Consider the following 144,179-nt stretch of genomic DNA (forward strand, 5'->3'; position numbering starts at 1 on the left):
TCTGAGAATACAACGTTCTGTGAATTAACATTTCACAGAAGCTGCAATTATGTGTTTTGGAGGAGGAAAAGGTGGGAGGGAAAAAAAGAAGTGAAGAAGATACTCAAAGAAATCTTGGACTTGTCTGTAGTCCTCACCAGATGCATGAGAATGAAGACTGTACACAATTCTAATAATGGAGCTGTGACAGTTGATTTATCCACACAGAAAAATAAAGCTATACTATGCCACAAGGTAAACTGAACAGCAGCCCAGTTTATAGTTTAAATGGCTTGGGAGCTTCCAGAAAAATCTTTTGCATCAAACCTTTACTACTATTGCCACCATGTGGTGAAATCCGACAAAAGATTCCTTTAGCTGCCACAAAATGTATTTGTTTATTATGATTTGTCTCATGCCAACTGTATTCGGAGAGATTTAGAGACCACTATATTTTTAATAATGACAGGAATTACAATTTTTATTTTACCTTCTCAGAGAAAGCCTTCAATCGGATGCAGCAAGCTCATCCATGTTTTAAGTCACAGCATCTGTATTAAAGTTGCTCAAAAGCAGTTGGCATTTTCAGCTGGATCCGTGGGGCAGGGGACCATACAGCTTTCCTGTGACATTCGCAGCCTTAACCTAAGTGTCTCAGGCTGTTGGTAATCTCCCACTAATCAGCAATGTCATGGGTACTGCAAAAAAAAATGTGCTTCCATCCAGGACAACTCCCCTAACCTACTTTTCCCAAAGACACAGATGGACACAGCAAGCAGCCGTTCCTCTGCTCACCCCCTGGCACCCATTGTGGGGACTCGTAACCAGGCTGGAGAGTTTCAGCTGATGCAATAACCCTCATCACAAGTAACGCTGTGTTGTGCTGCTTGAATGAAAAGACATTGGATGAAAGGTAACCCGATGGGACCGAAACTGCAGGGCAATTCTGGTAGCTGTCTGCGGAACTCTACTTTGCTTCACCTTAAAGTATGTCTAATAGAGATTTTTCAGAGAGGAGAAGAGCAGCCAGATGCCTTACTACTAATGCAAGCCTACAGGACATTTTTTTTAAAGGTCTCAAAGCCTGTATTTTGGTTATTTCAGCAGTTTTCCTAGTATTTTAACCAGGGGGTTAGGGAATCCTCCTACAGTGTATGTCCCAGTTGGACTATCATGTCCATTTCCCCTCAGGTCTGGTTCCTCCACTGCTGTGAAGTGCATCTGAGGAGATAAACAGTTACCAAGCATTTGATCCATACCTATCCCCATGCCATTTTCCTTCCAGTTAATCCTGGCCTCTGTCTTGACTTTTTTTCCTTAATCATTTAAGGTTTCAAACATTTAAAATGGGGTACCAGTTTTGCCTTTATCTCTTTGTGTGGCCACGGGCCTGTTCTGAGAGCAAAGATAAGAACAGGGATTGTGGCTAGTGTCTGTATTTTCCTGTGCTATGTGTTAGGTCTGAGCATACATCTATCATCTAACACGTCTGACACCCCTATCCCTACAGGTGGTCCAATGCATCTACTGTTTGCCCCATTCATGAGGCAGATTTACTGAAGCCTGTTTCCAATACAGGCTCTGTTTAATGGTTCCTTATATTTTTTTTGGGTGGGAACTGAGTTCATCTCAGTTTAGTGTCTACAGTCAGTTACCCTACATCCCATGTCACAGTCCACTTATAGAAATGAGCACTTATAGCACCATTCAGCTGACCTGACTGAGAAAGCTGCATCAACAGATACAAGTCATGCTTTGACTGCAATATCTTGACTTCATCTTACTTGGTAGTACAGGAAAGCCAAAGGGCAATCTTGTATGTAGACACCATATATATACATATATACGCATGCAGTCCACTGCAATGAGTCCCATCTTCAGTCAGCCTTCTCCTCCCCTCTTGTGTGAGGGACATCACTGGAAATCTTGACTGCTTCAACTCTGGCTTAACTCAGACCAGACCATGCTGAAGCTGTCTGTTCCGCTCCTGAACAAAGAGCTCCTCCAGGCATCAGCCACGGATGTCTCCTGGGCTGCCATGTCCCTGCCTGCCGTGGGAACAGCCTGTCCCCCCCGCTGCCAGACAGCTCCAGTGACTACCCTCCTCCCTCTTCAAAAGTTCAACATGGGGAGAGGAGCCCCTGATTGATAGACATAGGGCATGAAGGACCTGTGGTGGTTCTGAGACCAAATTGGGAAAAAACAAGCAAAGCTGGGGGAGAAGCTGGTTGAAGTGAAAGAAGTTTGGGGAAATTTTTGAATGAAATGAAGTAAAATACCCCCTCCCCAACTTCTCAATTTGGTTAACCAGGCATGTTTTTGTTTGACTGAAAATGCATTATTGTCTTTAATTTTCAGGCTATTTATCCTTCTCAAGGCTTGTGAAGTGATTTTTATTAAAAGAAAAGCACTGTTTGCAAAGTAAGAAGTCAAAGAGTTTAACTCTGGGAAGCATCAAAATATGAACTGCAAAGGTTTTCAGAATAAAACATTTCATACAGGAAACATTGAAACAATCTAATTTGAAATTCATCAAAATTATTCCCTCACCTTTATTCCTTCTTTTTTTGACTGGAAAGATTTCAGAACAGTTTTTGTCCTTTATTTTACTTTTTACTCATTGAAAAATAAAGTTATGGACTTGCTTGAAAAATGACCAGATTGGGTTTGTCTCATCCATTAAACAGGCTGACATCTGCGTTCTAGCCTGTTAGAGGTGCAAAAGAGTAAAAGGATAGGCTAAGGGGAAAATAAAACCTCTCTACTATCCTGTATTTACCTGTTTATTGATGTGTGCTATCATCTATGTACCCCTGTTACTGTAACAACCTTTTTCTGTGCTGACTTATTCATCCATTTTAGTGTTACTGATCATTTCTCAGCCATAACAGGTGGCTCACCCACGTCCTAACGCACAGCCATTTGGCCAAAAAGTTGCTTTGCTGCCCTCACCTTCCCCTTGTCTGATGACTCCAGTGGTGCCTTTTTTTATGACTCATGTTATGTTACTGCTTCTGCCAACCAGCAGTTGTGCTTCGGCACAGATGAGCTCCCCACCCCCAAAGCTTGGGGTGGGGGTTGAATGTTTTTCCTTTTATTTTATCAAATGTATCCATGGAACCCTCTGAATACTTAGAACAACCACAAAACCCCATCAATTTACTGAGAAAGCCTGCCACAAGTCTCGTCAAAAGATAATAGGGCTTTAATCACAGCAAGACTCACCCTTTTGAACCGTGCTCTTGAGCAAAAAAGTACATGAGGCAAACACAGTCTTTGGCACATCTACATGGAAAAACTTCAGACTGCTTCACGGCTTGGCCTCCTGAGCGCGAGTCTGAGCTCTCGCTCTGTCAGTCTGATGGGATTTTTACTACAAGTTTTTTTTTGGTTGCTCTGTTGTTGGGAGAGAGGGAATCTCTAGTTGCCAAACTGTATGATCTTATTGAGCAGTCAATGAAAAAATGTATTTCCCTTTCTATACATGGTAATGAGAGAGCTGTTGCTTTCTCCAGGCTTTAGTCTTCTTCAGGCTGGATTTTAGGTAGGTTGTAATGACAGTCATTGAGGTTCATGATGGAAACTCAGATCCAGAATCTCAGTTAGAAAAAAGTTCCTTGCAATTAATGGCAATTTTATCCCAGGATCTCAGAAGCACTGACCAGGCTAAAGATACTGTTCTCAGCAAGGAAAGCTGCTAGTAGTGAATTTAGCAGCTATTCCAGCTGAAATAACATCGGGACTTTCTTTTTCCTCTTTACGAGCTGAATTTCAACAGTGTGACTCCAGCATCTTCCCTTCCAGTGTAACTCACTCTGTTTTTTCTGTAAATATCTGTACATATTAATATTAGAGACAAAAAGTATGTTAAACTAACATTAAGAGTTCAATGCCAGTAATAGAAAAAAAAAAATCAGCATTGAAATGATTACTTGACTTTAAACTCACTGTTTGTTTCTGGCAGGGTGCCAAAGCATATGATTACCAAGGTCACGCACTTTGATGAAGTTCCCTGGCACAGTGGGAGAGTTAAAATAATGTATCGTAGTTTCTTTTGCTGTGGGGTAATATTACAAACATTGTTTATGTGGTATCTCTCCTGCCTCCAGCAATCCCCACTTCAGACTAGGAAGGAATCAGCTCTCATGAGGTAAACAGGGTCAAAGCTGGTGAGGTGTTGGGATGTGAACTGCGTGAATGTTTGTGGCCAAATATTTTATTAGCAAAAAAGAAAAAAAATGTGGATGTGAATCCCTCTAACAGACTTGTAAATTAAATCAAATTTCTCAGGTGCTTCAGCCAAGAGAAGATGATAGCAAACAGTAAATCAAAATAATAATTCATAATGCTCTAATCTTTGCAACGTTCTCAAGATGGAGCTTTGCTTTGCTTTGATTCCAACATTTTTGTTGGAACTTTTGTTTAGAGATGGAGCTAAACATGCTTGTGCTTCAGGGAAAGAGGAATAACAGAAATTAAATATTTCATGGTTGATTTTTGCTTGGAATGTTTTGTTTGAGTGAAATTTAAGAATTTTTTTTTCAGTTCCAGACTGTGTATGTTAAAAAAATCAGGTGGAACATCATCTTGCAGGGCTGGTCAAAAACTGAAGTCCCTTCCTACAACTTTGTATGGCAGTCTTGCTGCCCAGTTGGAATAGTCCTGGAGGTCTGGTGGGTGGGCGCTTTCCTTTAGATAAAGTTGATTCACTGCTTTGGGAAGTCACTCCCTGATACCTGCTGTTCAAAGCTAAAAATGAAGTACTCTTTGCTGGTAGATATTCATCCCCTGGTACTTTTTGAGAAGGCACATTTGCTAACCAAGGACCAGTGCATAGGGGCTTCACAACATTTCTCCAGTATCCCGCTTGGCTGTGGCATCTTCGGATCTCAATGCCAATTTCATTGTATGTGATGTATAAAAATGCCCCAGCTCCTGGAGCTGAGGCATCATGTGACAACTTCAGCTTTTACTATGAGAACATCATGTTCAACCCTCTGGATTTATGAGGAACAAAACTTGCTCAGTATGTCCAAGTCACCCCTCATCCTCAAAAGCTGGATGGCAAATGGAGAAAACCCAAAACAGGAGGAGATGTTGACCTGGGGTGGGGGTGGGGGTGGTGTTTGAGCAAAATTACAGGTATTTTAACCACTTTTTGGTTTTGATTCTTGAAGTGTTGGATTCTGTAAGGCAGGCAATGCTCCATCCTTCCCCTGGCTATTCCCTGAATGTTGCCACTACATCTAATGAAATACTAGTTTCTTTCCCAGAAGCAACTGCCTTTGTTGAAAGGTGCTAGAGTGTACCTTAGCATGGTTAATTTATATTTGTTATTGTCTGTCATGGTAACTGTATGTATAGTTGATTAAAGCTCTTAGTTAGGAAGGCTGAATTCATACAAGCAGTTCTTGGCTGCTCTACATTAAAGTGAGGCCAATATTTATGGAAAACAGAATATGGCAGAAAGCTTGGAGTTTTGTGGTTACTACAGAATGTCCCCATTGTTTTCTTTTCTGTTGTGCTACCCTCACTGCTCGCCTTCAATGGCCAGGTTTACTTTTGTTTCTTGACAGAATGGCTTGCCAAAACCATTGTTTTCTGATTAATATCACAGTCTGACAGCACTTTGGATGGATAGATGGAGGCGATCTTCTCTCTGCTTCTTAAAAAGAAAATGGCCCTGAAATCCATGTGCTGTTCCCTTTTAGGTAAATGATGCTGCAAAACAGCCAGCTTTACAGTCAAAATGAAAACCAAGAACCTGGCAGGGGTAAGGAGCTTTCAGCCTCTCCAAGGGAAAAAGATGTCACCCTTAAACCTAGATTTTTCCTGTCTGGAGCATTGCTTTTCTTTGCATTTTGCCTTGCAGTGCTGTGGAGGAGCTGGAGATGGTGGTGTCACAGATCTGTGAGGATCATGGAGGAGATGCCTGTGAGGCATCCCTCGCTCTGTGGGGGCTTGAGGTAGGGGCTGTGGCTTCTGCTACATCTCCACGTGTGAGTAGAGCACATGGTGGATGTCCTAAGTGGCCTTCTCTGAAGATATTTTCCTTTGAGAACCATGGTGGGGTTTGCCCAGTTTCTGTTCATACATGGTTGGAATTTACTGCAGACTCATGAGAGCAGTTGGGTGTGTGCACATCCATCACACATAGCATGCCAACAGTGGTGTCCCCTTCCTCCAATCTGCTCCCACTGTTTGGCCCCTGCTCTGGCACCAAACCCAAATCCCCTCCTGCCCCACAGAACCCACCAGGCTGACTCAAATCAGCAAATGTAAACCAGCAACGCGGAGTGACCCTGAGAGCCCAAACTGGGGGCCCTGCTTTTAATCAGAGGATTAGTCTGAAGGAGGAGGAGAGATCCTTGCAGCTCTCCTAATTTTAACCATAGTTAGAGCCTAATTAATGAAACATTTAACTTGTCTGGGACATGGGCTTGGTGGGGGGAGAGATACCCCAGGCCAATCAGCACTGATATATTCTGTTTCTCCTGCGCTGAGGCAGAGCATTTCCAAGTGATGTGTGTGTGATTGCTTCCAGATTTACGATTACTTGCGTCCTTTTAATGCTGGATTAAAAAAAAAAATACTCCAAAGAAGTTGGTTTGGCATAATCTAATTTTCTCATGTGAAACAGTTTGTAGACCAGATGACCCCAAACAATGGGAGAGTTTGTCTCAGCCTGACTGTTCTTGCTGCAGGCAACCTTCCTCTCTGCTGCCCTCCTGTAACCAAATGTGACAACTGTCCCTTATTTATACTTGTCAGCTCTGCTTGGGAACTTCAGCACTGCCTTAACCAGGTTACAGTGCTGGCAAGTGATGAGCATATTACAGCAGATGAGACTGGATGTGTCTCCTGCCAAGGAAAGGACCAAAACCAGACTGAGTCAGAACTTTTTCCCCACTAAATAGCAGATTTTGGAAATTCTCTGTGAGGTGAGCCAGGGGTTAAGGAACATGACCTTGGACTGGTTAAGATACAGATGAACTCAAGAGCTTTTAAAACCCATCTGACTGAGTTGTATCTTAAATACCTCAGTTCAGATAGCTTCACTTAGCTGGAAGACAGTGCTTCACCCAAGGAGTTGCTGAAAGGCTTCTATGCGGACTTCTTGGCTGGTAAGGAAAGAAAGGTCTTCAGTGCTTTAGGCTTGCATGGGGGAAAAGAAAGAGCCTGAAGTGTGGAAAGGCTCCAGTGAGATCTGCTCACATCAAAGACAATGTCCTCTGCCAGGATGGGACCCTATTAGTATATGGTACTTAGTTTAAAATGGAAACTAAAACATTTATAAGGCTAAAGAACTGCATACCTGCCCTGCCCACGCCTTTTAATTTGTTCCACATATTTATTGTGTGTTCCTTGGTTGTCATGCAATAGTTCTGACATCTAAAACTGGGCAAGGGACCCTGCTCCCTTCACTAAGTTTGGACATGGAGAAAGGGACTGGACCTCAGTGTTGTGCCCTTTCATACCTGGTCTGGCTTTGGCCTTTGGTGTCATCAGCAGTGGAGGGGAAACAGTAGCTGAGAGAAAAGAATTAGCAAATAGAAAGAAAAAAAAAATCCAAGTGATTCTTAATTCCTAATGAATAATTTAGATTCAGTTCAACTCTTCTGTGATCAGGGTATAAAAAAGAAACAGGGAATTAGGGGTCCTCCCACTCCTAGCCTGTGTCTGTGTGTTCTGCTCTCTTTCCTTTGTGGGGTTTTGTGTTTTTTTGTTTTGTTTTTCTTTGCTCATTGATTTCTTTAATATAGAAAATTATTCAGATAGACAGAGGAATGCATGGTTTGTTCTAAAGGGAAAATATTTTGGATATTTGCATTCAGACATCCCAAGATGACAGCAGCAGGACAAAACCCAATGTTACTCTTATTTTCACACACCACTGATGCTGGTATTCCCACAGCATATAAAACTTTGGATGGGGAGTTCTGCACATAATTAAACAGGGTCAGACCAGAGCAGGTTCAGCAAAGTAGGTGATATCACTCCTGGTGTCTAGCATAAAATTGATAGGAGGACTAGTTCATGGATGACTATGTAGTTTGTTGTATACTTTTTTCTTTACAAGTGGCCAGATGTAAGCAATGTATAGAGTGCAGATCCTTACAGAAGGAATCTACGCTTTCTAGTTCTGAGCTGGCAAATCCAAGGGTTTGAATCAGAGCCAGAGAAATCAAGGGAACAATTTTCCAAAAATTTTTAAAAAATAAAAGCAAAGCAAAGAAAAACTCCAGTGACATTTAACTTGGGAAATCTCACCAAAGCATTGCAGTGATCAAAGTTTTCATCTGAGACGATCCATGGGTGAAGATGGAGCAGGAAGGAATTTTTCATCACCTTGAGCTGATTGCTATGAAAGTCTGATAACACCCACCTTCAGCTGATCAAACTCATCGCCATGGGGTAGAGATGCAGCTCAGTTTCCAGCAGGGCACTCCTCTCCCCACCTACAAGAGGACCTCAACCTCTGCAGACCTTCTTGCCCTGTTTGTGTTATCCTTGCCGTTTACACTGGCCCACGGGACAAGAACATGGACATGATAACTGGTAAGAGAGCTGTCCTCTGTATTTCATCTGTGTGACAGTTGGACTGTAGGAAGAATTCCCAAAAGTTAGTGGTTTCAGAGGTCCCTCTCCATTCAACACTATTATTCCTGTCCTTGAGATTTACCCTAGCCACACATCTTTTTGTGTTTGTCTTTGTAGTTTATTTTGCAATCCTTCCAATTAACATATGAGTGAATGACATTGTGAATATTAATATGATTTTCACTTATTTCCAGAGACAATAGCCATGTGAATCAGCAGGGCTCCATTAATCTACACTGAAGATTTCAGAGTTGTTGAAGCTAGTTTAAAAAACATGGGAACTAGTGGCTGTGGTGTAGCTCATTATACACTCATTACGATTCCATCCTTGAAGGTGAGAAGTATTGAACATTTGATTAGAGTGCTGTACATAAACAGGGCAAATGGAGATGAAAAATTCTGTGAATTGCAATCTTATATTAAGAGAAAAAGCCAATAGTAAAAGAAAGCCCCAGACAGAGAGATGGACTTATGTTAGCATAGAGATTTGCTCTTCCCATCAAAATACGTTATAATGTTCATCAGAATGCCTTTCCTGCGTGTGGATCTCTGGTTCATGTTTGACCGCATTGCTTCAGATTACAAAGACATTTTCCCGCTTCCTTCTGAGGACAAAATGCAGAGCCATGGGAGCTGGTTGGAGGTCAGGGTGATCTTAATCTCCTTCTGGATCTTTTTTTCTTTGCCCTCTTCTGAGGACCTAATTTAGATAGCCATGACAGACTGTCCCCAGGGCTTAGTGAATGACAGCACCACACAGATCTCCCACCCAGCTTGAAGAGCCACAGCACTATGGTAGAACATATCACCCATTGTCCCCATGCTCTCTGCCTTTTCCCCAGCCTTTGATCTGCCTGGGAGGGCAGAAGCAGAAGGTGTAGCCACCTGAGCTTGAGGATATTGCATTTATTTGCTGCCCTCTTATCTAGGTGTGTAACCTGTGCCCATCATGGCCTATGTACCAGACTGCAAAGAACAGCAGGAGTTGCAGAGAGGGATTCACATGTGTCCTGGAATTTCCCTCCTAAAATTTCATATATAGGCCAAGATCTGTTGGAGGTAAGTGAAACATTACTGAAATGTCTCATTACATTCACGAGGCATTTGCAAGAAAGTATGAAATGTAGGTAAGTAAAGAGTGTGTTTTCTCTAATTGTAATGTGCGTGCACAGACAATAAAATCTCCTTTTTAATGTTGATCAGGCGGTGGTTCAGAGCTTAAAGCTGTAAAGAGTTAACTGATATATCCACATGGAAAGGTGCTGCCCAGCTCATATCCATTGCTGAAATACTTGGCTGCCATTGCTGAGCTTCAAAGAGTCCTGTTACTGCAAAATTAAGAACTTTTGGGGAATTTTTAAATTGACCGAGTCTTCTGTCCTTACACATCTTAATCTTACTAGAAGCATTCTGGATACCTGTTTGGATCAATTGCCTTTGGGGGGGCTCTTGGCTCTGCTAAGTTAAGCAGAAGAAAATGATTGTGATCTACCTGACTGCCTTTAAAATACTACTCCCACAGACTTCTTGCAGTGATTACCCTGTTAAACCGTATCATTTGTGATTCTCTCTAAGAAAGAAATATGACGTAAAGATTGAGCCAGAGACTCTGCAGTGTTTGGAAGCACAGAGTACTCCCAGCTTTGGCAGCCTTCAGCACCCTGCCCACCCAAGTGACAGCTAGTGAAAAAGCTCTGTGGCTTCCATTTTTGGCTAATAGAGACCTGGGAGTGATGCTCCTGTTCTTGAGGACTTTCTTTTGCAATTTTCTTGGATAGATAAAGCTAGAAAGGTTGGTTTTATTTGTTTATATTCTGAGGTCTGGTGACCTGATTCTCATTTGCACCAAGTGAAGAATTCCTTGGCCTCAAATTTCTGTCATGAAGAGTAGTGGAAAGAAATGTTTCCATGAGTGACCATAATGATCTTTTCCTTGCTGTTTTGGCGTCAGTTACTGTATTCCATTCTGATCTAATTTGTGGCATTTCCTCATATTTGTTGTTTTACATTATATATTTAAATATGATGTATCCATAATATAGAAAATATGTTCCATACTTCTGAGCACATTTATACAAAGGCTAATTCTTATGCTGTAATTTGAAAAACATGAATCAAAGATAAAAATTAAAAGGAACAACTGCCTTAGACATATTTAAGGTAATGGCATACTTTCAGGAAAAACAACAGTGTATTCATTTTCATACCAAGTCAAATGTACCCTGGAAGAAGATCTGGATATTAATAGTCACTTATTTTTAAATTGGTAATATATCATACCTTAAACAGAATGAGGTAATCAATCTTCATATGGTTATATAAAAAAACCAAACTACTTAATTTGTTTTAAGTTACAAAGACCCGGATTCCTAACAGGAATTGAGTGCATTTGTGAATTTATGTAACAAACATATCACTACCAACACCAAATTACATCTCAATCAATGTTAAAAGGCATCTGACATTTCCCTTTGATTTATGGATTAACCTTTACAGTTAATACAGTCTAGCATTTATTGTTTTCATCAGTTCGTGGTTTGGTAGCAACCCCAGAGCTCATTGCAGGGAACTGACTAAATTAATAGCTTTTCCCACCATGATCAAGCAACTAATGAAAAAGGTCTATTTTGCACAGCTGGTGGATGCTAATATTTAAACAAAAAACCCAAACCTTTATGAAGGACAAATGAGTCTTGGGTCCTGATTCTGCTCAGTAAAGTTATTTATCTTGGGAAAACAAGGTGCACCTATTGACTGGGGTTAAACCTGGCTAAAATGTAATGTATTAAAACCAAAGTGACATGAAAGCAGTCCTGAAGCGGCAGCCAGAGGAATACATTTTATTTCAGGATCAATTTGCACGTGAAAAATAGAAAGTTTGCATACCTCATTGTCTGACACGTTCTCTATTTGGCATGGAAAAGAGTAAGAAAAAAAATTACAGGTAGTTTTGCCAAATTCTGCTCCCATTAATACTGTTCATATTCCTGCTGAGGGATTATGTATTAGAATGACAAAGCATTAAGTAATTATCTGCATCACTTTGTGGAAATAATTGAAATACAAAAGAGTTTTCTTGAATAAAGCATAACACTGCCTTAAAATGACGCAGCTAGTCCTCCAAATTGCCCTGGTTGGGTACTAATTATTTTAACAAGAAAAACAGTATGCAACTTAAACTGATTTTAGTGATGAAAAGTCAGTTAACTGGGGACTTTTCATTTCAAACATAATTTTACACATATTTAATCAACATGAAATTCCCATTAACTTTTGTATTGCAAGCAAAAGGGGATTAGCACCTGGCTGAGTATAACACAGTCTGGCTCCACATAAGCCATGGAGAAGATATGACAGACTTGCCCAATTGCCACATACACTCGTCTACCACTTTGTCATGATCAGAGATATACTCAGAGTAAGAGCTTTGAGAAAATTGACAGATTTGGTTACATTTGTACAACTCTTCTGAATTTATCTTATTTTTGTCTTAGACACCTCGTGGTAGCAATGAAATTTCCACTCTGTCCCCTTTGGAGAAAGGAAAAGTTCACTAAGAAAAGTCACTCTCATCGTATTTTGGCATGTCTGCGTCCTCACTCTCTTAAATATTCATTTTTCTTAAGGTTCACAGAAGGTTTCCAAGACTTAAAAGTCAGGGTTCATTATAGCTAAGCTTTTTTTTGAATTTCAAACATCTGGCATTGCAAAGAGACAGAAAGTCCTGCTGCATCCTTATAATGGCTTGTAGTGGCCCCAACAGATGCTACCTTACACCTTCAGCAGTGGTTGCAGGTGGAGGATGTCTAATTACAGTGCAGTTTTATCTGTTTTATTCACACTCACAGCTAGTTTTTGCTGTAGCTTAGTCTTACATGCAAAGCCCCAGGGACTTCTGAAGGACTGAGGAGGGCAGAGCTCATTAGTAAAAGCTCTTTTCTCACAAGTCACGCAGGCAAGTAAAAAAAAAAACCAAACACAAACAACTTTCCCACTTCTGCTGAACTTTTCTTCTGAAAAGGTTGGCCTGTCGAGAAGCCATGATCCATGACAATCCACTTTTTCTCAGCCTCTGCATAACAGATGGCCATGGATCATTACTTCAGGATGGCATCAAGACTAGGTTTGTAGCAAATGCTAAGTAATGAGCTTGTTTGGGCCTGGGAAATTTCTCTGAAGGCAAAATCAAAGCTCTCTTCTTGTCTAGCCTATAAAACTGGGATGTTGAATACTACTCCCGTCTGAATAGGGTTGGGAATATCACAAGAAGAGTCAAGTTGGATTCTACAGCAGATTTTGTATCCAGGGAACATCCACTATGGAAAAATTACTTTAAGATCCTGCATGGATTCCTTGGATTTGAACAAATATCCTGGCATTGTAGAGCTCCTTTGAAGAGAGTGGTTCAATAGCTCATTGCAATACCATTGTCACCAGCGCTAGAGACTCCTTTTGCTATTACAGGGGTTCTCTGCTTGTTTTTACTGCCAGTAGAAGGGCTATTTTGTGGACATTTTTGGCAAAAACTGGCTGCAAAAGGCTTATACTTGCTATAACGGTACAGTATTTGCTAATGCAGGTGGCAGTGTGAATTAATATGTGATGCAAATTGGAAAATTTCTTTCATTTAACTGGAGACATGGGTATGGTTTACCTCATCTTGAAAATGAGGAACACGAAGATTATTTTTAAGAAGTAACAACATTTCCAAGCCTTGTAACCCGATCCCAAGCCTTGTAACCCGATCCCAGTTCTCTTTGTATTTTTTTGTGTTTCTGAAAATTTCTGCTCCTGGAGTCACATGAAAGTGGGATAGCTGGTAGTTTTTACACATTTATGTATGACTCAGTCCTCTACAAAACTGGTCTGTGGCAACTAGTCAGTGGCAGGATGGATGAAATGTTCAAGCACTAGAGAAGATTAAAGCAGAGACAGGAAAGGTGACAGCAAATGAAGAGAATGCAGAAGGTCAATAACATAAGCTTGCTGATATAGCATGTTTCTAACAAAATGCTTTGCAAAGGTGAACTCTCTGTACTGCCTTGCAAATGGGGATGTGGAGAAGCAAAGACATAAAATGACTTGCCCCGACGCATTGCCCATGTTGGAGACAAAATAGACCTGAATCTCTGGAGCCAGAAGGTTTTCTTCTTAGGCTATTTCACAGAAAAGGCTGAAATACAGAAGCAAACAAAAATGTTTTCTTCACTGTAGTTTAAAAAAGAAATATAGAATTTCCTGTTATCTCAAATGAGTGGATTATAAACAGAGTATGGTTAAATCTAATAAAGGAGTCTATGTGCCACCACCAGCAATACTACTTTTGTAATTGCCTCCAGCTATTGCTACTAGTAGTTCAGATTGCAATTTTCTTGTACCATATGTCAATATTACTGGATCACAAGCAAGGAAACAGGAAGCCTGATAATCAATTTCAGTAGCTATACAGTCATTTAGCTTGTGAGTTCGGCAGTTGGAAAAATTTTAAACCTCATCTCCAGTAATTGCAACCCAGAATTAAGATAGCGATATCAATTTCATATGTGCTGTACACATGCCCACATGTCTGTAGAGCCCAGTACACAGAAAACTTACTTGCTAATAGGAATATTCCTTACAGGAATAAATTTCACTTGGGTTTGCAGCTCCAATATAGTCTTTACTTTCCAAATGCAGCTGATGTTGTTGTCATGGTATAAATGATTGAGATTCAGCCAGGCTTAGAAGTCAAGAAGTCAAGTTCCTATACATTAAGGTATATTAATTTCGTATCTCTGAAAGTTAAGTAGCAAGCTACGGCTTTATGATGCTGTAGCACAGCATCATGGTTATTAATTTTGTCTTACAAAACATCCACTAAAAGAAAACCTAAACCTCCTCTCGAATAAACATCTGTCAAACAAGGAGTGTTTCAGGGGAGAGTGCTTCATTGCAGAACCTTCTCTGCCAGTGAGTGCCGGTGGACAGCGACCCACACTGAGCTCTGCTGCCTGTCCCCATCATGGGCAGGGACAGTGTGTGGACTGAACAGCACGTGGGCAGAAAATGTCTCATGAGTAGAAGATCCTACACTGTTTTCAACCATGAAAAACGTACTACCATTTTTCCCTGAGGAGCTCAGACCCAGGCACAAATTATGCGGTGGTTTCCAGACATGAGGTCGTCTGCTCCTCGCGCATCTTCCCTAGCAACCCTGTGTCCCTTCTGCTGTCACCTGATGGGAAAGGATGTGGGAGAGAGCAGGCTGCTGGGATTGGGGATTGCCTAGGAGCAGTTCACATGGCTTTTCCCCTCCATCCTCCTGGGAGAGAAGTCAGGTGAGACCAGGCTAAGGGATGGTCTTTGAGGTATACATGTCCTGGGAGGCAAAGATTGTCCCAGGTGTCTTTATAAAACAACAGAGGAGACCATACCTGTGGAAAATATGTGTTTCCCATCCCAGATATAAGGTTTCCTTAAAGGCAAGGGGGATCTTTTCTAGAAAACAGCTCCACCTCTGCCATGTCAAGGTAAGTGTACATCCACAGAGGGTAGAGATACTCTGACATTGGTCCTTCCTTTGTGTAGCTGAGGTTGGAAATCAGACAGGTTCCCCAAGCAGTCTGCTGCCCTGGGGGGCTGCTTGCCTTTCTGCTGTGGCCACCCCTGATTTCAGCTCTTCCCCAGCTGTTCTCCCAAGCACAGGTGAGGGCCAGCAGTGAGGAAGCGCTGGAAGAAGGATGGAATCGGGCCCCCCTCCTCTCTTCACCTGACCCTCCCATCCTGGTCTGGCGTGGGAGCAGATTGCTACTGCCTTTGGATCATTTCTTCTCTGGTTGACAAGAAATCTGTCTTCTCTTCTACCTCAACAATCCTGTTTGGAAATGCATGTCTGGCTGTGTGCTTTCCACTGAGTCTAGGCTTGTCTTGGTTTCACGCACTGGGAAGCAGAAAGAGCCAAGCTTCCTCTTGACTTCAGGATCAGAACCTAAACTGGACTAAAATGTTGCTGCTTGAATTTTAAAAAGTTGTTTTCCATGACATGATTGTGTGACCTACCTTTGTTTATTATAAATCTAATACTGCAAGTTACAGTTCAATGAATTCACATTTTATTTGAATTTTTTGTCTGAAGTAGCCTAAAGCTCTTCAAGAAACAATTGCACAAAACCATATGAGAGCTGCTAATTTATAATCTGCAGCATCACAGCACAACTAGCTTTTCATTTGGTTAAAAGGAAATGGTTACTTAGAACAACAAAGCAAACCATGTGTCTATAGTTTATATTAAATGCCCTTGGTATTTATTAAGGATACACAATGTATCATCTTGAAAATATTTATTTTCCTGTAATTTCAACAACAGCAAAACAAAATAGAAAGTAATACGGTGTCATCCCTTTGCCAAACTGTAGAAGACCTTGGGACAGTTTCCTGTTGAAAGAAAATTTGAGATCCCAAGTCTGGGTATTAGCTTAGTATAACTTGTTTATTTGAGTGTGTACACCAGCCCCAGAACAGAGGTGCTCTCAAAGAACATACAAACATCTTTGCACCAGGAATCTCACCCCAGATGCCAACATCTGGTTCTGCTGTGTTCAGCCCTTAGGCTTTGGGGAACTTCTTCCCTATTTGGATATATTTCCCATTGAATTCAGGAAATATTTTGTCTGGCTGAAAGACAGAGCCAAAGAAACCTGTGGAAACAAGCTGCTATTTTGTCTTGAGAAGACACCAGGTAACTGCCAGAAGGTATTTAATTTTCTCTGCAGTCCACATGGCCTTTAGTCTGATTAATCTCTGGTCCTGGCAACAGAAGATGAAGTTTTGGTTCCTTGAACACAATCGCAAAACTCGCATTCATTTCATGAGAGTCAGGATTCAACCCATGGAGTCAGTCCCAGATGCTCCAATGCAGAACAATGTTATGGGCTGATTAGTACTGAAATGCCTCCCAGGGCTCAATAATTGGTCATATAGCCCTCAGCTTAGGAAAAGCTTGAGACAGATTAATCACAAAACACAGTTCATTGCACCTGTTATTTTCCACATTCACTTTTATGGAAAGTACTGCTTCTTTTTCCCAGTCTCAGAGAGGCCATGCTGGAAGGAGAAGATGGCAGCAGAGGATGCTGGTTGCAGTCAATACTAGCACAGCATAATGCCTCAAGGCAAAGAGGGGAAGATGGGGAGCAATTTTGCTGTAGGAACAAATATCTGTGGCATGAAATCTCAAAAAGGATTTTCAGCTAGAGCAGCTCTTGCTTGGGACAGATGGCTAATGGTCAGCAGAGCCTTTGGGCTCAAGAGAAAAGTTGATTCTATCCTAATTTTTTTCCCAGACAAAGGAAAACATGACAGTTTTTCACCATTAGCAGCTATGGAAACTGCAGCTTCAGAGGGACAGTTAGATCCGCATACATGGGGCTGTAAGGCCAAGTGCTAGTACTAACAAAAGGTTTTAATGACTGAGGGAAAGAGTAGCATTTTTGTAGCTGTGCAAATTTCAGGAAGCCTAGTTTTTTAAATTAGAACCACTGATATCACTATGAAAATTGAACAAACTTCCAAGACTATGAAGTCTTCATCACGTCTTCACCAAAGACCTAAGAGGGAGAGGCTTTTGCGCAGAACAGTTAGTTTGTGGAGCCATAGCAATGAGAAAGCTGCACTGAGCTACACATACAGGCTGGCAAGTCAAAGAGCATTTCAGTATCTTATTTCCATCCAGCTCAGAGCAAGACAAGATAGTACATGCCTAATGTAAATGCTGATGATGGAGACCAGCAGCTCAATTTTGAAGTGCAAAACTTTTTTTCTGAAATACTCCAGCAGAACAAAAACGCCCAAAAGATGAAAGGTTGTTCCTGTTGCTGCACACTGCCAACCCCTGCTATGAAGTGACAATGAACACACAGAGAAGCAGTCATGACAAAAAAAAATTTGGTTGGGCTTACTGCAACTTCTAGTTTTCTTCTCTGACAGTACTCTGCAAGTGCTATTTTCAGTTTCATAGTTATGGTGAGAAACATGGTGTGTTTTGATTCTTAATTTAGCCTGTTTATCCTGAGAGATTCCAGGATCTTAATTTGAAAGATAAATTCAAACCTTGTTTTTCCTTTGCAGCTCACATTCCATAACAAAAACATTGCATGTCATACTTTGTTACAGGGCTTGGAAGACCTTCACGACCATAAATTTAGGAACTTGTGGAACACAATGGACTTCAGGATGGAAACAAGCCAGTTGGCCTATCTGGTCAGGTCCATCCCTTCTGTTTGAATTAACAGCTGGATTTCACAGTGGGAGAAATCCGGCAGTTCTTTCTCAGGCAAAATTCTCACAGTTGGATTTGCCTCCAACTGTTGTAGCTAGGGTGGGAGGGAGCACAACTTACTTTGTAATTTTATGTTAGCTCTCTGGGTAAAAAAATTCCAGGGCAAGATCCATAGGACTTGGACCTACCCTGTTCTTTAATTTAATGACCCTAAGTGCAATAAGAAAGACATTCCCAGTAAAAGAGAGACAGAGGGTATGTACTAGGTTCTTTGTTCATTGCAGTGCATATGGTACCCATGTTTTGGAGAAAGCAATCAGAAGCTGAATGCCAAGGCAAAATAAAGAGGCAGGACCATTTGTTGCTCTGAGAATGCTATCTAGGAGATGAGTTGCTGGCACAGTTTGGCAGACTGTGTGAGTAGAGACATTGGTATAAGTTTCACATGTGCTATTTCAATTCCAAAAGTAATTGTACCAAACTTAATGGATTTGTAAGGATTTAAACCCACACAGCAGGGAGGAGAACATGCCCCAGAGGAGTCAGAGAGGGGAGAGGCCAGCTGGAATGAGCAGAGCAGGATTTTCATATCTTGGGTTCGGGATCTGAAGTGGTGATCATGGACAGGGATTCATGTTATGCTGCCAGAGGTGAAGATTAAAGCCCTGTTTGCTTGGGGGCATGTGGGCTAGGTTCCATCTTTTGCCTCAGCTTGAGTGTGGTGGGACTCTGGGGAGATGCTGCATTTGATTTACAGTACCGAGGCTTGATACACAATGCCATAGGCCTTTGCACTGTACAATTCGCAGAGTCCCAACCAGTTCTGTACTACTGGAAGATGTGTAGCAGAGTGGAAACAACATACAAGATTTGGACCTGAACAGGCAATCGCTACCCAAAAGGAAAACCCTCTGTGACCTGAAAATGGTGCTAAAATGTCAATTCAGCTTTGAGAGAGCATGCAGATTGCTCTGCAAGGTAGATGAGGACCAACCTGCTGCGTGGCTGAGGAAGGTTGTGGCAACCCAAGCAACAAGATGGAGCACAACAAAGCAAAGGCATGGGGAGAGCCAGCTTTCCAGCATAGTTTGACCTTCAAATGCTCCTTGAACACAGCTTCTGTTTATACGGGTCTCAACTAATAAGATCTATCTGATTGGCAGAAAAATAGGGGAACTTGGCTTTACTGACAAAGAAAAGGTTTGTTTTCAGCTATCATAATTTGCATTAACGTTCCCATAATGAGGAGGAGGTTCTGCTGAGGCAGAGGTTCCCGTAGGTGAGGTCAACCACTGGCCTGTACTGGGTGTTATCTGGCCTCTCTTCACTTGTGGTGGGATAAAAAAAAGTGCCTCATTCTTGCTCAAGTACTTTGAATTTCAATCTGAGGCAGAGCATCGTCCTGCTGTGCAAAAAACACTTCTGTGACACCAATGACAAAAGCCTAAGAAATTAAATCATTAGAAGACAAATAGCTGCAGAATAACCTGGCGTAGCTCCATCAAAATCTTTGTCTTATCATGGGAAGCCTTCCTTTAAAAGGATAAATAAACAAAACACACCAGGGTCCCTCAATGATGCTGAGCCTAGCTTCTCCCCAGAAAGAAACCTTTCATCTTTCCTTTGCAAAGGTATTTATGATCCTAAAATGAGAAGGCAAAAGTCTTGTTCTTCCCCTGCCTTGACCACCAACCTGGCAGGGAGGAGTTGCTCTCCCTCACCCACCTCCTGCCTCATCCCAAGCTTGGGACAGGCAGTGAGAGCCCCCAAAGGGAAACACCTCTTCTGGGGTTAGGAAGTCCATGTCTCATTCTGGGTGTCTCTTTGCAGTCAGGAAGACCCCTTGAGATGATGAGTTGAGCCAAACACCAATACCTTTTCTCACTTTGGCTGCTGTGCACAGCCTTACCATCCTGGTGATGGCCTTGGTGGGGTGCAGACCCCTGCCCTGCACTGCTGAGCCCTGGCTTCAGCTCAGCTTTTAACCCATGTACCAAACCAGCTATGTCTGGAGTATATTCACCTGCTTCAACACAGGGCAAAGAGGGATGTTCCTGTGAGATTTTCTTTTTTCTTTTGTTATGGCTTTATGCAAGTGGCTGGCAGGCTGTGATGGAGCTGAAGAAATATCTCTAGACTCAGAGTGCAGGGATAAAAAGAAAAAAACCTGGACTTTTTTCCCCCTTCCCTGAGAAAAGGTAATTTACGTAAATTTATCCACGACCAGCATATGGCAATAGCTCACAACTTTGTTAATGGAAACCTGGTGATCCATAACACTTGTGTGGGAGACATTTGCTCGGGGGTAATACAATATTAATGTTAATATCAATGATCGATCAGAGGATTTGCAAGAAAGGCATAAAGTATTTAATTATAATTACATTGGGAATGGCTTTGTAATGGCTACGACATTTGAATAAGGTCACGTCTAGCCCTCACCCCTGTTATGTTGTTCTATATTAAATGCCATTCACTTTAAGTGCTGGAAACCTTTCTGGAGTCGTCAGAATATAATATACTGGGTAAATTGAAATATGTCCCTTCATTTTTTGAAATATGATTGATATCCTTTGCAAAACAAATGTTAACACCTATTTGTACACAAATTTCTTTGATTATATGTTAGGGAAACTCAAGTATGACAGTCTCTCCTAGCAGGCACTTTACTGTGAGCAAATGACATGGCTATTTGTGAATATTAATTCATCTTACTGAAAATGGTTTTGGATCTCTGCTGTAACACTTGGGTGTATTTCTGCCTTTCCCATATGGCTTAGTAGCCATAACTGTATCTCGATTCGTCTCAGCAATCCACTGTGTTCACCTGGGTAAGGTGTATGCTTAGGAGGAACTTTTGCTGTCATTGAGTTACCTTTTGCTAACAGCATTAACAAAGAACACATAGTAAGAATCATATTTGCACATTTCAGAGCAAAAAATATATATTTCAAATATACTGCAGATGTGTACTATAACTATCAGCCTAACAGCAGCATTGCCATGTTTAAAACAATCAAGAAAAAATCTGCATATAACGCATCAATATATAAACGTAGGTAGGATCCTAGAGGTGCACACATACCAACCTACACGTGAGTGCATGCATACATTGAAGTACGAAATGAGGGCATGCTCTTCCCACATCTATTTACGACTGAACATAAATACTGAAGGAGCAAATTCTTGTCCCTCTTCAAATGAGAATCCATCTGCCCAGTGACCCTAGAGGTTTTCTTCTTCTAACATCAATGTAAACAGCAGATCAATCAGGTCTAGAGTCAAATTTTGCTTTCAGATAATCTCCCACAAAACCCATCGATTCACAGAGAATTGAAAGCTCCTATATGAAGGCAGAATTTGCGCACAAGAAATAATCCCTTCAAAGTTTTGAAGACACGCAGTGGTGTAACTGACATGATTTTCCATTTTGTCTTTTCTGGAGAAGAAGCAAAGACTTTTGCATGCTATGGAAATGCCTGAAGACAGCAAGTTTTATAGTTTTCCAAAAAATGAGCATTTATTACCAATCAGTGTGAAATACTACTGATGGTAAGTTTTAAGTATATGGCAGGAGTTTCAGCATCATGACAACGTACATCATGCATTTTTACAACATTTAAGTGCAGTGATATTGCTCCCTTTCTCAATAACAATATATAAGAATATATAGTATAAATGTACAGTATATATTAGACACAATGTAAAATAACTTAGTGAAATGTCAAAGCTTCTGCATAAAAATTCAAGTCATGCCTGAGCATACCTCTAGCACAATTTTGCTTAATCTTATCTCATATACCTTCATTTACCTTTAGTTCATGTTGCAAAGATAATTTTATATCTCTGTATATAATTGCTTAAAACCACCAGAAGAATCCTTGTCTTTTTTTCTATTATCTGCAGTAAGTGAAGATTGTAGTAGTCAAGCCAAACCCAAGATTTTGTGGAGTCTTTACTAATGCTGCTGTTAGGTACTGGGAAGCAATTCATCGTGAACAAGTTGTATAAAAGCAGGTTCTTAAATGCTTGTTACAGTTCAGCATTGTCCATCAGGTTCTGTCCTGAAATACCCCACTGTATGTAAATGGTAATGAAATGTATTTCTTCAGAAATGGAGCTCATGATCTAACACTGCTTTCTGTAAATTATAAATCTCACCAGCTTTGCTGAAATCATATCAAGTACCACTTTGGTAATTGCTTCCAAGAAGGATCAATAAAAATCTATTTAATAAGAATGTACAACTTGTCTCAAAGCAGGTAGGTGGAATTCTGGCTTTGGTCAACACTAGATACAGCTTCTTGCAAAGCCGGGTCTCCCTTCACACTTGCTAAATGAAATAAATTCAAGGACTTTACTGCAGCATGTCAGGAAGCTTTCTGATAGTACAAGTGGGAGAGGGTTATTTTTTTTTTAAACCAAGGCATTAAGAGGCCCTATGCCTCTTTCACATTACCCACCAAAGTCAACCAGGGTTCAACAGTCTTGCAATTAGCTTTCTTGGAATTATATTGAATAAAACTTCACTTCAACAGTTTAAACAACTCTGCCCTGAATATCAACAAAAATATACTTTAAACACTTATTAATAACTACATTTTCTAATTAAGGATGAATTAAAGCTGCACAACAGTTTGAAACATGATGTTAAAATAAAAACCAAGGGAAAACAGAGTGATTTTCTGTGATTCCTTTTAAGAAAACAAAGCCCCCACCCTTACATTCTCAGCCAGTGTAAGTCAACAGAGTTACACTGTTTTAGATCAGCTTAAATTCTGACCTATATACTTCAGTGGAATTAATCCTAATTTCCACCAGTGAAAGTGAAATCAAATTCACTTTGTCTTTAATAAAGCAATGGGTGATAAGCAAGTCTCTTTTCTGTTGGATTCTGCTTGAGAAAGGAAATTCTTTGTGGTGTTAAATGATGTCTGAGACAGTTTAGAAAACAGAGCTAGAATTTCATGAATATCAGCATAGTGAAAACTGATATTGGTAACTGTTATTTATGCTTTAATCTTAGTAAAGTTCTTTGGGTGCAGACAGAGTGTCAGCTGGTGAATCGGTAACCCTTTTGAGTACTGCTCAGGAAGAAAATGAGAGAGGAGGCTGATTTTCAGTGACATGAGGCTGCTGAATACACTGTAACTCAGACTTCATTACCATGAATAAATAACATCACATTGTCCAGAACTGGAGATTAATTTGCTGGGCCTCCAGTAGATGATATGTATTGTCTTGTATATTATATTGAGATCTCAGGACAGGCAAAGGGTCGGGGGCTGAAAGGATGTAATCGATGCTGAATTTAATTTCAGAATCCGATTTTGCTAAGGAGGAATTTGTTAGGCTCTGCCTGTTGGTCATGCTGTTTGGAACAAACCCACGAGGCTCCAGTAGTCTTGGGCCTGATTCAATTCTTTCGTGTTTACTTTCAGAAGAGGAAATGTTGTTTAATGCAGAGTCCATAGAAGACACATCAGGGGATGAAGGACTTTTCCCTCTGCTTGGTCTCTGCTCCTTATGTTCCCTTTTCACGTTCCTCCTCCTCCGTCTTCGCCTGTAATTCCCATTTTCAAAGAGATCCAGCATGGATTCGCAACCCGTCGCAAAGCTCCAATAGTTTCCTTTCCCCTTCTCATTCCCTTCTGTTCTGGGAACCTGTATTTATTTAAAGGCAGTTCAGTATTTGTATGTGTTACAGATGCTGCTGCGTAACATCTGCGTTCATTTACATTCAAGAATGGTGTAAACACACATGACAAGACTTTAAAGCCTATTCTCTTTCATTATATGAATAGGATGTAAACTTCATCCTCTTCAATTTGTTACCTATTAGCACGCATCAGACAAGGATATACTCTTTATAATTGTCAACTCAGAGAGATTTTAAGTGATCTGCAGCTCAGCTGTTTGCTTCCCTTCTTTCCTAGTGATGAGATTATTCCTGCATATATTTTTTTAAGCCATGCACAGTGTGAATGTAAATATATAGTTACTGATCTTACCTTTACAAAACAACTGTTAAGCGACAAGTTATGTCGGATGGAGTTCTGCCAGGCTCTTTGATTTGATCTGTAGTAAGGAAATTTCTTCATTATAAAGTCATAAATGCCAGAGAGGGTGACTTTATTTGAAGGACTTTGCTGGATGGCCATTGCAATTAAGGCAATGTAGCTGAAAAAAGGAAAACTTGCTGTTACACCGTTGCCTGACTCACATACTCAGTTTTTAGGACCACATGAGTACATGTGTACTTATATCCTGCTTCCAAAAGTTCTCCCCGTGGATCTGTGTCCTGACCCGAGACGTCCCAGGGATAAGCCCTGAGCGTGGTTGCTGCCTCTCCGCCCTGAGCCCCTGGGGTGATATGCAGGCGTTATTTCCAGGCAATTGAGTCCTGACCAGGCTGTTTGCCCTGGCACTCAGCGCAGAGTGCTTAGATACAGGAGGATTACGAAAGATCACCCACCTCTCAAACCCCATCAAAAAAGTTTCCCTGAGCTGGAAGGCTGCAGTGAGACAGACCAGGCTCAGAGACTCTGTCACTGGAGACCTTGCCTGCTCGTGGGAAGAACCTTAGGTACCCCTCTGAACTACACTGCGCATCTTCCCACTGCACCGGGGATTATCTGCATCCGATTCAGCTCCTGGAATGCTGCACATTTCATTCCCCTTCTCCCGGGGCTCCTGGAGGTCAGAGGAGACCATCTGAGATCTGGTGGCTCAACGGCATGCCAGAGTTGCTGTGACCCCACACGGTAGGAAACAAATTGTGAACACTTCAGACATGGAGGGGGGGGAAATCTGCCTGCTGTGGTGACTACACCAGGGCCAGACCCACTGTGCATACCTGGGGAGAGGTCCCACACTCCCCCAAGAGCTATGATCCCACCATCCCAGAGCTCAGAAACCTCCCCAGAGATGGAGGGACTTGACAAAACTTCATCTTACCTGTATGCCGGTCTGGTGAATTTTTTCTCTTCGTCAGAACTACAGGTAGGATAATCATCCCCATCATAATTAAAGCAGTTATAGGGGTACTGCGTGTTGTCAAACATCGTCCTGCTCCTTGCTCAGCTCCTGTGGAGTGAGAGAGATGGAGTGATGTTTCTCAGAGCTTGGACTCCCTCCTCCCTTCTTCCCTCCCCTCTGTCTGTCTCGTTCCCTCTCTCCCCCCTCCTCACGCTCCCTCTCCTCTGTGCACACATACTCTCCGTGATGGGGTGGGGATTGTTTTTGCAATTCTCGCGTCCCAGACAGCCCGTCTGTTAGGATATTATTTTTCGGGGGGGGGGTGGGGGGGTGGGGTGGGTGTTATTATTGTTATTGCTGTTGCCTCCAATGGGGTGGCAGAGCCAGGCGGCTGGTGACTGATGGAGCTGGTGAATTGGGGGTGAACCTTTGAACCGGGGTGTGCACCACCGGTAGCTCCGCTCAGCTCGCTGGGTGGTCTGGGCTGGAGAGGGGCCAGCGCTCCCCCCGCCACATCCACAACGTGACAAAAGCAAACAGCATGATGTTAATAAATCATGCTTCAAGGTCTCTACTTGGAAATTAAACTTTGAGAACAGAGTGCAGCTCCCCCCAGCCCCGGAGTCCTCCCCCTTTGTATTTTTCTCTCCCCAGCGAAGCAGGGTGGCTTTCTTATTTATTTATTTTTAGAAACCCGACGTACAGTAAACAGACGTTCCAGGCAGTAATGCACGCTTGTCCTGATCTGCAATCTATAATACAGTATAATAGACATAAATTATATTTCCATGACTAAAGGAAAATGTGTATGTTCAAAGAAAGTAGAACAGAGGGATATGAGGGACTACTGTCAAGCAGGAAAGTAAAAGGAAAATAGCTGTAGGCAGGAGAGCTGCCTGTGTGGGCTTTGATCTGAAGGATGAATTAGACTAATAGCCCTGTGTGTTGGCATCCAATACTGTAACAATTTAATAGTTTTTCAATGCTTTGGAGTGTTTTCCAACAAGTGATGTAAACCAAAGGCATCGTGCACCATTTCAGGGGGGGGACTAAAAAGGTGTATGCCACATGATAATTAAATTATTTGAAGACAGCTCTGTCCCAGGAACTAGCCCCAGGAGGAAATGGGATTGGAAAAGAAAAAGCAAATTGGTGTGCAGACAGTTACCTGGATGGAAATATAAAAGTAGAACCACTAGCAATGCAACTTTTGTTTTCTATAGTATCTTTCATACAAAGCATGTCCCCAAACCCCTTTTGGAATTAAAGGATACAATTAGGGGAAAATTCATCTGAATGATAAAGAGCCCTTTAAAATGATGCTTAAGTGGCTTCTAGAGTTTTGACAAAGATGGACATAAGAAAGATTTTTCTGTGGAATATAGCAATACATTATAGCAGGGAGTAGGGGGAAATACATGGCATGAAAAAATGTTTTCTTGGGAATATGAAGACAGAGCAGATGATATCCGAAATAAAAAATTATCTCCACTCTAAAATACATCAATAGGCATATGCATGAGGCACCCACTGCAGACGAGGTCTTAATACAAAGGGTCAGCTACTGCTGCCTAAGGCTTTTACAGGGCTTTAATATTGAGCAAGATAGAGCAGATTCAGTGGTGGGAAATGAAATATATAATGTCTGCTTTTCATTCATACTCTGTCCAGCTGGACTGAGAAGGTTTAAAGTAAAGAAGAAGCAAGGCCACAGACTTGGGGAGATTTTCCCTCACTAAAAACCATGATCCTTGAGACAAGTAAATGTCTACTTTGATTTTTAGCAGTGGTTCTTCTCTTTGGAGGTGTTTTACCTAACTGAAATGACAGTAATTCAGTCTTGCTTCTGATTTATAACAATTTTTAAAAAGCAGAACTGGGTTAGTTGACTCTGATTTTACACAACCCGTTAGTGCCCTCTTTTCAGTTCTTCATACTCTATTTATGAAAACTGCCTTGCTAAGAAAGTTAGGCAATACACTTGGACCAAAATCCTCACATGTTTACTGACAGTATATAATAGGTAAAGTTTTCTGTAATGGGAATTAGAGCAAATGATTGTAGTGTCATACATTTAGTAATGTTATTTACCTCAGTTCCTTTATTTTTTCCTGTGGTGAGAATAATCAGCTTGCCCATGTGTAGCACATATAACGTGCATTATGGCTGGTGGTCAGCTCTACTCTCTGTGCAAGAGCTCATGGCCACTGTATTCCTCACACATTTCAGTGGAAAATAACACTTAGATTACATTCCTGTCTCAGCGGCTGGTTTGTGAGACTAAATTCGCAAATGGAGGTGGGTCATAACAGCTAGTGCTGGTGTCCTTGAGCAGCATCTCAGGAGTGAGTGGAACCATGCGTGGGTGCAGGGGCAGCTTGGCAAGGTGCATAGGAAACTCCTGCCATTGCCATTAGTGTAACACATAATCTCTGGATAAATATTATTATTTCCTGATAGCCAGCAGTGGGCTGGAGGATTTAGTTTCTGGCTCTGTAAATATCACTAAATTCACCTGCTGCAAATTCATATGGACCATAAGAAGAATTCAGACCATTTTTTGAATTCTACAAGATCAGAAACAAATTATATATTATCTCTCATAAACTTGCTTTTGAAATCCAGATATGCAAAACTGGCTGAGTATTTCTTAAGGTATTTTTTAAAGCCTGCATACTGATATTTTATCCCCAAGTGAATGTTTATGGTCCAATTATAATCCTTGAAAATAATATTCATAAAGAAATGGTAACATGCTCTTATATGTACCATGGTGGAGCTAGCAGGTGCCATGCTTATGGGTGGCAAAACATGTTGTGCAATAGAATTTTCCTAGCATCTGTGAAGCAGTTATAGTTTAACTAGAGTAACTATAACTCATCCCTGTCATTATCATAAAAGCATAATTTTGCCAGGCTAGTGTTTTCTTATGTTGTATATTTTCAGAACACAAAGTTGTAAACCATTTGATTTGAGATTGTAAATAGGCAATAAAAATGCTGTGAAAGATTTGCTTATTTTTTTAAACATTGATATTAAAAAGTTATTTGCAATTTTTCTAATTATGACACAGATTATGAAAATTGTACATGAAATTCAGACCAGTCATAAATCTGAACAGGGCTCAATTACTAATCATTATAACTCCTCATGATAACAGTGTGTAGGACTGCACACTGACATCCCAGTCCTCTTACTGGTGTGGACTAGGGTTTCCCAGCAACACAGCTTCTCCTGCTCTCTCACGGACTTGGGAATCAGAGCTGGTTGTAGTTTAGGACTTTATCCCAAACCTTTTAAATTTATCACAGAATCACAGAATGGTTTGGGTTGGAGGGGACCTCTTAAAAATCATCTAGTCCAACCTATGCGCAGGGGCATCTTTCACTAGATCAAGCCCTGTCCAACCTGACCTTGAACACTTGGAGTGATGGGGCATCCACAACTTCTCTGGGCAACTTGTTCCAGTGTCTCACCACCCTCATCGTAAAGAATTTCTTCCTTATATTTAATCTAAATCTGCCCTCTTTCTGTTTAAATCAGTGGAGACAAATGGTGGCTTTCGTAGGCTTTGGATCACTCAGTGGTAGGCTATGCCACCAGTAGACTAATTTCATATCAGTGTGAGATCTGTAGCTCTGGCAAACAGAGAAGAAGGTGGAGAAAGGAAGGTGTTGGTAATTACTCTCCCAGTTACTGTGATATGAGATAAGGAGGAGGAAAGTTCCCCAGACTTGGCTGGGTACTTGGCTGTGAAGGCATCTGATACCCCACATAAGGGATCTTCTGACATTCAACTCAGTGACCCTCATTTCTAGGAAAGCAATGAGTCTTGCTACACTGTTCACCTGCATTTCATCCTAAATTGTTCTCTGCTTCACCCATGGCCATCAGTTTAATTGCTTTCCCTTCTGCTTTTCTTTTGTGTTCATATATGGAACTTCATGGGGATACAGTTTGCACCACAATTCGTGGTTTTTTGCTGGAGCTCAGCAAGAATCATTTATGTTTCCTAGCAAGGGGATTATTTGGAGAGGCATTCCTCATCTGCATGTCTTCTAGCTGCAGCGATGTAGAACTCATGTATAAAACACAGAATGGGTTTCTACCAAAACAGGAATATGGATAAGAAACCTTCAATAACAATTCATCATATTAAAGGTGGTAATAACAAAGCAATTATATAAACTAGCTCAGATATATTATCCCTGCCCTAGGTAGATATGGAGATTGGCAAGTTATATGTGAAAATCCATTTCTGGAGATGCTCAGTGTGTTTTGGTACCGAAAAACAAGAAAATAAGGGTTTTCAGGGTGAAAAGCCATTTTTCCTACCTACTCCTGGGTTGTGACAATTGGTCAAAAGAATGGTTTTTATCAGAAATTCCAGCTGGCCAGGTTGAGGGCTTTACACAGTCTTGTAAAGCCCTATGACCACATTGTCACCAAGATGGACTATATTTCCCTTTGGGCCAGGAAGGAGTTTAGATGGCACTTTCTTATCTTCTTGGTGTGCAGACTTGGTACTCCCCTCCATCACTCTTCAACACAGTGGACTGTTCTTTTTTCTAACATCATCTCCCTTTCCCAGAGCATAGCAAATTCTTTCCTAGTGAGAAGCTCTCAAACAAGTGAAGTGACAACTACTGAGTGGGTGAGAAGCCAGGAGCTGTGGAGAAAGTCTGCAGGTCTGTGAGAGTAGCTCCTGGGAGTGCTGGGTTTCCTGGTGGAGCTGTGTGAACTGATGTTTGAGGGTTGACTGTGAGTAATATCACACAAATTAGCACTATAATATATTATTTCTCCTTTGGTCCCATGGGGTCATGGCTTCAAAGACAATGGAGGGAGAACATGGGCAGATAGATACCTTTTAGATATTTATTAAGCAAAATTCTTGATTTTTTAAATCCTATTTTCTACTTAAAACCAAAAATGATGGAAAGAGAAGTAAAAAGCTTTAAAAAGAATTAAAAAAAAAATCAGTTTAGGGTGGACAAAATGGTTTTGGTTCACCTAAAAGGATTTTCAAAATTTTACATTCTGTCCTTGGTTTGCCCAGCACCTTTCTGCAAGAGGGATGCTGGCAGTTAAAAGGCCACATCCCAGTTTCTCTATTTGACACGGATACATGAGGCAGAGATTCAGAGTTTGCTTGCTTGTGATTTGGTATTCTTCTCCTTCCCAGTGGCACCAGATTAAATCCTCCTCTTTGACTTCACAGATAGATGGGATAAAACACAGTAGAGATGTGCAAGGTTGCACAGGAGATCTGGCCTTTATGTTGGTGGGATTGTTCCACCCCCAGCTATGAATGTCTCTGGAATCACTGATCCATGAGGCTTTTGGAGACAAATAGGAAGAGCTGGAGGGTTTGAAGAGGGGATAAATTGAGAGGTGATGCCTATTCTTTGCCACAGGGTGCACTTCTTGGACAGGCACAACAATCATGCCTTGACTGAGTCCACACTTGTTTACCAAAAACGGACATTATCTTGGCGCAGCTGACGTGCTTCATCCATCTTTGGTCATTTCTCATTTCAGCTATGTTCAAAATCATTTGGCTATAGGCCCCATTTTGTACATTGTTTGAATTCTGCACCAGACACAGCTAATAGCTTGGGCCAGGAAACTTGTTCCAGATGTTAATTAACTCCCTCTGCATTAACTGGAATCACACAATTAAGGCCTGATTATTTATAAAACCATTTTGTTGAGAGAATTAGGAGAATGAACACAAACATCCTGGCTCACACTTTCACACAAATGTCCATGTGCTGTTAAATTGTGGAAACTGGCACAAGTTGTCCCACACATTTATTTTCAGCCATCATAATTATTCCAGAGGAGAAAAGACAACAGTCAGCCAGGCGTGGAGGAGCAACACTGAAGCAAAGAAGCTAATTCCCAGCCAAGCTAAGGTCTACTGTTGTGGCACCAACAAGCCTCTGAGATGCCTATCAAATATCCCATAGGCAATGTGGCTGCCCTACTGCTGTAAAGCTAAATGACAGAACAGCCTCATTTTACCCAGTCACAAATTGCAATATTTAGACGTTTGGGAGCTACTTGGAGGCTGGAGGACCTGGCCAGTGTCTATGGTGCTTTGTCTGCTCTCTACCACACGTACCTTGGTTTAAGGGAGTCACACAAGCACTTGACAGAGCCACAACACAGCAAATTCAAAATAGTTCAAACCTGTCTCTCCCATCTGCCTTGCACACAGCTCAGAGTCAGCGAATCAAGGAGTTTTTATTATCTGATATTGCAAGATAGACAAATATAAGGCAAGCAAATAAAAGGTGCAAGCAAGCTTTGCCCAAGCTGACTGAATGCATGTGGTCCTGTAAGTGCAAAGGTAAACTGCCCATGGTGATGCGAGTCACCAGCTTCTTAATGGATGAGGAGGTGGGCCCTAAGCTGCTGGAGCACATGCAGAGCTTGTCTATGTGGTCTGTGTCTCCAACCACCAGAGACAGTCACTGTGAAAAGCCATGACCCTTCAGGGACTGTTTGTATCAAGTCTGAATCAAGAGGGCATTTGAATCAAAAATCCCCTGACCTCTGATTCTTCCCTTGCACAAGCCTGTGATGTTTAGTGGTGTGTATTGAGCTGGGACCCACAGTTGTAGGGCACAGGCAGGCTGAGCAGCTGATGGTCATTTACTGCCTCTTTCTGCACGCTGTTGGCACCTTTAGCATTACAAATCCTGCACTTTGGGGAACAGGAGGAGTAGGGAGAGGCAGCACTGTTATGTTTTGTTGATTTTATTTTCACTTGAAAGTAGTAATTCACTCCAGTTCACTTACTCATAACTCTCACCCACGCAGAAGTTTTGTGGGAGCTGCATGAACAATTCCAAAAAAACACAGATCAAACTGGCAGGACAAAAGTAACTGGAAACTGGCCCCTAAGTGAGCACTGTTGCTGAAGGAGGGCATGGTAGGCAGGACTCCATCTTCATTCGTAACTGCGCTTCAGGACTCTCTCTGGGTTCTCCATCTACCAGTTTCCCTTCAGGCATAATCCCTTCTAGTATCTCAATAAGGTACAGCTTGTAACTGCATAAACCTCCTAGGATATTCCAGTTTTCCACAATACCCACCTTTAAAATAGGATCACGCTTTGCAAGATTTCCACCTCTTAGTTACCAAGTGGTAATAATATTTCCCCATTACCAGTATGATTTACTTTTCAGATAACCCACCCCTCCTAACTCATAGATCTGATTTGATGTATTTCTCCCTGTAAGTAAGTTCAATTGTCAAGGCTTTTCTTCATTCTGAAAAAATTTCATGTTTTGATAATACCAGTTAAACTACTCAACTTCATTCCAGGATAAACACTTGACAGTTAATGTGTCAGGGACATCTGATTACATTTTCCTCAGTGCCAGACATAAGCCTTCCTCTCTTCTTCTGAATTAGAATAATCATTCACAGTTCATCATTTATCATCCTTCAAGTATTTAGCTATCTATCACATGAAAGCAACTCTCAGCAGAGAACCGTCAGCTAACATTGTATTTTGAGGTTTCTGCTGATAGCTCCTTAAAGAAGGTGTAAGCTCCCTTTTTGCTTTTCCATTCTTTTCATCTTATGAGAGGCTTTCCAATGCACACAGCAGAGTCTAAAGAGAAATAAGCTTTGATCTCTCCACCTGAAGTGCATTCACACCATTAGTAGTTTCAGGTGAAAATATATGTAGTGTAATGCTAGTCACTGGTTTGCCTGACTTTAGGAAGGTTGGGAGTTTTGCTGTGTGTCTCTTTGTGGAGTCATATTTTATGTTTGAACTGGGTAAGTGTGATAAAAGAATATATATAAAAATATAAACTAGCTTTGTTTCTGCTTCTTCTCATTATGTTTTGACCTTAGATTACTTGTCTTCATCAGCATTTTAGTTTGATCAGTTTGAAGTATCTTCAGAATTTAAAAGTGTCTGAAGCTAACTTACAGTGCTAAAATTTTCTCCCTTTCCTTATACTCAGCATGAGGCTGCCTTTCTTTAGACAGCTGAATTTAACAAAATGAAGCCTTTAAGAAGCTGAGTATTTTAATGGAATCTCAGCTTCTTCCCATTCATCTAGCGTGTAGTGCTTTCAGGTGTATATAGGTAAGTTCTCAGTAAACCACATATCTTGATAGAGAATTGAAGATTTCCTTATTTGAGAGTCAAATCCTGTGTATTTTCTGACTAACCTATTTTTGCAGCAGTGTGTTAGACAAGGTGTGTAAGCAAAAGGGTGGTTATTTACAAGGATACCTCTCAGTTAATGAGTATTTGTGAGAGTGGTTTATTTTTCTTTAGTATTTTCCTTATTTTCCAAGTTGTTCATCAATTCCTATGAATAATTCTCAGGACTTCAGAATTTAGAAATATTGGTCCTAATTCTTGAGTTCTGGATAGAATACTTTTGGGGAAATAATATAAGATGACTTACATGTTTTTAACTGCTGGTGTGAATTTCTAGGCAAACAACAATTTATGAAACTTCAAGGATTCAGGGACTCTATTTGGCTGTATGCTCAAAAGCTAACAAATAAGATTTCAGAAATCACAGGGGAGCAAAGTCAGCACTTCTACCATGCAAAAGATATTCCTAAATCCAACTGCTTATGTGCTCATCTGCTCTAATACTAGTGAATGGTCCCCAAAGTGAACAAAGCACATCTCTCCTTAGAGCTGCAATCCATCCATATGGTGAAAATGGAATTATATGAGGTATTTTGCAGCACAAAGCATCACAAGCAACTGAGTTAGGTTTGTGCCCTGTTTGTTGCCCACACAACAGTCTGCAGCTGCAAGTCCAAGGGCCCCCAAATAGCCCAACATTGTACTTGTAAAATAGAGCCATGAGCAAAGGGCTTGTATCAATCGACATTGCAGCAGCTGCTTGGGGTGAACAGGAGCAGACATGGAGGAGTTATGTGGGTGGTGACATGACCCAGGAAACAACAAGGAATGTATCTGTATTTAATTGCAGATCCTGTTGTTAATGATAGCCTCAAGTAGGAATTTCACTGTTATAATTTGTAGACAGGCCCATAAAGGAGTGACCAGTGGGTGGAGGCATAGGGATGATTTCAACCATTCTTTCTTTATAGCTGCCTGGGAGTCTTGATAAATTGCCTTTTTTTTTTTTTTTTCCCTCTTCAATACCAGTCAATTTTGAAAAAAGATAGGCACAATCACAAGAAGGAATTTTAAATGCTTCAAGACAGTTGAGTGCTGACCCTACAAAGCACATACTGCCACTGCCCAACACAGGGCATTGATCTGAGAGGAAGCAATGATACAAGAGTCTTGAATATTTTGCTCTCTGTTTCCAGTTTTATCTCAACCAAACACCGTGCCCATGCTAAAATGAGAAGTGGTGATCTGCAGTAGAAGTAACTCTGCTATACGAGCTGCCTGTTCCAATGCAGTGTCCGACAGCAGGAGAATAAGTATGGGTCTTTGCTGAGTCAGCTAGGCTCAGTGGTGCTTGGTGTTATTTTTTCAGCATACTTGGGAAAGACCTGAAGCAGCCTCTTACCTGACATCAGGCTCTGGGCTGCTAAAGGCAACTTATACTGCAGAAGCAGCCTATAAACAGAAACAATCTCAAAAACTGCTCAGATGTGGAGAGATTAATTAGTATTGACAAAATACATTGGGGTAGAATTAAGATTTCTAGGAAGTGGGATGCAAAGCAGCCAAATTATCACTTAAAATAAGTGGAGAATCCTGTTCTGGCACATACAGCAGAGATACCTGCTGGCAGTGCACCACTGTGTGCAGTTGAGAAAACTGGAGCATGAGAGTTTTACAGGTCATACAATGTACTTTTGAGCTATTCTGCAATAACTAAGCTTGGGAGAGAACACATCTTTTTGTTCATTTTATTTAATAAGTAGAAATCAGAGACCAGGATGAAAAGATTATGGAATGGCTGTCTGAATCATGAACTCTTATTTGTATTTTGAAATAAAACTCAATAGAAATCTTGGATCCCAATAACTCTAAATTTGGAGCATGAAGAATTCATCTCAGTCTTCTTGCGGTTAAGGGCCTATATATCTCTTGCTAGCTTTTGTGAGGAAAATTTCTTTTAAAAAAAGGCTTTGCAACTATTTATGTTTATTTGTTTGGTATGGGGTTGAACAGCATCAAGTAGAGAGCCAGAGATGTATTTAGATTCATTCCCCTGGAATATGAGTGGGGATGGACATGTTCTTGATTAAAACTTGGAGTTTAGAAGATTGTTTCCCAAGGTTATTTTTGGTTGCTGGAGTCTGGATCTGAAGCTTGTCGCCTGGCTCCAACCCCAATGCATTCATATCTGATTTGGGCAATTTAGAACTTAATCTTTATTTGGAAGCAAAGACGAGCAACCGTTCCCTTCACAGATTTCAAGGGATGTCCCCAGTTTTCCTTAGGACAGCATAAAGCTGTTTGAGCAATCTGAGTCTCACAGATGCATCCGTCTTGCAGTTTTTCAATGTATTTTGTTATCAGATGAGAGGTAGAACGGGAAACCTATGAATCTTCTTGGGATGCCAAAGGAATGGACAACACCTTTGTGTAAGAGTACCCAGCTGAAAAGTTTTCTCATCCTGTTTCCCCACTCTGACATCGGCTCCCCCATGCAGTGGTGCTCAACAGCATAAGCTGTGCTGTGATGGGAGGCAAATGGTGACATGTTGGAAGGGGAACCAGGGATTGTGGGGACAAATCCAGCAGTTTCACATCAAGAAGTTCCTGGTCCCTTCCATCCGCAATAGGAAAGGCAATCCACAAATCCCGCAGAAGGCAAAACATGACATGTATGACTGATTATCCACTCAGGGGTTATTTAACATGATTCAAAGTGGCTGAACTGCTGAAAATGCTCGATACTCAGAAGAAATAACTAACTTGTCCGTTCTGAGGAAACTAATCCAGTGGAGCTAATGAAATCACAGTAAGACCTGCATTACGTGAGGTTGTCAACAGCAATTTGGTTTCAACTTGTAATGTCAAAGTGCATCAGAAACTGGCAGTATTGTGATGCTGGAGCAGGTTGTCACCACAGAAATGTCCCCAGCAAGGGTTCAGCTGTGTCCTGGGCCACAGCATCAGGATGCTCCCAGAGGAGCACTGGGATCTGGCAGGATGTGGGGACCTGGAGAGGGAGCGCAGAGCCTGCTGCCCCGTTGCTCCCCTCTGCCCCATGCAGGGCAGGGCTCCCTGCCAGCTTTGTTCCCTGTGCTTATCAGGGTGACCCAAACAGGCTCGTGTGGGTTTGACTAAGGGGAGAGCACAGGGTATGCCAGTCTGAGCAAGAGTGGAGGCTCCCCGGCTGTATATTCCCTCAGGGTCAACTACTGTTCACTGCTCGGGATCAAATCCCCCTTAACGCCTTGGAGGGAAAGACTCCAGATGCCGCCTACTTGGTTTCATTACACAGGAGCAGAACTGAAACCATTAGAGAGGCCATTTTCAAGTACAGCTGCCTAAAAAACTTCACGGTACATATTCATGCCTTTCCCCCCTGGATAGGCAAGCAGCAGGGGATTTTGTGCAAAACCCATTTAAAGATTTAACTCAGCTTCTGTGATGTGCTCCCTGAGGAGAGAAGGGTCAAGGTCCTGCAAAGATGAGGATGATGCTAAGAATTATTAAACTGCAAAATGAGGGTGACCATCACTGTTCTGGCTGTTTAGTTTGTACATTTTCTTCCTAGTTCCCCAACCTCTTGCTGTTAGGCTGTCTGCATTAAAAATGAGAATTATGTGAAGACATTGTCTGTGTGTAGGTATTTGTGCATCAGGCAGCTCTTGCCTCAATCTCTAGGCCTATTTCAAACAGTTTTTGCAGTAGTTCAGAATATTATTTAATTTTATTAATGACTTATTTATTATCTGATGGGAAATCTGAGCCTGGACACATCTCTGATGAATGTCTGAGACATCACATGAACCTGCACTTTGGAGACAGAAATTGGTGTCTCTGTCAAGCTTCACTGCTCCCTGAGTCATCCTCTGCCATTTGTAGCAGCATTCTAGTCCTCCCCCAGCTGTATAGCACCTAACAGCCATTGACCAATAATGCAACAAGTCAATAAGAAAATATTTTCCCACTGCACCACTAGATGCCCCCTTTCTAGCTAAGTGGTCCAGGACTGAAAACAAGTTTTTCCTCTTTGAAATATTCTTTAGCTGTAACAGTGTTTAAGAGTGGCTTTTTGCTTCACAGATGACCTCAGTTCTAACTAAGATTTCATGGATCACTACGTAACCTGGCAAAAACATTCACCCTCCTCTGAATGGTGCATTGATTAATACAGTAGTATGTGCTAATAACCTAATAATGAACTGATTAATGGTTTGATAAATCAGTTGTCACACAGCAAACCAGGAAATACTTCTCCTGCCAAATAAGAGGTCACTCTCAAGCTTAATGTGAATTTAATAGGGGCACACATGCAACTGCTGGCTCCAGATGGTGGTCTGCTCAACTTGATCGCAGTGAACTTTCATGCAGAGATGGTGAGGATATGTATTTAAAAAAATACATAAACAGAAGAAACAAAAGAGGTCTGTATGCATTATATTGTATAAAGGCTCCTTACTGGTTAAAGGTTGACCATAATAACAAAGGGACAAAGGAAGAGTCTGGTGCTGATGAGGGCATGGAAGAGTTACCACAGTCAGGGTCATGTCCCTAGAGGTATTTCGTCCTGCTGTGGCACATACAGGCCCTTGCCTTTGCGCATCTTGACAGCAGTAACAAGGAGACAGTGGGGATATAGAAATGTTTTCTATGCAGTGGGATACAGAAGTATCTTTGCAGCGCTGGTACCCCTCCAGGAGCGGTTCATAGCTGGCGCTGCATGATGCTGCTGCCGCCCTCTAGATGGTGCAGTCTGATAAAAAATTTGAGAAAAGACTGTAATTTGCTTTGATTGGGGTCTCTCCCTTTTTCTGGGCAGAGATTTTTTAATTGCATTTATAGGAGGGCATATTGCCAATGACTGGGAACACTGCACTGCTGGTATGTTGGGATGGGAGCCAGGTCCAAATGGTATATGCATATTTCCTAAAACCTGGTGCATTAAGTTTCTACCTAAACCATTCTATTTACTCTTTTTTTTTTTTTTTTTTTTTTTTAAAAAAAAGGAGTCTGTGTCAGGAAATGCACAGCTTTTTGGAGGTCAGACCAGGAAAAATCACAGACCTGAGTAAGAGACCTGGTTTAATGGTTTTGGGTATTTATAGCTCAGAACCACAGGTTGCTGACTGCAAATTTTTAGTTATCAAAACCAGTAGTGTATATGCCATGTTGGAAAGGAGATATTTCACAAAGCTGATCAATGTCATGTGGAACTGATTGAAAAAAAAGAAGGAAAGAAAATGAGAATAAAACATGCCAATTCTTAAAATGCAAAAAAATCATGCAAAAACTCCACTTGAGACAGAAGACAGCAATTTGAGATGAAAGCCCACTTTCGATTCACTGATGAAATAAATGCACCAGCTAGAGTGAAAAAAGCAACATATACCACATGAGAAAGAGTGTGTGTATGAATGGGCAGCAGCCAACACAAATGGGAGCTCATTTGGTCCAGACAATGAACGTGAGGGGGAGATATATATCCAAAAATTCAGAGCAGGAATGGTTAAGGAATATAAGAGATTTGTTTTTAAGCAAAAGCATATCCTAGCAACATCACAGGCCTAATATAAGGTGGAGATACTGAAGCTGACACAGCCATGGGAAAGGTAACCAATAGATACCTTCTGTTTTTGGAAAGCAGCTCTCTTCTCGTATGAGCTTGGCTGGTATGTCCTGGTCCATCCAGCTAGGAAAATGTTAGGCATCATCTGCTAGTGAAAAAATCAGACTTAATTATTCTTGCCACTAAGCATCTCAGAAGAATTGGCCAAGGAAATCTCTGACCCATGAGAATTCATTTTTGGATAGCTTGAACGCTGCAAAGTCGAGAACTAGAAGGATGCTACTTCTATCAGTACTAGAATGGGGCCAGCCATTCCTGTTGGTGGGACATCTTGTCATGCAAGAGGTGGATGGTGAATGCTATGAAGATAAAATGCATGGACAGGAGTATAATTAATGCTAAACAAATAGAAACCAGATTTTCTAGATAAGGCCTAAGTTTACAAAGTTGGTAATTGCCTGGGTATGGTCTGATTGCTGGACTGGATAGTAGGTAGATAGGATAAGGTCATTTTGCTTCTGATCAAGCAGCTGTGACACTGGTGACGAGACTGTTCACGTGTTGAAGGGTTTGGGAGTGCTCATGGGAGCTCAGAAGAAACCGACAGTGCTGATTTGAAAGAGCTTAGCTGAAGGGAAGGTTGCAAGGAAAAGTGACTGCAGGATATATGCAACACGGTGAAAAAGAACATAGCAAAAAAGTGATACATTCAGACTGGAGACAAGGCACCCATGTTAAATGGAGGGCATCAGGAAAAGCTGCCAAGGTAAGCAGGTCACTTTGCCATTTTCTCATGGCTTCAAATCAACTGTAGCTGCCTTTCAGGTAACTGCTTTGGTCAGATAATTACTGGGCTCAGTCTGGGGATACCTGGTGAAACGCTGACACAAGGAAGATCAGGTCTAAGGTCCCCTTCTGGCCTTTAACTCCAAAGTAATGAAAATTGTCTCTGAAGAAAGATTGATAGAGACAGTGTGTGAGAGGAAAGCATAAGCTGGGGATTTTCTTCCCCCCCACTTTGTTCTTGTAACTTAAATTTAGTTGCTTCTTATCTCAAGCTTGGTAGGTCTCTTACTCTGCAGAATAAAACAACAATGTTTGCAAAGGAGAGCCTGCGAAGTTTTTAAGGACATTCAGCACCCATGAGTATTTGAGGATGTCCAGCACCGGCTCTGATCCAGCTGCCATCCGGGTGCGATACAGCTGTGTTGGCAGAATGTTACACCTGAGCTCAGAAACAGCACTGAAAGGCTCGTTTCCACACATTTCAGCAATTCACCGTGTCCTCCAAGGTAGCATGTCCCCTCCAACACCTGTCAGGTCAATGTGCCACTGCTGGGGATGGAGGCATGAAATCTGAGTCTGTGCCCAGGTCTGGGGAACTGGACAAACTTGCCTGTGGATGTCCGTGTGGATGGGTTGGGTACGTCCACACCAGCAACCATCCTGCCCAGCCAAGCATCAAAATAAGAGCTCTGGTGCTGGAAATTTGTCTGTATGGTTTTTTTGTGGGGTTTTATTTATGTACAATTTAATCTTTACATTTTCTTCTCAGTGTATAATTTCTATTTACAATGAATTCTTCCTCTCCTGCCCTTTGAAGTGACCTTTGCTCAGACGTGCTGACCTCTTCTCCAGGCTGCAAGGGAGGCAGCATTACTGAAGTAGCTGGGACTTCTTCAGATCAGGGAACGTGGTGGCAAAGAATATGGCTGTTTTTTGCAATAGACTGTAAGCTTCAGTCCAGTGGGTTTTTAAAAGTATTATCAGAAGTGAAAGGCTACATTTAAAAATGTATAAGTAGGGACTTTCAGCACTGCATGCCTTCATTCATAATTCACCAGTGCTCGTTTCTAAAGAAGATTTGATATTTTTACAAGGTAAATGTACTTTAAAACCTTTCTTTACTTTGCAGTGAATGTGCGATTAAGTGAACTTACTGAAAAGGAGAGGGAAGCAAGGTTTAGAATAGGGTCACCCAGGTAGCGGTGAATTGATTGTAATTTTCATGTAATTTAGCTGTGATTGGGAAATGTTGTTGCGTTCCTGTTCATAGTACAGCCATGGGTTTGGTGCTGGTAGAGCAAATTTTCTGAAAAGATCTCCAGATTCTTGGCTAGTGACTATTATTACCTGTACCTTTATGCCCAAAGCAAAGAAGCTACTTGGTGGAGAGGATGTCATTCTCATCTCTTCCTGACATGCCAGAGCCATTACTGAAACCAGTTCAGCAGACTGGTCTGGCCAGATAGTTGCACCAGTGTGTCCTAATACCTAAACCAACCTCAAAGAACTGTTGATATGTAGGTTATGAGAGAGAGCTCTGTAGATGCTAAACTAGACTTGACATGGAGAAAATGATCCACTGAGTACAAGATCATTTTCTCAGCAGACCAAACAAAAAGATGACTCCAAGTCCTTGCCTCCTGCTCACATCACAAAGACTCACTTTGCTCAGCTTTGGTGGTGTGCTGAGCCTGGGCTTGCTCATTTGTGCAGGCTAAGAAAGATTCACTTGTGCTGCTCACTTTCTCCCCATGGAGTAAGGATGCAGGCTGAAGTTGTCTAAGTTTTCAAAGATCTTCCAATGCATTCCCTTGGAAACAGAGACGAGGTTTTTCTACAACTCACTGGGGAAGAGTTGTAGCAAATTGTAGGTCACCATAAGCCAGGAACTGAGTGGACAAGCTCTTGAGAAGTTGGGGCAGACATCAAGTCACAGCAGTTTCGGTCCAGTTGTACAATAGGGCTGTTCACACTTCAGCTAAGCTACCCCAGGACAAAGTATATGCATACTTGATTTAGCTCTGCTGCAAAGACACAATAGATTAATTTGTCCAAAGTCACTGTCTGTGGCAGAAAAGGGAATGGGACTACAGTTCAGTCACAAGTTGGGTCCGACATGTTATGTTGTAAGCACTAGTGCTTAAGCACCAACTCATAGCAGCTCTCTGGCTCTGGGAAGGCTTGTGCTTGGCGTGACAGATTGGTGCTGTTGTACTTTGAGGATCGCCTCCAAAAGAGCTGGACTCCGGTCCATGAAGGCAGAAAAACTCTGGTGCAGGGTATGAAGTCCCGTGAAGTGAGGATGCTTAGTGCCGATGGAAGCACATAACTTTATTCAAGTCCATCACATTCAGGCTCCTGCTGGCACCAGCCAGCTGGTACCTGCTATGCTCCCACCTGTATGTGGTCTGCTCACCCAGGCCCAGTGTTGGCACTTGCATAGATCTGAGCTAGGGGAAGGATGGAGAAGATGTTTACTCTAACAAGAGATACCCACTGTTTCAGTCTCCACAGTAATTAGAAGCAAAGCACTTTTAAAGCACCTTTTCTGCACCTATTATATAGGCACAGTGTGAGGTGCAGTCATTAATCAGACAAGCTGCTGGAGATAACTGCTAATTGAGAGCAGTCTGAGTCCCTGAAGTTTCCCTCCTTTCTACCCATGCTGAAATATATAATTTGTTCTGTACACTGATGTTCAAAAGCAGGTTGTGGTTTTACACTTCTGTGTAGGGGATTGGAGAAGGGGATAAGCTGTGTTTATAAAATAATAAAGCGTGTGTGTGTTACATGCCCCTGTCCACATCTATGCAATAGTGTGGATGCTGTGCGTTCATATTTGAGTTCTGCAGGAAGAGGTAAGAGTGGGTGGCTGATAGGAAACAATCGAAGAATTTCCTTGGACATCTGACTTTGAATGTCCAAATTGGAGGCCACCAGCTCACCAAAGCAGCACCAGCATAAAGAGTGTTTCCAGCTGGAGTCGGCAAACTCAGCATGCTCAGCTCATTCACTTAATGCAAGACTGTGTTGCAATATCCAGTATTTCAACATAAGGAAGACTTTCTTTGCACTACTAATCCTCTTAAAGTCAGAGAACTACTTGTGGGTGAAGGTGCTGCTCGCTAGCAGAGCTCCAGAGCAGGACTAGCTGAGACTACATAGAGAAATGAAGAAAAAAATGTAATCTCATGTATGGCTGGATAAATCAGGTGGAAAATTCATAGAAATCACTGGAGTTGCAGCACAGTGAAACCAGAGGAATAAGAGGAATCAGTCAGGCCCCATGTCCCACATGTGCTATACCACACTCAGCAACCTACAGACAAGGTCAGTGCTACCTCAAACACTGTGGATCAGCACCTGCTGCTTGATTTTCTAGCCAAAATCAGCATTTTCATCCGCCTTTTCATTTTCTGCTGATGAATGCATTTTTTCCCTCATCATGCTCATGCGCAAAGGGTGCTATTAAAAACTGCACTAAGTCAGAATTAACTATGAGAGACTTTTGACATGGCATGCTCATCTTAGGCACTCTTATGCTTTCTCTTTGTTGCTGGCTCGGGTGAAGAGAGGCATTAACAGTTTGGGGTCCTTTGTCCAAAGACAGATGGGACAGTGACAGTCCCCCATGTTGCATCTGGAAGAAGGCAGGGAACTGTTGCTGGTTGGACCCAAGACAAATCTTTGTGTGGTGTGTTCCTGCTTGGTTTTGTCCTCAGCACAGTTTTATTATCCAAAGGGAAGTCTTTCTGGGGAAAGTGTGAGGAAAAAGCCTCTCTCCCTAACAAGGCCATTTGGGGACAGTTTCTGCCTAAGCTTGTTCCCATGTAATCCTCGACTGGATCTGGCTTTTTTTTCCTTCGCTGCTCAGTTCTTCATCCTTTAGGAGTTGCCTAGGACTTAGTGATGAAAGCCTGCCTCATTCCCTCAAAGGATCAAATCCATTTGGCCTGTTTTCCAGCCTGATTGAAGTTTATATCTATTAATTGTTTTCCCTCTCATTTTCTGATTTCCTACTGATATCATAGAAAGCCCTGAAGAAAACAATCTTTGATGGAGAATAATATATTTCAGAAGACAACTTTCCCACCTCCAATGTTTGTGGATAATTAGAAGATAGAGTATAAGTGGCTTGCAAAGCTGCTTATTAATGTATTTTTCCTTCCATTACCCAAAATAGTTCATTTCTCTGTGCATTTTAGACATCCCAGGCTCTTTTACATGCAGAAGACAGAGGTGACCCACTCTATGCCTGTTGTCCATGTCCTGCCAACTGTGATCTTAAGCAATATCAAATTTTTAGCATCTACTGCGATGAAGACTCCTGGTGTTTATATACTGCTTTGTCTTCCATATGTGTTAGCAAGTGAGAACAGATTAACCCATGCACTTCCCAAGGCAGACAGGTCCTGCAAGTTTCCATAGATGGATGAATTGAGGTGAAAAAATGCAGTGACCTTATGAGATCACAGGAGGAGTTGAGATGAATTCTGGAACTGGAGAATCTCCTACCTGGGAACTTTTGGCTTTAGATAAAAGTACACATTAATCATGGGATGTGACCTTACCTGAGTCAGGTTAAGGTTTTTCAACTTTTAACAAAGCCTGAGCTGGGAATTCAATGGAAAAAGATTTTTGAGTCACAGTATATGGCAAACTCATATTCAGGACAGATGGCACTTTCTAAAAGTAGCTGTTTACTCCTAGAATTACTCTTCTTCCTTCCTGTGGCATTTCTTCCTCATTCTGTGGTGCTTCTGCCCACAAACTTGTCTTTTTCAGCATATTTCTGGTGGCAATTTTAACAATCTTTTAAAAAAAAAGAGCTATAAAAAACCCTCTCTCCCTTTCTTTGTCTTCTTACCTTCATGTTCCTCTCTGGCACTATCCTGTCCTAATTATGGATAAATGCACAATATTTAGTTATTTTGGAAAATGTCTTTTGTCTTCATATGGGAGGTATAATTAGCATCTTAATTCATCTCGCTTTTTGTTCAGCTAAATGCCACAATCTTTCTTTGTGTTGCTGCCTTTGTTTCCATCTAAGTAAGGAAATCAAGAGTAGATTGCAAAAAGAAATATATCTTGTTTCGTTTTCTTTCAGAAGACTGCTTTCAGCTGCACCCTCCTCTCTTCCTTTCACCTTTCGTAAAGGACAACAGACTGTTTTGGGTATCTGCCACCGTGACCTCTCCCTTCTGTCAAATCCCATCTGGTTTTATGCCAGTGTGCAAATCAAGAGAGATCAGGATTTGGCCCAGCAGACCCAACAGGAACCATGCACAGGGCTTGACGCAAATCGTTAGGCACCTTATGGGGCAGAACTAGACCCAATTAAATACCTTGAAGATGATGTTCTGTTTTATCCTCACAGTCCTGTGACAAGACCCGACTTTTATATTCCTCAGTCACAATCTTGAACATTAGATTTTCTGTTATTTAAGCCATATTTTCTTTCAGTTTGGATGACAGCGGCTTTCCATTGGCACCATATTCATTAAACTGCTTGTAAATCCATAGCAGTACTCAAAAGTGTTGCTCATTAAATCTTGGAAAGCAGACAACCTTTTCTCTTGTATGTTGGAGAGGATGAAAGCACTTGCAAAAGTCTTCTTTACAGAAATAAAAATAGTCCCAGAAGCACAGCATTTCTTTTTCTTCCTATTTCACACAGGTTGCTCTGCTAAGAATTGTAACTAATATTGTCTTATGTTATTTTTGGATATATTTATGATAACCCAAGAATAATTCAATAGAGATTCTTCTCTTCATATTATTAACTAGCATTCTTGCTGTAGTCTTATTGGTACGCATCATCCTAGTTTTAACACTCATTTCAGAAATAAAATTAGAGGCACAGATGCTGAACTTTGTTTTGTCTGCTTTTATCTTTTAACTCTACACTTCTTATAAAATTAAAGACATCACAACTCTCAAATTATGGAGTTGCATTTATTTTAGGGATAATGGAAGAGCAAATGTAGTTATTAACTTGTTTGCTTGAGAGAGAGAGGAAAAAAGTAAGAGAATTATTGTTAGTACTGCAAAAGCAATATGGAAAAAGCACTGGCTTCAGATTACACATAATATGTGACTGGAAAAATGGAGCCAAGTGGGAACCTGCAGTGCCAAACTGCAATTAATCCCAGCTCACCAAGGCTTGAAAAGCAGATTTTCAGCTGATATATATTACATAGCACCCTGGAATAGGCAGGCAGCAACTCCATTCCTGTGGCAAAATAGTTGTCTGTAAGAGAAGAATTCATCTGTGCAGGAGAGACAGAGTTTTCTCTGAGGTTACGCACTGTGCTCCTGCAGAAGAAAGGGGATGTGGGAAACCCTGCTGCTTTCTGCTTTGATCCTGACATGGAAGTGCTACTTCTTAGGCTTTGCCTTCTCCAGTGGAATCACAGTAATGGGATTAGTCAAAAGGGGAGAAAAATAATCCCCAGACAAAATATGCTGCATTGGCTGAGTAAAACCACCTGTGACAGATGCCAGTTGTGCAGGGCAGTACTGGAAAGTGCCCAGAGGCTCTAACCATGGCAGCAGTATCGTTACTACAGCCTCACAGCCAAGCAGGCTGGGCAGGAATAAAAGAATAACAGTTTTCAGTTAAAATGTTGTAAGGCCACTTTTTAGGGAATAGTTGTGTTTATGAACATTTTCAGAATTTCCTTCTTGTTCTTGTTACTTTTTCCCCTGTGAAAGAAAAACTCTTTCCTTACTATTCGTTTGACTTTTGGTCTTTGGAGTGCTATTTTTCATAACTACTTTAATTTTTCAAAAAATGGTTATGCTTTCCTAGATGGTACAGGGATTGGGATTTCAGGAGAACACAAATCCCACTTCTACTGTTAATTAAGAAGAATTTTGAATATATTGTAGGATACTTCTGCTGTTGAATTTCCAGTAGAAAACTTTGTCCATCTTCCTTGCTTGGGTGGTACCATTCTCCAGGTCTCTTCCCAAGGTCCCTGTCCATGTTTGGGTTTAGTCTTATATCTCTACCTCTATTTTATGTTGCTGAAGTGAAAACATATAAATTCTCTATTGAAGTAGTTGCCTCAGACCCAGTCAGGTTTTCACTATCACAGCCTTCTAATAAACCTGGGCATGTAGAACTTCAACAGTCTTTAATGCTACGTTAAGGGTAGGAAAGAGTGGCTTCTTTCATTCACAAGCACCAAGCATATTACAGCAGTCAGGCATAGACCGATGGTCTCATGAGCAACACTTACTTCCACTATTGTTCATGCTCATGTGAAAGATTAATATCTTTGCCCAAAGCAGACTATTTGTCTGATTTATTTCTGTATATGAAAGGGACCCTACCCAGGGCTCTGGCTCTGTGCAGTCCTTGCAAGGACATCCAATTATCTGTTCATCATTTTAGTTTGATTAAATGATAGTTATGATGAGCAGCCCCACTTGTATCCTCTGCTCTTTTGTGTTGCTATTAACACACACTTAGCACTGGCTGCACAAGAGACCAGCCCTTGCCTGAATGCAAAACCAGCTGGACTCAAAAAGCACCTTTTTAGTGACTTCAGGGGACCTTGGATCCAGACTGTGATATGAAGTATCATAGACTGGTAGTCATAATAATTTGCTTTTTCAATCACAGGAAACTCCATGCTTCTAGATACAACCAGCTCAAACAAATACATATTCAAATGAGAGTGCACCATAGGTGGGAAGATAAATATAATTGCACCCAATTTTGCACTTGCACTTGTCCTCTAGGAGCTAAAATGAGATTTTTAATATACTTATTATGAATATGTGCATCTGCTCTGCCATTTTTGCATAATGAGCACATTCCTGATACTTAAAGAATTAGCTTCCTCTCTCTCTAAGAGATAGGCAAAATGAGGCATGCTGTTATTCATGTATTTATTTATTCATTCATTATTTTTTGCCTGAAGCATACTGGGCAATCCATCTTGTTCCCAGGAAAACCCCAGGGGATATGGAGAAGGCTCAGCGTTCAGCTCTGAACTCAATTATCACAAATCTCATCCTATAAATTAGAACATGTTGCAGAGAAAGAAGAAAATGCAGCTCCCCATAGTACATTTCCTGAAGGAGAGAAAAAAATGGTTTCGGGCAGTTGCCTTGAGAAATTCAGGAGAAGGAGGTTATCCAGCCTCCCCCAGATCCATGCTGCAGGAGACAAGGGGCTTCTAGCTGTACTTCCAAATACATTTTGCCACGTCATGGTTTCATGCACTGAGCAAAGTCTAAAGCAGCAGCAACAAACATGGACAACTCCATGTTGAGTCAGGCTCGACTCAAGTATCTGGAACTCAGACATGATCCTTCCCTGAAAAGAAAGCACCTTTTCTTGCTCAAGTGAACCAAATCATGAGCTTTTATTTCCCCTTCAATGACTCAGAGGATAGCTCTAAAAATATATTGTTTGCCAAAGTAATTCAGATGCTAGAAAGCCATCAGGAGAGTGCCTATAGGGTGTATCCTTGCACCATTAATTACATCTAAGTGACACACATCCCTTCCATAGTCTGCCAAAACCTGCTCCACAACTGTGCAATGTGCACCAACACCTCTGAATGCTGCAATGAGGCCAGCTCAGAGGTTTTGAAATGTTTGGTATCATCAAACTCCTCACCTGCTAACAGACTGATATAGCTGGTATTTTCCTTCAAGTGATGTTCGTAAGCAGATGTGATTTGTAACCAGGGTGATTGTTGCAGTCCTCTTAATGACTTCATTTACGGCAAAAGCTAGGCACCCACTTGTGCCTTGTAATAGGGGAACGGGGTGTGCAGATTGTGCTGATGCAGCACAAAAGCTGTGGAGGTAGGAGTTGCTCTTTAACTGATATTGGTGCATTGCTGACTTCTTAATGCCTTTGCTTTATTTAAATAGTGGTCCTATTTAAACATGTTTCTTTGTTTCATATAACTTTTTAAACTTATTTGGGTTCTGACTTCATCTGGACAATTGCAATGGTCTGTTGCAGTGAGAGTCTGCTGTTCCTGGTACCTCTCTGCAGCTTTGCACTGAAGGCTGAAAACAGACCAGTGGGCCTCAGATGCCCAAATAGCACAGACAACCCCAGCTCAGTGTTGTGCTGGTTTAGATGAATTGCTACAGATGGGTCTGAAGAGGCTAATGAATGAACAAGAAGCTTGTTGCCTGGCTGAAGTGGTGTCTAACCAGTCAGTTCACCACAATTTCTACCAACACAGGGGAACATGTAAGGAATGGGCTGTGGGATGCTGTTAGACAGACAACATACCTGCGAGTCTCCAGCACATCTCAATCATCCAGTCTGGGGTGCAAAGTGTAGAGACCTGGTAAATAAGTGTCTGAACCTGTTAAAATGCTAGTCAAGCATGACAAGCTTGAGGTAGGATGCTCTAATAAGAGGATGTGTGAGGTGCTCTCATAAATATGCAGCAGTCTGCCAGATGGTTTGTATCCTCTTTGCAGACTACACAGGACTGTATAGTCCATATATTTTTCTTCTGATTTCTTAGCCTCCCTCCTTGGTAGATGACATTTATTTTCACCTGTTGCAAAGCTGAGGCCCATGTAAATAGCCAAGGGGTTACTCTTCAACCAGGAGCCACATATACAACCACGAGGTCAAATAAAACACGGGTACAACCATTAAGCTCTTTTAATTTTTAACATCCTTATTTCCAGGGTGTTTCTCAGAAGCTCAGGAAAGCAGCTCTGTACCACTGGCCCTCTGCAGCTGCTCCGGGCTGGATCCAAAGAAACTTGAAACCACTGGGAAGGTTTCCATCAACTTCACTACATTAGGTCCTCTAACAGGAAAATACTCATAATTTCAGGCTTTGTGGGATGGTTCTGCCATTGCCTATTTAAGAGGTGAAAAAAATCCAGTGTGGGGACCACACATCCTGAACACTACAAAAACTATTTTTCCACTGGAGCTATCATTCAAACATGAGTCATAGCACTGGTTTTCTAACCTTATCTTGGCTTCTTCAGAGAGAAGAGCTTCCTTCCACTTTCTGCATCAAGCCTGAAGATAGCCAACAGCTTAAATGCTGTTAAGAGCCTTTAGGACAGCAAGGAATCAGGGGGACTCAGACAGATGAACTTCTAGTTACCTTTTTTACTTCATCTGTTGCCAATACATGGAGGAAAAAAAGGCATAACAGCTACCATGGCAGAACAACTGCCTCCAAACACTGTGGTGTTAGAACAATGCTGAAGGACCAAAACACCAGTTTCAGTGCAACTTTCAGGATAACAGCTGGAGCCAGGAGGATCTGTAGGTCAATAAGAATTGTTTTTTTCTTACACCAGACAAGTGGATTGATTGTGCCAACAACACTTGCAGTCCTTCCTGGTGAAGAAAAGAAGGGGTATGCTATACTGAATTTAAGGAGCAAAGTTTAACAAGCCTTTTCTACACATACATAGGCAGGGTCTTCATCTGTGCAGGTACAGATAGTGCAGAATATGTCCTCAAATATAGCCCTCAGATGGACGATGAGGGTAAAGCACTTGGTCAGCCTTTTATGAATGGGCTCTAGAGGAATAAGTGACTTCACAGGAATTATCACACAAGCTCCTATAAAAGTCTAGAAGATGTGCCACAAAGTGAGGGCTCTGTAAGCATGACAAACGTAAAGAAACTTGCTGAAAACTGTTGAATCTAAAGGCCACTGACAGCATTTAAACAAAGTTCCAATTACAATGCAAAGACTTTACTATAGATGCCTCAATTTATAAATAATGCATTTTTGAGTTCATTCAGGCTAAAAAAGCATCCATTAAAAATGGAAATCCAGTGCAAATCAGTGAAGCAAACAGCTAGAAATATAGATAAAATAATTATGTATTACATATATAATATATATTATATAGATTAAATAATAAATTATTTAATCTTATAGCTAAGAAAGCCATGAGAAAGTCAGAGAGACTATTCATCTGTAAATGGGGCAGTGAAAGAAGATAATGGGACTAAATTCTGCTTCTGTACAACTCTCACTGACTTCACTGATTAGGAAGGAATGGCTTAAAAATCAGCAGAAAGAGTTCTGATTTGATTTGGAAAACAATGTGAACTTCAGTCAATGGACTAACCAGAAAAGCCTTTTATCATCACTATTTATAAAGTGCTGCCTGTGGCAAAGATTCCTGGTGCTAGTCTAAGAGGCTGGCACAGATTGTTATGGTGAAGGACTAAGGAGTATATGCTAGAAGGAAAACTGCTTGCAATTTTGGATAGCCTGATTTGCTTAGTTTACAAATCAGAAGAGGATTTGTCCTCCATTTCCAAAGCTCAGCCTGAGATCAGAGCATAAGTGCTGCTCCTGGCTTATGTATGGATGTCTGCAAGAAAGGATTTGACCATCAACTTGCCTTTGTCATTTCAGGTTTTTTTCCCCCCCTACTTGGGCTTCCTCAGCTGCATTGCTTATATTTTGGCAACAGCTTTACCTTTCATTTGTCATTTAGCTGTGCATGAGGATTCAGAAGATGCACGCAGATTGTAGTCCTTGCTTGATTTATGGCACCTTCTGCAGGCATCCAGGTGCTCCAGAGAGCAACGTAGGTGTACGAAGATGACTGTATTTCAGCAGACTCCAGCAACCATCTCTGGAGAGACACATGGCCGGTGTTAGTACAGCACCAGCAGTTGGAGGGATGAGATTTTAAATTGTCTGTCTTTCAGGTAGGATCTATCTTAAGTCACCCTGGGATGTATTTTGAAGTTATTGTCAGGGTCAACTCAAGCATGTAGGTGGTTTTGTACATATGTCTATCAATCAGTGAGCACCTTTCTAGAAGAAGTGGCAGAGGAATTTATGTAGGGATCCTAATGTCATCCATTACTGTGGCCAAGTCACAACGTGACCCAGATTCCCACAGTCATAGAAGTGGAGACTGCTCTGATCTGACACCTCCAATTTCAACATATTCCACTTCAGCTCAAGCTGCCAATTCCATCTGCAAGCTGCTTGGTTTGGGCCTGTATCTGAGCAAGATTTAAGGCATAACACATGCTACTTCTGACAGGGACAGGGGCTGATTGTGTATGAAGGTCATTTGAAAGAGAGGAACTGATCTCCCAGCACATAAGTCTTCATATAATGGATTGAATACAAATGTGGGCATTTCCCCCATTCTGCTCAAAATCCCATTACTTCTTCATGTCAACAACATCAAAGATGCATAAATGGAAAACCTTGGAAAGTGTTTAATATCTCTAAAAAAAATGGAGCAGCAGATAGCATGTATTCTAGCAGCTCTTGAAGACAATCTCTAGACACAAACATTTTCTCTGACATTAGAGGAAAATTGCTCTCATTAGAGGAAAACGTACTGGTTCTACCAAACCTACAGCCTCCTTTTTGCTTATTCTTCATTTTTATCCATGACCAGAGTTGGTCTGACCTCACTTCTCAGGTCTTTTGACCCACCAAACTGAATTAATTTTACTTTTTTTCTAGACATCCCCCAAAAGCATTGGAGTGGTACTATACTGATACAAATGTAGAAGCAAGCAGATAATTCAGTTTGATCTGGTCACAGACTGAGTTATGTCTTGAGGCTACCTATGAATCACTTTTAGCATAAAAAAATATTCTCAAGAAATCCAGCAGTTTCTAACTGGTAATAACTTGAAATACCATGTGAAAACTTGTCCCAGGCAACTTAACATTTCCCTCAAACACTCAATTTACAGTTTAAAAAGAATCTTCCTTGTGCATGTTCATTTCTGCATATTGAGCCCAAAATATCTTAGTAAGCAACCACTGGCAGGGAAGTCCATAGAAAAAAACATCTGGAAAAATTTCTGGAAAATTAATTTTGTGGTCATACATTCAGTCCTGGAAGAAAGTTTGCTCCATCAGGATGCAAATTATCAAGGCTCTAGTATATGTCCAGCTCCAAGCTAGAAACTCAGCACTCTTAGGCTGAGGCCACAAATGCGTCAATGCAGGGATGGTCTTTAGGTGGAGTTTGCATGTGTTAAGGGGATGATGCCATTGCTGCAATGGAAGAGAGTAGGATGTCCCCCTTGGACCTGTAGGTACCATGTACAGACCTACTAGCAGGAACCAGAATACCCTTCAGACACTCCTCCCTTTAATGCCCACGTAAGACAAGTTCATTTTCAGTTCAGCGCCCAAAGGCAACAGTCAGGCTGAAATCCCAGGTTCCCTCCTCCTACACAATGCTTCTTGCTGCTGCTCACATTGCAATCTGCTTCGGGCTTCCAGCTTGTATATACATCATGGGCTTTGCCCGGTACTGCTGATCACAACAGTGGTATCTAATTCAAACAATAAGAGGTTTTTTTCTTCAATTTGTGTGAATTTTCTTTGATGCTTAAATAATAGAAAAACAACAAAACAAAATAAGGCTCTCATCTGAATTACTCAGGAAAAAACAGTAAGCTATTCTAGGTTGTCAGATACAGTTGTAATTAGGTGCTTTTAGAAGTATATTATCTATTTTTATCTGTTATTTACTGTGCACACTATATTTATTGTGCTGAACACATTATGCCCATGATAGACTCCTGCAGATTTCATGGTATGCCATTGTCTAGGTGCTGTTGCTACACCCATTTTTTGAGATTTGGAGACAAACCAATTGGATTCTGACATTTATATATCTTCTTAGAGTGAATCTTTTTGTCTGATAGATATGTAGGACTCCTAAAGAGATGTTACACTGCATCATGCTAATCCTCCTCAGTTCATGGATTACTGACCTAATACGCAGTGACAGCCCTTTCAGAGTCATCGTCTTGCACTGTGGTAATCTGCTGTCATGCACGTGTGCTGAAATGCACGACCTCTGCATGCCAAACCCACTGTGCCCTCCCTACAAGAACCACCAAGAACAAGCTGTCCCTGTGCAAAGGCACCCTCAAATTGAACCCACTGCTGAGATAGCTCAGAAAGCCCTCATTGCCTGTAAGAGGATGCATTTCACCCTGGAAGAGCAACACTCTTTGCCTAAAGACTCTCAGAAACCCATGAAGTTTTCAAAAGAAATTCAGGCCAGCTGCTAGCTCTGTCTTGGGGCAACAGAAATGAACCCCAAAAGTAGAGGTTTGCCCCTCCCTGGGCTGTACAGATCTGTTCTCAAGACTGTGTCAGCCCCAAAAGCTGAAAGGCAGAGCCACAAGTTCACTCCCTGGCTCCAGTTTCCCATCTGTCATGCTCACTCACCCCTGCCCACATAGAAAAGAAATAGTGAAACAAGGCAATAATTCCTTTTCCCTTCCCAAATACCTAGGAAATTCATGAGTCAAAGCTCTAGCTACCTGGCAGCATGGATGCAAACACACTAGATTCCTGCTAGATACTGAGAAGCAACTCCACAGCTTGTTTAATTAATCAGCCCTTCCACTTCTTACAATATCCTCCAGATCCGTCCTGTGTCCTCAGCTCCCCCAGCCACGCGAAGGGCCTGAACTCAGCTCTTGCCATTCACTGCCTGAACCCTGCGGTGTACTTAGGTTTGCACTGCTCAGGTGTGGGTAATTCACCCCAATTTCTCATCAGAGGCACAGAGGAAAGGAAACTTCTCCCAGCATCTTAGCTAATATCTCCCTTCTTCCAAGATGCTTGCATGTCTCACGCCAAAGAAAAGTCTCCCTTTCAGCTTTTCTGTATGTCTAATTAGAACTGGAATCAAGAATAATTTTTATAGGTCTAGAAAGCTGTAGCACAGTTCAGGAAAGAAACTGGAGACCCTAGAGAGCTGGTTACAATATGGCAAGGATGAGTGACCTTTTTTTTAATTATTCTATTTAAATACTACTAATTGTGCTTATAGAAATTCAGAATCAGGTTCATAACAGTACGTTTATATCCCTGACAGTACCAGTCCGCCTTCTGTAGAGACCTTCAGCTTGAACCACCCTGTCAGGAGCTCCTGACCTACAACCCAGCTTCTAAAGAATAAAGACCTTCACTATATCTGTTCCTCTCTGAGCTAAGAGGCTGCCAAGTACTGCTTTCCAAAAGAAAACCAGTTTTGCAGACCCAGAGCCCCTGACTGACCTGACCTGACCCCAGAAGCAGAAAGCGAGAGCTGTAGTGATTTTATAGCCCCTGTCTTCTGTCCTGGTACAATCTCTTAGTGAGAAAAAGCTGCACCTTCAGGAAAACCACAGCCAGGCATTGAGGATAAAGCAAGAATAGTTATCACCCATTTCACCTTTTTTCAGTCCTGTGTTTTGGATTTTTTGGCTAACGAGGAGAGAACTACAGTACAAGTGCTACCTTACAGAGGACATCCTTGCTACCACAGGTTGGTCTTGGAAAGCGGAAAGAAGTCATGGGGTAACACAGAAATTTTCCAAGTTCCTGGGCAATTGTATAATCTGAGATGTTCTGTTGTCTTTGTATGCCATGTATGTGAGAGTCACGGGAATTTGAAATGGGCAGTAAAATAGTAAGAGATATATTTTTTTAGTGATAATATATCAACCTAAGAAGTGAATGAGACCATATAACAGCTCTTTCTCTCATTCATAATTTTAATATGCTGAAATGCCTACATTTTAGTCTATCTTGCTACAAGCTTTTAAAGTATATGTTTATAAATCCCTGAGAAGACATAAAATGAAACAAATGACAGCTTTGAATTATAGTTGCGATGAATATTGTCATAAGTTCTCTCCTCACCCAAAAGAGCAACAAGGGATTCCTTCTGTACCACACCATGTTTTCACAAGTCAAATACAGCCACTTGTTCAATTTATAGCTTGCTTCTGGTCTGAAAGTCTCCACACATATTACATGAACTCAGCTGAACATGATTCAAAATGATTTGGTTAAGAATACCATGTTTCTAGATAATTTAGGCTGAGATCTTCTGGATTGCGCAAGGGCTTTTGCTAGCTAAGTCAGAGGCACTGATGTATCTAAATCCTCTGGGCAGTGTGTCAAGCCATAATATTTTAGAGGTGTTGTTCTACAGCTTGTTTCTACAGCTATAATTGCAAGAGGAAGGGATGCTGAAATGATAGTCAAAGCATATGAAAGATTAGACATTTTCAACAGCATGGTCTTTATCAGAGTCGTAATGTATATTAATCACCAATTTCCTACTTTAGCTCAATTTGCTGTTGCTACAAAAGGGGACGATGATTTAAACAACTACTTCCGGAATACTTGGCTGGTGTGCACAGCTTTGCTCTGAACAAGATTTCCAGTGAAAAATGAATCCGTTTAGACGTGATGGTTACACATTTTGCCATATCTTTATTGCACTTTTACCACGTTGCAAACAATTCCACAAAAATGCTGCAAAAGTAAGCCTAGAGCTGCTGAAAGCAGCTTTTTACCCATATATGTATATATTTACACAAAACTATCAAAAGCAAAGTTGAAAAGTAGCAGCTCAGCTATGATAGTCAAGAAAGATAAGAGCTGCCACCTCCTTATGGACAAATAGTACAACTTGTCATTTTACATCACTTTGTAAAACCAACATTCAAGTATTCCTGTCAATGCACAAGTAGTGAAATTCCCTTCTGGTAACCACTGTATTATTATTATTATAATTATTATTATTTTTTGCCGTTAAAAGTTCGTAATGCCTTAACCCTTTAAATGCTGAGTAGCTGGGAAAAAAAGCATTCAATTTAAATAAGATACAGTGGATTAGAGCACTTAAAGGGTTAACACAAAATACTAAGTGGACTGTCACCACAAATAAAGTGTGAGTCACAAAACTATGCCGTCCCTCTTAGTTAAATTTGGTAGGTAGGTCTGGGGTTTCATAGATATACCATATATAAATACAAAATATTAAGTAAAGGCCTCCTTTCTATACAAAAAGGACAGGAGGTGTTTTGCTATCAGACTGTTGTCTGTCAATGATCTGAGTATTTTCTGAATCTTTTCATAATCTCTCTTTAGGAACTAATGAAAAGCATCACATTAGACTTATTTTTCTTAATGAACTAATCCTTTGCAGAGTCTAAACTTTACCTACTTTGGGAACAATTATATCTCATTTCTGAATTCACTGAATTCACAAAGTGGCATACACAGTCTTTTGCAAGACTTCTTTTATTTTTTTTCCTCTTTGAATCTTCTTTACTTGACTGGTAAAAACGTAGTCTTGCGATTTTACTACCTCTCGGTCGTAACAGTGTTAACATCAGTGTTAAAGTCATTTTCAACCACATTGTCATAACCATCCTTTTCTATACAGTCACTAACAGCCTTGAGGACAATCCGCAGCCGTCTGTCCATCGCCTCCAAGTGAGGCTGGTAAAGAATGGGAGCTATTTTATCTTTTTGCAAAGATTCCTTCATCAAGAGACTGAGTTTGTATTCCTCCTTGGCTAACAACTGTAATCGCAGATAGGTAGACTTCCTTATTCTGAGAGAAAAAGGAGAAAAAAAAATGCAAATCAGTATTTTAATCACTATTGATCTTGACAGGGCTAAAAGGCTTATAGTCAGCATAGCAATAATAGTGTAAAAACCTTATGTGATCTGAAATGATGAGAACCAGGCACTGTCACAATCCTAATGAGCAGCTGGCATTGTCACCTGGCCAGCGATCTTTGGGAGCCCTTAGAGGTGGAGAGGTTTTGGAGCACAGCTCTACAGTCAAGTGCAAACAGCCTTCATGTTCCTCAGCTGGGTAAGGCACCAGCTGGATCTGGTGCATCATTCACAGGGTCATGTCCACCTTGGCAATGACACGCATGATGCACGTGGCATGGAGCTGGGGCGTGGGCGATGGCAGCAGAGGCTCCTGCTAGCTCAGCCTGCAGGGATGCCCAGAGCCTCCGCAGACACAGAGCTCACCCTGTGTCCCAGTCATGCAAAACTGAAACCGTAGACGGCACCTGTTCCCTCTGAAAATCCTGGCCATGGGCACTGAGGAAAGATGTTGTGAAGCACTTGAACAAGCTGAGCTAAGATTTGCCACTGACTTCCATGGGATGTGTATTTTGTCTCAATAAAGCCTCTCTCAACAGCTCACAGCCACGCTCCTGCGAGCTCCCAATCTCAACAAAGCACTTAACGTGCTGGTGCCAATGCTCAGGGCTAGCTCATGTCAGCCTCCCTGGGCAGGATCATAACATCTCCTCCACACCACGGTATGCAATAAAAGAATCACTTCAACATTTCAGTCCTATTAGCGGAAACATCTGTATAAAATGGGAAACAATTCAGGAGGTGAAACATACCTGCAGCACTGGTTTAAAGGCACCAAAATGGAAAGTTCATCGTGGGAATATTTTCCAAATCTGTTTAAAGATAAGAGCAAGAACATGACAAAGGCTGTTTTAAAGACTTTTTTCTTTTTTTTTCCCCAGAAAGATTATTAAAGGTTTTTACCCTCTTCCATTATCTAAGTGGATAATAAATGTTTCATTTCCAAACTTCTCAAAGGTTTCATAGTGATGTCGATCCATGTTACCTATGGAACAAAGAAAAAAAGACTGTTCCCACTCTGGCTTGCTGCTGAGCCTGCAGGCCAGGGCAATACAAAAGCCATGGTTCAGCGAGAAGCCCAGTGCTCCCCAAACATGATGGCTGTGTAGGGCAGAGAAAGCAACATATCTCCTGAGCTCATTTCCTTCTACCATGGAAGCCCCGAAGTGTACAATACTGGAAGATGGGCTGTCAAGCCTCTGGGAACTTTTCAAGCTCTCTGTAGCTTTTATACTTAAGCTCTAGAGGACCCAGCAGGAGACAAAGCCAACCTCCCCACTCTCCAGCAAGCCCTCCCAGCACATGCCAAGGAAATCCCTCTCAAGTACAGAATCACAGAATCACCTAGGTTGGAAAGGACCTTGAAGATCTTCTAGTCCAACCGTTAACCTAGCACTGACAGTTCCCAACTACACCATATGCCTAAGTACTATGTCGACCCTACTCTTAAACACCTCCAGGGATGGGGACTCCACCACCTCCCTGGGCAGTCCACGATGGCATCTCAGCTGTCTGGGGAGCCTGGTCATCCATGAGGTAGCCACATCCTAAGCCTGAGCTGCATCAGTGCAAACGAGCCCTGCTGTTCCAGCCCTGGGTCAGTTCGGTGTGCAAAGCAGCCACGGTACCCATGTTGGTGCGAGGCTTAGCTCCAACCTTAGCTATGCATCCTCCAAGCAGAGAAATTAATCCACGTGACTTTGCTAATATCGTATTAAACTTTTTGAACTGAGACCAAACATTCTGGTTTTCCTTGATTAAGAACTTTGCCCAAATTTCTGGCTGCCTGGAAAGCCAAAATGACATCAGGGCTCTAACATATGGATCAGGATGCTACTCCAGTGGTATGGCTGAACAGCTCTCTTTGGGCACCTACGGCAGGCAGACGTGCGATCTGCTTTTTAAGGTCAATGTGCAGAGTATTGGTGTCAAGCTATGAATTTTGTCTTCATGGCAGGGGTCTTAAGCCTCTTATAGATGCCACATACAACGAGCCTGAGCTGTGATTCTGGCCTCTCCTGATGCAGTCTATTGCAGAAATATCAGTGGTGGCAATGGCAGAGGATATGTCTGTGCTGGCACGTGTTCAAGGATTAAGTATGTATGTTGGCACCTTACAGGTATATTAGCTGCAGCAGAACAGGTTTTGTATGAGAATGTCTCAGTGTTAACCACTGAGTAGGCTTGGAAGAGGTCACTATTACCTGCTTGTTAATAATTATTTTATTTTGACCAGGTTACATAAACAGAAAAAAACTTCCTGATACACACCACAGCTGGCTCTGTGACAAAGCAACATCTCTTTTTTTTCCTCGCTCTGACAGTTTATAGAGCAAGCAACAGTGAATACTACTGCAGGTTGAAAACAATGAGCCAGTAATGAACAGTCCTTGCATGTGCATCCAGGAGCCATACATTACAACAGTAAAGCACTCACTAAAGCAAACTGTGAAGTCCTTAACTGTTGAGAAGGGGACTAGCCTGATGTGCGTTCATCATCACTCTGCATTTCTGAACATCCTCATTCCTTTAATCTGCTCTGATGGGAATATATAACCATGTAAATCTGCATTTTCTCATAATCATCTAGAATGGCACATACAGTAAATGCAGCTTCAACCATGCTTTGGCAAACTGCTGAGCTATGCAGAGTGGTGTAGAAAGAAATGGTTCTTATTCTAATTAAATGTTGCATTTAATTTTTGAAAGAGATGAAACATACCCATTAGGAAATCAAAAACTGTCATATCCATTATATCCAGAATTCTGGTCCCACTGTCATATGGGGGTGTTTGTTTAACCTCTTCACAATAATCTGGATCAACTTCCCATCTGGAAAAGCCAATATTTTGATATTTTACGTGACATACAAAGCTTACTGAGTATTAAAAAAAAAAGAAGTTATTTTGCAAAGATCTAGTTGTATCACATTTGACTGAGGGCAGGGTCAAGTACAGGCAGCAAATTCTTCAGGCTGCTTCTGCTAATGCAGGCAACTGATAAAGATTGTGACTGATGAAAAAGGAAGAAAATCACAAGATTGAAAACTATCTGGCTAATAACTTCAAGATTTAGAAGACCAGCTTCACCATCAGTCATATGATGAGAACATCTGAGACTTGTTTAGGGCTGCTGATAGCAGTGAATCTTTCTCCCTCTGATAGGACTTAGACAGGTCTGGTTGCATCCTGTCAAAGCCACTGGAGGTATGTGTCCCATGAGGGAATTATGCCATTGAAGGTCCTTTCAGGTTCAGGACCATAAGATGGGGCTCCTTACAAGTCTAAGTGCTCTGTCCCTTCCCAGGAGCTGGACCCGCTGAAGAAATGCAGATGCTCTCCTAAGCCTCAGTGCCTTAGATCAGGCAAGGGCAGTAACTGCAGCACTGTTTTATTTTTCTGTGGCCCTTTGCAGCTGGCAAACCCTTTGCTCCCCACTACTCACTCTGCTTTCTTGCGCTTGTGGTAGGAACGTCTCCAAGGGTTTCTCCAGGTTTTCCTTTTAGCTAAAGACAAATCAGGTAGGAAAGCAGCCAGAGACCCTTCGATCTGATCTGGTTTTCCACACAGGGCATGCTCTGTTGAGCAGTAGTAGGAGCATTCCCCATAGAAGCAGATGTTGTTGGCTGGTAAATAAAGGAAAATAGTTTCAAAACCTACCCTTAAATTAGCGTTCAAAAATTCATAAAAGCAGTGATGTATGCATGAGCAGAAATAAATCTCAGACCCAAAACCCTGTTACCACACATAGTTTTCTTCCACTGAAACCACTAGAAAGACATTCATTTCAGTGGCTGGGATCATGCCCTATGCTGAGCTCTCTGTGACTATTTCCAGTCTATTTATATTCAAAAACCCCAATTTTTTTTTTTTTTTTTTTTTTTTAATCCTTTCCCTTCTCCTTTCATTTTCCCAGACTGATACATCCTTTAGGATATACTTGTTATCCCAGGCTGGAACCCCAAATCCCACAGCTGAACAAGCAGCATGTGCCCAAAATAAAATCACCTTTCAAAATCTTGGCTCGTTTCTTTAAGAACAGACAACAACATTTCATTCATTTACTTGCTGGTATGAGAAGAACTGGCAGTTTTACTAAGGAGAATTATTTACCATGAAGACTCATGTGGGCGTGTGTGTGTAAGGTGGAAACGGCACAGATGTAACTCTGTCAGTACACATCCCAAACACAGATTTCTTCCTCCACACATCACGTGACTCCAACAACCACAAAAAAAAAAGAACCTTTTGGTTTTGGAGTGTGTGTTACCTTAAGACCTCCCCAAAGCTGCCACCACACATTTCTGTACCAACAGGAACACCCACCTCTTTACAAGAACCCCCTTCCCATGTGAATTCACTGGAGGTGGGAGAGAGCAGCTCATCCCCAAACCCCACCAATGCTGGACTATGAACAAGAATAGAGGCACACTGCTGATCTTCTTGTCTGTGTGCTACAACTCTTTTGATATTGCTTTACGCACATAAAGCGTCATTAGAGGAAGACTGTGCCCTTTCCTTATGGTAATGCATGAATCTGAGAAGTCACATTGCTTCCTAATTCCCCACAAGGCCTCTAAATTCAAATATTGCTTGTGAGCTACTTTCCCTTTGGGCAGGCTCAGTATAAATGAGGCAGGAAGGGCTGGTGAATAGAGGGAGGTGATTTTCTGCCTGCCACAGGAGACCCCGTGGCTCGGAAAGGTAGGCTGGTGGGTTTACATGGCAGAGATGCCCTGTAGCATGCTGCCCTGCACATGGCCATGATGTCCTCCTGGTCCAGACCCAACCTATGGCTGGCAAAGCGCCCAGTGGAGATGGTACACTGCCGGAGACAATGAGTCAACAGGACAGGGAGCAATCCTGGCCCCGGTGCTACAGAGGTAATAGGAGGGAGGGAGAAACAGAGCACAGATCCACAACTGGGGAGAGAGAAGTAGGAAAACATGGAAAAGCAATCAGGTCTCATGATGTTTTTGATTGTATTAATTAGGTGCATTATCTGGGACTAATTGCTAAGCATGGAATTACACCAAATAATTGGACTATAAGGCTGATGTGTCACTACTTGACAGTTTGTCCCAGCTCTTCATTTCCAAGCCTCTATTAATGGCCATCAGATTTGTCCGTTAAGCTGTGATTACTTTACTCTGGAGACAGCCTTTTTTGAATCCCTCTGCTGTGACTGTCTCATAAGGGCCACCCATCTATCTGTGCTCAGGAACAACTCCAACCCAGACTGTATATTTACATTCACAGGGTTGGCTTATACCAGTTAAATACATCCTGACTCAGTCCAGAAATATTTACCCTGTGCTCAAAAACCTTGTTGACAATTACTGAAAGTACTTCAGGGAAGAGAAAATGAAGAACAGAAATTAAAAAAGGAAGGAAGGGAGCACTCAGCATGTCTATACTTTTAATTTTGTAATTTAAAGTGTTTTACCGGCAGAATATCCATTCTTAGAAACTATTTTAAAAGCTTTTCCTTACATAGAAGGCATACTTAGTCCCTTAACATTTTAATTAAAGGAACAGTAGTTTGAGACTTCCCATGAGCTAAGAAGTGACCACGTCCTGGGCCAATCCGGCACTCAGCTATTTCCTACGAACCCCAGCATGAATCTTGGTGCTGCTCATCACACGATATGCCTTCTAAATTCTAAACAGAAACCTCACTCATTTTTCCTTTTAAGCAACTCAGTAATATAACTCATAGCGCTGAGAGTGAAGTTTTGAAAACCAAGAGCAGTCACAGTTAGGGAAACTCAGGTTGGAAAGGACTCTGGAAGCTTCTAGTCCAAGCTACAGCTTCAGGCCAGCTTCTTCAGGTTAAAAAAACCTGAAACCCTCAGCTTCTCCTTGTACACCAGATGCACCAGTTCCAGGACTGTCTCCGTGGCCCTCCTTCAGACTCATTTCATTAGTCTAAAATCAAGTGTAAAGTCAACATCTAGAAAAACCCAACCTAAAGCAAACCCTGGGCGTGCTGCCCCACAGTCTATAATCTCTCACAGGTTTCCTTTTCAAAAATGCTATCACAGCATGGACTTGGCATAGCTTTTGCAGGGCTAACACAGGTGCCTCAACTTTGCCTTTGATCATCCTGGCAAAACCAGGAGGGCTTCATGCCTCTCTGTGAACCTCTTCCATAATTCAGGATGAAAGTGAAGAGTTGTCCAAGTACCTGTGGGCAGCACTGCCAGATGCAGATCTCCTGCACACGGGAGGATCATACTGGGCTGTTAGCAAGGTTGGGATATTTTCAGCCAATAAAAACTGGGGAAAAACATCTGTGATTTATACCCTTGAACAAAATTATTGCAGACAAAGTATTTCAAGGGGTTCCAGGCTGCCATGAGGGATGGTTTAGAAGAAATCACATACAGATGCTGCTTGCTGTAGGCTAGCACAGAAGAGTTAAGAGATATAAAGAGATCACTTATTTCCCGGGCACCTGCTGTCTCAGTGGGAAGGTAGGGTTCTCCTCTGCACTGCAGTGAGGGTTTATGTTTCCACCAATTTGAAGCTGCAGTGGGGCTTGTGGTTCAGTTCAGCTGTGTCAGCATCACCCACTCATCTGTGGAGGGAGGCAACCCACGCAGAGTTGTCTTGATCACCTGAGATAATTTATCTTCCAGGTTTCGGTGACTTGACTTCCACCTGGCAGTGGGAAGCTGATGCCTGGTTATCTGCTGCTGTAACCGTTTTGTAAAGAGCAAAAGGCCCACCAACGCCCCCGCTGTGCTATCACAGCCTCTGTTGCTCACTACGTAAATCTGACCTTTCAAAAAAGGAATTATACTAAACACAGCATTTTGCACAGTGGGAAGATAAATATTGTGTTTAATAGTTTGCTTCTGAATTTAACTTTGGGAACAATGAAACCCTGCTTTGTATTGTCAACAAAAGCAACTGGGACTAATCATTTGACAGTAATCACACATTTGTATCCAGATAAATCTTCAGGAAAGCTTGGGGGCTATGGCAGCGATGGCATTCGCTGCTGCAGTGACACAGCTAGCACGTGTGCTGCCTGCACCACGCCGGGCTGCTCATCCCTGCTCCTGCGGGGCTCCTCCAGCTAATGATTTTCCCACAGAGCCCCCATTGCCTGCAACGGGAGTCCAGTCCTCTGAGCAATGGCAGGATGTTTCCTGTCATTAAGACAGCAAACTTGCAGTAAAACCACAAGTGTATTTCTCAGTGAGAAGTTACTTCCAATGGCAAAGGTTTTTTCTGCCAGCTGTTATTCTCCCTGTGGGCTCAGACCTGTGGTACTTACTCTCCATGGCTCCTTTCTGATATCCGGGGGTAGTGGAGGTGAAAGAATGCTGTATCTCAAGTTATTGTTAAAAAAATTAACTGCTTTGATTGATACAGAATAGAAATCCTGGTATGTCTACCCTAGTTTTTATATACAGGCAGTGAGATGAAGCAGCCTGAATTATGTGGAGAAACATTCATTTTTAAGGTTTCTTAAAAACGTAGAAAAAAAGAAAGTACCAAATAGAGAAAAACACAGTTCTCATTTAAGACTTCAAGGTGCAGTAGCAAGCTTTTTTCTTTGAAACCTAAGTAGGTGACCCACATTCTGCACAGCAGGCTGAGGGTGAAATTCCAGCCAGAGACACAAGCCCAGTGCTTCGCTGGCAATCTCACAGTAAGAGCAGGGTTTGGCCTTTCAAAGGCAAAAATAAGAGGGAAAGGGGAGGTGAGGTCTATTGGAGTGTGGTCCTTCTCCCATCAAAATTGCCCAGCCCATATGTTCCTCTCCCATCCGATACAGGCGTTTCTGTACAGACCCCTGTCCCTAACACCTGCAAAAGAAGTAACTGCCAGCGATTTGTGCTCCTGCAGAGTGGATAGAAATGGAAGCAGCAGCAGTGCTGGCAAACCAGAAAGGGAGGGATGTTTATACATGCTCAAACGTTCAAATGCTGGGAATTTGCAACATGCAAACTCCTTCTTCGTTAAAAACAAAATTGTTTCCCCAAAGCACTAGAGAGGCAAGAGAATCCTGGGTGGTGTTGCAAATGTCTGATTTTCATTATCTGAGGATGAATGGATACAATTCATAATGAAATCCACGCAGAAATCATGGTCTGGTGATCGAAACTCCACCTAATTACAGTTAAGAATCAGAGTGTCTGTGTACTCATCTGCACATTTTCTGTGTGTCATCCTGGTAGCTGAACAATAATTCTTCTCAGGAAGAAAAAGAACAAGTGGAGATACCTTAAATCAAATTGCTTGGCAGAGCAATTCTTTTATTGAGATTTGCATGACTGTTAATAGAGGACATTTAGCAAGCCTGTGGAATTGGAGTACTGGAAAGAATCCTGAATATTTACTAAAGCAATGCATGAAAAGATCTTTCTTTTACCTGCTCAAAATAATAGGTAACTCAGAATTGCTATTGTTTGCTGAGAGGGAAAAAAAAATCCATAATCCCTTGGAATTGATTAATATGAACAAAAACATAGTGCTTACTAGCTGTGGAACATTGATTTCTTTAAGCTGCTGCCTCAATTACTTCCAAAATGAAGGCTGACATCATTAATATGTCTCTTTTTTCCTAGCAAATTACCATTCATTTGTAAAAGTAGCAGGGCTATTGCAGTCTGCCCTGCTGCAAAGGATATAAAATTAATTTAAATAATTACTGACCTAATTCCATTTCTCATGTTTAGTCCAAACTGCCTGGAAGTGCACTTTTCTGCAATCTGCTTTCTCTCTGAATGCAGCCTAATGTATCGACTGACCTGTCTGTTCGCAGCCATTTCCACTTTCCAATGGAGGAAGGGATGCCACTCTGCAGCGTGCTCTGATGCTACAACTGTCTGCAGCTTCCTGGCCCTGATTTCCATGCCTGATGGGATAAGTGAGATGGCCCAGGCATGGAAGTGCAGTGAGGTTTCTTCCAACATATCCCCGCACTGGTCCAGGGAATAACAGTGTGTTGATGAGCATCATCAATATTTACCCTCTGAGGGTTTCCACCACAAAGAGTGATCTCCAAGCCTGAGGGGAAGAGCTTTCTATAAAATAATTACATTTAGTGCTCATGTAATTTTAAGAGATGTATATGGGTGCATGGAGAGGGGATACATTGCCAGCAGACACCATGTGTCCCCATGACCATTGTCACTGAGCACTGCTGGGGATGGAGATGCAGAGACACTGCCACATGAAAGGGAGTCCCAGAGGGGCCTTGATAGCTTAATGTGGGTGTGCAGATTGGTTCTTGCAAGTACCTATATGTCACATCTCAATTTCTCAGCTTTGTAACAAGTCTTCCCTCAAAACCAACTGATTTTGCTGCACCTCATCTGCCAGAGTCTCTTCCAGTCTTCCCCAGGCGCCCCGCCCCGTTCCCTCTCTCCATCCTCACGTTCCCAGGCCACAGGGCTCATCCCAGCACCATCCTCTTTTCCCTTTTCTATCCTCAGTCTGGTGCTTGAGTTGTCTGCTAGGTTTGTGAATTTGTTTCTAAATGCTTAATTTAGGACCTTTATTACTTTTTCATTAAGCATTAATTAATGCCTGCCTTTTAAGGTCAGCATGAAATACAAAACAGAGGTTGGGCATATGTTAATGAGAATCTGACTAATTAAACTGGGGACTTGTAGGGAGGAACTCTGACAGTAACCAGCATGATTTAAACAAAGTATATTGATTTAGGAAATGTAAAATTGAAAAAAAAATTAATTGCTTAAGCATTTTATTCTCCAGAAAAGCCTGATTCATAGTTAATCAAATATTTTAATTGAATTTATCTGCGGCCTCTAAATAAATTTGAATAAAGGATTATGCTTGGATCATCCCTTGGATGTCTGGAATTTCATAATGACAAGATAAAGATCTTCATCCGAACCGGCAGCCTTAACTTTGCATTGCCGTGCTCTGGCTGCTGTAAGCTGCTCAGTACTTCAGTACAGTTTTGTAATTCTCAGATATCACTCAATTCACCCCTAAGCCTTCATACATAACCTGGGAAGACTAAAAGGCAAGCAAACCTACTAATCCATGTCTTACTTGCTAAAGTGGGAATAAAATGGCTTATATTTCAAACGAGCCAAAGTATCTCGTGCGCATAAACAGTCACAAGATTTTTTTGCCACCTTTTGTGTGTGATTGTTTGCCTACAAAAAATCAAGGGAAAAAAAATGCAGACAGAGACAGAGAGGGAGAGGGAGAGAAAGCAACTGAAGCACAAGTGCCTATCTGGAGCACGCAGAAATGTCTGCGCATCGGGTTTGGTGAACACTGTCGCCATGTACTGCCACCACTGTCACCACAACCGTACATGTAAAATTGGAGCACTCAGAACATGGAGTAAGATGAAACCTTTTGTAATTATGTAATGTATTTTACAAGTGAAGCTATTGAAATAAATGTCTGTTCAACTGTGTCCTGCAGAGCTGAACATAAATATGAAGCTAAAAATAACAGCCATAATAAGGACTTTATTGGTGATCACAAAAGTGTGATAAACATTTTAAGAGAGACAGCTCTGCAATGACAGGGCTCTGGTTTCTAGCTAACAGCAATAAATTACAGCTACATTGGGAGAAACTGTAATTAAGTCTTTGGATCTTGACTTTAGGGATCTGGGATAAACAGCTTCTGGCCAATCACACACAGAGCAAGGGAGAGATCTCCTGAGATTTCTGCTCCAGATTGCCTGTTACACAAGTCACAGCCCGAGTTCAGCAAAGCACATTTGCACGCAAATATCAGTTAAGCTCACTCGAACATAGCTACGTGCTTTAAATCGAACATTTCCCTATATATTCCTTCTCTAAGTACATACTTATGCATGTATTTTTGTGCCTTAACTCAGAGCCTTAATACTCCACCTCAGCATCCCAGATGCTAAACAGAGAATGATACCCTTTCTCCCACCCTTTGTTCATCTCCACCTATTCCGGTGAGCAGGGCACGGTTTTACCCTGTGTTTGTAAAATTCCCACCCCGTGGAGCTCCATCCTTGCTGGGGCCACCAGATGTTGTGAAAGAGTGAAGAGTTGGGGAGAGTGGTATCCGTTTCTGGAGTCAGCCCTCAAAGCAAGAACAAGGACTGGGAACAATTCAGGTTACTTCTACTCTGGCTTCTATCCAGTGGAGAACTTGAGATGGAAGCAGGATATGTTATGCATCTATTTGCTTGAGTTTTTTCAAACTGCTGTTGTAATAAAAACTGAAGTACATGATTCTGAGAAAATTAGGTTTTGGTCCTCCAGTCAAAACCAAGAAATAAATGCATCTGACCAACAGAAGTGACGGATCACATTGCAGTAGAAAAAAAGCCTAAATAACTAACAGGCTAAATAATAAGGTTTTGGGTAAATTGAGAGCAACAGAAGAAATTGCTTTAGAAATTGCTCTACATAAAACATTTGTTGAATACATTGCTTTTGTGAACATAAAAGCCTGTCTCTGCAGATAATTTGTCAAGGGGAAAAGGCACTCAATTCAAAACAATAAAGTCTTCTTTGTAGGCTATGTCTCCACATTTATTTTTATTCAAAGGTCTAGAAGACAGTTCTATTAGAAGTATCTGAGCAATTAAGCAATCTACACATCGTTCCCTTAAGTACGTGTTTGGCGGGATAGAAAGAATATAGTGTTATTTCCAAGACTACCTGGTGAGATGAAAAACGTTCTCCACAGTTTCTTGTCACGAGTAACATCTCGTATTTCTCTTGTCATGTTTACCAGTCTACCTGCAACCGGTGGCACGCGACGGAAATCCAGGATCCTGGAAGAGAAAGGAAAGAGAGAGTTTATGCAAAGGATTAAAATATAATGATAGTGGTATGATTTAGGAAGGTTCATTACACTCTGAAGGCACATTTATCTGTGGTCTTTAAGGAGTAAAATACCCATCAACTTTAAACTGGATAATTCTTTGCATACTATATTATAAATTATGTCCTGAATATGATCACCTCTGACTTGCCTACATAGTGGAGCAGATGCAAAATACAGAAGAGTATGGGAACACATTGTTAGATGAAAAAAATGAAGATACATAGAATTCCAGAAATAAGAGACAGTAGAAACTTATTTTTTACTTTGTGCTACTTCAGGATTGTTATAACATGCATTTTGCTCAACAATTTTTAAGTGACTTGAGGAATGGGATTTCAGTCTCTTTCTTCCATAAACACCATCTAATAGTAATTTTTTTTCTGACAGTCTTAGTGTTTGTTTGATTTATATGCTCCTGCTCCTCTCTCTTTTAATACCCTTATACCAACCTAAGCAATCTCCCTGAGACTAAAAACCTTCCCATGGGCAAAGGCTGGGTGAAGAGCCTTTCTCTACCCCAAACTCCCCTGCCTTAGTAAATCATTAAAAACTCCCTAAGAAGCATTGCTATTAGATACACTAAAATAGCGAAGTCCCCATATAAAGCCTCCCCATAGGTGGGATTTTTATGTCCGCTGACTGCTGATAAGATTTTCTACATTGAGTAGCAACTGCTTTTTCTGCTTAGTGTGTAGATATTTAACGCACCTCCCTGTAGGAACTCCATTAATGTTTTTTCCTGCAGCACCATCTGCTTAAAACGGCAATATAAAATCTAAAGCAGAAGGGATCAACACCAACATCAACAACACTAAAATACAGAAGATCCCTTAAGGATCTGACCAGGATGGCTCTTAATGGCAAATCTACCCTGTGCCACCCGCTGATAGGTTCCCTTATCCTAACCCAGGAGGCAGCAATACTACACATACCCCCAGATAATCTGTGGCCCCAGAGCTTCAAGCTTTTGAAAGGATGTTTCTTGGCACTTCAGGGTGTGCAGGATGCTTCAGTTCTAACTCAGCCAGTGAAATGCCATGGTTTCTAGTTGTACTGTTAATTCATCACTAATTATTAATTCCCAATCCTAATCTGGGTAGGCCGAGAGGGCTGCAGTCCCTTCCCAGTCTTGGGGTATCCACCATACCCTGCACTAACTTTGCCTGGGGAGACATTTTCAGCTAACAGGAGCATGGGATGACCACCATTGCACTCCCCTTCCCACTAACTTATGGCCTAAATATGCTCCTGATATGGGACAGCCCCAGCTTTTTGCTGTGAAACCAGAACTCCCTCCCCATCTCAATTACTCCTCTCTGAATACTCACACCATTCCCCATGTCTTGCTCGGATTTGCATGCCCTGGAGCTAATTGGGGTGAGCCAGACTCCCGTCACACTTAAGCGACATATTCCCCAGGAGATAGATCCTCTCCATATGCACTTCAAGATCACAGGGGAAATTAATTTCTCGTCTTCTCTTCAATATGATTTCTCTTTCTTTTTGAGAATTACTTATTGCCAGGTTTCTCATTCCCAGAGCAAGTCACATTTCCTAATTATTAATCTACCCTTTCATCATCTGCCATTTCATTTATTCATGGCGTTTGCTCACCTTTGTTCCATTTTCTCCTTTTTTAAAAGTAATTCAGTTACAGGGCTGGCCAAGTGCAGAAACTTATCACAGTATTTCCACTTTTCTTTTAATGCAAATCTGGTTTACTTGCCTGTCCAAATGAAATGCTGCTATTTCTGCATTATGTCTTTCATAGTCTGAGAAATAAAAAAAGTCAGGTGGGGTTTCTTGTTCTCTGGTTTGTCTGCAAAGAAAAACAAGGCAAGTGTTTTAATGAAGGGTTAGTATTTCTAAGGAGTAGTACTCAGTCATCAGCATGTTATTCAGGAGTTCAGTATTGTTTGCTTAATGGAAGGCCTTTAAATACTTCATGTGTGCATTATTTGCCATGTAGCCTTCCTTTTATCTTCTTTAAACTACCGTAACAAAAAACAGAAATAAGACTTGTGCACGCAGGCTGCTGTCACAAAGCTATTCCACTCAAGACTCTCGCTCTATTTAACAAGATCTGTTTTATCACTCTCAAACATTTCATTAGTGATAGTGGTGAAGACAATGTCATTTCATTAAATTATCATTAACTGTAATTATGAAATTTCCAAAAGTAATAACATTTTTCTTTCATCTTTGGCAGCCATGCAGCTCCTATCTAAAATATGACTCTCCTTTTGTATCACTTAGAGCCAAAAGTGACATATTTTTCTCATTTCAGAAGAAATGGGATCATTGCAGTTTGACGGCCATGACACATGTCATGTTTCAAAGAACATTAACAAGATCGTGCTCCAGAGAGGATGCAGAATTTGTTGTTTCTTCAGTTTAAGAACTAATAAAAAAATGTCATTCTTTTGGCTAAAGCTTCAACACTGAACCCCATGGAAAATAGAAAACTCTATATAAGAGGCACAAATCTGTCTCACTTTAGGGAATTTCCAGTCCTGATGGCTTTTGAATGGAGCACAACTCAGGCAGTTGACCAGCACAATGTCTAGGCCCCACCTCAACCTGCATCATGCTCTGTTTATGGAAGTTAAGCACTGCTAAGCTGTTCTGCAGAGCATCTGCAAGGGAGGGCAGCTCCACAGAAGAGGAAAACAAAGCTGTTTCTCATTCCCTGCTGTCACAGGTGGCCAGCTGACAGCTTGTGCGTCACCCATGCTGCACACTGGCAAATAAAATACAGTTTCTGCACCGGGACCTTGTCACGTGAAAGGCTTTGGAGTGGTGTGGTGCAGAGCTCAAGCCTCCAGAGAATTTGCAGCAAGCCCTAATTATGGAGCTTGTTGGGAATCCGAAGCTGTGTCCACGCATGCTCATTCCCATAAAGACCACCATGACTACAGGGACTGGTATCTGCCTGCGAGCCCTCCTGATTCCACCTTGATGAAGAAAGCAGATGAGTCTCATGTTTTTTGGCTATATGAAGATTGTGCTACACAACCAGCAGGGTCGGAAAGGCTGATATCCTTTCTCAGGCATTCTTCTTTATATTAACATCTTAGTGAGGTACTCTATCTTATCCCAAATGATGAACAATTGCCATCATAGAGACAACTTCAAGATATTTGACTTGTGTCCCATATAACTCAAGGTCAGAGGGGCCTCCAACACCCCAGTGATGCTCTGGCCAAAACAGCACTACCTTAGTAGTGGTAATGGAGATACCTCTTCTATGCTGAGTAAAACATGAGTCTGATTTTACAGGTGGCCAACACTCGGCAGAAGTCCTGATAGGGCACTGCTGTGGCTGCAAAGGGTTCACAGGGAGACAAGCTAAAAGTGAGCCTGGCATAAAATAAAAAATAATATTTTGCTTTGTCTCCATAACAAATGCAAAAGGGGAGGAAGCATGACCACAAAAAGGAATAGAGGAGAGCCAGAAAGCTATGGCACATCACACAATACACCATGCAGTCAGGACAAGAGCTAAGAGAGCTGCAACCTCGTTGTGCATATTTCCCTCAAAAATAAGAAATGAGTCCTGAATATAAATTCCAAGGAAAAGATTAACACATTTCTGTTGGGCAGAAGATTACACATTTGTATATAACTCTCCCTCCCCTCCAGATTTTAAAATAGTCAATTTCTTCAACAAATCAAAGAGAGAAAGATTCATCCCAAGCTTTTGCAAACTTTACACATATCAGCACAGCTGATAAGTTGCAGAAAATATTACTAATTAGCTAATCAATGCCATCTGCTTTTTATCTCCCAAAGACTTTAAGCAAATCATGGCTGTTCCTTTACAAGAAAATCTTGCTCCAGAAAATCAGACTTAAATAAGGGACAGATCTCAATCTTGCAAGCACAGCTATACCCCCAGACCAGCTCCTTTGTGCTGCCTGCTCGACACGCTGGGCAGTCAGTACATCACCGCTGGGGTAGTCTGGTCTCTCTAATTTCACTTTTCCATTTGCTCACTGCCACCCCTGGCAATGGCTGGGGATATTATTCATTTGGGAGTTAAGTATAGCTGTCCTGCAGGCTTAGACTTGTTTGTACATACTTCTCTCCTGTCATAATGTATTATTAAGTGGTAGCACACCCTCCTAGAAAATCATGAACTTGATTGTCCTAAAACCTTCAAAAATGAACATCAAATCCACAGTGCAACCTAGACAATGGAAATACCAGTGTTTTTTGAACCTGACTATACATCAGAAAACAAACTCCCAAGTTGCTTTGGTCCTTCAAGTGCCTTCCTCTACTTATCCACAGAAAAACACTCTCCAGCCGCAGTCCCCATGGTCCATGCCCATGTCAAATAAGTGTGGTACCTGCTTTTCTGTCTCTTGGAAATATTGGGTTATTCTGAATGTAGACTGGAAGGACGATTTATCAAACCCCCAAGATGCTTTACATTCCTTATCTTCCTTTGCAAAGCTCTGCAGAACTAAGATGTAGCAGATCAAAATGTGAAACCCTCTCCTGAAACAACCTTGAAAAATCCTTATTCCAATATCCCATAGATAGAACCCGAATATTGTTCCTTGGATCTGAATTTAGGTGGCAAGAGTTTTATTCAAACATACATTATTGTTAATTTGATGTCTGCAGCAGCACCTGAACAGATTCGTCGGTAATTCCTCAGCCACACTAAGCTGCCGTACCAGCAGCAAACGCTAACATGTGAGATGATCATAGCCTAAGGTACACAACTGAATTTAAAAAGCCACATGAGCCTAACACAGCTTTGAATCAATGGAATCAACGTACTGTTATGAGAATGGCTTTAACAGTGTTAAAAGGGCACCTACATCACAATCTATATTTTACTTTATCTAAATGTGTTTATACATGATTTTATTTTATCCACGTTAAAAAAGTTCCTATTTTTCAGCGTGCATAATCCAATAAATGCATTGCCTGGTTTGGTGCTAATTCTTCTAATGATCTATTCTGATGTGTATGTATAGAGAGGTGGAAGATCAAACTCTGCTCTCAGCAGTGTGGATGTACAGTCAGCAGGTCCTATCAGTTACTGTGGCTTTAGATCGTGGTAACTGGCCCTCAGTCCCTAAGTGACAGGCTGGGAAAGGGACATGTACTCTGAGTCCCTTTCAGGTCAAGTGAAGTATCTTATAAAACAACACTGGAACTGATCCATCCCACAGCATGTTTTAAATAAGAATTGTATTTTAAAGGGAAAAAAAACCCAACTTTCAAGTTATTTTGGTTTTATTACCTGATGGTTATTATTTTTTAATAAAATGACACACATAATGAGATATTTGAGCAAACAGAACAATATGCTGAACCCTCTGCAGAAGGGTACGCTTCTGAGGGACGATAAATTAAAGCAATGGTCAGAGCTCCTCAGTGCCAGGAGTAACATCTCACAACGGGCAGGACACAGGTTCTGTGCAGGTTGCAGGCGGTGGGAGAGGATTTCTGGCGGGGGCTCTTATTTTGCAAACAGTTGGAATCTGGTGATCCTCTCTTTGGAGAAGGATTTGGCAGATATTTATAACGGCAGGCTGGGAAGCTCTGGAGGAGAGACAGATGGAGGTCTGTTGATACTGCACACAGTTAAAAATTACACTGTGGCACCAGACCAATTACAGCATAAGGAAAAGACAAATCAGCACGGTAACACTAGTAGAAGAGAAGTAGAAACTAAGGGAAATCAAAGCCCATGAAAATTTCCCTGCCATGGCACAACTCGGAGAAAACACGGGAAGTAAATAATGATTTTAAACAGGACAGGGACACATTTATTTGCACTGACACAAGATGAGGTGCAACTGTGATCTGATCTTGTGGCTAGAAAAGCAAGTCATGCTTACAAATGTAAGAAGTGAAGCTACTCTGATAAATGAACAGAGTCAGGAATAAATCTGGTGAGTCAGCTCTATCCTAGCTATGGTTGGGACCTGGTTTGGTGTTCAGTAGTATTTGGATAAACCAACATAGTGATCTGTGTGCAGAAATAATTGCAAAGCCTCAAGCTTTTCTTAAACGTTTCTGCAAACGTTTTTTGGTCAAATAGTTGATCCCCAAAACCCAACATTAATAATTTCTTTTTTCTTTTTTTCCTGCCATTTTAATGAACGTCATCACCACAGTGAGACTGCAGGATCTGCAGACTCTCTGGCATTTCAGAAAATGCCGTTATAGAAACTAAACCTTTAACATGGAAATCTATATTTAGTTTCCAGGATCACTTGCCTACACCTGCCTAAATTACCAGGATTAATACCCACCAGGGTCATGTATTACTCGAAAGAATCCTGCCTCAATGCCAGACTTCCTCTGCTCTGGAGGGGTCCGATTATCTGTACAGCAGCCAAGAAGCTAGAAAATAGGGCAAACAGCCCAATTTGAGTCAAGTATTATCCTGACAGGCACATGCTGTCTTCCTATGCCGCAGTCCAGAGACATTTCAGAGACACCTTTTGTGTCAAACCCGCATACCTTAACTAATGAAAGGACGTGCCACTGATTTGAAAACAGCTCCTTTTAAATAGATTGCACTCCTGTTCTGACACGTAATCAGGGGAATCAACCACAGGGATTAGGGATGATTATGGATCACAACAATGAGTTTTGCTGCAGCAGTGAGCGGGTTTGTTTGGGTTACACCGTTTTGCAGTCGGAGACCCCTACCCCTTCTGGCCAGGAAAATTCGGCAGCAGTAAAATCACAAAGAGACGTAACAGGCCGATGAGGCATGGTAATTGCATTGGTAGGGACACAACTAACATTGATAAGAGCATACTTTGGCTATCGGAACAGATAACTGGAGATTATCTGGGTCTACCCACAGCTATAGGTTGGTATTCTTCTCCTCTGGAAAGCAGCTTTCCTCTCTTCCCATGGAGTATATAAGATGTGTAAATACCTGTCTTGGAGTTGAGCTGCAGGCTCAACAACCTAAATGATAAAACATAGTTAATACAAGAGTGAAAGGCTTCTGCTCAGCAGTTTTCTGCTGTTTCAATTACTTTGTGGCCTGAGAAGGACTTGGGGACTTGGTGCATTTGGAAGCACCACGGTGGAGCTTTGTAGGCAGCCCCTTGTTCTGGCAAGCAATGAGGCACAAATGCTCCATCAAGTGCAGAGAGCCTTTCTGCCAACACAGACAGGCATGAAATCTCCCCAGTCCTCATCTATGAACTTCTTTGTACCATTGGAAAACTCAGACTGAAAGTCCGGTGTCTGCTTGCAAGATTTTCTCCCTGCCCCCCACAACCCTTATGTCAAATTGGATTGTGCAGCAGGGGGATCTAGAGTGCCCTGAGATAATCTAAAGCTTATTATTCTAAGTGAAGGAGGCAGCCCGTGGAATTAAAAAAAGATGTCTTTGAGGCAGCTGCAGTCCTTAGGAGGGTACTTAGATTTTGCATGCAGAGTTGTATCATCCGGGAGGGCATCTGGCACCAGTTAGAACAGGTGGAAAAAAGGCCACTTAATTTTATAATACATTTTAGTGGATTAGTAAGTCCTTAGGAAGATAAATGATATTGCTAATGCAGCTACATCTACAGTAGCGAAGATATCTGGTGCCTATTTCTGACTCCTTATGGAGTCTTGGCAGCTGATGGCTTTGGCTTTATCAAAGCATTCTGCTACAAAGAGCACTCCCAGGAATGACACGAGCTGTTTACAAGAGTAGAATACAGTCCAGAAAATGAGCGGCCAATCCAGGAATGCAAAGACATGCAATTTAAGTGGTACAGAAAGGATGTTTGGCCCATTCCATCGCTATCATCCAAATGACAATATGGGCCTCTGCAGGATACTCAGGCTTCTCCCATTTAACTAGCAGTTCTGCAGCTAGAAAAAATGAGAGAATATTTACCGTGGCAGAAAGACAGAAATTTGCACAGGGATGTGATAGCAATAGGAATAATTAGCAAACCACCAAAAGGATAAATACCGAGATCATGCTATTGCATGCCAGCCCCGGAGTGCTTTTCTCCAGAGCAGATGAAGAGATCTTGACAACAGCACATTCTGAAGGACCAGTTAGCTTAATATAAATCATAAACTTCTGATGCAGAGAATGACAATAAGCTTCTGAAAGACCATTTGTATATATAAATATCTTGTTACCTGACACAGGAGGATAGTGGGGGGAAGTGGAAGAGAAAATCCACAGGGAAACAATATATTAAGGTGAGTTTTCTTTCCATTTCCAGTTGCAGAGTCAAAGAAAAAAAGGCTCAGGAGGTGACCTAACCCATCCCCTGGCTCCAGGGCAAGATCAGCTAGATCTAAACCATTCTTGACAGACATTGCTATAACGTGATCTTCAAAATGTCCTTTCATATTCCCATGGCTACAGACCTACCCTCCTTGTCCCCATGTGCTGGCCTTACTCTTCTGCTAATTTCTAGTCTGTCTTTTCCTCCTCGCTCCACGGTCAAGGCAAAACCATCACAGTAAGACTTGCAGTAGCAGATCTGAGTGCCTTTCCAAGGAAGTAATACATGCAATAGACATGCCAGAACAACTGCCTGCCATTCCTGAAAAGGGCATCCCCAAGTCAAGACCTGGGAATTAATCCTTAATGCCCTTAGACTCCAGATTCCTCAGCTCAGAGGTCCCTTCTTTACTAAGAAAATTAATTTATTTTAATTCATTAAAAATGCAACCAACCCAAAGCCGCCCACTTTATGCTTAAAACTTAAATCCAGCACTGTTTCTAGAAGACGATGAAGCAATCTTTGATTCCTCTACATAGATCAGGGTATTTGAGAAAAGGTTGTGCAAAACCAGTCCTTTGCTTGGAGCAGCACCAGTGAAAGGTACCTGTTGTCCCATGCACGAGATGTAGATATATATATGAGAGAGACATAGATACATATATAAATAAAAGCAGATTTTCACCTGAGCAAAACATGAGTTACCACTCCTGACTACACAAGCAGATAGGATATGAAGGGATGAATAATCAGGGTAACTAATATGATCCAAGAATATGAAAGATTCATTTTAGTCTCCATTAAAATATAAAAATAATAATAAACCCTGACATTTTCCTCTTCTTTGGGGCTCTTCTCTTCCTTCTAGTGATCTGGATTTGGTATTAATATCTCAAAACGTACCCTCTCTATACCGTTCCCTTCAGTGACATTGTGCTGACACTAAAGTCAAGGCATAATCTCACCAATCATCATTTCATTGTCTACCAGCACAGAAGAATAGCTCTTTTTTTCATTCATTCTTCTGCGCTTTCAGATACAGAAGACATGAAGAGAATCTTTGATCAGCACAAAACACATAAGAGTTTGATCAACTGGGAAAATTTCCTTCAGCAATTCAGAATATTACTTCCAGCTCTGCCTACTATGTAGCTGCCTGTCACCATGGGAAAAGCAAATGGAAAAAAAATATTAGCGTAAGCACATTTGTCAGGATGTCATCCCCACCCGCGCTTTTCGGCGTGACAGCCAGCGGTCCCCTTCCCGCTCCCAGGGAACGCAGCTAAAGAGATGGGGTCCCTGTGCTGGGGCTGCACTCAGCCTGGCCAGATCTCAGATTCACAGGTTGTTTATATTTATTATTAATTATTTAGTATTTTTAATTTGTTGTTGTTGTTGTTGTTATTTAGAAGACGGCTGGAAAAAAAGCAAAATTAAATGCTGTTACAAAGCAGGTAAGTCACACAAAACGAGAGAGATGAGCTCCAGTGCTACCAAACTCTAGACGGATGTACATAGGTACACTTAATGTATAATCCAACACATACATCAATATCTAATACTGCCTGCTGTGGTACTGGACACAATGTCACCATACAAGTAGCATCACTCTTTATAATATTTGCCTGAAATTCCCCTGCATCCCACAAACATCTCAAATTTAAGAGGCAGGCCCAGTGTTAGAGAGCAAGCAAGTATAAAATACTTGAGGTGAGGTCAGTTTTTCCAACGTTATGAGATAGAGGCTGATCTCAGTTACCAAAAAGCAGCAATGCTGAATGCGGGGGTAAGTGAAATAAAGATGCTTTTCACAAAGACTTTTGCAGGCTGTGTGCACGGCTGTTTCTGTTGTTAAGTAATGACACACACAGCTGGTTTTTGGCCAGTAGTGGGGATCAAAGTGTGTATTTCCAAAATTAGAAGCCCAGGTCTTCATACCTTCATTTAAAGAAGCCTACCCTCTGCGCATGTAATCCATACTGGTACACTGACTGTGCAGGAGGCAGCATATGCATGTGGAATTGCAGGTGTGCAAGTGTGCGGACCTGCTGCAAGTTCATCTTCCTCTCCCTCTTTTAGGGTGCTGGTGGGAAGAGGGGATGTGGGATGGAGAATAGATGAACGTTGATGCCACAGTGGCTAGCTGGCAGTGCCTGTTGGCTAGAATTTTTTTCTATCGTCCAGAAAAAGCAGGGCTTGTACAGAAAAACAGATGAGTCACGGTATTAAGAGAAAGGTAAGCTCTGGGAAGCTCCTGTCACTAATTTACTTTGCAGATAAAAAAAATTCTTAACCCAGAAATAAGGTTTGATTCATCTTTGAGATAGAAACCTGACTTGACATACAGGAGTTGAAAGATTAAGAGGTACTTGACAGCACAACAAAAGAGTTCCCAGTGCCAACATTAATAGGGTCAATTCTGTTGCCACAGCAGGGAGGAAAAAGCCTCATTACAATTAAATAAGCAGAAGACATCATTAATGACATGCTACAATGATATTTTGTGTCTTTCTTTAAAGTATCTTCATTAAGAAACTACATCACTATGAATATTTTCTGCCCCTGTACGGCTTGGATTCCTTTGTGCTCTTAAACAAGTGGTGTGAGCATCTTTGCCATGCCGAGCCCATGATATCTGCCATCTTTCCCCTTGATTTATCTCTTTGAGGCTCTGTTGTACATTGTCTGCTAGCCATAAATTGCAAACATGAAAAATTATACAGTTGCAAAAACTATTTTTGAAAAACAGGCAGTGTAAACAGACCTCTCAGTATGAGCCCAGGTACCTTCAGCCTTTCTTCAGGAAAAAGACTGCGGAGTATTTTCTACACAGCTTTTTCAATATAAAACATTTGTAGAGCTCTGAGAGCACGGGAGAAAAAATATGTGTAAAATTAGAAGTCTGAAGAATTTCTTCAGCCCTGAGAATGTTATTTAATATGTCTGGGGTCATTAAGGGTAGGGATTTAATGGAACAATAACATTAAACATATTAGAAGCATAGCAGAGCTCAAATTTCTTTCAGCTTGTTGGATTTTTTCTTTTCACTGTACGTGATGTATGTGCAATTGAAATTCCAAGGTTCACAATAGGTTTCAGTTCAAAATAGGTTGGAAAAAGTAATTATTGTGAATCTGATGAATTGATACATAACTTCTTCCTTTTTATTCATGAGTTTCCTTCCCATCATTATGAGAACTACGAATGCTAGTAAGCTTGTCCTCAAAATCCAGGAAGCAGGAAAATATTAGCCCTGTTTTTCAGCAAAAGTTGCAAAACATGGAGCTATTAAGGACTCAGCTCTGCCCTAAGCAAAGCACTCTAGCCTCATTAAGCACATGCTTAACTTTGGGCACACATATAGCCAGTGAACTATGTGTGTCCTTGACAGACAAGCATAGACTTAATACTTCCTTGGAGCTCTTTTGTGCTCAGCACTTCACAAGAACAAGCCAGTGATAAGCACCAGATCCCTGCAGCAGCTCTGGCCACTCACCCCATCTACTTCCAGACTCACAGTTGTTTTTTATTTCTTCTTCTTCCACCCACAACAACTACTTTGGGAAAAAATGTGTCATTCTGCCAAAAGTACAGTCAGTTTGGCCATGGGTTTTGGTAGTTCCCAGATGTCACCTTTCAAGTTGGCACTGAGGTCTGCAGGTCTTAGTTGTGCTCAAGACTCCTTGTACCTGAATAACTGTACCATGCAAAGCACTGCAACTCCACTAAACAAAAAAATAATTACGTTTCTTATTTATATTACCAGACTAACCAGAAATTACTCAAATACTGGCTTTCACTCTGTCTCCTGCTCCACACAGGGAAATACAAAGAGATCTAGAAAAGCTCAGAGAACTTTTATGACCTTTCACATTCCAGGTTGTGGAAGGGGCTGAAGGGCCACAGGCAGTATGTATGAGCAATGCAGACCCAACATTTTCCTCTCCAGCCGAAGTGGAAGAAGTTGGACTGAATATTGACACAACTAGAAGTACCACAGTGTTTGCACTCTATATTCAGACCATTTGGTACAGGCTCCTCTTTCAGTTTGTAGTTTGAGTTTGAATTTCTCCTTTCTTTCTCAAATGAAATGTTTGCAGTTCTTAAGATCATATAATAGGGATAAAACCTAATACAATCACACCTCCCTATTAGCCATACAATGAGACTGTCATTTTATTGTGGCTTGGAAGAATAAATAAAAGGATGCCCAGGCTCCAGCTATGAAAGTGAAAAATCCTTTGAAATTTCACTGTTGTGTTATGGGTGACCTATATATCTGCATTTGTATAGGGGATCTCCACTTTCCCAAGGACCCCAAAGGACTAACCATGCTCCCTCCCCCCTTCCCACCTACCCATGCAGAAGTCAAATACTTCTGGCTTTTTATTTACAGTTTAACATTCAAGAGCTACTGGATACTGAATTGTACTGAGTTAAGTGCCCAAGATTTTACAGATAAATAATTAGCATAAAAATCATTCAGAGGACGGAGCCTACATGGTGTATATGTGTAGACCAATACATAAAAAAAGAGCATGAAATTCTCATTTGTACAGTGAGCTGCTTTTGCCAGCTATGGATCTCAAAGTCTGGACACTGTTCTCACATCCAGTACAAAAAGAGAAACAGGGGATCAGAACAGTGAAGCATCTTGTGCAATTTCCTCCTGCAAACTCCAGATCTTCTGAGTGCCAGCGGAGGGCTCAGCTCACGCCACTACACACTAGTCCCCCTGGGAGTGCCCAGCATAGGGGTCCAGAGGATGTACTTGGTGCCCTGTCCTTTTGCTGTTCAGAGGGGCACATTCGCCAGGAGAACCGCAAGTTTTACTCCTCAAGCTCGTTTTAATCCCAGATCCTGAGAATCTTCCATAATTATGCCCATTGAGGACAGCAGCATGTGGTTACTTCGAGATAATCGCTCCCCAGGGCTCAGAGTTTCTAATTCCTTGGAGGTGCGATTTCCCAATAAAGCACACGCACCCCTGAACTCGCCTTACCGCTGCTATTAACATTCCTTAATGTGTGGCAAAGGGTGACGTGCCTCTCTGAGCTGGAAAGAAAGTGTAATTGCCTGTTTCAGACCACTTTGTGGTTACAAAATGGGAATTGCTTTGATATGGTGTGGTATTTCATTGCTCTAATAAAGCAAACTATGCAACCTCTCTTTTTTTATTTATTTTTACTCCTGTCTCATTACTACTTCTCCTGTCAGCAAACGCGATCTCTGTGAAGGGTGTCTAACATTCTTTGCCCTAAGCTGGTTCTGCAGTTCATAAGTAAACTTCCATTTTTAATGTGTTTTCTTCCCAACCAGAATTTTGCCTAAACGAGGAATACAGAACAGCACTTTGTTGCTCAGCATTCCCCAGTTGTGCATGGGCATTGGCCCCATCCCACTGCAAAAACCAGTGGCTGGTCAACACATCTCTGAGGCTGATTTCCCCTGACAGACACATGTCCCACCTGGGTTATTCCTGTCTGCAAAGTGTTACGTGTTTAGGAATGTGCTGACGTTACCACTTCGCCGTTTGGAGCATTTCTCAAGTAGTTACTTTCTGATCCTCAGCTGCCAAGGTGATTTAGAAGCACAAATACTCCAAGAAGCTCCTAAACCTCTCGAGTACTTGGGAACAGCGTTTCTCAGCCTCAGTTAGAGGATGCTCTAACTTTTCAAGAAGAAAGAATCCATGGACCATCTCAGTATTATCTGAAATGTTTCACTTCCCAGCTACATCTGAATTAACTAACTGTATCTTTTTCAACCTTGGTTGTTCATTTATTGCATGAGTAAGAGTCTACTAGGTTGGGAGCCCTTTTTTGCAGCCACCTCACAGATTAATTGTGCTGCTTTACAAAACTCTAAAAAACTTTACTTTCTCTCTAAACTTCTCAGCTTCCAGGCTGGAAACCCCCACCACTAATCTGCACTTTATATTAAGGGCACCACATGAGTCACAAATTACATTGGAAATTACACATCAGGGTCCTTTTAGCTTGCAACTGTCTGGATAAAGGGTGGGTTAACGCTCTGCAGCCCACGGGGAGTCACTGTGTTACTCCCAGGGGAAAATCAAGCTGTATTAGCATCTCTTCCCTCTTCTACATCTCCACTGCGAAGGAGGATTTTAACCTCCTGGCCTCCACATCATCGCTGCTGCTGGGGGCTGCAAGCACAGTCTCCACTCTCCACAGAGCATTATCCCTCTCCTCCTTTAATCGTAGTTATAGACACAGCATTTTAGGAAAAAAATGGAGGGGGAGTTTTTGAGGAGCATCACTTAAAAGGATAGTAGATGCAGGATTTCAAAAGGGCTCAGTATTGGCCTAACCTGCTCCTCTTAAGTAGAAAAAGACCTATTGAAATCTATCTGAAAAATATCCCATATGAAAAAATAAAGAGCAGAAGGATGTTAGGGGAATTGTTCCATGGCACTATAAGGGAAGAAAGACTCTCACTGGCTTCACTGCTCAGGGCAACTGCTGTTTTATATAAATATCTCCCACCAAGTTCAAAGCGCTCGGTGAACTCCCATGCTCAAGGTGCAGAGAAATATTCACGCTCGGTGGATCACAAAAATGCATCCACTCAACCTGGAGTGAAGATAAAGGAGGGTGTGTGTGTGTGTGTGTGTATCTGTGTGTGTGTGTGTACAGGTGTACAGAGGGGAACACTTTTCACAGGCGAGGCTCAGCTGAGTTAGTGTTCAATGTGAAACAGGTGTCCTCCTCTTCACAAGACTCAGAAATTAGTTTCGGCTAATTTAAACTTAAAAGCCTACCTATGTTGAGGTTGCGTGGCAAGATAAGGGGAGATTACAGTAAAGTATGCGAGGGTTGATAACAAAAGCAGAGCTTAGAAAAAACAGCACAAGAAAAAAAGAGGCAAGAGTAGAGGACAAAAGAAGGGAGGAAAAATCTGCAAAAGATGTGCAGTAAAAAACCTTTAGTGAAATGACATTGTTACCAAAATTTTTTTTTATGGAGCTGATTTATGACATGCAGCTGCTTTTCGCTAACAGTGCATGCCTGGTTACCTCTTCTTGAATTTTTAACTGCGTTTAAATGTCTACAAAATATGAAGCTTATCTACTGTACAGTGCAATAGGTATGTGTGTGCATAGCCCACAGGAGTTTTGTGGGAGTCTCATTTTAAAGAGAGGACTGTGTTTTTCCTAAAGCCACTGACGCTTGTATTTCAGTTTTCCTACCTTTAAATATGAACTGTGAGGATAAGTATATGGGGGAGCAAAGTGATTGCATGATTTAATCATTTGACTTCATCATCTCAGTCCTTCAGCACTGTTTTTCTCTGGGTCTGATCCAACTTTCTTTCTACTCAGTGAAAGGTCTCCCGTTGAGTTCAAGGTGAAGTGAATCAGGAAGGACAGAGCCAGTTCATAAACTGAGACCCAACCTGCCCAGGCTCAAATTTAAAGGCCAGAAAAGTCATGGGAAAAGCCTCCCATTGACTTCAGTGGAGTGTGGAGCAGATGCAGATTAAAGCGAACAATTAAACGACCCATCTGTGACAGCAAACACCCTGCTCTTGTCTATGCCTAGATGTGAGGGACAGAAGACACAACCTCTGTTTTTAGTGCTTAGTTTAAATATGTCCATGACATCTTCCACAGTTCTTGCTAATATCAAGGCTGATATTGCAGGATTAAGCAAGACCAGGAGGAGAAAAGTATTAAATTAATATTGGGATTTCAACTCTGTCCAAAGCACACTGTGTGTCTGACACTGTCAGGACTGAGATCTTGGATAAAAAAGAATATACAAGCCATCTTCTTGTGTTTTATTACAGGTCCCTCAAGTTCCCTCCTAAGCAATCTCCAGTAGGCTGCTATTAGCAAATGCCTGAGTAAATTCCAATAAAGTTGAGAGAAGATCTTCATTTTATCACAAATCTTGATAAGAATGAAACCTGTTTTTTTTTTTTTTTTTCCTGGGCACTGTTTTCCATTCAGTTCACAGGCAATGATTGTATTGACAGAAATGCTCAACAGCAATATGAATGTCAAGGAAGTATTACAGGATTAGTTACAGACAGTCAGACTACTTTCTGACTGAACCAGCTTATTGGTTGTAACATGTAGAAGAGGAAAACAAAGGAAACAAAACAAAGTGGGTTCATTGTTCGCCTATAGGAATACCTGCAAAATGACCCAAAGGTGCAAAGCAGTATTAAATTTGCCGTTCCATTTTCTAACATATATAGATCTTTTTAGTCACATCTTTAAAAATATTAGCTTCACTCTTTGATTTGCAGCATCGTATATACTGTTGCCACACTATCACATCAATCACGCTATTTAAATTAGGGATTTCACCTACGTAACTACTGTGCAGTCTGAGAGCGTGAGATGGACTGCCCTGGGAATCTCAGGGCATCACCACCTCCTGCTCCCACCACCCAGCTCTGGGCCACTTCCACTAACAGGGAGCAGAGAACTGAGCAGTAGCAACACTGAAAATCAAAAATCACCTTCCGTAAAGTCCTATAAAAACTAAACACTCAATTGTTCTTAATCTTTTACGCACGGAGGAGAAAATAAGAGGAAAAGAGAACAAACCACACCTGGCAGATACTAGTCTTCTGGCTCAGTGCTATCAGAAGGCACTGGAGAAACCTGTACAGGCTAGACCAGGCTAAAGCAGTCTGAGGCAGGGTTGGAAAACATTCCAAAAGCTCTGCACTAGGACAGGTTGCTTCATAGCTTGCTGGAAAGGATGGGGGAGCAACGAGGCGAGTCAGTCTCTAAGAAAGAGCATTGCATACAACGTTCATCCCCCCTAAAAGACTCTTTACTGGACACGACCTGTGAAATCAAATCTTTTAGGACATATTTCCAGATACTCCTTCTCCTCCCCCAGCATACAATATGTCTTTAAACTACATCCTAAATCCGATTGCCTTTGTAGCAGGCCAGTAAGCACTGTGACCAAATAGCAGATCTATTTTTGATATGACCTTAATAGTTAATCCTGGCATTAGGTACATGCACACAGCTCCCGGGGACATAGCAAGACTTCCCCTGCATCTTGCAGTGCTGGTTTTGCTAATGATTAATATTCAGTTTTGTAAGTTTAATGAAGACATTGTTTCCACTTATCTACAGGTCAGATGGCAATTGCAAAACAACTTACTTGTTAGATGTCTGTGGATTCCCTGCTGATACGTCTGATTATTTATGCACAATGTGCATTTCCAAATAGATGACCATATTAAATTATATGCTTCTGCCTTATTATCTCATGAGTCTTAACGGTTTTGCATTCCTTTTTTATTAGAAAGAAGGAATAGTCACTCATGCTAATGATGTGCTGTAGCTATGTTTTACATCTGCGTCTCTAAAGTTCTTTCTAAAGGCATATCAAAGAGCGTTTGCCTGAAATTGTTGATTTTAATCATGAAAATAAAGACAAGAAAGCAGATTGAGGCTTTTTTTTCAAAGACAGTGAGATTTTTTGCCTTTCTGAACTATTCCAAGAGATCCAGCAAAAACTTTTCACACATGAACCTCATGCTCGGTTGAATTAACTCCTTTTGTACCAGTTACACCTAACTCCAACTCTGAAAACAAATCTCTTCCAAAACCACTGGGCAAACACATGCACTCCACATGGGTACCACCTTTAAGGGATGGGAAAACCTAACCTGGGTTGTCAGAGAGCAGGCACGGTCCACTTCCAAACCAGAGTGGGTGGCTGCAAGTTGGCAAAACCCATCCGAGTGCCCTGCACAGAGCTGGGAGGGAAGAAGGAAAGGCACATAGACACACAGAGCTGCTTTGTGGGAGTTTAAAGCGTGTCTTTGAGCTGCAACATATTGATCCACAATTGGACAGGCAGCCCCATGGCATTAGAGATTCAGCATCTCCTCCAGGGACTCTGAGCGTGGGGACATTAAGGTTTGAAATGAGACCCAGCGAGAAAGGTCTGTGCACTGCAGAGGAATTTTCTTGCTTCTTTATAAACGCAACTACTACTGTAACATTATTTAACTAAAAATAACCAAGTCAGTTGTAGCTTAAAATGTGATCAGCCCATAAATAGTTAGACAAACTCCTTCCAGGCACATCATGTACTTTATTTCCATTTACAACACGTACTAAAGCTCTGCTTATGCATAAGTAATGCCTACGAACGGGAGATGGTAAATTTTTCTTCTTAAACAGACAAAACAGTCTTACGTTACTGAGCAAAGGGACACGTCTGCGCTTTTATACACTGGATGATCTTTGCTGTGTGAACACTGCAAGAGCAACAGCTATTTTTGCAGAGGAGATATTTTAACATCTGAACTGCAGATTTCAAATGGCAACAAAAAAACCTAAGTCTGTGGGGAATTTATAGGGACCTTTTATTTCCAAAACTGCTCAAATGAAGTTTCATTTTCATTACACTTATCGACCGTGTATGTTTGGGGTGGCAGGGGAGGCTCCAGAGCTCTTCATTTCACTTCACCTTATTTTGCATCTGAGTCCTAACCCTGGATTACAAATTCAGAGCCCACTTTGATGGATCATAGTTTGACTGCCATGATGTTAAGTTAAATAACAGTCTCATTCCATGCTATAATTACTGCAAACAATTTCATCGTCTGAGGTGTGCTTTGCAGGGTTATGTATTAGCTGATGCTGCTTCTGTCACTGTTCATCACATGAATATTCTCTTTACCTGCTGTGTCTGTGTGTGTCTGAAAGAACCGTGGCATTTTTAATGGCATAATTTCCTGGGATGAACTGAAAAGCAGCACAGCATGGTCTGCATTATTTATATGCTGAGTCCTACAAATGGCAAGGAAAATACTGTAGATTTCCTGGAAATAAATATTATACTGAAGCCCTGTGCCTACTAGACTGTATGCCACTGAAAGAATTTAATTACTGCCTCAAAAGTATCTTCATTTTGCTAGATTTGCAATGGAAAAAGAGTGTCTAGACACATTTTAATTCAAAGACAAAAGATTCCTTACCCACCCCAAAAAAATCCCATGTTGATAAATCTAGAAACATGCCCTACTGTTGCTGCTAATCAGTAGAAAATTCTTATCATTTTTAAAGCATGAAATAAATTGTAGATTGAGCCAACTGGGAATACTAATGACAGAAGCCATAAAATATTTTGTAACGTCAATTACAACTAAAGGAAAAGGACTTGCACCATAGATCAGTAGAATATTTTGCAACCATGCTTCATTTAAGACTATGATTCCTGAACATGATTTGGGAGTTGATTTGCCAAGAAGGATGTTCAGGAATATGTAAGTGGCAGCTATGCAATCGTGGTGCTCCTGCAATTCAGCTGTAGCTGCAGAATTAGCTTAGATGGGAGGATGCGGGTCTATTGAACCTACCTGACAAATCTCCAGACTCTAGCTGTTTTCCAGATCACATTGTAATCAACAACAAATAACCTGATTTTGGTTAAACCCTTAAAATGGTATGTTAGTTCAGTCCAGACCTAAAAAGTAGTCTGAGAACTAATAAAATCCTCTTCTTTAAAGCTCAGATTTGTTTTTACGCATACCTTATTGTTCTGCACAGACTACCTCCCTGACCAAGCTCAATAGTGAGATTCCAGGGAAATTACTATTTCTGCCTCCTGACATGCAGGATTTATCAGAGGACACCACCATTTTCTGCTTTACACGCTATCATATGCAGTAAAATTAATCTCAAGTCATCATTGTAATTTCACCAGCTTCTTTTTAAAAACCTGCTTATGAGGGTCCTTCCATCCTGATGGAATTGCCATTTTAAAAATAGAGATGATAACCAGAGGAATAAATTGAAATGGGGATTGTGACAAGGAGAAAAATTACAGGGAAAAAAGCAAAAGTCAGGCTTATATTTCCTTCCCTTCCCTCCTCCCCATCATACAAAAATTATCTCCTTGCCCCAAAATAAACAAATCAGTAGATTCTGAAACAACATATTTGAAAGAGCCTATTTTCATCCTGATGCGGAATACATCTCCAATAGCTATACACCACAGGGAGATAATTTCCCACCCAGATACGGCTCGTATTCCTCACAGTAGACTTGCTGCAGCTCCACACTCAAGACAGGTAATATTTGGTCACAAGGTGGTTAAACTAAATCTCTCCTCAATACAGAGGAGTTATCCATGTTCAGCCTACAACGTTCCAGCCAAATAATGCTTTGCTAATGATGTCTGCAGTTAGATGACAAATCAGGCTATTTAAATTGCTTCAGCACATACATCCTTTACAGGCAGGGTATCCAGGTAACCATTCTAGCACAGCTTCGAGGTGGGAGGGAGAAAGCAATAGCTAATTTCTTCAGCTAGGTGGAAAATTAATTCTGAAGAGATTTGTCTGGTTTGTTATGGTCGATTTGAAGAAAAATTATTTAAAAATAATTATTCAGAAATGTATTTTAAAATGTGTAGTTATGCAAGAAAGGACAAAATAATTGTCCTTCAAAAATACAATAATGGCTAGGTTTATTTCTGAAAAGAATTAAAAATATTTTAAAGCCCTCAATAGGAAGGCTTTCTGCACTTTAATACATGCTAGTATCAACACGCTTCAAATGACAGGAAAAATACTAGTTCAGAATTTCAGATGCTGCAACCAATCTCCTTTTCGTAAGCTTAATGCTAACTGAAATATAAAATATCAGATTGTCCTTTTTATCTTTTTTGTTTTCTCCCCAAAACAAGCTCAATAATTATTTTAATACCTGGTTAAGGAAATGTTATTGCAGACCAGTATTAGATGCTATTATGGCTCCACTTGAGAGATGCCTGCGAATGTCCTTGAGAGCCTTTGGAAAGGTTTAGCTACATCGGTGATACTGGTTTGGGTGGTGACGGGGTATAGAGCCTTTTTCGTGCCCTGGGCTGGGCTGAGGCTTGTTCAGGGTTTCAGAAAGGGTTTCTCTGGCGAGGAGCCACATGGAGAGGCAGGAGATGGGACAGGCTCCCCATCTCCACTGTGGTCTCTGGTTTGGGGGCCCTGAATATCTCCTTTTCTGTGATTCTTCCCTTAGGCATCCTGAATATTTTCGGTCAGAGGAAGGGGATTGCTCCAACTGATTTACAAACAGAAATGCTGAGGTAAAACTAGAGGCCAGATTTGGTTCCCTCTGAAATCCAGGAGACTTCTTCTACTGTGCCTGCAGAGACTCAATAGCCCCAGATGCCCGAAGATCAATGTGACCCCTCTTACAGTCCACCCAGGGGGTGAAGGAGCAGGAAAAAGCCTCCTGCTCTGTCTGCAAACCTGCCCAGGGTAGGGGACACGATGCTCTCCTCGACCTTCACACAATGAGGATGCCTGGCTCCATCCCCACACCAGTCCAAGGGACAGTCTCATTATTTGACCCCACATCAGGGAAGGGACCATCACAACTGGCACCATCCCTGGGGCGGGCTCAGCAATGCACGCTCCCTTGATACGTGCCAGCTGTAAAGGCATTTGCCATTTGCCAAGGCAATGGAAATATTCACACTCTGGTGTTGTTTCTCTTGCGATGCAGACCATTTTAAATTATTCACCAGATCTGTTAAACAGGAAAATACAAACAACTGATATCCCTTTTCTTGAAAACTATTTTGGAAAATATGACTCATTTACTTCTCTTCTAAACAGGAGAAGTAATACTTTCCAGCACTCCCTGAGGATGCATTTAACCAGAAGCTAAGCCAGATGTAGAAATGTCTGCAGAGGTTTTCATTCCTTTCATTAAAAAAAAAGAGAAAAAAAAAAAGAAAACTGTAAAGCAAGAGTCAAGGTATTACTGAGTTTTAAAGCACTGTTGGCCTTTTGATTACCCTTAAAATCAGATCAGATCACAGAGAAAACACAGCATATGACCAGCTAGAGAAGGTCACATTGCAAAAGAATGCAGGTGGTCTCATTTTTTAACAGCTAACATAATAGAAGAACAAATCTTCCAGCCACCAAAGAGCCTCTCCTGGTTTGGCAATTGCCACGTATAATATCTGATGAACTCTGATGTCTCACTGCTCAAGGATAAAATCCCAGCAGGCAGGGTCTGAAGGAACAGCTACACAGACTGAGGGAAAAAATCTTGTATTATTACAGGAACCACTTATTTTATTCACCAGAATTAAAACCTCTTCACTGATAAAAGTGGGGATTTTTTTTTTTCATCCCACAAAGCAATTTTAGGTTTCTATAGAATCATTCAAAAGCAATTAAAATCCTGCTCCTGTTGATGGATTTGTATTCCTTGCTCGCAGTGATGTCAGGCTTTGAAATTCAGGGCTGTTGAGTGTAATTCTTTGGGGCTTTGGAGTCATTGCTGAGTGCCAGAAAATACGTTCCATAAGTTCACAGATATTAAATGTCTTTGGTAACACCAAAATACTTTCAAGGCCTGTAGCTATTAAAATCTAGAAGATATTGCACTAAAGAATCAGTGCAATATCAGGCAATTCAATACACTGCAATTTCACCCTTTTAGTAAGTGAATTTTTAGGGGAAGAGAGAGAAGAGAGAATCCAATAATCTAATAACAGTACAGTTAGATAAGAGGGACCAGGGAGCTTTTCCAAACTGTCCTACTGCATCAAAAGTGATAGACTTACATTGCCAAGGAAAAAAAAAGAACAAAATCCATCACAAACAAGCAAGTAAACAACCCAAAACCAGAATCTACACAAAAATGATTCATAGACCTCATCCATTTAAAGGTCTGTGTTATTTAAACCAGAAAGTGAGCTTCCAATACCAGTGTTTGTTTTGGCTTCATTTTATATAACAAAGGAAATTGTTGTTAAAAATGTAATTCAGATGTCAGCAACCAGAGGCCGTTCCCAATTGCAGAGATGCAAAATGGCAGGATTAATACTGCTGTGCCTGAAATTGCATGGGAGGGATGAACCCTGATATATGACCCTGAATAAAAGGAATAAGCCATGTCAAACATAATGGGTTTTAGGCACCTCCTGCAGTATGGGTACCATTCTGATCTCTGGGAAGGTCTTTCTCCTGCCAAAGGATACAGTACATAATAGGAAAAGTGTAGGGTCAACAATATTGGACACAAAACCTTGCCAAAACATCAGCAAAACACTGATCAGTGATTATGACTATTGGCTTATCAGCACCACTGATGTCTTAGAGACATTGGCATCACCCCAAGAATCTGGTGTTTGTGGATAAACAGGACAATTTCTTTTCTTAGGCCACATTTAGTCTACAGAATTGCTGCATTGTTGCTCCTTGAAAGGCAAATGCAGACTAAGTTAAATAAAGCTATAATCATGCTGCTGCCTGACATATGAGATTGTTAGAGGCCACCGGGCAGAACTGGCAGAAGATATGGGCTGGCTCAAAATGATTAGAGCAAAATAAAGTCTTCAAGGACACCAGCAAGCCCAGCTAAAGTCAGCACAGGAGGAATTTGTCCCTTCTGCTGCTGTTCTAGGCAGTGGGGAGGTCATCACACTGGAGCTAAAATGGAGAGGCAAGAATGGTTTTCTGCCCTAACTTTGGCCTTTCGTAGCACGGCCAGCCTAAAAGGAGGTTATGTGACCATCCACATGCACAGCCAGTGTTATATTACAGATGGATTCCGTATCCTTCACAGCATCATATCCTACACAGCAGGGAACAAGGGAAGGTTGAAAGGCAACAACCGATTTTTTTTTTTTTTCATGTTTCTCTTCCTCTAAACTCACAGTAATAGATACAAATAGTCTCACTCCTGCAAATCATGTTTGAACTGTGGCTGTCAGGAAATGAAGGTGGCTGAAGGGGGGCTATAAAATGTTGTTCATTAGTCCTGCCTTCTTTATGAGCTTCTTTGGTCCCAAAGACAGATGGGTTTGGGAATGCAGCAGAACAGGGGACTCGTGTGTTCAAAGAAATGACAGGATCCAGGCCTGCAAGGAATTCCTCCCTCCATCCCTTCAGATTATGGGGTTAATTAATAACAGTTAATTAATGATGTGTCAATCATTATGAAATGCATGCCTGTGTGAGAAAAGCTGCCCCTTGGGGCAATAAGCATTAAGGCCTTCCCTGGAGTTATGTTTTAAAGTAAGCCCTCGTGACAATTTCTGTAAAGCCTCGAAGAGGATGTTTTAATCCTTTTATCTCGGGATTCACTTCTGGCAAGAACCAGCCTCTCACAGGAAACCAACTAGCAGAGGTAGTCAAAAAAACCCTGCTGTGCTGTTGCCTTCAAGGTGAGTCTCTGGAGGGCACAGGACAGTGACAGGTGCTGGCTGGCCCCAACAAAACAGGGAGCTCTGTCTGAAAGCATCTCAGAAACTACCTTTTCCTCAGTGATAGAGTAGCAGGAACCAGGGGGATAATGTGGGGGGTATCATCTCTGCTGTAAAACACCCTGTGCCCAAACCAGACACCGCATCACCATGCCTGCCCTTCCCATGGTGACTTGAGGAGGGACAGGCATTTGGACACGAGCACCGAGGAGCTCTGCTCTCACTCCCCTCTGCCAGATGAACATCCCAGGCTCTTGGCTGCCAGGACATTCATGCCCATCTGCTTGCATGGCACGGTGCCTGCTCACAAGTTGTCAGACAATTTCATGGGTGCCAAAAGAGCCTGGATTTGAATAGGTGGCCTGGATATGCTGCAAAACCCATCTCTTCCACATGGCCTCGCAGACAGCTAACGGAGCAGGACCCCAGCTGTGCTCACACTGCCCGGAGCCACCGACTCTCTCCGGATTGGCACTGCCCCGCCATACCGCAGCACGAAAGTGGAGGCTTCACTGCTGCTTCAGGCGACGCATTAGTGCCCTGAGTGCTACAGAAGTACATAAAAAGCAGCTTCTGTACCAAAATATCCAGTGCACGCCAAGATAACTTCAAGGCACCGTGATACAATCAGCAGCACAAAAGCTTGACTCTCCAAAGCAAAGGCACAAGAGGAGCAGAAACCCCCGCGGCTCCCCATGGGCAGCGACAAGTAGGTCAGGCAGAGCAAAAAAGGGTATGTTTTGGGCTAAATTCCCAGTTACCCAGCTCTTGTACCTGGGGTCAGGAGGCTGCAAAAAAAAGATGGTTTCAACTTGGAGCTGGCTCCAGGAATAGGAAAACTAGGCAGGCAATGGGAAAAGCAGGCTCTGCCCTCCTTGAGCACCCTGTTTTGCTGGTGTCGGAGCCCTGAGATGTCAAGCTGACTGCTGCTGTGAATGGGGGGAGACATGGAGACTCATGGTGGCACTAGGTCCATGCTGAAGGGGGCAGCTGCTGCCCCCACCATGCCCAGGGCTGGCACAAATCCTCCTTGCTGCACCCTGTCCTTCTGCCAGCAACAACTCTCAGCCCCATGTCTCAATTTTGTGGAGAAAAACAGGATTTTGTTTTAAGTCGTCTCTGCCATCGTCATCCCCAGGAGGCAGAGCTGGCGTTCGAACCACAGCATCGCTCTCCCCTCCTCCTGGCTGAGGCTCACTCAGGGCCCTGACACAAAACCTGGGCTTGCAACATGAAAGGCTGAAAAACCTCTGGGTTTTATGCCCTGGGAATCAGATTTTCTGCTTAATAAACCCCTAAAGAATCAGATGCAAAAGAGGTTTGTTTGAAAATTTTGGCTGGACTATCGCATCACAGTGATTCAAACAGGCACAAAATACAGAGAAACACAAATATGCTGGGTTGAAATTCTCTTCGCGTGTATCATTAGATAGAATCAAAAAAAATACAAGTCAGTCATACTGAAAACTAAATAAAACAATACCAATCATTGCTAATTTCCCCTTAAATCTACAGATTAATTTAACATCTTCATTTCTTCTGCTGCTTCATGCCAGCTAACCAAAGCAGTTTAAAATCCATATACAGATTGTGTGTATCTGAAGTCTGTGTGCAATATTTCTGCTAACTATTACAGCTCTCCAAGCACAGTCATGGCATTATTTGTCCTCTGGCTGGGTGACCACCCCTGCATGAAGAATTTGGACCACCGATTAGCAAGGTTTACAAAAGGGGCTTGAAGTGCTAACAGGATCAGTCAGATGCTGCTGCTGAGAACAGTATCTGGCTTACATGCTGGCTTGGGGTATTTTATTATCCATAGCGCATAATCCAGCACTTTAAATGGCTTCTATTTACAACAGTTTTGCTGTCCCCCCCTACTCTCCAGCTCCCACACATTTGCAGACACTATTTAGTCTGGGTTTCTGCTACTTCTTCACATGCAAATGAGTCTTTCAGGCTTTCTCACTTTTATTTACCCACATGCAGAACATTACAGCAGGGTGGAAAATTGTAAGTTAACAAGAGAAGTACCAACACCATTGAACCAGACACTGAAAATAAATTAAAAAAAGTCAGAAATGTCCAGTGTGTCCTAAAGATGTGTTATTAACAGCTATTACAGCTATTTTACACGCACTTTTTTTGTTTGTTTACAGCAATGAATCACCAATAGCACCACGCCAAGGGCATAATTTGGACATGCGCTGTGCGCTCTCTCTTAAGCTTCTGAGCTTTGCCTAAACCCTCCTGTTTCGACCTGCAAGACACTGTTACTTTGGTTGTGGGTCTCTCCCAAATGCCACCCAGCTTTCGCATCATCACTGACCATGGGACTGTGTCGCCTGAACCAGTGACATCCGGCAAAGTTGGACGTGGGTCCTCAGCCACTAGACACACTGTATCATTTCACTGCTCCTTATCTTCTGTCCCTTCCAATAGCCAGCAGCCCTAACTCAAGAAACCTGTAGAAATGTTGAGGGCTTTAACAAGCTGGATGTTATAAGAACAAACAAACTTCAAAGAAATCTCGGGGCAAGTGGTCAAATCCCCATGTGCACCCTCCAAAGCGGTGGGGATCCCCAGAGCTATCACTGTGTGAGATAAGGACCAGGGGCAGAGGGGGAGCAATTTAGCTCCATAAAACATCCAAAAATAACTCCTTCCAAGGTGGGGGAGAGGGTGGAGGGAGATGAGCACGGTGCAAATTGTCTCCAGGATAAAGCTGTACATGCTGCTCCAGAGAGAAAACAGCTTCAGCCTCTGGTTTACACCACAAGTCTTGCACAAATCATTTTCCCTCATGGAATTTCAGTCTCTTGAGCCTAATTTAAGGATTATAAATTGTAGAGAAATGGAGACAAATTCCCATGAAATATTTCAGGGTAGCAGTATCTGCATATCCCACTGAAAACATTTTGGACAATTTTTTTGCTTAGATTTACTAAGGACATCTTACCTCACCACTACACCAATGAGTCCCCTGTGTGCCAAGCCCTGTTACTTAGCAGTAAATTACAGGTTATGCATTTCATGCCAGCTCTTCCCTCGATAACATTTGCTGCTTTTCCGCCCTGCCAATACAGGGTAAAATGTGTGAAATAAGAAACTGAGGAACTGAAAGTGGGCCTCTGATTAAAAGACAAAACCACAGGACTGCATTTCTTGGTATGCAGAAAATTAAAATGAAGAAGTAGCTTGATTAAAATCAGACACTGAAGATGCTTCTTTCCTAATACACTGTGGTAACAGGTAAAAAAAAAAAAAATGTTATCTGCTGCAATAACTGGCTTTTAAAGAAAAAATAAACACCAGCATGTCTTTGTTCCCAAAGACTAATTAGCAAGATTCTATAAGCACTTAGATAGAAGGTGGCTAATCAAGCAGAGACACTTCACTACTGTAAAATATGACTACCCACTCAGCTCTCCCTTAAAACAGTGATAAGGGGCAGGTACAGCCAGTACCTGTGGCCATTTGTGTCTGTGTAAGACAAGAACAAAAATAGATATTGAGCATCATGTTATGATCTGCTGGAAAAACCCCAACAAATGAGTTAAAGTAAAATGCAAGGCTTTAATTATTTGTGCAAAAACCCCCAGTCACAAAGACCACGGGGCTGATGTTTCTGTGAGCTGTGAAGTCTTCTGCCAGGAGCTGAAGATGCCATGGGGAAGTCAGGGGAGAGGGATTTTGGAGGGAATTCACCAGCAGTGGTGGATGGCAGCTTCCCAGTGCCAGGAAGTGGGATGGGGCTGAACCCCAAGGTCTGCTCCCTCCCTCCACTGGGACTCATATTGTCCTGTCCTGGCTCAGGCGATCCTGCCTGGCTCCAGGGGATAACCTGGGCAGCTCAGCTTGGGACAGCACAACAGAGCTGGTGCCAAAAGAGAGGGAAAGAGGTTTGTTTTCCCCTTCCTGGCTGCCAGCATGGTGAAATGCTACTGTCACAGATCCCTACAGATCCTAATCTAAATGGACAACCTTTGAGCTACCTGGACTTTGCAGACTGTGACTCTGGGGTCATTTCATAAACATGCTTCCAGAATTTGAGAACAAATTTCTCCTGGGTTGGAAGGGATTGATCAATATTTCAGCCAGCAGTTGCTGAGCTGTGGCAAGGGGAAATGCAGTGCACAGTGACAGACAGAAGACTGGATTTCATTGCTGTCCAGGGCCATCAGTCAGCCTCAATCCTGATCCAACTCCTCTTGAAGTCACCACAAATTTTCCAATCTGCATAAATGAGGTTTGGACCAGAGGCACTGCTGAGTCCTAAAATACAGTCTGCACTGAAATACTGAAGAAGTCTGATCTGATGAACAGGATTAGTTATAAAAGAGAAAAACAGTTCATGCATAATATACCAAAAGTTAAAGAACTAAAATAATACAGGACAACCTCTGCTGTCCTTATTTAGGACCACATTCAGATCTCATGTACTTTAAATATCAAGTGATGCAATTCATCCAGTTTACTCCTGATGTAAGTACAATCAAATCTTCCTGTCAGTCTCACTCAGATAAACATTTCAGCAGGGATTTGGTAGGTAGGGATTTGAATTCCCTTAAAAAGGCCAAAATTGCATGGATGAGGTCCACAGAATATCTGATTACTGATTTTTATGTCCAGCAACAAAGAAAGCATTTCTTCTTTGTGACATAATGACACAGCACTCCTTGCAATTTTAAAATACACCTACATAAACTGAACATTGGGCTGACTAGCTTCAACCTTTCTGATCAGTTTATTCAACCTTAGGTCTCCAGTAACACATCTTGTGCAGAGCCAGTGTTCTCCAGTGACCGCTACAGTAACACGGCTTAAGCCGAGTGACAAAACATAGTGGCTGGGTTTGTACTTTGACCAGCAACTGCTCAGTCGGGTTTCATGCAGCACATTCCAGTGTGCCAAAGTGTTAATCCTGGAAGGCTTCTAGCATAGCAGCTACTGTATGCATATCTCACTTCTCTAGCTGCTCAGAGAAAACATTGCAATTTGATTTAATTGCTATGTTGACTTATAACAGTATGTTTATACTGGATGCCTGCCAGCTGAAATGCAACAGGTTTGCAAAATGTATTTCCTCAAAACAGCATGGTATGCAATGTAATAAGGAAAGCAATCTTCCAGGGGCCCCGATTCTGAAGATCATTTCAACTCCTCTGACTTGGAAGCAATGCTACCAATTTGGAAGAATTACACCAGCTAACTGATATGATAATCAGGCCTGGAGGCTGCATTTTGCAGGTACAACAGTCACACCAAAGCTTCAGAAAGGGCATATTACTGTAGGAAATGAAAGCAATTAACAGTTGTTTGTATTACAGGGATTGTTTGGCCTATTTAATATCCCTATCAAAGGATGCATTATTTGTTGAGCAATCCTAAAAGGAAATCAAAGAGAAACTTAAAGAACGCTACAAGTATGACATTTAAAAGCCAGTAAAAAGCTGTGCTTTGCCAATCAAAACAAAAATATTATCTTCCCCTTGACCTTTGCTGCTAAATTTCAGCCCAGCTAACAGTGCCTATGTCTTTATGCTATAGGAACATTACAGAAGCTGAAAGGTGGGTGTGCTTGTTTTGTTTCTGTAGAGCACTAGCTTTGCACTAGACCATGACTACCAGCTTATTTTGTGGCTGGCACTGGAATGGGTCTGAAGGTTGCAGGAACCAGAAGATGCTCCCAGGGGGTAGCATTATTTCTACAGCAGCAAGTCTCAGGAGGGATAGCAGGGGTAAAAGTTACAAACAACATGGTCAGCAGTGCTTGATGAGTTAATGAATGGGATTTCATGAGATGATCGCCTGTGATTCAAGGACACTGGATTTCGCGACCCCAAAAGTCTCTTCTGGCCTGATATCACCCTGATGCTAATTGGTTCTACTTTATCAAAGACTTTAACTGTGAACTTCAGCTACTGAATGAAACAGCCATGTGGCTCTTACCAATCCTGTACTGTGACTTGTAAAAACAGAAGAAAAAAGATGTTAAAAATATCAAGCAAATGCTAAGGTTGGAATAGAACTGGCTTTTATCTGTTTCAGTCCAGAGTTCACTAGATACAGTAGTATTTCTTTGAATGGAACAAAGAAACCTCAAAGATTTTATAATGAATACCCTTTCTACACATTTCTACAAAGCAGTCTATAAAACTGGGAATGAGAGATGTCATTCTTAAACACATACCACAGGACACTTTTCTCACAACTACAATAACAAGGTATCATTTTCTATTAGATCCTATTCGGCTTTTCCATAAGGAACTGTAAAAGCCTCTCTCAAAATCCTGGCACCAGCATATGCAATAGGAATCCTAGCACTGGCTCTGCTGGAACAGAATCTCACCCTTCAAGAATAGAGCCTTGGGAGGAAAAAAAATAGTGTGTTGGTTTTGTTGCTGAGCCAGCTATTTAACTCCACCAGCGAGCAGAAACAAAGGGAAACCAAATAAAACTATAAAGCGCATGTTCCTTTTGGACAAATAAGCCAAAAACCTTTTTAAATTTATGGCTCTACACCATCCCTACCTGATAAGTCATATAGAAAGCTGCAGCTGCAGATATCAGCGATCACATAAATAAATTTTATTATGCTGTACAATACTAGTATGGTTAGACACACTAATCATGGGAGAAGGGGAGGTTGCTATTTTTTTCCTGTCCCATATGGTAATAATTTTGTATGATTGAACTGTTATGAGCTAAATAAAACTACACATTAACTGTAAGATACATTGCAAATACATTAAATCTTCCCTGGAGTTTTAGCAAATACTCGCTTTTTCTATGATGCATTTGGAATTAGCAAAGGAATCTACACCAGGCCATAGGATTTATAAATAGATTTGGCTTTCTCTGCAATACTTTATGGGCAATTATTTCAGAAATGAAGATGCAGAGCCACAAATAAATAAAATAATTGCAGCTGATCAGGCTTTATTTACTGCTATCACATTTCCCTGACTGTTAAGCTTCCCTCCTCCCATTTGCTCCACTAGCTTGAATCGATGACCAGATGAAGAGTTGTCAGCTAATGTCAAATACTGAGCTCAAAAGGTGCCAAAGGCAGATTCTGGTTTCCCAATTTCCAAATCCTGCCTGGGCCTTTCTGGAGCTGGCTTCCTCCTTGCATAAATTCATCATGGAATTGGGAGGCTGGGAAAGGGCAGAGCAAGTCAGATGAGTTCTGCAGAATTTCAAGCAATTTGCCAGGGAGTACATTTTGCTGTGACTCCCCCGCAGAAGTCACTGCCAAAGGTCTGGAGACCTACCCTTTCGCTATCAGATGCCCAGCTGTGTCAGGGAAGGGTTCGTATGGTCTCCCCTATCTGCCGCAATCCTACTCGAACAGGTATTAATCCGGTTTGGAAGATACTGCCTACAGCTATGTATAGCAAAAAGAGCTTTTCAGGTAGTTCAAATTAATCAAATCCAGGCAGCGACTGGCCTCATGTCTACATATTACCCTCTGTGAAACTCACACCATTCAGCTTTCAGTACTTCAGATCCCAGACAGGGTGGAAAACTCCAGATTATCAATTTTCCTTGGGATCAGATTTGCAATCCTACCGGTGTCAACTCTATTCTCTAAAAAACAGTGGCTCAGTTCAGTTTAACATACAGATTCAACTCATATTGCCCCCTCCAGCACTAAGAAATAAACTGAGGCCCCAATTTTCATTTGCAGCTGGACACTCACTACTATTTAATTGTTGTGTTACCTGAGGTTCATGAAGAAGGTTGCTTGTATGAAGAGGCTTATCAACTCAGGAGAAAGAAAAGCATAATTTCTGCTGCTTTGAAAAGCAATGGAGCTGATAACACATAACAACTGAAACATGTAGGATGCACCATGTGGAGACGTCCTATCCACCAAGGGCTTCCTTCAAGGAGCTGATCTCAGAAGTAGCCACCAAGATGATATTTTATGGTCCTCAAATTAAACTACTTAGAAAAAAACGTCCTTTATGTCTCCAGTCTTGATGACCAGAGATATTTGGCCTTGATCTGTGAGCTCCTTATAGCTCCTACACTGGGAAGGCACACCCACCTTTGTGAAGCCTGGATCAGAAGGGTACCCTGCAGAAAAGAGGAAGCACCAGAAACAGCCTAGAAGGTGTCTAAGGCCTGAAGAAGGTCCTACAAGAAGAAGTCTTGTAGCTTTAAAGCCTGATTTTTTTTTTTTTTTGTAGTTCTGAGCTGCTTATTTCTGTATAAAGAAATGCTGCTGCAAACCTCTCCAAGAACTCCATCAACAACAGTCCATAAGCTAGTGAAAGAGGCCAATGGGACCAGATGCCAAAGGAGCTAGGAAGATTTACACTAGCCGAGCATCTGGCGCCCTGTTCACTGTTATCAGAATGAAGACGAATGCTTGCAAATATCCTTATTCAAAATCACTAATGTGTTCAGCGATGCTCAGCACAAACGCAGCAGCATTGCTACTGTAAGGTGTGGTGCCTGGGAACACAGCTGCTGAATGCTCTAATGCTGCTTTTTCCAGTGGTGTATGTAATGCAAAGAGCAGTGAGAAAGTAGGGTGTTGCTGCCCTTCAAATCAAGCAAAGGGAATGATTAAGACATCATCATTTTCCATTATTGTTTTAGTGGATGGTAGTAATTGCTTCTACACAGGAATGTGGCTATACCTCCATTGTCATCCATCATCTTGCCAAGGCTGTGTACAGTACAGTAGCAACGGTAAACTTTTGATTTGACCTCATTAGCATTCCCAGAATTACAATGTCATACCAATGATAAAGATTGAGATTATATGCATCTGAGCAAATGGAGAAGAAACAAATCACACACTATGTAAAAAGTCAACAGTGCAACCACGATTCTGCCAAATGCTTCAAGGCTGCTCAAACCTGCCTGGTTCTTGATTTCACGTGTGGGACAAGACACAATTAAGAATTGTGTCTATATGCGTCAAACTTGCAGATATAGGGGATGGACCCATGCACTAATGATCTGAGCATTCGGGGAGAGGGCAGAGAGGGGAAGGGAAGATATTGGAGAGGATGCTCTCTGATACCGCCTTCCCTCTGACTTGTCAGTATTATATCTGTGCTTCCTCTGACCTCTCCCAGGCAATCAGTGATCCACTAGAAACATGGAGAAATTTGTGTGCAATTTGGGAAATAACACAGAGGTATTTGGCCTCTGCACAAATTCCTTGTGCTGCCTGGAAGTTCATAGGATTTCCTTATGATTCCCAGGACAAATGCACATAAGGAGGGTTCCTGCTCAAACTTGGGTTGAAGGAAAGTGGGACCAATTATTTGGCCCTTCTGGAAGTCAAATAAGATCAAGTCAAATCTGTATTTGTCTGAGGTCAGTCTATAGCAAAATCTACGGTGAAACAGGGAGTTTTGCAGTCGCCAGCCAGCAGCTTACCCCCTGAGCTGTGCTCCCCACTACAGCTGTAACACAATGCCAAGACATATTCCAAACCACTCGTTCTCGGTTACTTTAGTCTTTTATGGACCATCTTAGAGGAAATTAACTGAACTTCCCTACAGTGGGAACAAAAGAAGGAAATGAATTTATTATTCCAGTAGTACCCTTGACACAGATACTGAGTAGCTTCATTAAACATTTCACAGCCCCAAGTGTCTTTCCTAAACCCTCTACAGTAAGCACAGAGTCATTTTCCTTATTACAACACAAACATACAAGTCAGGATTCAGAACTCATTTACATCTGCTTTGTATCTGAATAACTTCCCTCATCTCAATGGGATCTGGGCAGGCACAAATCAAGGCTGCATCATCCTAGTCCTTCCCTTTCTCTCTAGATTCATTACCTTGCAGTACCACTCAGATAAACTCGTTTTCACAGAGTCAGCATAGCCACAGCCAAATGACTAATACAACCCCTTAATACAAACAACAATAAATCAACAGATTAAATTATAATTTATCAGACAAATACTATTTAGCTTTTTCCAAAGCTGTTCTGAACCATCTCTCTTGTCTGGCCATATTCCAGAGAAGCACTGACTCTAGATAAAGCTCAGATCTGCAGTAAGTTTACATAAGAAAGAAATGCTGAAAACATCCTGTATTTATGATGAGAGATTTCACAGAGATCAGAGTGAATAACATTCCTGAGAAGACTGCAATGGATCTGAAGCCTCCTTAGCGTCTCTTCAAAGACCAGTCTAGCAGGGCAAGGTCTCAACAGACCCTGAAGCTCTACATTCAGCAGCAAGCCTAGGGTACCAGTCACATTAACCTTGAGAGGCATTACAGCAAACTTTTAATGGCTTAGAAAACAGTAACAGGATATTCCACTACAATTTCACTTTATAACACAGACTGTTTTTTACTTACTTCATTGGTTTGAACAATGCTTGTCCATAGTTCTGGAACGTCATGATCAGCTTCAGCTGGGTGCCTCCTGATTTCATCGCTGTGGGAAAAACAAAACCGCTTTAAAATCCTACAATGTGGATCTACTTACATTCAGCTTCCCTGCAACAAAATCATATGTTTTGCTCTGTATTAGATTCAGCACTGCAGTATCTGAGCACCAAGCAGGGTGATCCTAACTGGACAACAGATTATTCAGCGGGTGCAGAGTACAGGGGAGGGCTTTGAGCTGCCGACCAGGACTATAAATGGATTGTACTCCCTCACACGTCTTTGTCTTCTTCAATTGGCCCCTATGGGCTCCATAAGCACTCTAACTGAATGGCATGTATAGGAACAGACCATTGCAGTCTTGTTTTCTCCATCTTCAGTGGAGTCACGATGGAGTCTCCATCGCTTCTGGAGTTCCTTTTAACAAGGGACACACATTGGGAAAGGAGATGGGATGCTTTCGAAGACAACTGCAGCTGGGATGTTACAGTCCAATGCGCAGCAGACATCTCCTTAATTGAAACTATGAGCAGAAACTATAGCAATCTCTGATCTCTGCTGCAATTCTAGTAATTGTTGCTGGGCAGTAGAGATATGTAAATTCATCTCCTCCATGCACAATGGATATGTATCCAAGCCCATCCATTAACTTCAAGGGATCCCAAGGTGGTTTGTACAGGAGAGCAGAGCTGTGCAGAGCCGGTCGCTGGCTCTGTTGGGAGGGTAGGAGAGGGCATGTGGAGACAGCAAGGACTATATGGTCCACACTGCACACCGAGGGCCATCTTTGCTCAAACATTAAATGTGCTCACTTCCCAGCTGAGAGCTAATGGAAATTTAACACTGACATTTATTCATACCAGTCTGAACAATTTGGACAATATCATGTTAACAGCCAGATTATAGTGTTTCTAAAGTCAGAGCAATTTTTTTATATATATAAGAATTCATAAAAATGCATTTTACTTGATGATAAGGCTACTTAAAAAGATAAATATATACTTTGGCAAACTAGCTGCTTTTTTACCATCTCAGTCAAAACTGCTCTGAATAAATGAAATGACCTACACCCTGTCTCCTTAACTCACTTCTGTGTTAGGAGAGGCAGGCCATGGCAGTAGTGTCTGTGTGGATGAGTCAGTCCTTTAAAAATGCTTCCTATGAATGACCAGATAATCAATCCCTTTCTTTACAGTTCTGACAAAACCCATGTCAACTGGAGAACTACATAAATGTCAGGTTACCTTGATCTGTAAATTTTGGCTTAGAGCTGCCCTTGTTCCACCTATATAGCTTGTACATGTTTTTTCTCTAACCAATGCCATTAGCTGCACATCCTTTTAATTATTCATCTCTCTGCCTTATTGCTGATAGGTCACCAGCTCTCTTTCAGCACTTGTAATCTATATTTTTGCAACAAAGTGCTATGCAAATTTGGTCAGTGTAATTATACTTCTCCTAGAATAAAATCCCTCCTGCCTTGCTGTTTTGCTGACCTCAGCCTTCTCTTGCATTTCCAGTTTATCCCGAAGGAACAAATAAATAATTAGAAATTAAAGGGCATTAAATAATTTGCACTGAGCAGGTAAAGCAGAAGCACCTGGCTTTCACACATTAAACTCCCTCTCTTGTGCAGAACAGGTCAGTTGATCTGCACCTGAGGGAAGAAGGAGCCGTAGGCCTTTTCATACCTAGCCTGGAGCCTGAAGGCAATGAGAAGCAGCAATCCTCTGACCAAACACCTAGCTCTGCTGCCCTAGGACCATCAGAGCCCAGCTATGCACTCTGGAAACACTCCTGGTTAGTCTGGACAGCAAACAGGCAGCTGATGCTGCCCTTGCCTCATGTCCGCAGGAAACACGACCATGCCCAGGACCAGCCCCCACCACCTTCCCTGCCCAGCCGCTGCTGAAGGCTCAGGATTTGCCCAGTTCATTAAGGCACAACCTGTATTTGCACCCCTGTTTGAGTGGGGTATCTCCACACAGGTCAGTCATATCAGCCTCAGTGCCAAAGGGCACAACTGCCTCCTGTTTGTCAGACATAACTTCCCAGCCCACCGGCCTCAACACAGCTGCTTGCAGACTGCTCACACCAACTGAAGACCGAATGTTTTTCCTCTAAAACTGAAGTAATTTATACTTCTTCATTCGATTCTGAGGAGCTCAGGGCTTAGAGATTGGCTCCCTCTCCTCCATGAGACATATATGTCCAAAATATACCAAAGATCCTGTAAGTCCATCAGAGAAAAGCAAAGGATAGAGCCTATTTTGAGGTACAGCTGGGAATCCAAGCATCTGGGAAATAACAGCAATGCAATGAAGAAGAAAAAAAGATGTTCCAGCATGCCCTTTTCTAAGCACAAAGTTTCAGATACACTAAGACTGGTTTCTCAGCAAATTGAAGCCACTTGACAGATAATGATTTTGTTAGCAGCTGAACCCAACAAGTGTGTCATCACCAAGCAGGGAAATGTATGAAGAAGATTAACAATTCATAATAATTCTTCCATGAGAAACAAAGGCCTGGATTCCTGTCAGAAGGAATTGAGCTGAAGTAAGACAAAAGCATCCCCCCGGTCTTTTTAGATCCATCTTATTGTATTGCCTTAATTGGTTGCAATAGTAGCCTCAACCGAACAGAAGTTTTGCTGGCATGTTGTCCCTCCACTGCTGCTAGGAGTAAACTTTGGACCTCCGCAAAACAGAGGGTGACATTGGTGGGAATGGTGTCCCATTGTGCCTTATGGCAGGGCATGCTGGAAGCCACATGCATCATGGACAACAAACCATGCCAGAGCTCCACGTTGGCTTCCCCCCACATCATCTGGACTATCATATTCCCACTTTGGCTGCTTGTTCAGTGATGCAGATGTGGTGGCCAGGCTGGAGGTGATTCAAAGCCACCCTTCAAGTCCAGACTAGCTAGAGTCTATCATTGCAATCCCTGCAGAGAGGGAGACACCTGACCTTAGACTGCCCTTTTGAACTCAACAAGACCCTTCATGCACCTCTAAACTAAGCAGATTTTGGAGCAGTCCAGGGTGCCCAAATCTTGGGGGTGGCAATGCCAGAAAAGAGCAGATCTCATTGGAGATGAGTGACTCAGACCTCTAGGTCAGATTACTTCCCTTGTCCTAATTTAGCGTCACATCTGTGTACTGGCTTCCCTCTCATTTTCTGAGCTATATTCCTTCAGGAACTCCCTTTCCTGCTCAGACCTCAGTTAAACATGTCCCTCTGGCCATTATGGCCAGAGTGGGAGCCCTGTCATCTTCCAGGAACTTATCCGAAACAAACACTGTTTGCTCATCTGGAGATGCCCTTGTGCTTTCACCTACTGCTCATATGAACATTTCTGAAGAATTTATAATACCCAGAAGCAGCATATACAATTTTCCAAGAAATCAGAGGATGCTACACCATTGCAATCTGTCACGTCTATGATCAGCAGCCTTAGGTATTTTTAAGAAGGCCTTGCAACATAAGGCTATACTGACTCCAAGGGAACCACTAGTCATACTCTGAATTCACTTCTTTTTTTAAGGTTTCTGAATATACTGTAACATCACAGGTCATGAACAGCTCTGTAAAAGACTTTATAAACCCACTAGCTCCCAGCAGGTACCTCAAATCAAGTCTCATACAGCTCCGGGATGTACTGGCACAGTGTTAAAAACAAATCCCAATACCATCATTACTTTTTATCTTTCGGCAACTCAGAGCCTCTCTTTTCCCCCCCAAAGTAGAAGGAAATGGAAAGCAGCATTAAACCTTCCTGTTAACCCAGTGCAAGGGCTTTCGGCTGTGATCAAAAATCTTCCTAACTTTAGGAGACTTTGCAAAAAAATCCCTGAGATATCTTTTTGCTTGAGTGTATGTGGGATTAGAATATCGTCCAAAGACTAGTGAAATTGGTGGGACTCCTTCTGTTTTCTCTGATAGACTTTGGATCAAGCCTCCAGAAATCTCTACTCCATTTACCTCTATGAGCCTGTTGTCACAGCCACATGTCATGTCTACTACTTCCCCACCTTGTCCCCTCACCAATACAAGACCTGAATACCCTCCCTGATCCACAGGCACCATCCAGTATAAAAGATGCACTACCTATCATCTGTCAATCATCTTTTTATAACTGTATGGTACAGGGTTCTGGCTAGCATCTGGTACTACTTCCTAACAGAGACACAATGTTGCCCAAAGGGATATGACCCAAAAGGATTTGGAATTTGAATTGGTCTGGCTTTCCAGCTCCACTGTTTTGATGCATGATAGCCCTCATCCTACTGGCCTGTCTAGACCATATGGTCCTCTGATGGAGAATGAGTCCCAGCAGGACCTCCGAACCTGGCTTTTGGTCAGAATCCAACAAACATTTTAAAATGTATTTAATTGTGCAATGCTAATGCCTGAGAAGTGAGATCCAGTCAAAGCCTGGGATGCAGTAAACATCTGAAACAGAGGATGTTCAGATCCATTTTGGATGCCTATTTATAGATCAAGCTTAAATCTAACATAAATGTGTTGATTGGCTTTAACAAGTAATACTCGGCCCCAGGCTAGAGACATGGCCCTGTACAAGCTGTAAAGAACATATTTCAAAACAAATTCAAGCCCTCATCATCTCTTACTTTGTTCTTGTTCAAGCAATTCTGCTAACTTGTTTTTAAAGGCCTTTCTTGGTTTAGTCAAGAGAGTAAAAGACTTCTGGAGGGGAAGAGATCTGTGAAATCATTCAGAGGCTTTGTTGTACATTTTAAGTCCCCTCCTTTCATCTGGAATTGTACATTAAATCAATCTGTTGACTCTTGGCAGATTCATTGTTTTCTTATACAGTAAATCAATGGTGCTACATTTCATTATGTTTTTCATGCGTTCTCAACAGCACTTTTTCCCTTCCTTTGGATGAGATTTTTATAATTTCCTTTAGCACCAGAATTTATGTTCAATATTCACCGTCTTGCCTTTATCTTTTTTTTTCCTGACTTGAAGTAGAGTCCACCTTAGTTAAATGCAGCATTTATTCACTGCGTGAGTAATCTTGCATGCTTGCTTTCTAATTACTGCCTGTACAAACTGAAGGCATTGCAGGTTCAGAAATTAACTCAGTCGGGTAATGTTTCCAAACCTTTCCAACCAGAGAATTTAAAGACTAAAAACATAAAACCCAACTAAACACAGGAATTACAAAATCCTATTCTGCTCCCAGGCAATCCCACAGCACAGAACCTCTGGACAGCAGGACAAGCAAGATCAAGACCCCACTGCCTCTAGAATGCACGAGGCCGTATTTGTGGTAAACTGCTGACAGTGCTGCCACAATTATGCACAGACGTCTTGTAAATATGCAACAAAATAGCTAACTACGGTTATTTATGCATGCAATAAACAGTTATGAAAGGCAAAGGAAATGTGCAATTGCTTGTGCATGTGCTGCTTCTGAAAACTGGGTTTCAGTGCTCAGTGGAAAAATAATTCTCTCTAGGCTCCTATTTATGGCAAGAGGAAATTTTCAGTGAATTAAATCAAATTAAGAGCTATTCCTTTATGCTGAACAAAACGAATAGGAAATATATATATTGATGCAGGGCACAGAATACATCCTCAGCTTGAAAGCTCTGGGTAACCCTGTTCTTTTCAAGGCCAGCTCTAGGTGTCACTGTGGGAACTGAATGTGATGCTCCTTCCCATCCATGGATTTGTTCCATTTAAACTTTAACATCAAGAAAATGTCACCTTGGTGCTCCCTGCTCCTGGGAATTGCTTCTGTCACCGTTTTCATTTTAAAATAACACTGCACATTACAGAGTTGTGTGAGCAGTTCTGATAGATGGCAGGGGATCAATCTGGTCACCACTCTCCTCCATAAATAATGCAAGCAGAGCAGAGAAATTACGATGTGGCTAAGGAAGCTGTTTAGCTGCAGTTTGGATCTAATTACTGTAGGTATCAAGAATCTGCACAGCAAATCACCTAATTCTATTAGAGCCAAAGCAAATCAGAACACTGGGAAGAAACTGGATAAAGCAATATCCCATTTCATCTAATGCATGTAAGCCTGTATATTTAATTGTCCTGCTTGCAGAAAGAAGACTGAACATTGGGCATTGTTAAGGTTTCCATTTATTTTATATTTCTAACTTGGCATCTTTGCAGCTGCCTTAAAAAAAGAAAATAAAAAGCAAAACAACAAAAATTGACCATAAGGAAAAAAACCAGACAAATTAGAAGATATGCAGGAATATACAAAAAAACGTAACAGCCCTGTAAGTGTCCTTTGGTCAAATACCTTACTCTTTATTAATCAGCTTACATGCTTTTGAATTCCTGCTGCTGCTCTGCAGTAAAGCTGAAAACTGGCAAGTATTATTTTAAAACATATTTTTAAACACTCCAATAAAATAGAGATGCTGCATTGCGTAATAATAATAAAAAAAAGTATATTAACAATATGCTCTTTTTTGCTTTGCAACCTGACAAAGCTCCTGAATCCCCACAGAGGCAGGCAGTGGATGCTACCAGCAAAATTCAGATCATGGCATCTCTACATTGGCAAAAGTCCCCTTGCATTTCCATATGCTTGATTTTAGACTGGGATTTACATATAGGAATCATTCCCTGTCAGTTCCCACAGTGACCAATACCAATACCAAATGTACCTCATGTTTTAGGTTACGGAAACTATACGGAATCATTGATATAAACCATGGCTCTGTGTTCTTGTTAGGGGCATAAGAAGCCCTATTGCACTCTGAAGAGCCTTGTTCAAACATTAACAGAGAGGCAATCGCATAGGAAATTGCTAATAACAATCATAAATCTTCCTCTGTGGTCCTATGGGCCTTTCCTCCTGTCGATCTGAAAGCTCTATCAGAATCATAATTAATGGAAACCACATGACACATCTATATGACATATTAGATGAAATCATGGCCCCAGGGAAGTATAAGGCAAAACTTCCACTTACGTCACCAGGGTCAGGATTTCACTCCTATTTTTTATGATAACCATTTTGCTGCTAGGTTCACTGAAGCATAGAGGTTAAGCAACATGCCCAGAAGCACAAGTGAAGATCAAGCCCAGAAGATCAAGTGAAGAGTGGGTACTAAACTACTATTTCTCATTCCTGCTTCCCTTTTTCTCCCACCAGCTTCTAATCCCTACATCAACCTTAACCATCCCCTTGCTCTGCAGAAATGACAGACTTCATGGCTCGAATGCTGTCAAGTTTGCTGCAAACACTGCTCTCCTCCTGCATAGACAACATGGCTTGAGCTCTACAGTGTTGAAGAGGTAAATAGAGATCGATACACTTAGCAGCCATGCAGTACAAAACACCGCTACGGCCAATGCATTTTGTGTAAACCTCAATAGATGAGGCAGGAGATGGTTTGGTTAAGCATCACCTCTACAGAGCTAGGGACAGCCTGGTCACTGCCTGGGGCACTGCTGCTCTCTATGGGGGACAGGCAAGGGCACAGCCTGCATCTTTTCCTCCTTGATGGATGGGCTCAAAAAGCAACATTAACATGTGTTATAAAGTGCTGCCTCAATCCCCATTCGCATGTGCCACTAATATTCCAGAAATTGGTTGGTATGGAGAGGAGGGATCAGGAAAGGTGAGGGCTGTGGCAAGGAGAAAATCATCCGGGCCATGTCTGCTGCTACCTGCAGTGTCACATCTGAGCTAGAGAAGGCAAAATACATGGCTTAATTGTCAGACCTGAGCTCCTTAATGAATCACTCCGATCCAGAGTTTTGAGGATAGAAAACCCATTACAGGTTAATAAACAAGGCTCTTTGATGAGCTAGGTGACCACTGAACCCTTGAATCCAACACGTGGGATGGCACCTGGGTACTGCAAACTGCTTTGTTCAAAACCCTGCCCCAGCAGAGCTCAGAGCAGAGCTGTGTGCTGAGTACAGCCACCGGGCAGCTCAATTCACAGAGGTGAAGCTCTCCTGCGGCATCCTGAATTTTACACCTATGCCATCTGGATCAGCTAAATCAGCCCACTGTTGATGACCGAGGATCTCCCTCATTCCTGCTGAGCAGCCACTGTGATTCACACGATGGAAAATGTAAAGCTTAGGGCTGCTCGTGCTATTCTCGCCCAGGCCATTTCCTGCTGAAGCCAGGGGAATTTTTGCCTTGCAGGGTTAAAGACCTGCTGACCTCATCCCACGGTGCCAACACACCATCAGCACTTTTACAGAGCTCCTGCTATTTCATCCCTCTGAAATGGACTTAGCAACTTTGTGGTCAGCGCAAGTAACTTCATTTCCTGCACGGCCAACGGAAACCGCTGGCTGTGCTGCAGCTCTCTACCTCTGGAAACCACGGGGTGTGCATTTGTTTAGTATCCCAGGGCTTTCGTTTGGGGTTGTGGGTTTTTTTTTTCCCTGTGCAGCAACATAGCTAAATTCAAGGAGACAAACGTTGTCATTAAACAGCCCTAGAGAAAAGCCCCAAACTGCGTCACCTTGTTTAACCAGAGCCAAAGGTTGACATGGGCACATCCCCATCATGGATTTACAAGCAGAATAAACAGAGCTGAACTCTGCTCAGCGGGAGGATGGCTTGCCTAGAGCTCCCTGTGCGATGCCCAGGGAAGCTGCAGCTCTGCCGAGCCGCAGAGCCCCGCAGCGTCGGATGCTCCCGCAGCCATCGCTGCAGGGCTGCAGGTCAGCCGCCTTCCTTGGGAAGACAAGCGCTGCCAGGCACAGCCTTTTAAATAATAATCAGCTAATAATACAAATCTAGCTTGTGCAAGATGCTATCTGGTTTTTGCCATCCTTTTTTTTTATTATCATATTTATTTAAAATAACTGAATAGGGCACTTTCAGCCTGATTGTGACTAAAAGATCTCCAAAATGGGATTTGCCTTGCTAGCAGACTTTGCAATTATTCAGGTAATACAGAGCTGGCAATATCTCTTTACATTTAACAGGGAAAACAAGCGCAGAAGTCAGGAAGCAATGTTGTAGGCACGCCAGAGAGAAGCCATGCAAAATATTAATATTCAAACAGCAATGAGATCCTGAACAATGAGCAAATAATGATAAAATATTATATATATCTGAACATACCAACACTGGTTATCTTTTGGGAGACCAGGTCTTGTAGTAAAGCCTCAATTGCAGGATTATGTCTGGAATACAACTCGTACCGATTAATGCCAATGTGGAATTTTAACCAGTTTGGGTAGGAGTCTATGGAGGTTTCTCCAGTTGGCAAAAATTCTTCATTATCTTCGTTTTGCCTACCACCAAAAAAAAAGAGAACAACACAACAAAAACCCACAAATGAGGAGAAAGAAATAATGTTACAGTTTGTAACAGGTATCAAGAAACATGGCTTCAAAATGCAACAACTTGGAAAGGCAAAGCACTACAGAGGTGGGAGCAGCCCCAGGTTTTGTCCCTGTGCCAGCTGCATGCCAGGAGCCTGCTCCCACCCAGGGCCAAGGGGGAGATGGATTTTCACCTCCACTCATCATGCCTGATTTAAAGCCCATGAAAGTCAGGAGCAAAACTCAGAGTGACATCACTGAGCATTAGCAGAGGCCCTTATATAGCAGAAACACAGAGCTGCAAGTTTTATATTGTGTTTAGGTTGTATTATGTTGCACACATCTTTTACAAGTTTGACCCAAACAACAGCATCATCCTGAACCTTTATTTAACAAGGACCTGGGTCTGGAAACTGAGAGCGCAGCAGTAACTCGACCTGTTGTACCAAATGCTCCCACTCTCTCTTCTGCTCTTTTTTAAATGGAGAGAATGAGAAGAAACTGGATCACTCTGAACTGGTTGCTAAAGAATAACTCTGGATGGTTTTGCCTCTTCCCTAGCAGTAGGATACTATTACAGAAAAGAATTGTTAAAATGACTTTTAACTCCTAAATCTTATGTTAGTTCTGTGAACTTTGGCTTCAGCCACTAAAGAAAATATGTACAACAGGCAGCTGCATTGTGGACATCAATGATAATTTCACTCTTCACCTACTGAATACACTATCACATATCTTCGATCCAGAAGTCTTCTGTGTTTTTAGTCATCTCCAGATGTTCATACATTTGTGAGTCTTTTTTTTTTCCCCTCTCAGAGAAACCAGAACTTTTTCAGGTTATTTCACTTCACAGTCAGTTTTGATTATTAGATAGAAGGGGCCTGGACAATTCACATGCTCATGGGGCGGAAATCAGAAATATTTATCCTCTCTTTCTAAAGGTTTAGATCATGCTGGCTGCTCTGTGGCTTGACAGAGCTTTTGCACGGTACAATGCAGCTGTTTAAACATTACAATGTCAGTGTGTTTGGAAGAGGGTGCTGTTGTATTAGACAAGCCTTTTGATTTTTCAGTCATTGAAATTTCTCAGCATTTCTTACAAGCCAACAGGGCATACGATTCACAGAGGCAACTAACTGCTTTGAAGGCTGGAGAGCAGCAGAGGTGCTAGGACACTCGGAATTAATTGAGGATGAAAAATGTAGCACAGATCAGATCCCAAAGGCTGAAATAGCTGCTAGCATGAATGCCTTTGTGATACTAGACCCTGCTTTTGAGAAAAGTTAATGTACTACTTACTGCCTGGTCCCTACACCTCTGAGTGGGAGACCAGGAAGATACTGGAGAGGGAGGTTCACTGTGCGCTCCCCCTCTTTCTTGAGCTGCTTTTCTGGTAGCATCTGCCTCTGGCTACAGCTGGAGACGGGATATTGGGGCATACGGACCCTCTGGCCTCAGTGCTGCAGCCTTCTCCTGCTCCTGTGTTTATTTTGTATTTCATGGCTTGTTGTTGTTGTAGTTGAAGGAACACAACCAGTCAAGCCTCAGTACGATTGCTCTTTTTCCTGGTGACACCGAATCGCTCTCCTTAACCCCCTGCCTGCTCCAACCCGGCCATCACATCAGTTCTCGGGAACGCCCGGGTATAAACCCACAAACCGAGCGGAAGGCAGCAGCCACCCAGGGAAGCGCCGTGCCACGTTTCCACACCGACCGCCCAGCACCCCGCCGGGTCTCCCCCCACCCCACCCCCCCCCCCCCCCCCGCCTCCCCGGGGGCCCGGGGCGGACCGCACGCTCGGTCCCCAGCCCCGCCGAGCCAAACCGGGCCGGGTGTCCCGTCCCCCCCCCGCCGCAGCACTCACCACTCGGGCTGCTCGGCCGCCCGCGGGTTGAACCTGATGTCGCTGTTGACATTGAAGAGGAGGTCGCCGTCGGCGAGCGGGGGCAGGGCGGCGCGGTACAGCGGGTGCTGGAAGAGGGCGGCCAGCGGGGCGGCGGCGGCGGGGGGCGGCGGGCGCGGTGCCCCGGGGCCGATCAGCCGCCGCGTCCGCGCCGCCGCCGCCGCCGCCGCCCCCCCGCCGCCGCCGCCCGCTCCGCCGCCGCCGCCCGCTCCGCCGCCCGCTCCGCCGCCCGCCGCCCGCTCCGCCGCCTCCCGCGACTGCGAGGAGAGGTTGGAGCCCGGCTCGGCGCTGAAGTCCTGCAGGATCCGCAGCGTGTGCTTGCTGGGCCAGCGCGGGGCGGCGCGGGGCGGCGCGGCGGCGGGCGGCGGGCAGGAGCAGCCGGGGCGGCCCTCGGTCCCCCGCCGCTCCAGCCGCGGCAGCAGGTCGATCATGATGTGCATGGTGCAGGCGACGAGGAACACCATGAGGATCAGCACCCGGAACTTGCGGACCAGGAGCATTTTCATGGCCGGGGCGGCTAATAAATTACCGGGGGAGGGGAGGGAGGGGAGGCGGCGGGGTCGGTCGGGAGCGCTTTCGCGGAAAAAGCCCGGGCGGGCGTGGGTCTTCCAGCCCCCACCCCGGGGCTTTGGCTTTCTCCGTTCGGATCGGGAAGCGAGCGATCAAGTCAATAAAGTTATCTCCATAGGCGCCGAGAAATAAACAGACTAAAAACAATAGGTCCTCATTTCTCAGTATCATCAAGAACTTAGGAGGGGGAGGGAAAGAAAAATAAAAGGGAAAAAAAAAAATAAAGAAAGGAGCACCGGACCGAGCCTTTCAAATCAATAGGAAAACAATGCCAACGGCATTGCAATATATAAAGCCATCTGTTCACGATTTCTCTCTCTTTTTATTACAGGGATCACAACAAATAGGGAAAACTGGTTCTGGAAGAGAAACCGGCATCAGACACTAGCTCTGATTAAATAAAATTTAAAAAAAAAAAAAAAAAAGACGGGGAGGAGGAGGGGGGAAGAATAATATTAAGAAAACCTGTACGGAAAGGCGACAGAAGAAAAAAAATCATCCATAATATTTGGCTGTGCTGGAAACGCTGACTCCCTTCCTTTGAATTTGACCAGTGATGCAGCAGAAGCGCTCTCCCGCTCGCTCTTGCTCCCTCTCTTCTCTGAGACTGTTTAAGAACATTGGCTGGAAAATAATTTTCTTAGAGCGGTTCCAGTTTCTTCATCCATTGCGTCCAGTGCTTGGGAGAGATTAGTATGTTCAACTGAGATCAAGTCTGGGTGGCTGCTGTATCCGAGCTGGGCTTTTGCTTTGGCTTGGGTTGGTTTTTTTTGGCTGCAAAACTGTCTGATGGCACAACTGCAACATAAAGGTTAAATATGGCACAGAAAAAAAAAAAAGGGGGGGGGGGGAGGAAGGATTAGAGGAAAGAAACTAATATAAATCAGTAGAGGTTCTTTTTAGCAAAGAGGTCCCGTCTTTGATCTCTGCTGGGTCTTACAGATCTGCCTTTTAGAGAGAGAGAGAAAGGAAGAGAGAAGGGGGGAGAGAAGGGAAGAGGGGGGAGAGATCTTTGGCAGGTGCAGAGTGAAAACCTCTTTCAGCTACACTGAATTCTGGAGACTGGTTGGACTAGTAGCTCTGCAGCTCCAGCTTTCAGTGGGTGTGTTAAATATTATGAGCGAGCCATGATTCCTGCCTTCCTCACGTCATAGTTAGGAGATTGGCTAAATAAACGCTACAGTGATAGTAACAGGAAAACCTCAACCAAAAGGGTTTTTTTTCCCCTCCTCTCCTCCCTTCTTCCCACCCCCCTTTTCATTCTACTGCAGCTCCAACTGGGGCAAGGAGAGGGCGTCTGTTCCACAAAGGTTTGCAAAATAAAAAAATTAAAAAAAAAATAATTAAAAAGTGGCAGCGGAGAGAGGAATCTGCACTAATAGCATTGCAAAGTGTAAGCGCGGTCTGTGTGCCCAGGCTGGGAGCAGCGATTCTGCGCTGTCATTGTCTGGGCTGGAGAGCAGCCGGCCCCCGCTTCCCCTCACGCCCAGCCGCTCGCCGGAGCAAGGTCAACACGGAAAGCTCTCTGCTCCGCTTCTGCCGGAGGAACAGGCTTTATTTTTAATCCGAGATCCTGTGGGCTGTGATAATCCATGGGCGTGCTGCAGGGTAATCTGCCCTCTCTCCTGCTGCCGGCATCTGCACAGTCAGCTGGGTGGCCTAAAGGCTAAATGGAGCTGGTGGTCCTGGGTCCAGGGCGGCCTCCGGAGCCCAGTGAGTGCCGCTGATGGTTGTCTGAGGTTGAGGGCAGTCTGGAGGAAGGGACAAACCACTTCAGTGGTCTTCAGGTGATCAGGCAGGGATGCTCCGGGCTGCTGATTTTGTCTTTGGGCAGGGGAGTCCCCTGGATTTTATGGTCCTTAGCAGGGCTCCGTCACTGAGTGGGGCAGCAATAGCAATGAAGTAGGTCATGTGCTTCTGCCTACCCCCCACCACCTTTCCACAGAAACATCTCAGTGCTAATCATGCTGGCCCATTTTTCCCTGGATTAAGCAACATTAAAGTATTTCTTTCCCCCAAAAAAGTATTTTCAACCCTCCATGGGCTCCATCCAGCACTGTTCCCTCAGTAGGTGGTTCTGCAGAGCCTTGTGCTCTGCACTTCCCTGAAGCACTTCTGTGCCCTGTTACAGTGTCACCATGTTTTGCACAAGGGAAGTCTCTGCTTTTCCAATGGAAAAAAAAAAAAAAAAAAAAGATTGATGAGGAAAAAGAGCCGACAGGGCCATGATCTGATAGACTGCTCTGTACCTTTGTGGAGGAGCAAGACTTGCTGACCTAGGGGGACCTCTTAGTACCAGAGTTCAGAGGTACAGCTCATTGTAGATGCAGCACTTTGATTTCCATGAAAGCCATTATGTCACCCTGGATCCTTCAAGTACAGGTGTACTTAATCATAGCAAAACATTTTGCTATGGAGCCAGAAGCAAGGCTTTCCATCTTTTTCCACTTTTTCACCAAGATCAGCTCAGTCAAAGGGCATCTGGTCAGTTGACTATGAGGATAGTGACACTAGTTCCTCATGTGCCATTGCCTCCCACTGCTGCTCGATAGCAAGTCTGTACAGTTCTGCTTGGGAAATTGAGTTTGATTCATAAGTTAACTACGTCTCTATGCAGTGAGCTAAAGTTCAGTTTATTTTAACCTAGTTTAAGAAGTTGGCATTTTAGGTCCATCAGGAAGAGCCTTGCAGTTTTGGTTCAGCTGGGGAACACACCGCTGCTGTAATGGGATATGATATGTGATGGGGGTGCAGCGTGAATGGCACGTGGAAGACTGTTTGGTTAGGGGTTGGGGTTTTTTTGCCTGCCTGTGGCTGTAGCCTTTGTCCTGCTGAGCTTCTGGTGCTGTCTTTTAGTGAAGTCAGCTGAGCTGAATTATCAATCAAGCTCAGGGAGGCAAAAGGAGGCAGGTGGAAGCTAGAGCTTCTGCCTCAGGGAGTGGAGTGATGGAGGAGAGCAGCCACAGCCAGTGCTCCAGGAGGGTGAGTGCAGGGTACACAGTTCCCTAGGTATCACTTGTATTTCCTTTGTTGTGGCTTTTTTAAGGGGTTGTGGGTGAGCTGCTTGTAGCACTTCGTGTAAGGACAGATAATATGGCGTTATCTGCTTTAAAGTGGTACAGTAGGGTTTGTAGGTTACAGGTTGTATCTACATGATTTTTTTTTCTTAGTGTTTGACCTACTAAAGCTGAAGGCTATGGTATTAGTTGGGGAGTGAGCCTTAACAGTTATGATGAAGATAAAGTTGCAAGTTACTTAAATGAGTTCTTAAAGTTTGAATACATCTATTACTTTGCAGTAACAGAACATTCTGTCAAACATGTTGTAACTCCACATGCAAGAGTTATATAATGAAAGTGAGATTAGCTTTGAAATATAATATAAGCAACTAAATGTAATTAATTACATGGTTTTCAAAAGGTGAAATAGCAGTATTGTGAACAAGTAACATTCCTTGAAACTATATTTTTTATGTTCTTATCAGTATAACCTTTGGTGCATATTGGCTATCCAGTTAAGAATAGTTTCATCTAAATTGTGTCTGCCTGTGAGCTGAATCTCCCTAACTCTCTTCCATGAGCTTTTTGTTTTGCTTTTCAAACATTTGAGTTTTGTCTGAAGGTGGGAGACTGGTGGATGTACCCTATTCCCCTCTGTAACTGACCTTTGGTCAAGTTTTGCCAGGACCAAAGCTCCCTAGAGATGTGAATAAAGGAGAGCTGTCTTATCTCTCTGCATTTTTTCCCTCACCTTCCTTCTTCTTTTTCTGTAGGATTCAGAAGAACTCAGTCTCACTTTTGCAAGATTATACTTAATACTTTGGGGGGAGGTTTTCTATGGTGTAAATAGCACCCATATACTAGTGAAGTCAAACTGTTGAAATGGCAGGTGTCACCAGCTGGAGAATCTCCTTTGATGATCTGCAGTGGAGTTATGGCTCTGGCCTATAGCTAACTGCTTTGAGGTGCCTGGCAAGGGCTGTCTCACCTCAGTTTGCTAAATAAGCAGTGACACCTGCTTTTAGCAAGCCTGATTAAAAAAGACCCATGGGGTCTTTTAGTGCACTGTTCTGAAGTACCCCTCTGGTGATTTAGGATGAAGAGTGCTGGTAACCCAGATGTGGGCAGCAAAGAAGGGCAGCTCCTGTTGTGATCCTCCTTTGTACCTCCTGTGGGTTACCTGGGCTGGTGCCATTCTTGGGTGAACAAGAGGATGTCTCTTGGCTCTGGTACCAGACTTTCCAGACTCCTCAAAGTCTTGGGAAATATCTTACAAACTGGTTAACTTGGGCTGCCTTCAGTGTGAAGTCTTCTGTTCCTGTTGACAATCTGCAGGTACATTTTTCCTTAAATTGCCTGATATCTTTTAGGCTTCAGCCTTTCCCAGCAGGGATGAGCAGATGCTGTTACCTGAACCAGATTTTTCTTTTGTAGTCGTATTCAATGCAATAAAGCAAGCTTGAAAGGAAAATAACATCAGATAATTCTTTGTTTCTCAACTTCAGTATCTATGTGAATGCCTTTACCCATTGATGTGGTCATCTGTGAAATAAGATGCACTGGCTAGTTGGCAAACACTAGCAGAGAGTGAGCTTGTGGCTTTGCTTTGGACTAAGGGGCAATGTATAATTCCGTTTCCTGAGCCTTTCTTCCTCCATCCTGGAGGCTGTTAACGATCAGCACCAGTGGTATATTACAGCCCCTCTGTGCCTCTAAGCTGTGCTGATTGGTAAAGCAAGGGAATGAAACGAAGACACAGCTAGCTCTTCCCTCTCCTGTATGGGCTCCAACTCTAGCACATATCAACACAAGGAGGATACCAGCCTCCATTTTCCCATTGACGTTTCCCATGAATAGGTGCAAGAATACAACCCTGCTGTTGTTTTGGAGCCACTGTGCCTTGGGTGTGAGTGAAGGGGCTCCTCCTGCCTCTCTAATAATCTGTTTGGGAATACAGAGTAAGTAACAATCTCACGTTTGCATTCCTGTTGGTGGCCCCATGGGGCTGGCAGGCAGCCTGGTGTTTGGGCTGGGCTGGAGATGGGAACCTGAATATCTGCTGGGTTGGTAGGGCTGAGGTGGCTTGTCAGGAAACCACAGATTGTAGATGGGTGAAGCCACTGAGATAAGTCAGAAGCTGGGCTGTGGGTCAGGATAGCCTGGAAATTGGGCAGCAGGTGCAAGATAAGGAGCAGGCAAGGCAGGCAGGATCAGGGACCAGGTCTAAGGGCTACAAGGCCAGTGCAGATTCCTAGGACAACCTCATTGCTGATTCTTGGCAAGTGTGTGCTTGGTGCAGGAGAGATTTTGTGACTGTGCTGGGCTCTGGGGGGTGTGTGTGACCCACCCCTGGTAAGGAATGGTTCCCTTTTCCTGCTGCAAGGGAAGAAATAGGGATTTGTGTCCAACTAGCTGGATGTCAGCTCTACCTCTCTGCCTGTGTACCTTGATGCCCTGGCCTCTTCATTTTCAGTGTAAGGGCAACGTTTTCATGCAAGTTACCTCCCCCTGGCAAACCAAAAATTTTTCGTAATTGCTGACTGTTGTTCAACTTCTTCAAACAAGCTTTTAACCATAGAACTTGTGTGCATGGAGCCTTTGTAATAATGCCTGATTTAGGTAGTTTCAGAAGCTAGTTGTTTATTATTTTACTTTCCAAGGTCTCGGGCTCAGTAAGAAAAATGTAAATAATTCTCATCTAAACTCTCTGCCTTCATATGGAATTCCAGTACATGGCAAACAGCTTTTAATTTCTGTTGTGCTGAGTGTTGGACCAGCATTATCCCTATAATTGCTAGCATTATGTAAACAAGGAAAGAATAAGTTCTTAATGGAATATTGTGACATTAATAAGTTCTTGCATACAGCTCATTTCAATAATTTCAATGAAAACAAATCCCTTACATCAACTCTTTATTTTCTTTTTTTGGCCATTGAATTAAAATCTTTCCTCTGTTTTCTTGGAAGTATTTGAATGTTGTTGGAAACTTCACATTGAATTACTACTATCACAAGCCAAGATTGCTTTGGCTCTAACAGGCTTTTTAATTTGATATTACAAATCAACATGAAGCAGGTGTTTTGCATGTTTTACCTTTGCTTTTATTTAATAATACTATCAAGAATTCAGGAGTGGTTATTGTCGTATACACTGGTATTTCTTCATTGTTTTGTGCATGAATTAATAACTTATCCGCTGGTGAAATCTGCGTAGATGTTTATTTTCCCCATTTTTGTCTGCTTGCCTCACTGAGCAGTGACAATGGTCAGTGTATGTGATAATGTATTCAGGTAAATAAATGAAGCATGGTTTTGGGAAAGTAAACATAGCCAGCTATTATTTTCCGTTATAACAGTTTACAGCCTTCTGATGTAAAGCTTGAATGCAGCAGGGCAAACTAAGTCAGGCCTGATTGCACATTTTCAATCAAAGTAATATTTTCATTGTTACTTCTAATGGAAAAAAAAATGGATTTTCCTTTCTGAAAACCTCTATCTATGATGCTGGAAGTCCTGAGGGCATCACATGCCTTGCCTGGCCCCTGCGGTGATGCTGTTCTAGGGTGTTCTTTCTGCTCTCCCTCTCTTTCCTCCCTCTGAAGATTCATGTGCTGACCGAATTTATTGGTGCTTTGCCTTATAAACACTGATCACACTGGCAATCTAATGGGTACTGCATATTAACCTCCCACACTGTGAAAATAGCCTTTATTGCTAAGGAATATTCTTGATACTGAACAGAAGGTGATTCCATACGTTAATTTTGTAGTCAGCTTCTTGTTGGTGAATGAAGGGTTAGTGATACCTGTTTGAAGTGGTGTGCTAATTTTTTTTTTAAAGAAAGCAAAATACTGTTGTCTTGGTTGCCTTCCAACTCAGGATTTTGTCAGTGATGTGATATTTTTTTGAACAAATCTTGAGTAATTCTCCTCCCCCAGATCAAACAGGCAGTGTGGTCAGCCATTCCTTCCTGTTATGGTTTTGCAAAGGTCGACTGGAGGGGCATTGAGCTGCCAGCTTGAGCTAATTAGTGGTGAAAGGAGGGACATGTGATTGGCTTCCCCTGTTACTGGCAGAGCTGGCTGGTACTGTCAAATTGTCAGAGCTGGGCAAAGGGTGGCTCATCCTGGAAATGCATGACCAGCCTCAACTGACTTCAGAAAGCCCAAGCTTCCAGCTTCAGCCTTTTGCTTTGTGTTCCCATTCTTTAATTTGGGGTACAATGTTCTGGATGATCCAAAACCCAAGGGTCTGTTTGATAAACCTGTTGAAAGTAGAGAACTCATTATTGTATTAAAGCAATGAAACAGCCTGTTTCGCTTCCCTGCCTGCTTGTTACTCCTCAGCTGTTGCTGCTGCGGAATCAAGGGTTAGCTCCTCAGCTGGTATCAGCTGGCCTTGATTTCTCTGAAATGCCATCTAATTATATCAGCTGAGGATCTGGTCCACAATGCTTAATTCTTCCATTGGCTGGAACAAAGAGCTGCCTGGCAATGCAAGAACAAAACCTGTTATTGTTGCTAGAGCAATGTGATTGGCCTGTGGAGGGATCACATTTGCTCTAGTCGTTCAAGTGGTGTAGTAATCTTGCATATAGCTACATTAGAGGGGCTGAAAAATTACCTTTTGAAGTGGTAGGATGTCATAAAGAAAATTAGCTGTTGGGAGGTTGTGTTTTTATCTAAAAGTTATTATTTAAACTAAGTCAAAACAAGTTACCTTGATGTGCATGACGTAAGAGCATGTGCTGCTTGAATTCATGTAATGTCATCTTCCTGTAACAACTGGTTCCTTTAAAAAAAAAAAAATTGTGATCAAATAGCCTGTATTCCTTGTGGCCTTTCTGAGTTCAGGTAATAGTGCATGAATCTTTTTAAAGTGTATAAAACATGGCTTGCTAGATTACACATAAAATAATTTTGCAGATTCATTGAAATTGATGGAGCTATCTGATTTATGACTGGAGAAAATGTATCCTGATGCTAAAACAAGATGTAGTTACACACTCGCACACAGGAAGCTTCTGCACGCTGCAGTCTGAGTTGCACACAGACCCATTTGCGTGCGTACAAAGACATGAATGCCTGCACACATGAACAGTTTAATTGTATACTGAAGACACTTCTGGGAATTCTTTTTTTGTTGCTGTCTAATTTTGATTTGTATGGATGTTTTGACTTCTTGACTTGAGCTTTTTTCCTCTTGGCTGGCTAAATTTTCAATCAGATAATTTTAAAAACCTGAGGAAGTAAGAGCAAAACCACAAAGACATTTTAAGCATGCCACAGCCTGAAATAGAAATTAACATACTAATAAAAAGCCTTCATGGGAGAGTCTTACAGTTAGGCAGTGTAACCTAACAGGCTGTGAATTACTCTGCCCCCAGGAGACACCAGGACTTTCTCCAACCTGGATGCTCCCTGGCTACGTGATGTTGGAAAGTTGCTTCAGTTCTGTTTCCTCATCTGATAGGAAGGATACCCTAGAGCATTTTGAGATATATTAATAAAAGTCTCTGTAGGAGAGAGATGGCAATATGATATTTTAGGTCTCACTTCTTTGGAGAATAAGTCATACTCCTGACTTAACCCCACAAGAAACTAAATCTCTTAAGAATATTCTACACAGGAAAGTCTGAAATGCTGGTATTTTGAGTGAGTCCTTGAGTCATGAAACCCCTTAAACTTAGTAGTGTCCTTGTGTATCTAAGCAACCACGTATCCCTAAGGACAGTGTGATGTGACTGGAAGTGCAAAGCCCGGTGAGTCTAATGAGAGAGTTTTGTGAGAACCTCCTTGCACCTCCTCTTTTCCCCAGTCCCCTCTTCCTGCATCCTGTCCTGAAAGAGTTTTCCTGGACACTGTTCAGACACAACCGCATGTACAATTCTGGTGATTTGATATTAAAGACACTGAAAACTTTGACCATGGAGATTCCTGTACAATAGTTGTCACTTAAAAAAAAAAAAATCCCTCTTTTCCCAACAGTTGATGATATTTTTGTTGTCCAATCAAGCCTTGCCATAAAACTCACTGCAAGTTTAGAGAAAGACATGCAAAAGGCAGGTGCTTGCAAAGGGTGCCTGAGTTTCTAGTAGCCCTTCTTTCCCACCTCATGAATCATTGCTTAGTAGGTCATAGTGAAAACATTATTTTGTAAAAATTTAGACTAAAAAAATGTCCCCTCTCTGTGTTCCTAGTCCCTAACAAATATGGTTTCTTTTAAATTTATTAGCTTGGTGTGGGATTCCTTTCTGATGAATTGCCACTTGCCTCATGGTTCAGGCCTCCCCTTGCCAGATTCTGCCAGGGTGTCCTGGTGCTGCTGTAACCCTGCCAAGGCAGCAGCCTTAATCCCATTCTGAGCAGTTCCTGCTACATACCCTTGAGATCTGGATTAAACCATTCTAGCATGAGTTAAGGTGGGCCTGGGGCTGGCTTGGCCTCTCCCTTGATGAAGATGTGGGGAGTCCACTGTTGGCTTGCCACAGGAGATGGTGAGGATCTCTGGTGTCTCTCTCCCTCACTGCCATCAGCAGGATGAGGGTTTCCTGGAACCATTTTGTTGTCAGCGACTTCCACTTTTTTGGTCCTAAATTTGTCTTTGTTTCCCTAAGGGTTTTTTCACACTGTCTCACTTCCTTGGGTCGTTCCACTGATATGTTGTAATAGTAAACTCTAGTGATTAAATACGGTTATTTTGCATTTGCTGTTGAAGGTGGGAAGATGTGTGTAGCCCTCATGGTAAAGCAGCTGTGCTGTTATGAGAGAGGGATGATCTATGACTATGGGAGTGTCAGGGTGCTGGGGGCAGGTTTGTTTTCTGGCTCTCTTATTTCTTGTCATGCCTTGGGCTTCTCCAAGGGATGGCTTCAAACACTTGAGACAGTTTAGTTGCTAAGCTGGAAGCATAATTGCCATAGACTCCCTTGTAAGTCAGACCTAATTGCCTTTGGGGTTGTCATTTAGTTGAGAGACATCAGCACAGATTTCCATATATAGGTTGGAGTAATAAGACTTGATTTATCTGCTCTGTCTCTTCAGAGGGGGAATGCTTTGAGGTAGGGCCTATCCTTTATTCTGTGTTTGTACAGTGCCTACAGCAAGAGAACAGTGTCCTCGGGTGGTATACAGGTTAGAAGAAGGATGGGGATAAAATATATATGCACAGTGCCTGTGAGCCAGTGGTGAAAGCAGTTGCTCGCTTACCTTCTCTGCTGGAAGGTAAAAACTTTGGGCAGTTGCCAAGAAATGTGTCAAGGTTATAACTCTCGGGTGGGCTGCAAACATGAATGTCAGACATGCAAAGTGAAAGTGGTTTCAAGTGCAGGCTTTTTCCTTCTCTGGTTCTTTGAAGATTGAGGTAACTTAAAGAGGAAAAAAAGGTTTCCATGGAAATTCTTGAAACCAAAGGTGTGAATATTAGTGTGTGCTTTGTTCTGTGTTCTTCACAGCTGATAGAAGTCACAGTGTAAATGGACCTAACTGCTGAGTGACCTTTGACAAAACCAGATAGGAAGTCTTTGTTGTTGTTGTCAGTGACGGTGATTTTTTTTTTTTTTCAAGCTAAGAAGTCTTTTTCAGTGAAGTGATTCACTAGTTTTAACTGAAACTTTGAGGCAAGAACATGGTGACAAGATAGAGATTGCAGTGAGTAACAAGGCTCAGTCAATTATTGACTAGCCCATCTCATCACTTTTGTTTTCTTTGACAAAATATCGCGACCTTTGTATGCTGAGCCTGCAGAAACCAAGCATTGACCATTCTGGGTGTCACTGAGAAGTGAAGATTTTCTTGTTAAAGTGAATTGAATTCTCTCCTTGCAAAGCTTTTCCTTTTATCTTTTAGTGTTGTGTACATGGCTGTCTACTGTTTTCTGTCCTTTCTCATAGGGAAACATGCAGAATAGATATGAGCCAGTGCAGTAGCTGTTGTCTTGTAAAATATTTCAGAAACTCAAGTAAAGCAAGGTAAAGCAGGGCTAGTGTTGGCCCAGATCTCAGCTGGGACCCTTTAGACATGACTGTCATACACACAAATGGTAATATGGTGACTCAGAAATATGAATCTTTCTTCAAATGGCATATCTGTTACTTCTACGGGAGCTAATAGTTTCAAGAGCACAAGAGGTTTGTAGTAACAGAGGCTACAAAGCTCTTCTATGCTCACATTTACTGCATGAAGGTATGCGTCTCCCTCTCCTTTCCAGCTGCCTTCAAATATAGATCTTGCTCTTCTGACTGGTTAGGTGGAGTACACAGGCTGGCTTCTCTGTGCCTTTTGCAGAGGTGTCACTCCTTTCAGTACTGATGTAGCCAGAAAACTCTGAAAAAGGGTTAATGCTTGAGATCCCCAAAGGAGTAGTGCCGTGCCCTGGAGCTTGTTGCCTTGATGTCATTGGGAAGGTGCTGTTGCAGTTGGATCAGTTCCCCTCAGCTTGAGGTGGCAGCAAAACCTGCTGGCCTCATTGATTGCTCACTGAAGTCAACAGAAGCTCTGATCATGGATCTTCAGCTTGGCAGTTTGATATTCAAGAACTGAACAGATTGAATTGGAAGGCTGGTGAAACCCTTGCACATAATACCATCACCAGGAGTAGAGGTCCTGCTCAGCTCATGGTGGAGACCTTGTGCATAACACCATCAATGTGAGTAGAGGTCCTGCTCAACTCACTAATAGTCAACACCTTGCTAGACTAAGTTCTGCAAGATCCACATTAATAATATTGGAGACCCTCATATAATGTAATGCCACAGATTTTTTACTTGTTATCCATAAGGTCCACTTTAGAATTCCAGTCTACAAATGGAAATGAGCTTGGTAAGTCAAGTGCTAGGAGTAATAAGTGAAAATTAAACTTAATATTTGTATTTAGTTAAGATGTGGAGTGATACAAGAAGATTCCTGGTATCTGACTGCTTCTATGCTGCAGATAACAATCCAGCAAGAAAAATAAAAATTGCATGAAGAGCAAACTAACAGCAAATCCAAAAATGGTTCAAAGACAGCACATTGAAATGGGTAGGGTTTAAAAAAAAGCTTTTGGAAAGAAACATTAAAAGGATAAACATCAAAGGAAGAACAAAAGGAAATAGGGACAAATAAATTAAAGAACAAAATTATGAAGCAAAAGAACAAAATGTCTTATACAGAAGGACTGAAAATGAAGGACATGAAGAAATAATGAAATAAGGGAATAACAAAGAGTATGAGATGCAGCTTTTGAGTATCGTTTATGTAGGTGCTCACAGTCCGATATGAACACTTGCTTTATACTTCCTATTTTATTTTCTTTCATTTATTTTATTGTTCTTTAATCCAGAGAAGATAATTATAGGTTTTTTTCTAATAAAAATAGGTAGGCTGTGCCTTGTACCTCTGATCTCTAGGGATAACACAGAAATAGCACTGTGGGCAGTCAGTAACTGCTTGGATGCTCTGCTTTGTACCACCAACAGTGACAGAAGGGGGCAAAGGGGTTGTAGATGGCAAAGGGCAAAACACCAGTATGTGCTTGAGTTTGGACAGGACTTGGGGGTGTGTGTAATGGTAGGGTGAAGGCTGTGTGAGGATGGGGAGGAAGCTGCTTTCCCTAGGGAGTCTTCAGTGGACGTCTGGCAATGTGTGACTTGTCCCATCTGCCAGCTACAGAGATGTGCGGAAGAATATATGAAGTACCACTGCCAATAAAGTCCATAGGGTTACTTTATGCACTAAGGAAGATGCTATTTCCCAGACTCTTGGCATGTAGCTGTTACTTGAAAACTTGATGTGGAGATCAGCATATAAATTAGGGCCAAAAGGTCCTGCTGTGCAGCTGCTCCAAATGTGCTCCCCCTGCGCTGATGCTCAGAGCACAGGGACAGCAGCACTGGGGTAAGGGATGAGGCTTGCTGCGGGTGTATGGTGTGTAACAGATGCCCAAGCACACTCCAGGGTGAACCCATTACAGAGGCAGCACAAAAGTCAGAGCTTAATCACTCTATTTTCCACCTGTTTTGGGGTTATAAACCTGTGGCAAAATGGGAGTGAAACGGCCAATGGATCTCGTGAGTCCAGCCAGACCCAAACTGTTTTCCTTGTAAAGGACTTCAAAGAAACTGGCTGAACCTCCCCCTCCATACTTGGTCTGGCGTTTTAGCTTATTCTCAGAAGGGAGACATCAGCATTGCTGCAAAACAGTTCAGAAGGGGTAAGGATGCTGGAAGGCACTGAAATACAGATAGCATTACCCCAGAGGGAAATATTGGCAGTTTTTATGCCCCTGTAGCCTCTTTTCTGCCATTAAATTTATAGAGGCTGTGTTCCAATGCAGCAGCACTTTCTCATCTGCTCCTTCATTGCGGTGGCAGCAAGAACGTGCTCCTGTTTGTACCCCACAGTAAGTGCCATCTAAAGTAATTTAGTTCTTCACTTACTGGCACCTGATGGCCAGAAGGGCTGAGAAACAAACAGCAGAAAGAGAGCAAGGAGGAAAAAAAGACTGAGGCTTAGAGAGGTGACACACATAGCAGTGACAATCACTTCTGAAGTCTTTTAATAGAAGGTTCTGTGGAAAATTATTTTCTCCTTTTCTTTGCTCTACAGACCCCAGCATTCAAAGGGCAGGCAACAACTCGGATTGCTGTCAGCTGGATCCTCCAGAAGTACTATTCTTTTGACTTGGGCAGGCTAATGCCAGTAGTGGGAAAACTTGCCCTGGGTGCTGAATATGCACATTTGCATTCTTGAAACCCAAGCTGAACTTTTATTTAGTCTTTCTGAGTCATGATTCCAAAAAAAAGGCAGGAATCACAGTTGTGGAGAAAAGCAACAGAAACTGCTTTCTGGCACAAACATATGCAAGCCATATTTCTCCAGCAATAATTTCCCATGGAAGTTTAACCTCTGGAGGACACTAAAGTTAAATTGAACTGTAGGTTTTGTAACATAAGATGGTATTGTCAGTCTGGCAAGTCTGACAGCCATAGAGCAGTAACACAATATGAAAGAAATGGTACACCCATATTTAGAGCAAAATACAAGGAGCTCTTCCCAGAGTCGGCATTAATGCTGCCATCCCTATGTGACTATGGCCATGTCATTTAATTTCATTGCATCATCTGAAAATGGGTGTGAAATTAGTACCATATGCAGCCAGCACATAAAGGCTGGGGGAATAAATCGTAGTAAGAAAAGATCACATTGTCCTTAAAGACGAAAAATTTGAGACTCTGCACATCTGAAACAACTGTACTTTCTCATCTTCCTGGTGGGTGAGTGGGCACATGGTAAGTGCTTGCCCTGCTTAGGCTGAGGGAACCCAACAGCATCTCTGCATCCTGATCTGCCGCAGAAGGTAGATGAGCCTTGTAACTCACCCTGCTGAGGACTTTCCCCTAATGGCAATGGGCTGGGACTTATATGTGCTAGGGGCTGGCTGTGGCTGGGATGGCCTGGCCAGCCAGATGTGCCTTTTCTAATAATAACAGGAATTGCCTTACAAGCAAAGCTCCATCTGGGTCGCTTACGTAAGCCACAGGGTATCGGCTTGTCTTCTCCTGGACAGGTTATGTAATCGCATCAGAAATCAAATATACCATTTGGATTTCACCTTTTTTGAACATCTGGCTGTTTGTGTTTTAGGCCTGCTGATTTTATAAGAGTCCTGGTTAGAACTAGGTCTCTGTGCATGCAGGCATGGAAAACAAGTACTGAAAGGTTGCCAAGACAATGACCTTGAAATTAATTTTCAAATTCAAGTGAATATCTTTATTTTCTCCACGCAGCTCAAGGTTTCAGTAAGACCAGTGTTGTGTTGACCTCTCTAGCCCTAATTCAGTGCTTATATGAAAGAGTCCCTCTTTTCTCTAATGCTGCATTGCCGCCTTTGAAATCAGCAGAGAGGAGGGCACTGGAGCTCTGCAATGAACCAGTATGTGACCTGAAGCTGGTGGCATCTGCAAAAAGAGTCCAGTTGACTTCAGCAGGCTTTGGAGCGAGCTCGTAAAAGCCTGCTGGCAAGGCACTCTGCGGCCCTCGCAGCATCTTAATTTCCTCCCTTTGCTGGTCTCAGTCTGAACCTACTGACCTTTAGTGCATGCTGATCATCTTCTGTTTTTCACCAGGGAAGCAAAACTCGGGACAAGTTTTGCTGGAGAATTGTCAGAAGTGATTGCAGCTTTTAATTTGCTTGACTTACTGGCTGAGGTCCATGTTGGCAGATATTTCGGTAGCTCATTATTGTTGGAGGCTTTTCTTGATGTGTGTTCTTTAAAGCTATGTTCAAGGTATCTGGTACACCCTGATCTGTGTCCCTTTTACAGCCAGCTTCAGCATCCCCTTCTCAAGTGAAGTCAATGGGATTGTATGTCACAACAGCAGCATGTAAACATGAAGAAAGGTTTCACTGTCTTGTTCTTAATGTTTTTAAGCCCAGGGACCTAGAGGAAATGAGAAGGTAAGTAAGATAGTCTGTTCTTTCAAAGCCCCCCCAGCATTTTTAACTGCCTTTCTAATTATTGTAGCAGATAATAAATACAGCACATGCACCCATGCACATAAAACAGCATTATTTTGTGCTTAGTCCATGTGTTTCATGTAGAAATCTGGATGACAGCCAGATCAGTAAATGACTCTGATTTTTAATGGGAATAAAAAACCACAGCAGATGTACTGTACACTGAAAAGAGTTAAAAATAACTGTTTGCCATCTCTGTGCTTGCCTTTAAACAAAATACATAATATAGAGAGCAGTGGTTGTTTAGCATATGGAGACTTTAACATTAATAATTGCCTCCACTATTTCTGAGAGCTTGCCAGGTTTATGCAGGGGGGCCTTAAAGTTAATGACAAGTTTCATAGATAGGATTTCTGCTAACATTTTAAGCACTTTCTCCATGTTCAAACCCTCTGACTGCTGTGAGCTGTGAAAATCTTTATGACCATTTGCATGTTACAGTAACTTTTTGGAAAGATGTGCAAATGCCTAATAGAAGTTAGTTCCCATTCCTGCCCCACTGGATAGCTGGCTATTTTTATTTGGCTTGTATCTGTGTAAATTGAGAAGTTAATTCTGGGTCATGCAGCAAATGTTTAATGCTGGTGCCTCTTTCTTATGACTGGTACCAATTCTTTCTCATTACAAATTGGAATAACTAGTTCAACATTACATGGCGGATTGGCTGCATCTGGCAAAACTGGATTAATTCCAATGTACTGCATAACACCAGGCTGACTGCAATCCTTGTGAGAAAAAGATTTGTCTTTAAGAGTTAATGTAAGTACTACCCCAACGTGTACATCTTCCAGTGTGCTTGGCCTCATTGCATTGTCAAATGACTAGGGAGCCTTTAAGTAAATTATTTTGACAATACACATTTGTAAACTGGTGTGAAGAAAACCTTTTCTTCCTTTATGAATGTTATATAGTGGAAGAGCTTCATCTCCAGATCACATTTATGCTTTAATGCACAACAGTTTTAAATAATCTCCATGTAAGATACTCTGTGTAGACTCAGAAATAAGTTTTAGGGAACAGTTAACCAAACTACCTGAAAGGCTGAATTTTTTAAGAGGCATTTTACCTATTTCTGCCAACTTCCATACAGTACATTTTTGATTCAATATGCTGCTCTTGTTTAAAAAAGAACTTGTTTTCTTAGAGTGCTAAAAAAAAGACCTTTGAAACACCATGACACTATAGTGATGGGTTATGCTGGAGAAACCAATATTATATCTTTCATCATTTGTCTGGTGTCCTTGCCAAACTTCTAATTTAGCAGCGCACAGTAGTGCACCAAAGTGAGTCATGAATTCTTCAGTATAATTACCACACAGTGCAAAACCGAGGCTACAGAAGTCTGAACCTTTTCCTGTCTGTCGTTTTTTCCCTTCTACTCGCTTTTTCAAATACCATATGCTTTGCAGGAAAGCTGTGCATTGCATCACAGCTTCAACCCTGTTCTGAACAGATATGATTAAAAGCTAAATTTTGAGTTAATAGCTAAAAGTCCTTTTCTGTGGGACAGGCACAAAAAAGAAAAATGTGTTTGGAATATTTTTTCAGCTAGAATGTGTTTTTAGGGAAAAAACCCTGGTAGAGATAGATCTCATATCGAGACGTACAACTCTACAGGGGCTGAGTAAATGCTGAGAGGTAGTCTTGTTGACATTTTAAAATCAGTTTTTCCTTGAATTGATTTTTATATCCTTTCATTTGTCTTGGCCATGCATTTTAGAAAGTGATGCTTATACATGAGGTAATTGCAAAAGGCAATTGGAAAGCTCATGCATTCAGTCAGGGTCTGACCCCACGGATAGCTCAATTGCAGAAGGGTCCCAATGACTTTGTGTATTATCAGTGAGATGTGAAGGGACACCTGCAATCTGGAGTTTCAAAATTGCTACTGTATCCAAATTCATGTGTGTTTAAGTGCATTCATTGAGGATCACTAGTTTTTACCCATTTTATAAGTGCATACAAGAGATCAAATTCTAAAAGGTCATTACAAAAGAAAAAATTCTGTACAAAGTTGCTAACAATTGCTTCAGAAAGAGCTGTTTCAAGCTGTTTTTTGAGATTTTGCATCTTCCAGTTTGCTGCACGTGACTTTGAACAGTAATCTGGAGTGGGTAAGAACTTGGAAATTCAACACAACTTCTCCAATACAGGGGAGACTTATATTCTTGCATAGCCTGAAGAAATATGAATTGTGTTTGCAAACATGCTCACTTAAATGTGTTGATGTGTTAAATATTACCTCTGTATTTGAATTATTTCTGCCTTCCTGTCTGTGTTACAGGATGACTGCAGCACAGGTACTACCAGAGCATAAAGAGTTGAGATGCTACAGCTCTAGGGTATTTCACTTCCTTCAGCTGCTGTGAGCATGGTCAATATTCAGTGGCATATCATTTCTAGGTGGTGTGAAAAACTGCTTCCTGAGCTCTTAACTGCATAAATTTGCTTCCTGCAGAAGGCACAGGAAAACGTGGTTGCATTTCTGAAGGTGTAGTTACATTTCAGAGAGCTACTATGGAAATACTGCCATTGCAATGTCCAACTATGTGACCCTCCCCACCTCCTTATTTCCCTATTTGACAGGGAAATGTGCCTTTCAGACATAGGTCTGTTCAGCAGCTATAGATGAAAGATGATTATTTTCTAACTGTGACCATGGAAAAATACAATGACAAAAGATGTTACAAACCTCCCCTTGCATTTCTGAAAACATCTTGCCCTTTTTCCCAATGACTGTTTTGGTGGTTATATCTTGATTGGGGCTGGTGGCTCAGCCTTGCACTTGTTTTGTGCTTGGATAAAGGCAATTAAAACAAAGGGCTTGCTCATGTGAGTGGGGTCATACAGATGCAGGAACACTTGTTCTTTGCTGTCACCATGCTCTATTCACACTATTAACAAAGGTTTCAACCACTGTTTTTCAGTAATTCCATTAACTAAACTCAATAGTATGACAAATTCCCAGACGTGTAATTTCTTTCCCTTTCATAACTGTATATAGGAATATGCTATCATGAGAAGTTAATTCTACATCCATGCTGAATTAGATGTCTTGGGGTTTTTTTTGCCAAAATGAACTGTTTCAGAACTGAAACGTTGCTGTTCTGGAGCTTATGTAGAGGTGAGACTATAAGCTAATGGGTCATTATGTACACACTATTCTCTTGCTTGGAAGTTGAATAATAAATTAGATATCTAAGGAGTATTATTCTTCATTTTATGGAGATGTTAGGCTTGTCCATTATATGATCTGCTCTCCTCACTTGCCACACTATCAATAGTGTTTCTCCTGATTAATTTTTTAGTTTCACAGGTGCATGAAGAGTATCAAAGCACAAGTAAAAACACTTTCTAAAAGAGTCCACAGCCTAAGCATGAGTTGCACATCAAGAGGAAACAATAGTGAATTATAGAACATACATGGTATGAAAGACAACATAATAATGTGAGAAGCTAGTATAATCATTTGGGGCAGGTGAACAAATCGTTTCAATGAGAGCATGTTGGACGTAAGACTTGGACAAGAGTTGCTGAGAGAGCTTATACCAGAGATGAGGCATGGTGGATCAAATACAGCAGGACACCTCAGGTACTGGGACAGCACAAACAAGCTCTGTCCTACTCGCTGTGATTATAACAGCTGCCTTAGAGATGGGTTCAGTCTGAATGCTGCATTACTTTGATTTTTGTCAATTAAAGTCTGATGCAATTAGATGAAGGCCTTGCTTTGCGTACTTGACACTGCAAGATGCTGAGGAGACTGGCCCTGGTCCAACAAAGCACTTAAGTGATTCCATTAGCTTAAACAGCACTACCTGTATGTTTAAAATTAAGCATGCATTTAAGTGCTTTTCTGGGTTGATGCCAGTGTGTGCAAAGGGTGGTAAGACTGGATTTGTAGTGATCACCAGAGCCTTGCTTTGGTTTTTGTATGCGGGAGGTCTGTACGATTTCATTTATTGCCTCTTTAGACCCACTTCAAGTTGCGATTTTTATCAAATAAGTGGTGACACTAAATTGCCCCCCAAAAGTGCTTCTTTCACAGAATTTTTACGGTGAATGCTGTCAGAAACTGTTCAGCCAGACTAATGCCAAACTGAGCTGTTTGAGTTAACACTAAAGTGTTTGAGGCAGTTAAATACAGAGACTGATGCCTTGTAACATGTGAATGTTGTTTGGGAGCAGTTGAAGAATATTATTTGGAATGACTGATGTTCTTGACTGAATGAAGGCCACATAGCCAGATGCCTGATGACATTCTTGGATTAATTGTGTATAATTGTGGCAAAACTATATAATAAAACACTATTATTATTACTTGATTTATATACTATTCTTAAACCTGAAGACTGCTTATTCAGAAGTAAGCACATCCATTAAGTCTGGAAAGCTAGAGGTCATACAGGCACAAGAGTCCATGGAGAAATTTAAAATTATTTACCCTAAATTAAAGAAAATGGGCTTGGAAGAGACCTCAGGAGGTCATTTAGTTCATCTGCCTCTTTAAACCACCAGCACCATATATTCCCCAGTCTCCCTAAACTGTCTGTTCCAGGGCATAACAGCCTTTACCATTAGAAAGTATTTCTTGATGTCCGAATTTCCCCAGCTGTAATTTTATCTCATTATTTCTTGTCTAACCTACCACACACATGAAGAATAATTATTCCCTTCCCATCTGCAGCATCCTTTTACAGCAGTCTCAGGGCAGCGCTGAGCTACTGTTCCTCCATGTGTGTCTCCCTCACTGTATATTTCTTGCAAATTTTCACACTTCCCTCATTTCCATCCCTCTTGGATCTTGTTCTGGACAACCACCTGTGAGGGACTAAGAAGGGAGCTGAGACTCTGCTCTTAGGGTTTAGGCAACAAGAAAGTCTGAGTAGAAGAAATTCTGCATCTCTGCCTTGTCATATCTCATCAGAGGGTATCAGAGTGCCAAGTCCCAGTATACCAGCTTATGGCTTTGAGATTGGCTGTCCTACTAAAGAAACAATTCTCAAACTTCTAATTTCTTTTACTTACCAGTAAGTGATAGAGGAGACAAAGCTGTGGTCAGACACAGCTGTTGCTGAAAGGTCTGTGTTTTCCCTAGGAAGCCAGGTGGTGGATTTGCATTCTTGCTCTGTCTGTGTGACTGCTGACTCCTCACAAAGGAGTCTCAGTTCTGATGCTGAATTTTGGTTCTATTAGACAGCAGGCAAAAGGCTAAGACTGATGCGTCTTACAAGCCACGCTGCAATTTCTGCAAGCCTTGGCTGGTCAGCCCTTCAGGAGAGACCTGAAAGCTTGAGAGAGATATAAAAGAGAAAAAGAGGAGAAGGGAAGCAGCTCCTGAAAGTCCTCTGCACTGCTTTACCTCAAATCCAAGAAAGGCCATTTCAGGATTGGGATGTTTCAGTTACATTCCAGTGATTGATCTTTATTTTTCTATTAAAGATCAGGTTTTTTAACAGCTTGAGCCCAGTCTCAGCATTTGGGCACACTTTACGTGCAGAGTTTTCCTAATGAGCTCTTATCAGTATTAAAAAGAACTTTTTTCCAGGAATATCCCTGGGGACGGCCTAGAAACATCAGGGATTCAGAGGGCAACTCCTGCATTGCACACTTTCACTGAGCAACCTTTTCTTATATATGCATGTGCACTGCTCTTTTTATTATTCCTGAAGCATGTCAGGAAACTTCTGCAATGCATGGCCCTACCTTCCTTGCAGCTTTGATAACGCACTCGTGTTGACAGATGATACTCATGTGGCTGCAAAGCCAGTTATATTTACACTCTCCCAGAAGGCTCAGTGCAGTTGTCACAACTTGTCAGTGGTCAGGACCGAACAGTTCGTGGTTGGTGTAAAGATATTTTTCTGTTACAGAATTTGGCATGTTTGAAAAGGAACTGGGTAACTGTGATTATTAAGGTGTAATCAAATGCATTAAGGCAACTATTTCCTTCAATATTAATAATGAGAAACCTGGCAATATAATCTTCCCTTCATTCTCTTGTTTCACTTCTGTGGTGAGGAATGAAATGAAAGCAATCGGGAGCTCCAGGAGCATTTTTGCACTGTGTCTTTTTGTTGTCATAAAAATCATAAAATAAGTACTTCTGCCATGTAACTTCAGTTAAAAATTTTCCTGGAGAAAATCTTTCCTTTATCATAGCTCCTAAGCGTTCCCATAAATGAGAATTAGGTTCTTAATTCATCAAGGTACTTTGGAAAACTCTCCCTTAAACCTTACTTGTAATATGTACATTTCCTTCTCAGGTAGTCTGCTTCACTTTTAGTTTCCTATATGGTATATTTATTTGTTTACTAAAGCTTATATAACTTTAAATCCTCCCTAAGAGTTAAGGGATTAGGAAATGATGAGTTATAACAATAATTTTAGATCATGTTTAATATCTTAAATACTTTTCCACTACCACATGTTAAATAGTCACCAGCCTTTACCTTATAAAGCATCATTTAAACCTAATACTCAAAGATAAATGTGGTGGAAATTACCACTTAACACTTTTGTTTGACATGGACTTACAATGTTTTCTCAACTGAGGAAAATGAGGAAAACTGAGTGGAAATTCCATTGTCTTTGATTCTGCTCTTTTTAAAAACTGATGATCTTTTTACAGTTTGTCTAATGACTCCCTTGAGTTTGTTAACCTTTGTAATTATACCATTTAATTTTTCATCCATCTCTTAAATCATTTTATATAGTAGATTCAAGATAACTTCTTCATATTCTAGATTAAGAACTCTGTTCCCACTAGAACCTGGAGTTCTAATTAGACCTCCAAGGTTGAGGTCTTCCAACGTGCTTTGCTGGTCTTAGACTGATCTAACTGTAGTAAGACACTGGCAATTTTCACTGGGATCCTCAAAGGTAAACTGAGATATCTCAAAGGTAATTCAGTCCAGTAGAGGAAGACTTTTATTCTCACATTCCAAAGTGATAAAGCAAATGAAAGGGAGATGAAATGACTTGTGCAAGATGACAGAGGTAATCCAAAAGTCCTCATGAATGGCAAGACCCCATTCATTTCAGTGGTTTTGGAGCTAGTCTTCTGAATCAGGGCAAATGAGACTCAGTGGATGTATCTTCAGAGCCAGTGGACAATGTGCACAAACCTTTTTCTCTAGCTTAATTTGACTGCTCTTAGCACTGCTTATGTGTATGCAGGTGCTCAGCCAGGCAAAGTGAGCTTGCTCGAAGGGGAGACCCACCTTCTGTGTTCTGGGTGAATGAGATCTGAGTCTTGCCTTTGCTTCTTCCTTGCTTTTTTTCCTTGCTTTTTCTAGTTGGTTAGAAACAGAAGAATGACAAGAAACCTGGAGCTTTGAGGTGTTTCAGACATGCACATCACTGTAACCTCTCTCTCCACTTCATGTCACAAAGGCAACTGTGAAATCTGGTTCTACAAACAAGAAGTCTAAGATACTCTCATTTTTGTGTGGAGTCCTACAATCCATGAAGCAAAGATTCAGAATATCTTGTGCTACACCACTAGGGATGGGATGACTTTACTAGCAGACTAAGTCACTTCATGGCTTTACCAGCACTGTTGCATCTACACAGTTACTAAGGGAGCTTCACTTTCAGCCAGGAATTGTCTTCAGAAACATGAATGGGACCTGAAAGTCATCTTATGGAAATAAAATTTCAGTTCACTAAGTGGTAGAGATGTTAAATCTCCCAGCTTTTGAATCCTGTTTTTCTGAGCTCATGTGCCCTGGCAGAGCTATGTAGCACCAAGGGCCCTAATGGGTTAGCCCTGAATCTTCCCACTGGTGTCGGAGTAATTGCCCTCAGCACCTTCTCTGCTTTGTCTCTCACAGCAGAAGTCTTTCCTCCTGGCTGCTTGGGTGATGAGGCTTGCAAGCACAGGGCAAAAAAAGTTTTATAGCACCTGCTTTTTTTAACTGATGTGTCTCAACTGCCTTTGAGTACATGTTGTATAGACAGTGGAAAGAGGATTCCATAGGGATTATGGAAACTTGTTCCTTTAGAGACTGCTGAAGTGATCTCTAGTTAAGGTTGCTGAATTAGACTTCAGGGCAAATACATGAAGGAAGTTTGAGCTACAGTAGCTGTGAGATGTTTGCCTTAATGCCATTAGGAAAACTGCCGTAAAACCTGCTTTTAGGCTGAATGAGGAGAGTCCTTGAGATACAACCAGGCCTCTCTACTTCTGTGCTGCTTTAGCTTGCTCTGTGCCTATCCCTGGGAAGAATTTGTCATGGCACCTCTGCCAAAGTGAAGGCTTATAACCTTCCTAACATGTTCTGTTATTTCAGTGCTGTTATGGGCTCTCAGTTCCTTTTCATTGGTTTCTCTTCTCATTCTAGGGAGGTGAGAGCATGGTTTTTAGTCCTCCAGCAGGAGCCTCTCACCTGTGTGCACAGAGTGCAATATGCTAAAGCCCTTTATTCAAGGACAAGCAAGTCTTTCCCGTGGCAAGTTGATTTGGAGCTGCGTGCCAAGGATCCCCAAAGCTGCCAGCATCTCTTTTATGAAATGCTGAACTCCTGTTAGCCTGGGGAAGAGCCCTGACTTCACACACTAATCCCTCCTGAGGTGATGCCATGCTCAAAAAGAAACATATGGAAATAGGCCTGTTCCCAGCAGCTCCCTTGCTGCTGCCTTTCCACCAGTACCAAGTTCGCAGTGGCAGGGAGGCCTTACTCATCTCCCCACATGCCACAGTGATCTCCTGTTTCTGTGAAGCTGTCAGGGTGGCTCCTCCAAATGCATCACCTGTGTTTCCAGTGATAAATCCTTCAATCCAGCTTCACCTTTTAGCAACTTGGAAACTCGGGTCTTGGAAACAGGTTGGCTGGTCCTTGAGATGAGAAAGTCCCTCTCTGAGTAATGACCTGTGCCAAAGCCCCCAACAAAGAGTCTAGGGATGCATTTGCCTCCAGCTTCCTGCTCCCAGCTTACATGGGTCACGTTGCTGTAGAACTGTGACTCCTGATTTGATTTTCCACCTCTCCTGAGTTAAGAGAAGTTCCCCCCATGTTTCCTCTCCAGTCCTTCCCAGGTTGGTGCTGTTGTACCTTCCCTGCCAGAGCAGTATCACTCTCAGCTCTCCTGTTTTGCTCCTAGACTCTGCTATGGCTGGCTCTGCTTTCCCATCCACAGGCCCTTGGAGCTGCTCTAGAGGCTGGGTGGGGGACTGCAAAGGGAGTTTTTGGAAGAGGGCATCCTAACTGTGCCCTACAAGACAAGGAAAAAGTAATATAGACCTAAGTCCATATCACTTGATCCCTGCACTTGGTTCCCAGTGTATGGAAGAGCTTTCTTAGGGACAAGATTGTCCAGTGCTCTCAGCCCTATCCTGGAGGGCTGTACAGAAGTCATGTCCTCCTTTCAATGCTGGACTAGGGGGATGGCTTTGCCCAGACTTTCTTCTTTACACACTTTCCTATCCTCACCAAAACCAAACTGCCAGCTCTGCCTCTGATAGAGGGGCAAAAGAAAAGTGCTTTTTATTAATTGTTGTATAGAAAATCAATGGCAGCACTGCGAGAACAAATTTATCTTCCAGCTCTTCGGCTTGTACTTTAGTCATACTTTGTCAACCAGACAATGCTCATCACTTATATATAAAACCCTTCCAGAGAATATACAAGTAAGGAGAATACATGTATAATGAAATAACAAGTCTTGGCATTTTCTACAGAAGCAGCCAAACATTCAGCTGTAATCAGTTTTATTAAGAGGAGAAACTGCTAGAAACAATAGTGGCCCAAATAATTGATGAGAGAAGAATTTGATCTCTGGCTGGTGGCTGTAATAAATTTCTCTTGTCGGCTCAGTTCATTTACTGCAGGTAGGAGCCCTGTGCAGTGATTAAAGAAGCAAAATATTTTAGGCACAACAGAATGTAACAATTCTCCCAGTGAACTGGACAAAAATAGCTCTGCGGGTAGATAAATGGAAGAGGAGGTGCTTTTATTTAAAGTCCATATTAAATTAGGGAGCAGTTATTTTTGTTCCTCACCCCTTGCAGGTGACAGTGAACCAAAATGATATTTCTGGGACTATTACCTTGTAGAGACTATGTCCAGCCTTTTCATTAGCATCTCGAGAGCTGAGGTAGGGGAAAGGAGATGCCTTTCCTTAGTGTGATTGTCAGGCAGGAAGATTTGGGGAGGTGCCCAGACAGGAGGAGAGGGAAGGTCAGGTATTGCTGCAGAGAAGGGGAGGGAAAGCTCATGAACACTCATATTTCAGTTTGCTTTTAACTATGGGTCGTGTTCTGGACCTGGATCTCCTCTCTCCCAGCATGTAGGGCTGGTTAGCCACAGAAGGGCAGAGATGAGGAGCAAGAAGGGCACGGAAAGGACCCTGCCCCGAGAGGGTCAATGCCTCCTGGGTGCCCACACAGGCCTGTCCCTTGTGTTCACTCCTGTCATATAGGTAAAAGCATATCAGTGCTCCACTCTAAATGTGAAGTTGTTTTTTGTGAGGACATCTGGGTAACATGGGTTGCAATCACATATTTTAAAGAGTATTAGACCCAGACAGAGAAAGCCCTATTTACCTTTCATCAGGGCAATATAAGACTAGAAGGCACAGCTAGGGCCAAAGACAGCAGCAACAGTTACTCATAACTCATTTAATTTGTGCAAGAAAATGAGTAAATAACAATATTGTCCTAAGAAAGATTTATGTTTAAGGTTTCATTAATATTTTGTGAATGTTGGTAATTCTTTTTATATAATTTAGCATGCTGGGCTCTTCTATCCCTGGAGTTCTTTCCAGATGGGATAGGGAATGCAAGAGAAAGAAAGCTGTCATGGCCATCAGCATGTCGTTAGAGTTAACGCAGGAGTTGTCAAATGATGCCTGTTTGCTGCTGAAAAGCTCTGTATTAGCACGAGGCTGAAAAACTGTAACATTTATCACCAGCGAGTATTATTTGAAAAGATCATTTAGTATCTGTCAAGGCTGCTGTAATATTTTTTGGCCAAAGAATTTAAGTGGGAAGATGTGTGTGTGTGCACGCCTGCACTTCTGATTAATTGTAATCTCGCATAATGCACTCCTCAGTTTGACATTTTTAAAGTAAGGGTAGGTTGGTTGATTCCTGAAATTAATTATAATTCAGATTTTGGAGTGTGAAAAACGGATAGAGAGCTTTCTATAAACGCTTTAGACACAGCTAGAATTTGGACTGATTTATTATGCACTTCTACCATGCTCTGTTGCTCATGTCATGAAATCTTTAGGAATTTATTGCAAGAAAACGGCTTCTTATCACAAATTTGATGCAAGGAGAAGATGGAATTACTATTTTAATTGCATTTTGATAAGGAAAACAAAGCCAATCAGGGCTGTGGCCCTCGGTACACCTGATGAATTCATTCTCTGGTGTCCCTAATTCAGAAAGAGAAAGAAAAACTTATCTGCATGAATCCGTGTGTGAAACTTTTAAAAACATAAAAGTCAACATATGCTGGGATATCTTACTTGCCTTTCCTTGCAGGAATAAATTAGCAATGTCAAAATACTTCCTAGCACTTCAGCAAGAACAGTCTTTTGGTGGTTCTGCTTTAGGTGTTAAACTTATTAATGCATTTCTTTAGAAAGATTAAATTGTCTTCAAGTTCTCCTGAAACTGTGGCAGCAGAGATATTAACTTCTGCGTTCAATGAATGCCTCAAAGGTTTGCTCTGGAGAGGATGTGTTGGAATTACAGCTGTCTGCACAAGGAGTTATTGAGAAACAGTCATGACAGTATGAAGAATGCTGTCTTTATATGAATCACCTTTCATGTGTAAACGTAGTTAACTTTATTATACTTAATCTTTAATAAAGAAAACTTCCAGCTAAGGATTACAATATAGTAATACCTGCATGCTCAGAAATACAGAAGATGGAGGAAAAAAATATAGTGAAATGCTGTCTGGACTCTTGTAGAATAACTCAGATGTGTGATTTGGATCTAAAGAAATGTTTGTAGCAGTGCGATGGGTATCAGTGTATGGCCATCAGGTATCGGAGCATCGCTGGAAGCTGCAAGCAGATTGTTGCAGAAGAACAATAGAGTTTTTTTCATTAAGCTCTTCCCCGTTGACTAAGAAAGATAAGAAAGCCTCCTCCCCTTCTTGACTCATGCAGTAGATAAGATAGAGATCTGTATATAAGATAAGTGCAACAGGAACTTGGAAGAGCCATTTTCTAGGAGACAAACCTTAACAGGCATCAGTTTGAAAAAGAAAATAGACATTGATTTATACTGTGTTATAGAGGAATTATGTTACTGGTAGCAAATCCCAGTTGTTGGCTCCAGATGTACTTTCTGTTGGAGACTATGGATTGTAACAAAGGCATCATCTGCAGGTTGTAATTCTCCCCTCTGGAGCTTTTGGAGGTTGGGAAGTTTAGCTGTTTGCTCTGAGATAGCCTTCACGCCGTGTTAACGTGCCTGGCAATCATTTGCAAAAATTGCTGACCTTAGCAGGCTACAAGGCTGGTGTCTTATGTGGATGAGTTTCTTGAATTTCTGTTTTGTGGTGAGGACAAAAAGACCTTTTGTAGGTTTATTCTTCAGCCTCACCTTATCACTGTAATGACAGCATCCCCAGTTATTAGGATAACTCAAAATCAAGCAGCACGGGTTTGTGTTTTTTTTTTTTTTTCTTGGAATACTGCCTTGTCAAAACAGTGACAGAGTGAGAGAGATTGTCCATTTTTCTCCCTTGCAGAACTTATTTTTATTTTCCTCTTGTTATCTGCACTGCTGGTCTCTGCATATTATCTACCTCACTTGCTCTCATGAATATAGATCCTAGGGATTGTGCTAACACATTTTCCCTTGCATTCAGAAATCCAGTCGGTGCTACATGCAATACTCTAATAGCATATATGGGTCAGATTGTATTCTGAGTTCTCAAGATGAGCCCTGACTGAAGTCCTTGGGGACAAATAACCCAAATACAGGCCTGTATTCCTCTAGTAGCTTGGTTGTAATACAGTTGCTCATTATGTGAGTGCTTGAGTACATGTGTTTTCATAATTAATGTTATGCAAAATATAATTTAGTCTGCTATCTCAGGGAATATTTCCCTTCTAGGTGAATAAATTCTTTTGTCTCTAACTTGAATAATGTAGTTGCAATTTTCACATTATCCAAATTCTTGGGGTTTTCTCTACCACCCTTCCCTTCATATAGGCACTCTGCAGATTCTCTAGAGAATGAGAATTACATCCTAAAACCCAGAGTAAATTTCTGAGGAAAAGCATCTTAATATTAACTAGACTTAAACAGAATTTTGAAACACATACAAAACTGTTAAGCAGGTGTATATTAAGACCTCATTAAAAAATGCTCAAAGATCCTTGAATGGAAAGGAATACTTGAACCGAAGGGGTCTTCCATGCACTGCAACACTTGATCAAGGAAGAGAGTCGAGTAGAAAAAGTATTTGCTCTTGGTCAGGTTGGATGTGCTGTGTTTCAAATGTGTTGATGTGCTGGAGTCCCTTGCTGCAAGGAAGCTGGGTTGTCAGCAGCTGGCT

At 42.0% G+C, this 144,179-nt stretch overlaps 2 protein-coding genes across 2 annotated transcripts; both read right to left on the reverse strand.

Annotated features, from left to right (window-relative positions):
* Positions 1-23,017: 23,017 nt before the first annotated feature.
* Positions 23,018-24,925, reverse strand: FOXL3 (forkhead box L3). The gene is made up of 3 exons (XM_074886507.1): positions 24,794-24,925; positions 23,848-24,016; positions 23,018-23,500 (listed from the first exon to the last, which is right to left on the reverse strand). The coding sequence occupies exons 1-3, from the start codon at positions 24,898-24,900 to the stop codon at positions 23,018-23,020; spliced, it is 759 nt and encodes a 252-aa protein (XP_074742608.1). The 5' UTR covers positions 24,901-24,925.
* Positions 24,926-55,524: 30,599 nt separating this feature from the next.
* Positions 55,525-116,649, reverse strand: FAM20C (FAM20C golgi associated secretory pathway kinase). Its single transcript, XM_074885904.1, has 10 exons — positions 114,548-116,649; positions 112,481-112,653; positions 103,358-103,436; positions 70,284-70,376; positions 68,389-68,504; positions 60,186-60,366; positions 59,464-59,573; positions 57,645-57,726; positions 57,494-57,553; positions 55,525-56,673 (listed from the first exon to the last, which is right to left on the reverse strand). Exons 1-10 carry the CDS (start codon positions 115,090-115,092, stop codon positions 56,421-56,423), a joined length of 1,692 nt encoding a protein of 563 aa, XP_074742005.1. The 5' UTR covers positions 115,093-116,649; the 3' UTR covers positions 55,525-56,420.
* Between the last annotated feature and the right edge of the window lie 27,530 nt (positions 116,650-144,179).

Source organism: Strix uralensis, chromosome 16, assembly GCF_047716275.1.
Source record: "Strix uralensis isolate ZFMK-TIS-50842 chromosome 16, bStrUra1, whole genome shotgun sequence".
In the NCBI taxonomy this organism is placed as follows: domain Eukaryota; kingdom Metazoa; phylum Chordata; class Aves; order Strigiformes; family Strigidae; genus Strix; species Strix uralensis.

What these genes read in the sequence shown, in the direction of transcription:
- FAM20C (XM_074885904.1), bottom strand. Translation starts at nt 115,092, where the DNA reads ATGAAAATGCTCCTGGTCCGCAAGTTCCGGGTGCTGATCCTCATGGTG. An exon ending in AACGTTTTTCATCTCACCAG is followed by an intron (nt 60,367 to 68,388) that starts GTAGTCTTGGAA and finishes TTTATTTACCAG; the next exon opens with CCAACAACATCTGCTTCTAT. An exon ending in CACTTAGATAATGGAAGAGG is followed by an intron (nt 57,554 to 57,644) that starts GTAAAAACCTTT and finishes ATCTTTAAACAG; the next exon opens with ATTTGGAAAATATTCCCACG.
- FOXL3 (XM_074886507.1), bottom strand. Translation starts at nt 24,900, where the DNA reads ATGTTTGACAACACGCAGTACCCCTATAACTGCTTTAATTATGATGGG. An exon ending in TTCACCAGACCGGCATACAG is followed by an intron (nt 24,017 to 24,793) that starts GTAAGATGAAGT and finishes TCCTTTTTTCAG; the next exon opens with CTACATTGCCTTAATTGCAA. An exon ending in TTAACAGTTGTTTTGTAAAG is followed by an intron (nt 23,501 to 23,847) that starts GTAAGATCAGTA and finishes AAATAAATACAG; the next exon opens with GTTCCCAGAACAGAAGGGAA.